Source organism: Marmota monax, unplaced genomic scaffold, assembly GCF_021218885.2.
Source record: "Marmota monax isolate L192 unplaced genomic scaffold, Marmota_monax_Labrador192_F-V1.1 WCK01_AAM20220418_F8-fsc00052, whole genome shotgun sequence".
Taxonomy (NCBI): domain Eukaryota; kingdom Metazoa; phylum Chordata; class Mammalia; order Rodentia; family Sciuridae; genus Marmota; species Marmota monax.
The window spans coordinates 11,432,786-11,569,804 of NW_026693473.1; the positions used below are offsets into that span (position 1 = coordinate 11,432,786).

The following is a 137,019-nucleotide window of genomic DNA, read 5'->3' on the forward strand; positions in this document are numbered from 1 at the left end:
AATAAAATAAAAGTCCATCAACAACTAAAAAAAAAAAATCTAAGTGCAATGTGTGCATTTTGCCCAAAGCCCACTCTCCTGTAATAATAATTATCATTATTAAATCAATTTTTTTTGGCACAATTTCATGGCATTTCCCATTCTGCTTCTGATGGTATGAAAACACAATAAATATTTACTAACTTTGAAGTTGGCAATAATATTGGAATCAGTGACTCTGTTCTATTTAAGCAAATCTTTCCTTTTCCGTTCTGTCTGCAAAATAAAGATGATAGATTTGATTTATCTTCCAAGTGCCTTCTAACATCAATATTCCACCCATCTGTAATGTTTGCCTCTCCTTTTCCTGCCCACATTCTCAAATCATAAGAAACTTCCATTTGTTCGTCTTTTATTGAAAATCCAGCTGCCTGAGAAGGCCAGATCTTGTAGACTGGGCTGCTATTTAAGTCTCTGTCAGGCCACAGAAACTTTGCTTAAAATCATATTTTGTTAATCCATCATGTGGATGTGGAGCTTGCTATTTTTAATATATGCTCTGCGCAGCCTAGTTATTCATGGCTAAGAGTTTGCCACGAACTTCAGAGCCGAATGTAAAAGCAAACAGCTCCAGAAAAACAAGATGGAGACTTCTTTCACACACTAATAAAATCTGGGAATGGAGGAGAGGGGCCAGTTTCTCCTCCTGGTGTGAAACACAGGGAGTTCCTCTGGAATGTTGATCTCATAGGAGCAAAAGAAGAAAGAGCCTACAGTAGTGTTTATTTAGATGGTAGGCTCTTTTTTTTTAGTTATTGGGCAAAACTCTAGAAATGTGCCTTTTGTTACAAGGTTCAGATATTCTCCTGAACATCTTCTAATTGCTGTTTTCTCTCTTTCTCTTCAACTTCCTTTTTATCTCCTTTCCTTCTCTAATATCATGTAATATGCACAGGTTAAAATAAAAAGGCATGAAAATTGAAGCATTTTAATTAGACTCAAGAAGAAATACCTACATTTCTACTAAATTGAGTCCTAATGGAAAGCCACTAGATATGTACTTGTAGCCAAACTCACCTGAATATTTTCTATACTTTGAGCCATGTAATTAATTTATTCATTCAGACATGTTCATTAAAGTCATAAGATGGATTAGAAATTGCATTAAATGCAGTGTTTACAAAGGTGATGAGACACAGTACTTGCTCTTGAGGAGTTCAGAGTCTACTAGGGCCTAGAGATTAAAAAGAAGCCAAGTGTGGTGTCACACATCTGAAATCCCAGCTACTTGGGAGGCTGAGGCAGGAGGATTGAATGTTTTAGATCAGCATGGGAAATTTAGCAAAATCCTCTCTCAAAATAGAAAAGGACAAAAGGACTGAGGATGTGGCTCAGTTATATAGAGCATTCCTAGCATGTGTGAGGCCCTGAGTTCAACCACCAGCACTGTGGGGCAGAATGGGAGGAATCCCTCAAGAGATATATCAGGAAATAAGGTCCTGATTGTCTTTCCAAATTTTCAAGTAATGTTTATACCATCTGATCACAGTTCTATAAAAGCCTATGAGAGGTATTTACCATTCAGCTACATTCTCTAAATAAATAGGCTCATTGAGGGTCAATGATTCATAGAATTCTGATCTGGCTAATGGAAAGTAGAACAGACAATGAAGAACAGAAAGACCATTCATTGACTCAGTCACTCAAAACTGCCAAGGCCCAGAGCTAAGGCACAATCAGAGTAATTTCTGCTACATACCTGTTTTCTCTCTATGACTATAAATATCACAAAAAAGGGCAGAAACAAGGGAGGGATGATACCTCCTCTCCATATTTTTGGAAATTAACAAAGTGCCTTGACTATTTTTTTTTTGTCTAAAGTATTTCTAGTGAGAGTACATAAGTTGGAAGTAAGCTAGAAAACCACTCTGATCCATTGGATAACTGTGCCTCTCTCTGCCAGCTGTCTCACAGATGCCCACCACAGGAAGTAGACCAGTATGTGCAGGAGTTTCAACCACTTGTGTAGCATACACTGCTGCCAAGGAATGATAACATCCTCTCGTGATAAGTCAGTTCCTCATGGCAAGGCTGCAAATGTCAGAGACTTGGAGTACCTTCCTCATCAGTCCATCATCAATTATTTAGGTGCATATATCCTCCTTCTTTCAGAGTAAGTGGGTGAGAAAGCTTATTTTAAAGAGAAGGAAATCAAAAGTAAACTACCAGGTTATACCAAAGTTCTTCACTTTTTACTTGATTCAGTAAACATAGAGGAACTTTGTGCAGGGCTAAATGCCACAGGGAATATAAAGATAAGCAAGATTTTGCCTTCATTTTCAAAGATGTCATGGTCTGAAACTTGCATTAAGAATGAGACAGCAATGCCAAAATTCATCATTGTCATATGAAAGCTTCTGTAAGGGTGCAATGAAAGTTCCAAGGAAGGAAAGATTGCTATGTGGCTTGGGCACTTGTGGGGAAGGGGCTGGCGTGTAGAAACTTTCAGAAAAAAGGCAGGTATGGAATTGACTGTAGTATGAAGTTGGAAAGGGAGTAAAGAGAAATTCCACGGGAATGTTGGTGACCAGATCTGTGTTTTGTAAAGATCACAGTGGCAACAATGTACAGAACAGATTGTGGAAAAGGGAATTAAGTTTATAATAATAGTGGAAGTTGACAGAGCTAATCTCTATTAAGCACTTATTATGCCATTCCTTATTCTAAGTGCTTGATCGATTTTTTTTTCTCATATAATTCTTAAAACAACCTGTGATACAGGACTTATTATTATTTTCATTTTACAAGGGATGTTGTGGCAGAATCTGAACTTTCTTCCAAATCTAACAAAACAATCTGAATTCTTGATTATAAGAACCCAGGTAAGACCTGATCCAAACCAGAGGCTGTGATATAGAGATGTGTTTTGGAGAATTAAGGAAGATACCCTTTGTTTCTAAGAGCCAAAGGCCTCCTCAGTGTTTGAAAATCACCTTTCAGATCCCATCTGTCTGATGACTATGACTCAGACTGAACCTGCCTTGTCATGAAAGCCTTACTCCATTTAGGAAACCACGTCCTTTGGTTTATTACTGTCCACCCAGGTTCTGGCATTCTAAAAAAAATAGAATGCTCCAATTCTACGTGTTAAACAAGAGAATGTTCTCCTCTCCATCCCATAGTCATTGGAACCTGGGGCAATTTATTCTATTTCCCCTCCCCCACACTCACCCTCCAGTTTGCTTATCTTTATGTTAGAGCAAGTTGGACCTCATTAACTCATTATATGTTAAACTGAATAAGTTGTTATCCTGAAAAACTAATTACCTAAGGCAAAGGTAGGCATACTTTCGCGGTTAATAAAAGCATCCTTACCGGGTGGCATTGACACCCCTTTTTTGGATACGCTTAGCCCTATAATTCTTGGTAATCTATGTTAAAAAAAAAAAAAGAAAGAAAAAGATGGATTTCATATTCCTTCAGGCAGTTTCCTTCACCATCAAAAGGTACTGGAGTTCTTGGGATAGAGATGGAAACGCGGCCGTAGAGACGTCCTCGCCCGGGACACCGCCCTTAAGATGAGCTGAGGAAGACTCCTTTCTCCTTGAATGCGCTTGGCAAGCCCTGCCCCCAAAGGGGGGTGGTGGTGGAGAAAGAATACGTCCGCACCTCGCGCATCTGCCGGAGTACAGATTGGCAAGTGATACAGGCGCGCAGACCTCTGTCATTTATTTATTTCTCTTTCCACCGGGTGCGCTGTCCCTTTAAATGGGGACGCTGGTGCTGGCTCCGTAACACCGGAGCCCGGCAGCTTGTTGATTTCAGAGCTGGTGAATTTCACATTGTTTCCACTTCACTTTCCTTGCCCGGGGGGGAGGCTCCGGCTGGCGCTACGACCGCTGTCGCCGCTGCCACCGAGAGCTAAGGGAGGACAGGGACCCGCAGCATCGGGGAGGGCTCGGGACCGAAGGAAAAGGTGTCGGGGCCACACACGCACCCTCGCTGCAGTCCAGCTCCTCCCGAAGCCCGGACGCCGGGAGCGCACCAAGCGGGGGACCGCCCGCCTAGACGCCAGCCCGCCCACGGGCCGGGGCCGAGCCCGGGAGCCGGCGAGTGGAGGAGGCCCCGGGGGCGGGGTGGGGGGCGGGGGTGGGTGCCGCCGCCGCCGCGGAGCTGCTGCTCGGCGCGTTTTGCATGAAGATGGCGGCTCCCACCGCCAGCAAGGCAGCCTCCCTGGGCTGTAACAACAAGCCTGCGTTCCCGGAGCTGGATTTCAGGTCGGGAGCTCGGGTGGAGGAATTGAACAAACTCATCCAAGAATTTACGAAGCACGACCAGCGGGAATACGACGACCAGAGAGCGCTGGAGATTCACACAGCCAAGGATTTCATCTTTTCCATGCTGGGTAAGGAGGAAAAAGGGGGAGGTGTGTGAGTGTGTGATGGGAATCGGAGTGGAGTACCCACTCCTCCTCGAGCGCTTGCCTTCTCGGTTTCTTTTGCAGAGCCGGGTGCCTGGGGGGTCACCCATCTGTTCCTCCTCTTCCCTGTTTTTCTCCGCTGCAAGCCAAACTGGCTCCCCTCCCCTCCTGACTACACTTTACGCCGGGCGCCCCTTTTCTCTCCACCGCCCCCGTTCGCTGGCTCTTTTGTTAATTTCCCAGTCGCCGGGGGCTGGCAGGCAGGTGAGGCGGTCAAACGCCCCACTGATGGGGGGAAGCCTTTCTGCGCCGCGCGGTCCAGGTGCGATCGGAGGCTCCTTTCAGTTGGGGGGGTCTGGCTCCCGGAGGCGCCGGTCTTGGGTCCTCTCCTAAGCTTGGGGCGCGGAAGACAGCTTGGGGCTTTGGCTCGGAGCCCGAGCGACAAGTTGCTTCTCTCGTCTTGCGGCGCGGCGCTGTCACGCCGAGCCCCCGGTGGCCAAACTTGTTGGGTATTCCCGAGTAACCCGCCCAAGTAGTCTGGGCGCCCAGAGTTCCTGCAAGTTTGATTTGCAAATCGACTTCCCTTAGAAGCGTTCGGAAGCATTTCCGGTGCTTCTCCAGGGTGGTTGCTGGGCTCGGAATCCCTAATTCTCAGCTCGAATTTAACCAGGCGCAGAGCTCTGACCGCAGAGGAGCGTGGCCCCCTCCTCTTTGTTTTTGTCCTAGCGCTGGCCAAGAGACATGCCCAGTTTCCAATCGGGAGAAGCCGGGCGGGTAGAAAATATGCCCCTCACCTACTGGTCCTGAAAGGTTATCGATTGCTGCAGAAGGGAAAGTAATTGAGCCGGGCCTGGGAGACCGAACACCTCCCAAAGCGTCCTGCCTTTGGGATGATTGCTACTGAGTTGAAGAATGAGTGTCCGCAGCTGGGAGCCTTGGTTGTCGCTTGCCGCTCCTACAGTGGAGTCGTGGCTGTCATGCAGTACGTGGCTCCGTCGTTGTCATTCTGCAGAACTGGGGCTCCAGCGTAGCGCTGCTCTAACGCGCGTCTCTGTGTGTGTTTTACAAATGTACCCTCAGTCAGTTCCCAGATAGTGGAAAATTTGGCAAAGATCTTTCTACCACCGAGGAAGTCGGAGCCTTTTCCTTCCTCCAGCGATGTAACTTGGATTCTAGCCGGCCGCTGTTGCTGCTTCTATTCCGGGATGTCTTATTCCCTCTAGGTTTCCTTCCTCCCCACAGCCCAAGTGGGGGATAATACAAGTTGAACGTGGTCCACTGGTAGTACTAACGATTTGGGAAGTTGGATAGAACATACTAAAACTCGAGGCTAGTTTTTACCTTTTTCCATATACCCCCAAGCATATTCTAGATTGTGTATGGGGTTGGAAGGATCTTTACTGGAACTTTCAACTATTTAGCTGAATTACTATATATTTTTTTAAAACCCATGACCTGGTGGGAGTGAGCTTTCAAAGCAAAGCTTAAAAGGCTTACAAAGCTTCTGCATCTGAAAACCAACATGGTGATTGTCAGGAAGGTGGGGACACACAGAAAGCTCAGGGCAGTTATTTAAGTTGCTTAATCATGGCCTTTCTCTTTGGCATAAGTAACACTAACTGCTGTTGTGTTATTACAGCCCCCACATCAGTTTTCCTGTCTTTTCCTTCTTATGGGAAAGGTAGTGGGTGGGTCAGAAAAGTCAAGGATGGAGAAATGATGGGGAGGGATAAATTAAATCCTAACTCTTTAGGAACTTATGTTAACCTTATGTTTGATACACCAAATTAGCAAAGCTTTTGTCCAAAATAAAGGTTGAATTATTCTAGGATGCCTAATTTATGCATGTGTTTAATGTCATGGGTGGCATTGTATTGACAGGTAAACTAGATTTGCCTCTCCTCCTTTTTTACTCAGTTGACCTTGCAAGAGAAGTCTTTCTTCCCCCTGGCAATTTGATGTTTCCACTCTCGAGAGAGAAAATTCAGGAGTGTCATTTAAGCCCTTCGCCCCTCTGGACACTAGAAGGCAGATGGCGAAATGAGCTTGCCCATGTGTGTTGCTGCATTCATTTTCAGAGTTCCTTGCTTTCCTTAATGAGGTGCTGGCTGCTCTAGACAAGTGAAGGTTCAGGCGACAGCAAGGGTCCCTGTGTGGATTTACTTTTTCTAAAGCAGATTTTCGCTTGGCTTAAGAAATAAAATATCTTTTTGTACACTTTGTTTTACTTGCTACAGCCTTGGGTCCTTCATGAATATGTAAGTGAGGTGTCTTTAATGACCCCCAGCTTGTTAAGGTGTCACTCGGGTGGCATCAGGCTCTCATTTCTGGGAGTTGTTGGGAGCCATGTAGTTTTCTTGGCTTTGTTCTGCCTCTGTCTGAGCTGCACCTGAGGATTGTCAGCAGCTTAAGGATATTATCCCTTCACACAGGATAAAATGACCAAAGAATTTGGTACAAGCCTCTTTAAGGGAGCTGTGGATAATACTGCCTCTGGTTTCAGGCAGGTATGGTGGCCAGGCCAGCTACTGTCTGTATGAGATTGTTAGACTGGGTGGAAGCCCTTCCAGCTTCTTAGATTCTTTATGTGTCGTCTAGTTTGGAGGCAGTTTTACAAAGAAGAGCCAAGGGGTGGAACACAGCTCATAATCAGTGACCTGTCAGCACCAAGACATTCCAATGTACTGTCAAAGCAGGGATCTGCATAGGCTGTGGGATTGATGGGAGCCCACTGGTGGTCACTGTGTCTCTGTGATCTGGCCTGATGTTTTCTTGTTTGTGCAGATTCAGATTCCTCTGGAGGCAGGTGTTAGCTGAAATCACCCAGACCTACTCCTTATTTCTTTACACCTTGGTCTTTTAGGAGAATGATTGCTGTTATTATCTAGTTAATGTTTGAGAGCCCAGATTGTGTGAGAGGCTGGCAGTGCATAATAAACACCATTTATCAAAATTCAGGGAAATTGCCAGAGTTCATTAATGTTTTAATAATATTTGGTATTTGCATAATGTCTTTGCCGGCTCTTTTGTTATCTTCATTCCCTGGCGAGGTTGGATGGCGACTGGTTGTTTCTATTGAACATTTGTGGAAGAGAGGGCATATGAAAGCCAGAGAAGACAGGAAGGAGACAAGCAGTCACTAAATCTGCAAACTAAGTGGTAGGTACCACACGTAGTTATTAGAGTAGCTGTGTCATTGCTGATTACCTCCTCATGCTAAGAACATGACATAACCTTTTGAATATTGCTTTCCCATTACACAGATGAAGGTATTGAAGGTTACTGAGGTTAGGAAACATATAAGAGTACATGGTTCATAAATGGTAGAGATTTATGATGAGTGATGTTCTTCTACTTGAGGCTGTTTGGACACATGAGCCAGGAGCAGTGGCCCATGCCCGTTTGTTATCCAAGTGACTCAAGAGGCTGAGGCAGGAGGATTGTAGGTTTGAGGCCAGCTTCAGAAGCTTAGCAAGGGCTTTAGCAACTTAGCAAAAACCCTGTCTCAAATTAAAAACATAAAAAGGACTAGGGATGTAGCTCAGTGGTAAAGTGCTTGGACAAAAAAAAAAAAAAAAAAAAAAGGAATAGTTACGTGAAATCCAAAAAAGGAGCTTTATTTTATTTTATTTATTTATTTTGTCATGTTGGAGATTGAATAGGTCTTTTTCTCTATCAAGCTGGTTTCAGCTAAAAGTATTAGATTAGCATAATGCAAGCAGCATCTGAAGTGATTTCAGGAGCAGTCTGAGTTCAAGTTTTTTTTCCATAAAAAGATCACCTATTTGAATTTTTGATTGAGAAAATCATGATCATTATAATAAAATGTTAAAATCTGCAGTTCCTGTCTCAGTCTGCCTCTGGCTAAATGTGTGGTCTTAGTTTTTATGTTTTTGGTACTGGTGATTGAACTCAGTGGAACTTTACCAACCTAGTCCTTTATTTTTATTTTGAGACAGGGACTTGCTAAGTTGCTCAGGCTGGCCTCAAACTTGGAATCCTCCTGCCTCAGCCTCGTGAGTTGCTGAGATTACAGTAGTGTGCTACCACTTCCGGCTTGGTCTTAGTTTTTTGATTTATTACACATGGCTAATAGTAGTGCATCATTTTAGAATTTTGTCTGAAAGTGAAATCACTTTGCTAACTGAAAAGGAATGTTTACATGATCTTAGAATTTATTTAAAGAAATGTGCTTTATTAGAAAACATTGTGAACTTCAGTTAGAATTATTTCTGCAGCTTGACACCCCAAAGAACTATGGAATACCATTAGCGGCAGCCTAGGAGGATATTGGCTGTGGCTGTAGAGGACGTGATGAATTCCAACAGCATCACCATTAGTTAAGTTCATGCTATGGGCTGACCACAGTGCTAGCTACTTTGCATAAATCCATTAGCTCCTGTAATCTTCTGACAATTTTAAGGATAAGTATCATCCTACCTATTTTGAAGATGAAGTAGGTGTCCTTTGAATGGCAAAACACTGAAAGAAGTCAAGTATTTACACCAATCATACAGAGCTCGGATTTAGATCCAGGCATTTCCCCCTCAAATGCTCATGTTTCTTTCACTGTATTAGCAATCAGCTTCTATTACTCTTGGGTCAGACAACCCAAAGGCCCCACTTCCCAGGGAATACTCCACCCAGTAGTAGCCCACATAGCTAGTTGGAACAGGGAGAGTCCCATTCCGGCTCACTATTTCTGTCAGTCCCTCTTTCTGCTCCTCTTTCTTTCATGCACTCAACAAATACTTAATGTAATATTGTTTGCCAAGCAGTATATAGGACTCCTGGGATAGTGACCCAGAATGTTGGGATGTTCCCCAGGTCTTAGGAGACCCCTGTCCTTCTCCATTGTATCCTAACTCTAAGAGACTAGTTTGCTGGCTACTAAAAAAATGAATGCCCATTGGCCACTTCAAAGCTCTAAACCTTTCTAGTGCTTGGGAGAGCTCTTGGATCTACCACATTTTTAGGCAGATGTTTAGAAACATCTGGAGATCCAGAGTAGGCTGTTTTGAAGGCCTGACTTTGTTATTTGAGTGCTACTTTTCTATTATTGAATCCGCCAGCAATATTTATTGTGAAATTGTTGCTTTGTGGTCTTCAACTGCTTGGTAAGTTCCTTAGAGTTGTGTTCACTAATGTGCTGTATCAGTATCAATTACAAAATAATCTCTGAAGTTTGTTCTTCCTCTGAAAACATCATGTATCCAGGGCAGGGAGTTCCTCTCAACATTTATTTTTATGCTGATTTGAATTGGTTCCAATTCTCCCTCTATGGTTCTGGACAGCTGCTTCCTTCACCCTTTACAGAAGAGCCCTGGAACTGCTGTCTTCTCAGGAAGACTCCCATTGTGCCACCTATTGGGTGATGAGGCTGAGGCTGGTTTTTTTTTTTTTTTTTGGTATTCAGAGACTAGATTCCCTCTTGTCAAACAGAGAACTTGTCAATGAGTGTTAGCACTTTACATTCTCCCAGGGAGCTTTTTAACAATTCAGAATCCATGGTCCCATTTCAGATCTATTGATTCAGAATCCCTAGAGATCCCCGAACTGGTTGCTCAGCACTTCAACCTACTGTCCTGTTAGGCCTAAGGCTGTGCATTCTCTGTCCCTTAGAGCTGCTCCTGAGTGCAGTGAGCATGGTCTTGGTTGACTTTTAAGGCTAGATCCAGGATGCCGACCTCAGTGAGCAGTTATGTCTGCTGAATCTGGAGAGGTAATACTGGAGTCCTTCTACCTGGGACAGGGGCACTGAGGTTTAGTGGTTAAGAGTGTTTACCCTCAGGGGCTGTAATAGGATTTTTTACAACATTATATTCTATAATCGCCACCATAATCCTTTGAAGTAAACAACTGTGAGGAACCCTAGGATTGGAAAATTTTGGGAATTTGCCCAAGTTTAGAAACAAGTAGGTGGCATAGTTGGAACCTAATCAAGGTCAGACTGATGAAAAGCCCTTTCTTTCAACAAGGACTATACCTTCTGCTCATAAGGGTCAGGAGACCTAGATTTTGGCTGTGATTTCTCTGGTTACTTACTGTGTGATTTTGGAGAAGTCATAGCCTCAGTTTCTGAATATGTATGAAAGTATAAGTTGGGGTTAATAATTATACCTAGTGCATGTATTTGGGTGCATCCAATTCTGAATCTGAAATCTTTTGTGCAGTGCAAAAGAAGGCAATTTCTGTGTTCTGGTACCAGTTCTGTTTTTCACTGTGTGGCTTGAGTGTTGCCCTGAGTAAGTTTCCTAACCTCTGTTGGGCTTCTTTTGCCTACTTTCCCATGATTGGAAATGCAAAGAAAAAAGTCAAAGCATTCCCACATTCTAATTACTATTAATATTTGGGTGGAGGGTACCTGGGATTGAACTCAGGGGCACTCAACCACTGAGCAACATCTCCAGCCCTATTTTGTATTTTATTTAGAGACAGGGTCTCACTGAGTTGCTTAGTGCCTGACTTGCTGAGGCTGGCTTTGAACTTGTTATCCTCCTGCCTCAGCGTCCCAAGCTGCTGGGATTAAAGGTGTGCACTACCACTCCTGGCTCATTATTAATACTTTATTTATTTTTTAGTTGTAGTTGGACATAATACCTTTATTTATTTATTTTTATGTGGTGCTGAGGATTAAACCCAGGGCCTCACATGTGCCAGGTGAGCACTTTACCTCTGAGCCACAACCCCAGCCCTCACTATTAATATTTTGATGTGCATATAGTTACATAGCAGGGATCATATGGGACATGTGCTTTTCTTATAAATTAATCTACCACTTTTTAAAAGAGGAGCTATAACTTGAAACCTGGGGAAAAATGTTCTCCTTACTTCTTTCATTCATTTCCTTTTTTTAATCCCTAAAGACAATTCCATTCTGGAATGTACCCTGTGATTAAGTAATTGGGGGTGTTGGACTTTACATTGATGACCTTTGACCTTCCTTTCAGGGCCACCTCCCATCTCTTTTTGCATGCTCTGCGTGGCCACATAACACGCCCTGTATTTCTTGCTTTTTTTTTTCCCCCTTAGGCTGTTTCCATTAGTTTCCTAACTTGGATTCATGAAAACAGTTAAAATAGTGTCTGTGAACTTGAATCAGAACAAAAAAAGACATTTTTATTTTTATTAACCTCTCACTGAAATAAATTATTTCCTTCCATCATTAGTAGGTTAAAAAAACATTGTGTCGGTGGTGCCCGTGTTTGTGTTGCCCATAGAAATCACAGGCATTTTCATTTCACATTACAGTTATTGCAGATATTTCAAAAACTCATTTATTGCTGTTTCAAAATGATGGCAGATATTAAACTAACTAGATTTTATTATTTAATGCATTAATAAAAATCACATATGATACTCTATCATAAATACAATTTTAAAACATGCTGTGCATTTTAATACTGATTTTTTTTTGAAATATCATGCAATGTGATCACCTTCATTTAAATATACTATTCTTTGCAGGGGTTCATAAACTAGACCAGCCTGTCAAAAGAATCCAAGCTGCAGAAACAGTTAAGGGTCCTAGTTCTCACAGATGGCCTTGGGTATCTTGTCTATGGGTTTTTTGTTTTGTTTTGTCTCCTCCAGCTCAAAAGCCCTTGACTCTTATTGGCCTTCCTATCTCTCCAAGGTGGGGGCGGGGAATTCCTTTCCTGTGTGGTTTTCTGATATCTTGTCCCCTTTTCTGACCCTTAGTACATTCTTTCCCATGCTGTAGATTCAAGGATCCTGGGCTTATTTATGTTTGCAGCCGCCAGTGGGCTGTTGAACCCAGTAGGTACTAAGTGTGAGGTGACAAGAGTTTCTTTATAGAGACCTTGTGAAGCTTCTTACTTGAGGTGCTTTTTAAGAAATGAGCAGTTTCTGACATTGTCCCTGTGATTTTCCTCTTATATTAAACCAGGCTCTTAGAATCTTCTCTGGAGTCCAAAAAATCTTGATGTTATCTCCTTATGGGGTACAGGACTATAGAGGATTGTTTTCTACATTTTATATTTCTGTATTCCTTTTAAGACTCACCCTACCTAGGTCAATATTAGATATGTCCAAAGTGAATGCTGGTTTGCCAAGAGCAAGTGGACCTCTGCCTGCCTACTCTTGGGCTTTACAGAATGCAAAGCAGAAACTAGTTGTCTTTCCCTGTAAGGTGTTCCATAGACTTATCAGTCATCCTCCAAATGATTAGATGCTTTCTTTGGGATCCTAATTGTAGCAATTTTGTTTGTTTGTTTGTTTGTTTGTTTGGTTTTTGGTGCAGGGGATTGAACCCAGGGGTGCTTTGTCACTGAGATATATCCCCAACCTTTTTTTACTTTTGAGCTGGGGTCTCCTTAAGTTGCTGAGGGCCTCACTAATTTGCTGAGGCTGTTCTTGAACTTATGATCCTCCTACTTCAGCCTTCCAAGTCATTGGGACAGGTGTTCACCACTGTTCCTGGCTCCAATTGTAGCAATTCTTTATTATAATAAATGACTGTTATTTGCCATCAATAATAGCAGTTTGTTTTTATCACAGTAAGCAATGTTTTATAGATTATAATCTCTATTACATCTAGTGTAGTATCCTCAGGATAGGCCTTAAAGAAGGGTGTGTAGGAACTTTTAGCTCCTATTTACAGATGTGGGTACTGAGACTTGGAGGTGGTGATATGACTTAGTTCAAGGTTTCAGAATAAGCTGAGAGAACAAGAGACAATCCTGCTATCGAGTGCTTCTGCTATAGTACATTGCCTGCAAAGAGCTTCTATAGGGGCTGTTCTATCCTCAGACATCTTTCACAGGTTGCTGGAAGAAGCCCAGGATGATTATTTTCTCAGGCAGGGCAAGTAGGCTTCATTCACCTCTGGGCTTTTCTGCCCTCCTCCTGAGCCTAAGCTGTGCAGTGAGAGTGGAGTGGGTAAGCACAAGTTCTAGAGCATCTAGAGATGCATTCTCCAGGTCTGGTTTGTAGGCCTTGCCCAACTGGTTCTCAGTGTCTCTGATGGTGTTTACAATGAGCCTGGATAAGTGCTTGCCAGCTGAGTGATCTCTTTAAGGACAGTTCATAATTATGCCATTCTGTGAGGCCCTGTCTCCAGGAAACAGCTATCTGTTTTTCATCCACTTAAGTGCCTTTTCATGAATTCCCTCTGCACAAGAAAAAGATAACTAGGGACAGTGCTGCTATGAATATAGTGGGCATGGGGAGCTGTTATTCAATTTGTTTCTTTATTTTTTTATATTTTTTTCCTCCAAACAGGAAGACTTGATTACTATTTATAATTTGAGTCAAGTCACAAGTGGGAATTGGTATACATCTTGTTTAGGTTTTTGTTTCTTCCACCTTAGTTTTTGAATGTCTACAGTGCGGATCACAGTGGTATTAAGCATTCACTTATTAATTCATAAATTCGTTCAGCATATGTTGGTGTGCCAACAGTGTGCTAGTGTAATTACTATGTAAGTACAGAGAGTGGTGAATAAGAGAAGAAAAATCCCTGCCTCCATAGGCTTCTGTTCTCTGGAGGATTTAACAAGATTAAACATGCAAATAAACAGGGATGTGTCTTGTAAGAAAAACAAGAAGCACAGAATATTTTGATGGGGACTAACTGAGTAGGATGGAGTGAAAAGTGATAGACTAGATTTCCTTGAAACACAGACGTTTTGTATGAAAGGAGAAGGAGTCAACCTTCTGAAGAACCCATGGAAGCTTACTCCAGGTAGAACTGCAGTTGTAAAGGCCCTGAGGTGGAGGTGTTGGGGAACTTAGCAGTTTTCAAGGCTGCTTGCTTTATAGCCTGTCTCTGTGGCTTCTACTGGGAGGAAGGATGATAGGATTAGGCCTGGACTGAGGAATGAGGTGAGCTTCCTGAGGGTGCACCTTTTCCAGGTGGTTGCTTCCCAGGTGGGCCCACCTCTGCCTGGGCTCTTGTCACTGGCCTTCAGGGATAGGGGTGGAGGTGAGAGTAAGAAAGAAAGGTTGGATTACAGGTGCATAAAAGGCCCTTTGTGGCCCTGTGATTCTCTGATTTCACCTCTGATTGCTCTAGGCTAGAAACAGTAAGTCCTACATTTGATGATTTATGGGGCAAGCTGAAGCTTTCCTGCAGGACAGTAAGCCTTTGTTTTGTGTCTAGTCCTCTACAGTATACAAAATGCATTCATATGCAGAATATCATTTGACATATCTTGTAATACCCTATGAAGTAAGTATTAGGGTATCTTTTTTCACAACAGAAGAAAAGATCAAGAGAAGTCTAGTAGCTCACTTTCCAAGGGGTTGAGGTGGGGTCAGTTTCAAGTCCTTTGAAGGTCACCCTTTGTATTGTACTGAATCTAAAACCTTCTCTTTTACCCTGTCCCATGGATCTTGGGGAGTGGAAGAAGGAGGGCGATTTCTGGGCAGAGAGTCCCTGGGATTGGGAGGCAGAACCAAGCCAGAGGCCTGCAGGTCTCCACGTGCCTGCTGTGCCTGAACTGGCATTCAACTTGGACGCGCTTTTTCTAGTCTGCCTCAAGATCATCCTTTTAGCAGCTGCAGCTGTTCTTAATAGCAGCTGCTTGTGCGGATTGTGTTGTGATTAATAAAGGAAACTCAACAGTTTGTTCTTTCAACTGTGCCCTTGGTGTGCGCAGCCTGCTTGTACACCGGCTGTGCTTCTGATTTGGAGCAACACAGTCCTACTGGCATATGGTGCCCAGGGGCTCATCGCCCTCTTGTGAGAAGAGGTGGGTCATCTAGATCAGAGCCAGTGTGCCAAAGGCCCTCGGGGACTGGATGTAGGGAAATGAGTGTGTTGGTGGGTGGCTCAGTGTCAGAACCCAGGGCATGGGGGGGGCGTGCCACCATGAACTGAGATCACCTTTGCCCTTGGGTCTGCCAGTGGCTGATGCGCCTCAACACCATATCCTTCCTCCACTTGGGCCTGTATCCATCCCCTGCCTGTTCAACACAGGTTGCCAGTCCCCACTTTCAGAGTTCTGATTATGTAGGTCTGGGTTGGAGCCAGAGAATTTGCATTTCTAACAGGTTTGCAGGTGATACAGCTGCTGCTGCTGCTGCTAGTCCAGGGACCACACTCTAAAAACCACCACTGAGGGTGGAATTTAGGGTGTTTGAATTTTTATGAGAAATTCTAAGCTTTTTAAGGATTGAGACTAAAATCATATTTAAAAGAAACACCGTTGGATTCAAAAACGTAGGTCACATGGAACACTGTGGCTGTGTTTGTCCCCTCTTGTCTGAGTACTTCAGGGGGATCCTTGGGTTGTCCCAGGCGTGGAGGGGCAGAAGCTCTTCCAAGAACATCCAGTTAGTTTTGGGCAGAATCATAACTAGAACCCAAGTTTCTTGTGTACTTGCTGTGTGTGTGTGTGTGTGTGTGAGAGTGTGTGTCTGTCTGTCTTTCTGTCCTAGCATGCTGTCTTCTAAATATGTTTTGTTTTTTAAATAGAAAAACTAGCTGTGTAATCTTGAAAATAATGATAACCACACTAAAATGATGTTCAGTATGTTCTAGGCACATTTCTAAGTGTTTCGTATTTTACATTTATTGATTTTTTTAAGTTGTAATGAGGTGCTGGGGATCCAACCCAGGGTGGGCCTGGGTTTGATAGCACTTAGGGCTTATAAGTGCTCTACCATTGAGCTCCATTTCCAGCCCTTTAAATTTCATATTGAGACGGGTCTCACCAAGTTGCCCCGTAGCTGAGATTCTAGAATGCCCCACTGTGCCTGGCATACTTTACCAATCCTGTATCAATCCTAACAGCACTGTGAAAAGGGCAATATCTTCCTTCACTGATGAGAAGTTCGAAGCACAGAGAAATAATCTGTGGAAAGCCACAGAGCTACTAGTGGAGTGGGGTTGTGAACCTAAGACATCTAGTTTCAGGCAGAAAACATCAAATAACTCTGCATTTTTTTAAACTTCATTTTAAATAACAAGAAAACGTTTTCCATGGGAACTGGAAGTCATTGAGGGACTGCTACAATTTTAATGCTCCTAAGAAGCTTGGAAATTAGGTGCCTGATTTCCTCCCTCCTCCATTTTACAGACATGGAAACTGAGGTTGAGAAAGGAGGAGAGAGACTTGATCTTCCTGGGCCCTGACCTTACTTTGCTTCTGAGAAAGGTGTTTGCACATGAGACGGTTGACCCCATAGCATTTGCTCCCCAGGGAGGACTCTGCCTGGCTTTGACAAGGAAGGGAAGAAGGGAAGTTGTTCCAGAGGGTTATGCTTCAAGGTAGGGAACATTTTCCCCGCTACAAAGCCGCCTTGTAGTTTGAAGTTCTCTTAATTGCTGTTAGAGAAAAGATGCTAAAAAAGATAACCTCATGGGCAGGGTGTATTTTTGGTCTGTTGTGTTTGCTTTGGTCTTTTGATTGTTCCCTGTCTCTCCCTCTCTGGTGTCTTTCCTCTGAAGTGTGTCCTTTTCTTACACCTGTGCAGATTTCATGGCTTTGAGCGTTGTGATGAATATTTTGATCTTGGAACAATCTGTATCTGGAATAGGGAAGGCTGGCTGGCTGGCCCTCACTGTGCTTGAGAAGTGGCTCCACTGGCTGGTCTACCTCCTGGTGGGGGAGGGGACCAGCACTCTCTCCCCTTCTCTGAGGTCTGGACTTCTCTGAGGTCTGGGCGTTCAGAGCCTTAGGTTTAGAGTTGTAACAGGATTGAAGGAATTGCTTCAGTGACAGTCTTCCTGAGATCAAGCCACCCGACTGCACCATTTTAGTGAGAGGGAAACTTAACCCCCATAGTGGACAGTGATTTACTCAAGGTCAAAAGGTAGTGATGAGAACAATGAGATTGGGAAACTTTCCCACTGTTTGCCAGGCATGGTTCCAGGTGCTGTATAATCATTAACCCATTCAGTCCTCACTACATCCCTGCAAGGAGGGAATCGTTACTCTCCTCACTGCACAGATGAGGAAGCTCAAGTCCTGAAATCACTTGCTCAGGCTAGTAATAGGGGCTGGGTTCAACCTAGGCAGCTGGGTACCATCATTCCTTCCTTGCACCTTCCCAGAACTGACTGCCAGACCTTGCTCAATGGCATACAACATGGTGTGTGTGTGAGTGGGGGGGCATGGCAGGGAGGATGGGGAGGGCTAGTGGGCAGAGTGGAGAAGAGGGTGGCTTTGCTGTCCTAGAAGCCAGTTGTGCTGGCTCCTAGTCCAAAGTCTTTTCACTCTGTCATCTAGCTTTCCTTGGCAGCCCTTAGGACCAACATTCTTTTGATGCTTGTGGTTTTTGTTTATTGAATATTCCTTTGTATGCAATCTCATCCCATCCACAGCCTCCTCCCTTTGAAAGTAAGGAAGTGTATTCTAGCTAATTGATTGACTTAAGCTGCATGAAAGTCAACTGGGCCCTTGATATCGGGCAAATTAGGGCAGTTTTATGAAGATGCAGGATTTCCCCTCTTTCTCCTTCCCCGATCTCCCCCCCCCCCGTTTTTTATTCCAGATTTAGAAGATTTAATTAGGACATAGTTAATGTAGTCCATCATTGTGGGGATAATGGGGAACAGATTTTTCTCCCCTGGAGAAAGGCAAATGCCAAATGTATTTCTAAGAAGTTCAAAATATATAAATTGAATTGGTTTCCTGTGAACTAAGAGATCAGCCTCTTTAGTGTTGTGCCCCTTTTTAAAAAGTGACTAATAATTTGTTAAATAATCATGCCCGGTTTCCCTGCTTTGTAAGGGCTGATATTAGTATATGATCTCTAAAGCATTGAAGCGCATTGGCATTTTGCTACAGAATCCGTCCTTGGGATGAAAGAGCTTCTTGACATCCTGGTGCTTGTGATTCCGAGGACTGGAATTGGATTCTTCACAGAAGCCTCATTCCAACCTTCTTACTCATCTTTTTTTCCCCTGCAATTAAAGTTGTAATAGGAATGGACGTGTCCTCCAGTGGTGAGCCCATCTGGACGCTGTAGGAACTCACAGGACAGATGTTTATAATTTCTCATTTACCTGCTGTGATGGCATCCTGTGAGGGACTGACACTGCACTGCATGGCAGGGTGAAAGCCAGGCACTCCGGCCGTGATTGGAAAGCCTCCGTGCTCCAGCTCTACAGTGTCTCTGGCCTCAGTCCCCAGCCTCCGATGGCCTTGCCATGTCAGGTCAGTCACACTGGCCTTTCAGTTCATCACTGTCAAGAAGGCCTTCCAGAGTAGCCCAGCACAGGCCAAATCCCCCTCAGCTGGTGTTCCAGTCTTGTAGATCTCTTGGTTGCACTGGTCAGTTATGAATTTGAAATTATTTGTGGTTAAGTCTGGTGCTTTCCCGCTTCATAAAATCTCAGCAAGGGATGGCCTTTTATGGTTTGTTTGTCTTTTCTTACTTGCCATCAATATTTGCAAGGTGTTCAGCAAATACTTCTGGTCTTATTGACCATTTTTCTTTTGTTCTTGAACTTGGGCCATTGGGTGGTCACTCTTCATGATGAGGCACTGGAATGGCCATGTGTGCACTGCATGTTAGATATATTCCTTGGTGTGTTTGGGGGACTTCTCTTCCTTTCCTAGTCTCCCACCTCTCTGCAGCATTTAAAATAGGGACTTTTAGAAATTATCTAGTCTAGTCAATCCTAACCTTTTCTAAATGTGAGAATCCTTTTATGTTCAATAAAAAAAAATTGTGAGAGATTATGGGACCGGGAGCATAGCTCAGTAGTAGAGCATTTGCCTAGAAATAGTAAGATCCTGGGTTCAATCCCCAGCATCACATACAATTACACACAATTATGAGATCAGATAGTAGTGGAAATATTTTTGCTGTCAATTCACTGGGGAAAAATGTATAGTTATGGAACCCTTACACTGAATTTACTTAACTATTTCATTACTTTGAATTTTATTTTGATGACATCTGCATGTACTTGAAAAAAGCAGTATATTTATATGACAGATAATACATGGTGGGCATTTGGATTTTTAGCATCAATAACAATACCCCTGTGGTCCCACAGTCAAATCTGGATATTTGCCCCTCATTTTATATGCATTACATTTAAGACTGGCTGTCTGTTCACTTAGTTTCCCTTGTGTATGCATTTGATTTGACCAGTATGGTGTTTTTAAAAAATTTGGAGCAAACATTTAAAAGCCCCACTATTGTCATATAGCAAGGTAGTATGGGAATTTGTAATCTTCTGACTTAATCCCCAAGTGAGTGGGGTCTCCTGTTCATCTCTGCTGAGGCTTGTGAGCAGGAAGAGCCCTGGGCCAGGAATCAGGAAACCTGAGACCTTGCCTTCTTGCAATTACTGACCCACCAGCTTGGTGATCTCTCTGGGCCTCAGTGTGATCATCTTTTACCCCATTATGATCAATACCTTCTGGTTCCCAGAGAGTTGTTTGATCTACTGAGGGAAAAAAAGAGTTTGCTATAATAGAATTGTTATTATTCCCCCATCTTCTCTTTTTTGTCTCTTCTCTCTTTCTGTCATGGAGGAAATTTGTCATTCATTGTCACAGCTTCATGGTTCACTTTAGACTTAACATGAGAAGGGAGCTATGGGTCTCCCTAGCTTTCTTCCCTACTATGTCCTATCCTGTCCTTTCTGAAGGCACCTTCATGCCTTTCATCCCACATCCTCTTGGTAGGGGTCCACAGTCACAAGCAAGCTCCTGCAGTGCCATCCAAGACACCTGATCATTGGAACTTTCCCCCCAACATCAAAGAATTGCTGCTGGATTATTGTCTGTTAAGATACTTGAAACTAAGGAATTGTGGTATTGCTAATATCCAGGAGATGCTAGCGGGTTGCTGGGCTGTTTCTAGCAGTAATGTTCTTAAAGAAAAATCTTGCAGTTTTGTGTTAAATTTCACTGTTTGGGGTGAAGAGTGCCATTGCATTGGTCCTTCTGGATGTTGAGGGTAGGGGAGGGAACAGAGAAGTAGAATAAAGTCCTCTGAGTAGGATTTTATTTTATTTTAAGTAGAATAAAGTCCTCTCAGTAGGACTTTTGCCAGCCTGGGAACAGAGCAGTAGAATAAAGTCCTCTGAGTAGGGGCTTGTGCCGTTCTTCATGCAGACGTTTTGCATGAAGAAGGCACCTTCTTGAGTAGATAGGATAGAGCTCCTAGTGATTTTTTTTCAAGTTTTATAAATAAGCAAAAGCTAGATTTCCCAGGAAACTAAAGAATTTTCTTTTGCTTTTAATAGTTTCCTGGACATTTCAAAAAGTGTGGGATTGGCCAAGCAGGATGCTTATTCTGGCTACTCTGCAAACCCAACCTTCAGGAGGGAAGAGAGCCCCCCATCCCACCCCCACTTCACTGTGTTTGCCTGCCTGCCTGGACTGAAAGTTTCTTGCCTGGTTGGGTTCCAGAAAATGAAATTAAGTTGACCATTTTCTTTCTTTTTTTTGTAACAGGGATTGAACCCAGGGACCCTTAACCACTGATCCACATCCCCAGCCCTTTTTATTTTTTATTTTGAAACAGTCTCTCGCTAATTTACCTAGAGTCTTGCTAAGTTGCTGAGGCTGGCTTTGAACTTGTGATGCTCCTGCTTCAGCCTTCCAAGCCACTGGGATTACAGGTGTGCTTCAGCACACCTGGCTAGGCTGACATTTTGAATCTAATACTTATACCAGTAATTTTTACATAGCAAAGAAGCGAGGGAGATATTTAGGGGAGATATGACCTAGAGATGGTTGTGGGATGTGGGTGTGGGAGAGTGTGGTGCTCCCAACCAGAAGTGTGCCTGTGAGGTTCAGCATTACACTAATTTTCCTGAGGACTGAGTTGGTGCTGGAGGTCAGGCATCTACTAGTAAAATGAAGGTGGGCACTGGACCAAAAGTAAAGATTAAGGAAAGATTTATACTCCTCCAGGTTCCTTGACCTGAAGAGAAGTTGGTACCATGTAGAAATTCCCCCAGCAGGTCCCTTGTTTCCTGCTTCTGTAGGGCTCAGTGACTAGCCCCATAAGTGGAAAGGGTTGGTGAACAAGGAGTTGCTCATGGGTGGGTTGCCAGAAGAATCTTCTGAGGGAGACTGTAAAGAGCTTGGAAAGAATGTGCTAGGAGATGTTAGACAAAGAGATTTCATATGATACCTTTGTGTGTGGGATTAGGTTAGAAAAAGCCTAAAGGAGGTACACCTGGGATTACAGGTGTACTTCAGCACACCTGGCTAAGCTGACATTTTGAATTCTGAAGGAGCAGCTGCCCTGTGAAATGGGTGCACCCTTCGTTAGAATGTGTGTTCTTTTGCTTAGGTGGGAGGTGGAGGGAAGGGGTGTTGGGTTTCAAGGAGAAAAGGGCTTCTTAAAGAAGGGAGGAGGCTGGTGGGGGATGGACTTTCAGCCTCAGTCTCAGGAGTAGAAGGAACTCTAATTGCCTTTGTAGGAAAAATTAAATTCTATATTAGGCACAAAAAGCTTATAAGATTCTGGCAGCTTTTAAATGTTCCTGGGTTGTTGCTCCATCTCCCATTGCCTTCCTATTGATATGGATGATGAGAATCAATTAGGGCCAAGTTCCTTTTCCCCAGATGTTGAAGACTGAACACCCGAGAAATACCAAGGCAAGCGTCGGAAGCAAGTTTTATTTAAAGGACAGAACACAGATAGACTTCTCCCTGGAGAAGGAGCCCCAGAGCTGGATGTGCAAGGAAGTGGGGGTATCCTACCCCTTTTATAGGTTTTAGATTTCCTTTGTTCTCATGCCCTCCTTCTCCCCTTTTCTTGCCTATGTGACTACTGACCAAAAGGTGGGCAAGAAGCCTTCCGGGCATGCCTCTCTGTGTCTGCCCCAATGGGCAGGAAAGGAGCTGCCCAGGAGGTACTTCATTAACAACTTCTTGGGAGGAACCATTCCCTTGTAAGCAGGTAACCTAGGCAACAGGTGGAGGAGGAGGGAGAATGGCTCTGGAGGTATTAGCATTTGATTGCCTTTCCTCTCCAACCAGCCCCCATCTTCAGGATCTGACCCAATCGTGGATTATTTACACTGACTGTCCTTTTGCGCCCGTGCCCCACCCACTTCCTTCATTATTGTGCTGAGAGGTCCAGACCTCAGGAGAAGCCAGGTAGAGGGCTGGGGGAAAGGCTGAGGGGGTCCATACTGTACTCCAAAGCCAGGTGGGAGGGAAGAAGATGTCTCTGAAGAGCAGAGGCGATCACGCCCTGGAGTGGGGAGGAGAAAGAGCCTGGGCATCAGGGAGGGCCTGGGCTGGACCCTGAGAAGCGGGCAGTGGGGTTCCCCTCAGTGTGCTGAGAATTGTTCATGATGTTTCCCGGATGTTCCAGGGAAAGCAGTGTTTTCTCAAAATCGCTGGGTATTTGTGACCTTCTTCTGTCTTGTATGACTTGATTGTCTTCAGGAAGTCACTTCCTCTCTCAAGCCTGTACTTTCTCTTCTATAAAATGAGGAAACTGGGTTTCTTTTTCCGGGTCTGTGATTTTAGATTCCATATATATTCATCTCTCTCTCAGTGTGAAAATGTGTGTTACATACCTCAACTTTTGAAATTCTGTGTTGGATGTGGAGATTTGTTGTGGTGGTGGTTTGGAGACGGTGATTGATTTTCGAAGGGAGTTTCTGGAGAGCAGTTTCTGTTCTCATTTGAGGAAGCCAGGATGTCATGCCACATGACACATGGGGAAGCCCAGATTCCCTCCTATGGCTCTCAGAAGGGTGACTCCAGAGCTTTTGTTACTGCTGTTGACCGGTGACAAGTCCTTGCTTCCCCAATGTTGAAGAATAACACCAGAGAAGCACGCCAAGGCAAGGTCAGAGTAGAAATTAGAAGTTTATTAAAGGACAGCAGAAAAGACTTCTCCCAGAGGAAGAAGGGGACCCAAGAGGTGGAATCTGTGGAAGTGCGGTTGTTTCCCCTTTTTATAGTTTTGGTGATGGAATGTAGGTTGGAAGGCCAGAGGGGTGGGACACAGGTGGGCTTAATTATCACCTTTTGGGATGGGATTATCACTTCTCTGGGATGGACTTTGGCCTAGGGCCTTTTCAGGACTTCATTAACATTCCATGAGTTGTCCTGCGTTTCCTGGAATCATTCTCAGCATGGCCTCCATTTTAGATTTCACTCGGTATTAGACCCGATTTATCTAACTACACTGACTACCTAACTTTAAATCTGGCTTCACTTTGACCTTGTTGGGAGGTTGGTCACCTGGCCCCTGTTGCCCTGGTGTGACAGCCAGCCCTGGTGTGACAGCGTTGTGCTGTGGTCCAGCAGAGTATTAACTGCAGTGTGGAAGGCATCAGGAGGGCCAGGAGCAGTTTACACTGAAGGTGACAGCCAAATATTGTCGTGCAAATTAAGTAGGACACCAAATGAGAATTTCATCTTAATCTTCTTTAAATACTTACTGCTCATTTGCCAAGGTTCTAAGTAATGCAATTTCGAAGGTTCAGAGGTGTCTAATACAATTTTCCCCCTCTGTACATAATTCTATGCCCATTGTGTAACTCTATTAGAAACATTAGGGTAATTATAGAGCTATGTTCTGCTTTTGGATTGCTGTAATATTAACCCCGAGTCTGCCTGTACTGGCCATATGAATAAGCAATGACTGGGAATTAACAATAATTTAGCAGACTCCTTAATTAAGATATCCCAACCCATTCCCGTGCCCTAAAGCCTTTGTCCCTGACAGTAATGTGTACCACAGGCAGGCAGGGTGCACCATGGGGATGAGCTCTGGATTCAGAAACCCAGTTCTACGTCCTCATCTGTAAAATGGGGACAGAATTGTCTGAACTTCTAGGCACTGGTGGATATGAGGACCAGTGAGCTAAAGATGGACCAGACAAGTATGATTGGCAGGGCTGCTATTTAGCACAATTCGTAACATAGCCATAGGGAAGTGTCACTTCCATGGGTACTTTCTGGTAGTCCTCATGGGTATGTTTTGTGGAATAGAAATTTGACACTTACTATTGGGGCTAATAATGATTATATTTCCTTGACACTCGATAGTGGATGAAATGCTTTGACCCCACAAATCCAATGAAATAAGTTATTTTGTTTCTTCTTATTCTACAAACCAAGCAATTGTGGTGCAGTTGGGTTAAATAATATGCCTAAAATCCAATTAAACTGTTTGAAAATAATCTGTTATAATGTCTGGCTTGTGTTCACAGTATCTTGAGTTTTTCCTTTTTTTATATATCACATTTTACTGCAGAAAGGGCTTCCTGTCACCTCTGTAACAACAATAATAGCTGACATTTCTTGATGCCTGGTCTATGCCAGCACAATTTACAGATGATGACACTGAGCTAGAGATGTTATGAGTTCCTTAGGGGATTGGTTCCTGGACCCCTGAGGATACCAAAATCTGCAGATGCTCAAGCCGCTTACATGAAAAGGCCTAGTGTTTGCATATAACCTGCACACATTCTCCCTGGACTTTAAGTCATATCTGGCTTACTTATAATAGCTAATGCAATATGATGCCACCTGAAGAGTTATACTGTATTGTTCAGGGAATAATGACAAGAAAAAGCAGTCTGTACATGTTTAGTATAAGTGCAGTTTTGTTTATTTTTTCCCCAGGCAATTTTGGTTGAATCCATGGATGTGGGCCCCCCAAATTCGGAGGGCTGACTGTTGCTTGCTGGAGGTTACATCGCTGGGTGGCAGATGCACTCGAGCTTTTCCTGTCCTAGCTAGTAACCACGATGACTGCAAAAGAATGAACATTTCTTGACTACTAGGTGCCAGGCACCCTATGCAGCAGTGTCAGTCAGGGCCTCGTTTGGTGTCCCACTCACCTGTGAAGGAAGCTCCAACAAAGAAAGGTGTTCTGCAGGTGGCAGCTCCTGCCATCTCTCCCTGCTCAGAGTGGATTCTCACATGCCTACCTTCTGCTTTCTCCTACCAGTTTGGAAATAGCAAAAGTCAGTATTTCTTATGAGGTTGTGTTTGCTCTCTTTCTGTCACATCTGTTAATTCCAGTCCAGATGTTATAAATCATCAATCTGCAGCCTCAATTTGGCTTGCAACCCTACCTTGTTTGCCCCTGTTGTATTAAAAACAAACATACGAATTAGATGGCAACATTTAAAAATTCGGGTGACACTATGAAAGTCTGGATTTATCATTTGTCGTGGAAAATAATGGCCGTGTGAGGTACTTTTATTGATGACCCAGAACCAAACTGCTGCCTTTAGACTGGAAATGAACCTTATTTTTTCTCCCCATCTCTTTTTCCCTTTTCCACCTAACTACCAGTGTGAGTGAGGTCCCTAGGAGGATTGTTTTGGTTAGATAGAAAAACAAATAAATCTTGATACAGAGAAGAGATGCCGCCAATGTATGCAGAATTAAATTCATGGAGGTAGCTTAAGAAATAGGTTGTTTGGTAAGAGAATATTTGCTATTTGTGAGGTGATTTACTCTTGTGGTTTTTTTTGGTTTTTTTTTTTGCACAGATGGGCATATTGGGCTTAATTATTATGCAGGGGAAGAAGGGTTTTGTCCCTCTAACTTGAGGGCCTGTGATTCATCAGAACTTAAAAGGTGACATGCTTTAGACCTTCCCCTGTGGTGCATAGATTGAACCCAGGGCCTTACGCATGCTAAGGCAAGTGTTCTATTTCTACTGAGTCACCCTCCCACCTTCAAAATTACTTTTACTATACTACTTGACAAAATTACTTTTATTGTACTACTCAGTATTTGAGAATATGAAAAAATAAAATAAGCCATATATCCAGTGAGTTAAATGAGATGATGTATATGGAAAGCACTTTATGTTGTTGGGTATTAAGCCAGTGAATTACTGAAGTTTTTTTTTTATTTTTTTTTACTTTTTTGTGGTGTTGGGGATTGAACCCAGGGCCTTGTGCATGTGAAGCAAACACTCTACAACCAAGCTATATCCCCAGCCCACTGGAGATGTTTTGAGAGCATTATCACCTATATTGTTTCAGGCTTATGATAGGCTCTGTGAATCTTTGTACTCTTCCACTTTGTCCCTGTCTTGAGAAGTCACCTAATCCCTGAGCCTTTTCAATACTCACACATATATGGCTAATGTTATCTCCCAGCACTGGGTGCAGTGCTTGGCATAGAGAAAAGGTACTCAATATGTTGAATACATGAACAAGTAAATATGGAGATTTTTGCAACTTTAATGAGTTAGTGTACATAAAACATCAAGCCAGCAGGTTAGTTTGTTAGGGTCTCTCTTTCTCTCTCTCTCTCTCTCTTTTTTTTTTTTTTCTGGTGCTGCTACTTAAACTCAGAGTCTTAGACATACTGCATACAAACTCTGTCCCTGAGCCACACCCTAGGCCCCAGTTTGCAGTTTTTAGCAATAGGTTGTTTTCTAGAACTTTTTCTTGGACACAGGCCGGGGGATGAATTTCACTCTTGGTTAAAGCGAATAGAGGGCTGGCAAGTGTGCTGGCAGGTGACAGAAGGCCACAGGGCTCCAGCTGTGTGTGAGACACTGGAATGAGAAAGGGAAAGACCAGGGTTCTTCATAAAATGCCAGAGCTGCCCTGCTGCTGCCTTCTGTCCTGTGTCTGATCCCTGCCCTTTCCAGCCTGTCAAGCCAAGTGCACCTGATTAAAAAGGAGCAAGAGGAGTTCAGGCGTATAGAACTGGGAGCCTGGTGATTAGGACTATTGGAAATGAGTGTGCAATCTAGAAAGACTCTTGGCCGGCATCCAGGCTCAACCCTTTTTTTTTTTTTTAATGCTTTGTATAGATGAGGAAGGAGCAAAGAGCAAGGACTTTGGAGTGAGACAATCCTTGGTCAGAATCCCTGACCTGCCTTTTCCTAACTCTTATTGTATGTCATTGTTGACATGATGCAATTCACTAGTTATTTTCGTGGTTTAAGTTAAGCATAAAACATTCTTAACCTGATACCTGACACATGGTGGTGTGTACTTAAGAAAAGTGGCAGCTGTCATTGTTTCTGATAGGAATTGGAAGCCCAGAGGTAGGAGTGGCTGGTCAAAGGTACTAACCATGGGATGTAGTGCTTGTGGTGACACTGAGGCTTGCTGAGGTGGCCTGTGGCCTCCTGATGTAGGCCTGAGCCCCTCCTGACACTGGTCTGTGGTAGGGAGGAGAAAATGGAGCTGGCAACATGTACATTTGTTTTTATCTAAGACTGAATTACCTCATTGGGGAGTCAGCTAAGATCTTGAGTTTAGGAAGATCAAAGTAAGCCCTTACGTACTTATTTGAGTTAAAATGAGTCAATTAATTTGAACAGGAAACTTCTAGAGGAACTTCATACAAGTCAGAACATGATGTGTGTTTTGTGTTGTAAATAAATATTTGGTTTAGTCTTCCCCCAAGAGGTATTCTTTTTGTGTGATACGCTGTTAAGAAATGATAAAAAAACAACCACCAAAAACCCTCTAACAATGCAACAACCTTAGACCTGGATAGGTGGTGTCACTATCATTTTTCCCCACTTGACACAATCTACGAGTTTTATTATTAATATTAAAAATGATCATCTTTTTTCCCTCTTTCTTTTGCTGTGTGTGGACCTGATATTTAGGATTCCTGAGACGCATGTACATCTTGTAACAGTAACCACCTGCCACGGGAGGATGTGAGGATGGCTGTTATGACTTAATGCTATATTCTCATAGCATAAATCATTTTTGTTGAAATTCACTTGTTTCAAAGGTTTTTATAAGATAGTATAATCACTTTGCTTCATGGCTTTCAGAATTTATGAATTTGTACCTGTTCAGTCTGGTAGAAACATGGTATGCCAACTATAAACTTTATTGGTAGATTTTTTTTTCTTTCCTATAGTTATTGCTTACAGAACAAAACGGAAAAATTTATCATGCAGGAAAGCTCAGATTTTACCTTTTGTCTTGATGTCCCATCAGGCATTCAAGGCTAAGCCTGCCATCCTGTAAAATCACCCAGGGTTCTTTAAAGGACATGTAGAAACTTTTTGTTTATCAAGTTCTTGAAATCCTAAGACTTAACCAGATCATGGTTTCCCTAAGTACACAGAGCTGGAAATACCAGGAAAAAAAAAATTTTTTTCAGTCCTTTTATTTCTTTTGGGATTTTCTCTGGCACAGTGATCTGTGAAAAAACAGACTGTCCACAGGAGGGTGGGAATGTAGTTGTTTGCACCTTGCTGATTCTCAACAAGCAACTTTTCCATACCACTTGATCCTTATGCCTATCCTGTAAGGGAGGCAGAACATGTCTCAATTACTTATTCTAAGGAGGCACTTTTCCATAAATATCTGAAGGATTTCAAGAAAAGTTCACTCTTAGTTCTTGTTTGTGTGTATTCTGAGGAAGAAATAAAAGGGAAAGGAATTGTTTTTCTGATTCACTGTGGTTTCAGAAGTAGCATTGGACATTTCTCTAAGTCTGTACTTCACAGAGAAGACACTTCTGAATTTTGCCCTGGGATTTTCTTGGGGGTTTCTTCCCCACTGAGCAACATTTTTATGATTTTATCTTGTTAATCTCAGGACTGATTCTCTGGATGTGGGTGTTCAGGACCTTACCTCTTTCCTGTGGGAGGTCTTTGGATTGGGTCAAATCCTAGGACTGATAGAAGTGGTTTCTAATTGTGGATGAAAAGTTTTATCATGACATTTTACTGTTGTATTGCCCAGGTTGCAAATGATGCACAAGACACCTTTCAGGTCTGGACTCTGAATGCATTGTTTTTTGCCTCCCTGTTTCATATTTTGGGTAGTGGTTTTGGTTTAGGTTCAGGGCACCCTGGTTCAAAACATGTGTGAACATGTTTCTTTATCTTTCTCTGACAAACTCCAAGGTCGGGGTGGATGTTCTATAATTCCCCTGCAGACTGTGGCCTCAAGAAAAGCTTCTGGGGCTAGTCACAACAAAAACAGATGTTTTGCAAAGTCACAATAGATTTTTTTTTTAAGGAATAATATCTATTAATTAAAAATTAAGTACAAAATTGGAGATCCAGGGCTAACCAGCCTCTTGAAATAACCAACTCATTGACTTCTTTTCTTCTAGTGGCCCCAGTAGTCTGAATCTTTGCATTCCAGTCATTCCAAACTACTTGCTGGTGTTGTTTCTTACAGGCCTCAGTGTCTTAGCTTCTATTTTTTCTTCTTTGTGTATTATAAGTGACCTCAAGGTCCTTCCAAACCATCTTAATGGAGACCTCTCAGCCCTTTTGTCAGGATCCCCCCAGCCTGCACTGAATGGAGTGTGTGTGTGTCAGACAGTAAGTATATACTAATTTTTCTGTCTGCTGACTTCTCCACGAGACTGCAGGCCTGACTAAGGCAGGGATGGGTAGGCTTCTTCCCTGTCCCTCACAAGTAGCTCTCTATCATACCCGAGAGGGTGAGCCGCTGGATTTGAGCCGCTCGATTTGAGCTGCTTTTTTAGGTATTGGACAGCTTAGATCTCCAGTTCAAGGGCAGAGAAGGTTGCTAGCACCTATTCTTTATATCATTGCCTGCTGAAAGAAGCAAGAATTAACATTTTAGGAAAAATCTTTGCAAAGAGGAGAAGGACTTAGTGAGTAAAGACAAAGTGTTTTAATTGAAATAATTAATATAAATTGCTTAATACTTGTCTCACACTCAGTGAGAACTCTCTAAATGGGAGAGGCATGATTACCTGCCTACACCTTAAGAATTGTCCTGTATGCTAGGCACAGGTCATCTAACAAATAGAGCTAGCAGTCTCTGGACTCAGAAGACTGCATAAGTTAACCCAGTGACCCATCAATCCTAAAGGAAGTCACTGTATTTTGTGGACAAGATTTTTTTATGGGTAGAATTTCTTTTTTGATTCTTCGGAGATGTGATTTTTTTAGGCATTCTCATGCTTACACGAAGTTTATTTCTTTATCACACGGAATTGACTTGCACTTCCAAGATATTTTGCCCTTTGTACCTCCTTATAGTTAATGGTTCTCAAGTGTTGCCTGGGAATCTAAACTTTGACCTCTGAATGCGTTTCTTTGGTTTAGTCATTACTTACCAGATTTAGAATCAGAATTTGTCTGGGCAATAATTTTTCATTGTAATTTAATGAGTTTAGATGTACAGTGCTGTCCCCAGTGTACAAACCGAGGCGCCTTCTGTTTTTGTGTAACCTCTACCTTGGAGTGAATGGTGATACCTCTTTCTGGGATGCAAAGGGATGAGACTTTTTTCCAGAGCAGAGCAGCAGCATTGCTGCGCAGATAAGCAATGTAAATAAAGCATTGCTGCCCCCCCCCCCCCCCTTAGCAAACACTTGCTGCCTGTAAGACCCCATTGCCTGGCTTATGCATGACCACCTTCACCAGGGAGCTTATCAGAAAACCTTTCAGGCACCACCCGAGCCCTACTGAACTAACTGGGTTTTAGTGAGGCCCTGCCTGAGGTGATTCAAAAGCACATTCAGGTGTGAGAAACCCTGTCCATTCTAGAACCACAGAATGAGAACAATGCTAGTATTTGAAAAATATGCTGCTTTTTATTTCAGCTTAAAAGTCAAACAGCTCATTAGTGAAATGGAGTTATTTTTATGTTGGGCTAAACTAGTATTTAAAACTTTTATTTTGGAGAACTTTAAACATGGAAGTAGAGAGACTAGTATAATGAACCCCCTATGTCCCTATTATCTAGTTTCAACACTTATCAACTCAGGTCTAATTTTTAACTACCCTGGCTTAGGGAAAGCAAATCTAAGACATAGTTTATCCTCAAATATATCTTTTTCTTTTTTTAACTCGTTATGGTGAAATGCACATACCATTAAATTGATTATCTTAGCCATTTCTAAACATACAATTTTTATGCAATCTGAAGAACTCTTTTCATTCTGTAAAACTAAATTCTGTAAATATTAAGAGACTTCTTTTTCCTTCTTAACGTAACCACACCACCATTATCACACCTCAAAAAATTTAGTATTAATTCATTGATACCAAATGTCTGCCTGATGTTCAGATTTCCCAGAGTGAATATTAACTTAAAGAAACCAGAGTTCAGCATTTTCTCTTTGTGAGTTGGTAGCCTTGTTTGTATCGTGATGAATCTGGAGACAGTGGTAAGAGAGAGAGCTTTTTTCCCTTTCTCTAATCTACTACCCCACAGGATTTTGTATGAAGCCTTTGTAATTTTCAGCCTCAACTTTCATAAATGAGGGTTTTGCAATAGGAAGAGCATGAACTGTTGAATCAGAACTAAGTGTGTGTTAGACATGGCTTTTTAGAATGAGGGTAGGTATTTACTCATCATTTCATGCACAGGGTCACTATGAACATTTAATTAAATTGGAATACAATATGGCAGTTAGAATTTGTTATCTGGGTTACATTTCCAATATTTGTAGATCTCAAAAATATAAAGTTTTGAAAAACATGTTGTAGAAAGATTTGTATCATAATACCTATTTGATGTTAAATAATAATATAGATTCTTTATGAAATACACATGTAGTCAAAGTATGAAATTGAGAATGATACCCACACATTTTAGGATACTCACTTCTCTGATGTCAGAAGGGGGATGGACTAACTGTATCTATAGATTTTTATTATACAGAAGCTTGAAGGAAATATAAAGTGCTAATGGTATGCTAAAGCTGGTTGATATATCAATGGGCATATATGGTCTTAGTTCTGCTATATGTTTTTGGAGTACTACAAATGAAATGTTTTTTCAAGAACTGGTCAGTTTTATTTGTTTGTTTGTTTGTTCATGTATGCTGGGATTGGAATCTAGGGTTTCTGAGCATGCTTGGTAAGCTCTCTACTACTGAGCTATACCTTCAGTCCCTTGCTTTGTTTTTATTATTAAAAAAAAACAACTGGTCAATATCAACTTATATGGTGACATTTTGTGAACTCGAGTCCTCAAAAATGTTGGTGTGGTTTATTTATGCCCCAAACTCAACAAAAAAAATTGAGACCGTGTAAAAATATTATGAAAATAATTTAACTGGTTGGGTTAAAGACTTACAAAAAACAATCAATAGGAGCCACTTGTGAAGTGTGTGCATTTGTCCAGAATTGGAGCTAGTCTGCTGTTAATCTACACTGCTTACCTTATCACTGTAGACTCAGGCAAAGTTCCAGGGAGTTTTAATGGTGGACCAGGGCCAGTTCTGTTGGTATTGGAATTTATGGTTCTGCTGCTTCCAAGGAAGATTTGAAGTGGCAACATCCCAGCTTGCTGTGGCCTTGTGGCCTTTAAAGCATCTTACCCTCAGAGCGTACACATGGCTTTGTCATTTGTTCCTGTCCTGTCTCTAGACAGCTCTGCTTCTGAGCCATCTGAGGCTGATGGTGGTGTCTGAAAGATCACTGAGCAGGAGATTTGCGGGGCCCCTTGGAGATGGTCATGGGTTTAATTACCTTTCCCTTCAGGAAGGCCTTCCTCCCTCCAGAGTCTTCCTGCTGTGCATGCCAAGGCGACTGATCAGTGTTCTCATTATAATAATCCTTGCCTAGAGGGTGTGCTAAAGGTCACAAATATAATATTTATTCATGAGTGTAGAACTGAAACCAATCACTGTGGATGTTCTTTCTGGTGATGGGGAAAGACTTGGACTTTCAAACCAAAGAGCATGCACAGGTGGCCAGGAGCTGAAGAATTGTTAATTAAAGCCACGTTGACAAAAAAACAATCAAGTGCATGTTGCCAAGAGTTTAAATAATGTGCTGTTTGTCCAGCATCAAGGTCTCTTAGTGGTGGGTGTTTTCTGGTTAGTAATGAAATTATGCTTCCAGCCACAGTCACCTGAAGACAGTCCCTAGAACTGTTCCTGGTCTCATCTAACCCTTGCCACTATGATTTTATTTCTCTCACAGAACTGATTTTTGTCTCCTTAATCATATTTATTGCTCTTATCTCCACTTTCAAATATCTCTAATCTTCCAGAAACATATATAATTATCTTTTAAGGGTCTGAATCGTGCCAGATGTAGCAGAAGAATTGCTTCGTGGCTCTTGCATGACACTAAATCTTTTTGTCTCAGGTTTTACCTCCTTGGAATAGGGATGATACTCTGTCCTTTCCCATCTCTGAATGATTCATGGATTTGTCCTTTCATTCAGGTATTCATTAGATTCTTATCAAGCTCCTCATTGTGTGTAGGGTGGCATGGTGAGGAAGGCAGTTATGGGTCTGGGAAATGTGTACACACACTCAACGTGCCGAGAGCAAGAGCATCTCAGTTCAGTCTCACAACTATTGCCTGGCTTTGTTCAGGATGGAACAGCAATCCCATGGACCTCTACTTACTTCAGCTCCCAACACTGTTGTAGTTTGCTTTAACAATGGCATGTAGTTAAAAGGGAATGAGGATTAGTGCAGCATCAAAGAAAGATTTATTGTGTTTGAATGATGTAGAAGTGAAGGAATGGTTGGTTACCGGGTTTTGTTAGGTTGCCCAGGCTGGCTCTGAACTCCTGGACTCCAGCAATTCTTCGGCCTGAGCCTCCTGGGTACTGGGACTGCAGGTGTGTGTCACCATACCTGGCTTTCAAATGCAGTTTTTTCATTACCGCATAGACAACACATTCTGACTTTGCCAGGCAAGGGAATATCCCATCTGATACATTCCCATCCAAAGACTTTGAACATGGCTTTATATGTGTAAATATGTCCTTGTAAATCTAACTGGTTCTGACTCCTGTTCGGCTCCTTACCCATGACAGGGAGCCTCACATGTTGTATTCTAGGGATAGACCAAGCCTGGGAAGGTTGTGCGATTCTATCTAGATTTGATTATTGCCATCAGGAAGCAGCCCCGTCATTAATAAAACTGATTTCTCCCCTCTTTTTAGCAAATAAAAGATGTGCATTTCTTGCAGTGAGGTACCCCTGAAAAGGAGTGAAGGAAGCTGGGTTGGAGGTGAGCTCCCTTAGGTTGGGGAGCTGTCTAGTAATTATGTCTCTTTGGAGCTGGAAACTGGCATTCAGAGGGAAGTAACTCCTGGGATTACTCCCTGGGACCCCACTCAACTGCAGCAGAGAAGCAACTATTGTCTAGTGTTTCTAAGTACCTTCCAAGGGATCACTCCCTTCTTTTAAGGAGTGGTCAAGGATTTACATACCTGACAGTGAGCACCAAACCTAGCTATGAAGGCAGCTGAAAGCCATCTCTTTTACGCCCTACAATTCAATGGTTCTTTATATTGATCTTCAGCAGTACTTTTTCTAATCTAAAGTATAAATGTATATGTACATGTCTTCCTCTTATCCTAGACTACAAACTAAGTTTTCTTGTATTTCTCTTGTTGAATCATTTTTTTAAAAAGTTGTAGACATATCTTTTACAAATATGAAGTCAGTACATGGCAAAAGATTTATTTAACTCACTAATGAAGAAACCAGGAGGAAGTTAAAGCTAGTTCAAAGAGCATTTGAGGAGCTGTGTAGTTATAGGAGCTGGAATAACTATTGGAATAAGATTGCTAGGGAAGATGCAAAAGTAGTCCACGTCCTGCAGGGCAACAAATGAGTCAACATCTGGGTCTCTTATTTCTACCAGCCAGAGAGATCATATACATCTATAATGGATAAAAATCTCCAAGTTAACATGTAACTTTACAAAATCTAAGTTGACCTGTAACTTTACAAAATTTGAACTCTAATCAGTGGCAAATAACAAGTCAAACACTGGTGTGTCTCCTAAAGAATCAAATAATCCCTGGGTGCATCTCCTAGTTAGTGCTCTAGTATAGCACTGAAAGAATATATTTCTTTCTTTTGCCTTAATTTCAAGCATGGCGTGTTTTCTGATATCCTTAATGTCCTTGTATGTAGCCTAAGGAGCGTATGTGTTCATTCATTTGTTCATTTTTAAAATAATTAGTTTTGTGTCAAGTAATAGGGTAGGTGCTAGAGATATATAATTGAATGTTACAAAGGGTCCTTGTTCTCAGTTCAGAGGCTGCTCCTTGAACACCTTAAAAGGGAGATAAATAGGCAAGAATTCTTTTTAGGAGAAGCAAGAGGAACCATCCTTTTTGGCTCATAGTCCCAGATGTCACAGAGAATTACAGTGAGAGACCAGTACTTTTAGGACAAGGACAAAATACCAATGCTACTTCTTTGTGTTCCCATGTCATTTATAGTTTTTTTTTTTTTTTTTGGTAATTTAACAGGACCAAATAAATATTTGCCGTTTGATTTGGCAGGCCATTACTGGCTAGTGCTGCCTGGTTCCCTGTTTGCCTTCGTGAGTATAGATCTGTTTATTTCTGGTTTGATCAGATTGCAACATAAGCCTCAGCAGGTCTGTGACATCGACCTGCCAAAGAATCTGCTTTCCTCAGAAGGGTTTTGGTAACTGACAAAGAGCTCAAACTTCATTGCCACCAGTACAGTTTTCTTACAGTAAATCTATACCTTTACTTAAGCTATTTTGTTCATTTATTAGTTAAATTTAGTTTCCCATTCCAGAAAACAATGAGGGAGGTGGTAGACGACATTTGTCTTAGAACCACAAAACTTGAGTTGGAAGGAATCGTATAGATTTTCAAGTTTTTCCCACCTCTAGCTAATATGTGCAGAAGCTGAGGTACAGACCAGCTAGTTTTTAGTCTATTTTGTTGGTGAGTGACTGGATCCCAAGGCCTTTGGTTAATCTGGTTTCCTTTCTCTATAATGGCATTCTCACCTGGATTTACAAGTAAGATACAGAAGTCCTTCAGAGAAGAAAAAAAAGATGCTTTTGGTTTGTGTTTACATCTTTGTGTGTGTTTTCAAAGATTAGAGTTTTGCTACAAAAATGCAAACAATTCTGAACAATATTAAGAAGAAAGAAAACATTTCTCAAATCATAGCACCAAGAGATAATTACAATGGACATTTTTGGCAGTATTCTTCCAGTTAATTCTCTATATAAATACATACTGCATGCACAGATAGATACAAATACATCTTTATAATTTTTAGTAAATGAGAAGAGCAATATTTCCTTGCAGTTGATCTTTCTTTAATTTGAAAATATCTTTAAGTACAAATGGAAATATTTTTCTCTTTCTATTTTACTTTTCAAATTTAAACTTTTAATATTTTAAAACCTAATCGTAAATTACAGGTTATGTCTCTGGAACAGGTGGATGTGATAACTGCAGAAATGTGCCACCGAGGTTTCCTTTGAAAAGGAGGCATGCTGACAGTTGCAGGTGATGTGCTCTGCTGACAGTCTCCTGATGGCTGTCAGCTCCAGGAGGGTCCTCTGCAGGGAGCTGCTTGCCCTAGGCCTTGTCCTTCCTGGGGAACCTTCTAGAGACATCTGGTGACAGGTCAGGTACAGGTGGGAAGTCCCTGCCCAGGCTTTATTGGCTTGCTTCCTCTGCCTGAAAGTACTTCCTCCTCCTTTTAGCAGAGTTGATACCTTGCTGCTCATCTTAAGCACTTCATCACCATGACCAAAACAGCTTAGAGAAGGGAAATGGCAAGAACAGCTTAGAGAAGGGAAAGTTTCTTTGGCTCATGGTTCTAGAGGTTTAGTCCATGGCTGGCTGAGTCCATTGCTCTGGGCCCAAGATGAAGAAGCAGAGAAAAAGAAAGGGAAGGGGGAACCGGGAAGATGCACCCTTCCAGGCACCCTGCCACCAGTGACCCACCTCTTCTAGCCACTCCCCTCCTGCCTACAGTTACCACCCAGTTAGATCATTCAAATTAGAATGGACTGATTAGGTTTCAGCTCTCACAATCCAGTCATTTCACTTTTGAATATTCCTGCATCAACACAGGAGCTTAGTGGGTATACCTCATATCCAAATCATAACAAACCCCAATTTGCAACAGTACATTTGGTTAAGTGCAGTGGCTCTGTAGCTAGTATGCATCAAGAATTCTTATGGAAGCCCCTCTTGATGGTAAGGGTCTGGGCCCCAGTAGAATTCTGAGGTTGCTCAGAATCCTCTAACACATTCCTCTTCTCCAGTGAGCTCATCCCCTCCTTCTCTGCCCTCTGTCAGAGGTTTGGCATTTGAAGAATTTGGCCTGGGGCCAGGTGCTAAAGCTGACTATTTTGTGGTTTTAAGGGAAAATTTACAAGGCTTTCTTGTTATGCATATTCTTTGCAATGAAAACTCATTTTAATTGTTTATGACATAAATCAATTAAAGATTTATCTGCTTTGGGAGAACTTTCTCTAGAACATTGAAAGCTCCTGCCTAAGAGTTGATTAAGAAGGTTTGTTGTTGTTGTTGTTTGTTTTGTTGTTATTTTTTCCCCTTTATTTTCAATAGATATTCCTGCTTTTCTGCTGTGTTCCCAACCTGCCACATGATGAATGGTGTCTTCTCTAAAGTCCTCCATTGGCACAACCTCTCCAATAACTTTAATTTCCAGAAAAATTTATAATCTTGTTGATGCACTAGAAAGGGGTTTAGAGAGGAGAGTATGGTGGAAGCAAGGAATGCCTGTTTGAGGTCTCACAGGGACTTGTTCTAGTCACTTGCTTAGACACCTTGTCATCCTGACTTTGTTGGGAGCATCAGTAGACCTGCCCCTGCCTTCTTCTCAAGGACCCATGTAGACAGGTCTTCACTTCAAGGCTGTGCTGCCCAGCTCTGATGTTGGTGGCATCTGGCATAAAGAAAGCCTCCTGTGCTCTATTCCCCTGGAACTCTTTTTTTAAAAAAAGTGTCCTTGAAGGCAGGGAGATTCTTCCTCCCCTTCCCAGCTCCTAAGGCCCAGTTTACTTTGGTGTTTTTAACCTTCAACCTTAACCAGCCACTGCTGTTTGGATTTTAGGGACATAAGGAAGGCCTGTAGGGAGCTTTGACCCTTGCTCCTTTAGCACCTGTTTGTGTCTTGGGTAGGTAGGTGGGGGATTCTTTAGAATTATTCTAACACAGTCATCCTGCTCCTCCAGTGCAAAGTGCCCACCACAGGACTTGCCTGTTAGCTGGGTCTGAAGAGTGGAACTGGGATTTTCACAGTAAGGTCTGCCATACATAGTTCCTATAAATGCAGACATTTGAAAGCCTCACTTGCTTAATGGATGTTTTTTAAAGCTATTTATAAAAAAATGTTGGGCAGACTAGACCAGAAGATGATGCTGAATTAGGCTTTATTCTATAGAAGGCAATGGGCAAAGACTTGAGACCACAGAAATTGTTCGGCTTTTTATTTCTTGTCCAATTTTCTCTGTAGGGGGAGAAAGATCTATAAAGGCGCTCATCTGTGACTACTTTTTAAATGACATAGTACTGCCACTGAATTTGCCTGGGGGAAGAAGACTCATAAGTAGAAAATACACTATAGAGTCAAAAAGACTTTTGAAGTTATTTAGTTCACTGTCTTCATTTTGGGTGTTGGGAAGTGAGAAGAGGAGGAGAAACCACCGGAGGACATTTTGTGGGGGCAATTCTTACCTCGCTTTGTCCTCTCCTGCCATCATGCTTCCTCTCAGTGCTTCTTTTGTTTTATTCTTTTTCAATAATAGGTTGGTGTGAAAGGGAGGCATGTTAGTTAGCTTTCTGTTCTTGTGACAAAATACCAGAGAATCGGTTTATAAGGAGCAAAGGTTTATTTTGGCTTATGGTTTCAGAAGTTTCAATTTATGGTCACTTAGTCCTCTTGCTTTGGTCCTTTGGCAGCACAGTACGTCATGTGGCAGAGGAGGCCTGTTTGCCTTATGGCAGATGGGGAGTAAAGAGAGCCAGGAAGGAATTGGGGGCTTAGTATCCATTTCAAGGTCACACCCCCCATAGCCAAACTTCCTTCTACAGCACCAGGTCTCATGAGAGATCCACCCACCTCTCAGTAGAGCTGTAGGCAGGCAACCAAGCCTTCCACACATGGGCCTTTGGGAGGCATTTCCTCTCCAAACCATAGCAGGAGGTAATGCTCTATTTATGAACCTCAGATTCCCAGCACCGCCATCAATCTGACATACCTGCTTGTGAGTTCACCAGATCCTAAGCCCCAGTCAGAGTGGCTCTGGTACCACTCAGCTGTGATGTGTTCTTCTTCATAAAGACATATTGGATAGGAGTGTAATACAGATTTCTTGAGCAAACATTTGAGTAAGTACGGATAAACACTATATGTGTTAATGTGTATGCACACACAGGTAACTACAGATCCATGGTGGATATTTGAGGAATCATAAATGAGCAGTGTAGACCATTGGAAGGTCTCTCCAGAAGCCTGGGGGGGGGTGGGACAATGAAGTATCTGCTGTAGTGTCTGGCACAGGCCAGGGAATCCTTCGGATAGGTCGATACTTGAGATGGGCTGAACTCAGAGTTGATAGGTTGGAATGGTAGGAGCATAGCTTTAGATATTTTCAAAGCATCTGCATGGCCCAGGTTGGTAAAGGGTGACTAGTTGGAAATGGTTTTCAGCATTCAAAATGATCATGAGATTTCATTCCTCTGAAAGTTTATTCAGATTTTAAAAAATGTTATGACCTAGATAGTTATGGATATTCCTTAAAAGATGGGTTTAGAATTATCAGGAATGATTTGAAGGTAATTGGGTTGAATGCAACATAAAAGGTATGACAGTCTATGGGAATTCATTCTGTCTCCTAAGGAAGAAAATATAAGTTTCCAGACAAAGCCTATGTGGAATCCGTGGGGGCATGGCTAACACAAATCCTGTTGTAGATTAGGGTCTTGAAAGTCTTGCTTTTCATCCTTCTCTTCCTTTCCCTCCTTCTCTTAATGCATTCTTCCATAAACATGTATTAATTCCTGCATGCAGTTCTAAATCCCAGAAATAAATGATGAACAACCCTGTGCTCTCAAGTTTCCCTCAGAGGACAGACTGTAAGGATTCTCAGTAGTGGATATCAGGTGCAATGAGAGCCCTTAGTATCTGTACCTAACCCAGTTTGGGATGCCTAAGAAATTTTTTAGAGAAAACTGGAACCAAGCCAAGTGCATTCCTGTAATCCCAGCTACTCTGGAGTATGAGCCAGGAGGATTACAAGTTTGAGGCCAGACTAGGCAACTTAGCAATTACCTGTCTCAAAATAAAAAAAAAAATAAAAAGGACTGGGGATGTAGCTCAGTGGTAAAGTACCCAGGGTTCAATCCCCAGGACCACACTCCAAAAAAGAGAAGGCTGGAGCCTAAAGGACCTGTGGTAGGAAGCATACAGACAAAGAGCATCCTAACCGAAGGCATGGTCAAAGGACATGGGGGTGAGAAATGATGTCCCATGGGAACTATAGATTGATTAGTTTGATTAGACAATGCAGTGACTGGGGAAGTGGTAAGAGGAGTGGCACTGAGTGATCAAGAGCCTTGTGCACCAGCTTCAGGATATGGGGCATGATCCTGAAGGCAAGGTCTGTTGAAGAGTTTAAGCAAAGGAGAGAAATGTTTTTAGGAATACCCTGGTGGCTATAATGTTGAGAACAGTCTGGATGCACCAACAAGGAAGACAGAAGTGTGTTTCAGTAGTGCAGGAGAGAGGTGGTAGGAACCTGTTCTGGAGAAAACCGACCAAATCCAAGAGATAATTAGAAGGCAAAATTGAGCAGAGTTGGTGTTTGGATGTGGGTGGTAAAGGAGAGACAGAAACAAGATGTTGGCCAGGCTTCTTTCTGGGACACTGAAATGAGCAAATGGGAACTCATGTCAGGATAAGGAAACTCAGTATTGGTCCTGTTGGGTTGGTGGGGCCTGGAGGGAGCATCCAAGAAATGATGTTGACATTCTTCCTCTGCCATCGGTGTCCTACCACCAGAAGTGGTAAGTGTAGAATGTCCAAGCTGTGGGCACTTGTGGTCTGGCAAGGAACTTCTAACTCTGCACATGAGGAAAAGGAGCACCTGAGAGATGGAACAATTTGCTTAGGGTCATATAGTGCTTGTTGAGCTGGGGCTACTAAGTTACCAGCATCTGTCTAGGAGTTTTTCCACTCTTATTCTTGGTTTAGTGGCCTCTGAAAAACATGTAGAAATAAATATGTGTAGCCATGTTGTCCCTTGCTTGAGAAGAACTGCTGACAGTAAAAATGTGGGCCATAAATCCACGTGGGGACTATGCCCCATTTGCATCTCATTTGATTCCATCTGCCCTTTTTGAACATGATTATGGCAACTTTGTTAGGCAAGTGGTTGCTTAACACAGTGGAAAGTCTTAATTACTCTTTAATAGCTGTGTGCAGAGGGAAAGTCAACTTTAATGTTTAATCATTTGGTTGTCTCTTGAAAAAGTTTATTTTAGTATTCCATTTGTGTATCCATAAAACATATAAATGCATATTTGTTACATTTCCATTTTCATTCCAGATTTTAGTGTCACAAAATATTTTCTTTTAAAATATTATTGCTATATAAACATAGCAAATTTAATGAAAAATTAAACTTTAAAACCCACCCACAGTCTTTTCATAAAAACAACAACAAAAATTTAAGCTTTATGTTCTTACAGTCCTTTTTTCTACATATCCATATGGTAATCCTAATTTACATTTTCTTTTCTGTGTGTGCGTGCTGTGTGTGTGTGTGTGTGTGAGAGAGAGAGAGAGAGAGAGAGAGAGAGAGAGAGAGAGAGAGAGAGAGAAAGTGTGTATGTGTGTGTATGTTTGTGTGTATTACTGAGCCTTGAATTCAGGAGTACACTACCACTGAGCTACACCCGAGCCCTTTTTATTATTATTATTATTATTTTATTTTGAGACTGGGTTGCCTAGGCTGGCCTCGAGTTTGTGATCCTCCTGCCTCATCTTCCAGAGTAGCTGGGATTACAGGTGTGCATCACTGCTCCCAGATTCTTTCTTCTTTTACCAATATTTTACCATATGGCTCATCCATCCATCCATTCAGTCCTTCATCAGACATCTGAATATCTTCTCAGTGGTGGGTGCTCTGTAGCGTACTGAAGTTTGTAGTAGTGTCACTCTTTGTGAAGCTAACTTTGGGAAAATAGGGGAACAAGGGCTGCTTGGGTGATAGCTTCAACAGGTAACAAGTTCAACAGGAAAAAAAGTTTTTTTGTTTTGTTTTTTTTTTTTTTTTTTAAAGAGAGAGAGAGAGAGAGAGAGAGAGAGAGAGAGAGAATTTTTCAATATTTATTTTTTAGTTTTTGGCGGACACAACATCTTTGTTTGTATGTGGTGCTGAGGATCGAACCTGGGCCGCACGCATGCCAGGCGAGCACGCTACCGCTTGAGCCACATCCCCAGCCCCAAAAAAAGTTTTAATGAAGGTAATAAACATAGTACAGCATGTTCTATCCATGCTATAAATTGAACAAAACTGCTTTCTTGTTATTAAACATTATATCCATTCAGGGTCTTAGTAGGAAACAGGTACTATACCCAAGTGAAGAAAAATGGGGGAGGGTGTCCACATGATTTACAGAGGTTCCAGGAAACCATCAGGACAGTGCCTCCCTGGTACTAGTGGCTGTCAATCCCTCTAGGCCTAACAGAGGCAGGGGAGGGAGAGGTTCTGAAACTCTGAATGACTTCATTTGGTAAAAATGGACATGTTGAGAGTTTAGTTGAGGAATATAGCCATGCCAAGTGACCCTGAAGAGGAGTTAGGAGAATATATGCCCTGTGCTTATGTTTTTTGATTTTTCTTTAATTTTCTGCTGGGCTCCTCACTGGTTAGACCCTGCTAGAAGACAGCAGGCAAGAGAGTTTTGGGAAACTCTCTACCCAGGCCAGCTCTGGAGGGTCAAGTGTGAGGGGAAAGTAGATGCAGAGGGACAGGCAGAGGCTATCAAGCACAGACAGATGAAGTTTTGAGTTCTCTGACAGAAAGCACTAGATAGCAACTTCACCATGTGCAATAATAGAGCAAGCGGCAGGACAGAAGTTGGAATTGGGAAATTGGGATTTAGTGGGGTGGTTTCTTGGGCCAATTTTGGTGTTGATGGATGCAGTTTGCCTATTTTTAAACATAAGCCAATGTGAAGTTTGATTAGCCTATCGGCTTGTGGGTTAGAGTGCAGACATTTTTAGTGACAAGAGGTTTGGGGAGTGGACATTGGCTTTGGGGAATGGACAGGGCTTTGAGGGGTAGACACTTGGCTCTGATTCATTCTTGTTCAGTAATTCATACAACCCCCCAAATTTTCCTCTCTTTTCCTGAGGTACAACCTCTGCATTGTAAGGGGCAAAATCATCGTGTTCAGTTCAACAAATTTTTATATCATCTACACTTGTGTTGCACCATCTGGGTCTAAATGTGGAACTCCCTAGTGCCCCAGCCATGCACATTCTTTGCATTCACATTAAGCACTGTAGAACTTTTACCGGCATCAGTGAATTTTGGCTGTTCTGTATCTTCATATAAATGGAACTGTAATATATATATATTCCACATATATGAATTATTAATATCATATACACATGTGGAATTATAATATATTTAATAGATAGTATCTGGTTGCTTTTCCTCATTATTCTTTCTGTAGGACTTCTCCATGTCATTCTCTCCTTTTTTTTTTTTTTTTTTTTGCTAGTGTTTCCTTAGGGGAATTCCTTCCTGGCACTTACTGGGAAGTTTGTTTTTCTGAATCCTGAGAAAAATAGTTAACAAATTGGGAAAATGGGAAAAATAATTCTCCTGTGAGAGTTTAAGCTTGATACTCATTGTGCAGATATTATTGGTTGGAAGGAATCCACTGAATCCAGTGGAGAGCAAGAGCAGGTCTTACAGAGTGTCAAAAGCTTAAAATTGATGTTTCGGGGAAGTGGGACAGGCTGCGTGGAGAAGTAGGTGCAGTCTTTCTGGTTGAAGAGTTTAAGCAAAGGAGGGATATGCTTTTTAGGAACACCCTGGTGGCTATAATGGTGAGAACAGTCTGGATGCACCAACAAGGAAGACAGAAGTGTGTTTCAGTAGTGCAGGAGAGAGGTGGTAGGAACCTGTTCTGGAGAAAACCAGATCCAAGAGATAATTAGAAGGCAAAATTGAGCAGAGTTGGTGTTTGGATGTGGGTGGTAAAGGAGAGAGAAACAAGATGTTGGCCAGGCTTCTTTCTTGGGTACTGAAATGAGCAAAGGGGAACTCGTCTCAGGATAAGGGAGCTCAGTATTGGTCCTGTTGGGTTGGCGGGGCCTGGAGGGAGCATCCAAGAAATGATGTTGACAGTCTTCCTCTTCCATCCATGTACTTTGTAGCTCTTGCCTTGTCCTAAAGGTTTGTTCCAGTTCTTGCTGGTACTGGGAGTGAGCTGTTCTTGCAAATGAAATAAGCATCGATATATTTAAAAATTTTTTCTTTAGTTGTAGTTGGACACAATACCTTTATTTTATTTATTTTTACGTAGTGCTGAGGATTAAACCCAGTGCCTCGCATGTCCTAGGCAAGCACTCTGCTGCTGAGCCACAACCCCAGCCCCTAATGTATTTTTATGGTAATAAACTTAACAAAGTTGTATACATGGTGAGCCATTAAGTGGCAAGTGTTGGAAGAGAGGGGAGTAATTACTAAGGAAGGCTTCTGCTTCCAGGGAGTGAAGCTCACGGATCAGGACAGCAGGTCCCCTCAGTGCAGGAGGGGAGAGAATGGCACAGAGGAGTCCCCTAGGCTTCTCCAACTGTATAGTAGGCTGAAGAATGGGAGTGGGAAGGAGGGAGGTATGGGAAAGGCTGAGTGGAACTCAGATGTTCATTTCCTTTTGGGATGGGACTAATTAATAGAGATGCTGATGGGCACAGAGGCCTCTTGTTACTTCTGGCCCTGGGATGCCTCTTCCCCTTCACCCCAGATGCATGAATATTATCATGCTCTTGTGTGCTACACTGTAATACCACTGATGCTTCCTTGGTCTTTTCCAGTCATGGAGTCCTGTCATTCCAGCAGTTCTAGAGTCTGAAGCTCTGCACTTGAATATTACTTACCATTCATTACTCAACTCTAATGTACTCATACCAGTCCTAATTGTACATAGGGTGGCCTTTCTTTTCTTCTTCCTTTTTTTAAAAAAATATTTTTAGTTGTAGATGGATATGATACCTTTATTTATTTTGTTTGTTTGTTTATTTATTTATTTAATATGGTACTGGGGATCGAACCCAGTGCCTCATGCGCATGCTAGGCAAGTGCTCTACCACTGAGCCACAACCTCAGCCCATATGGTGGTCTTTCTATTATAGCCATTGTCAAGGTGTGGGGAGGCAGTTGGGGTTGAGGGTAAGGATTTTTGGAGAGTGGGGAGGGAAGCACATGAGTACTCCTCTCCATACTGATTGTGTTTACTGGGCAAAGGTGTATGGGGGCCAGGGCAGCTTTCTGGGTTGCTTGCCTGGGTGTGTGTCTTGTGGATTGTCAAATTTGGCCTCAACCTGCTAGAGTTAATGAAGCACTATTTGAATGGAACCTCATAAGGGAAGTAGGAATACACATCAGAATCTAATGGCACCATTAAGGGCTCTGAGCTTCGAGTTTAAGTGTGTGTGTGTGTGTGTGTGTGTGTGTCTGTTTGTCTGTCTTCATGAATCCGTGGAGCCTTGGCATGGTCTCTGTTTTTAAAAACACAGGGCAGGGTCTGCACTCCTATCAAGTCATCCCTTTGTTCCATTTGTTCTTTCTTCTGTTTTGGTCTCATAGTGAGGGGAAGGACTTACACAGAGATGAGCCCAGAGAGAACCTGGGAGCTCTTCTGCTCCTGATGTTAGTCATCCCCCTGGGAGATACTGCCCCTGTCCACAATTCTTTTTTTCTGTATTGGTTTGTTAAGCCATGAAGTCAGACCCTGGGAGCTTTCCATTAGGGAGGCCTCGTGTGTGGTGCGGGAAGGTAGAGGGTGAGCTCCTTTGTCAGACCTTTTTGTTTGTGTCTCTCTTTAACCTTTTTCTAAATTTTAAACTGCCTCAAATCCTTTTTAGAAACAGGTGGAGGTTTGCCTAATGAGAAAATTTTCCTTTATTCCCAGACTGCCAGAAAGCTAGGCAAAGATTATCTTCCCACAACTCAGTCTTATGAGAGACAGACTCAGATCATATTTATTAAAGGAAAAAAATGAGTGAAATGTTTGGGTATGTTACAAGATTAGGTCATCTCTGTCTCAGTCTATCACACTGTCTGACTGACTGTGGTTATATTTTAGCACCATATAACATCTCTGTTTCGTCCCCAAGGGCATTTCCAGTTAGTAAATTTCCTTTGAACTTTCCAGGAGAGTAACTGCTCTCTATATAGTTTTCCCCCTCCATGTCAGTATTCTGTGGCCATTATCATTCTAAAAATCATTCCTATTGGTTTTTAGGGATGACCTGGCCTCTGTCCATCTACCCAGCCTCACCTTCTATCCCCAACCTGTTCATTCTCTCTGCTTTGGTTCCTTTGCAGTCCTTCCACCTGACTGCCTTATTTTTGTTTTGTTTTGTTTTGTTTTGTTTTGGTCGGGGGAGAGGTTATTGAAAATTGAACCCAGAAGTGCTTAACCACTGAGCCACATCATCAGCCCTTTTTAGATTTTTTTTTTTTTGGAGACATGATCTCACTAAATTGCTGAGACTGGTTTTGAACTTGCTTTCGATCCTCCTGCCTTGGCCTCCTGAGTTGCTGGGGTTATAGGCATGCACCACCACACCTGGCTTACTCTTGTTTTCAGACCCTGGAACATGGTCTTCGCCCTTTCCCGCAGGTCTTTTTCTCTGGCCCTACAGGTGAAGCTGGGTTTTTCCTTTTTGACTCCCATGCCTTGTACCTCTGGTGTTCATTTGTTATAAAGTGTTAGTCATTCTCCAAAGAAGGTAATTCCAGGAGAATAAGCTCTGTGTGGTCCTTGCATTTACTACCATGTCCCTGGAATTCTTGCTCCGTGCCTGGCAGGCAGTGCTCAGGAGAACTTGTTGAAGAATTACAATATGTGCTTTATAGTAGTCAAGTGTTTTGACAGCAATCCCTGTTTATTAGGTCCTAGCAACTGATAGGTAACCATCATTTTTGACAGGTTAGTATCCTTCCTTTTTTAATATGCCTGGATATGTTCCACCAGGAGGTGTTTTTTGGCTTTTCATGGTAGGTGATTGACAGCATGGGTGGGTGGGTGGAAGGCAGGTTGCATGTAGAAGTGATGGACTCAGCCCACTTTTCATGTGATTGTGTGGGTGTGAGATTCTTATGTGTCTAAGCAGTCCTGGGCTGAGAGCTCAGTGTGTGTTTGTATAATTTATTTCCTGATGATTATTATTAGTTTTGTTCTTCAGCTAGGCTTTCTGATAAATCTCAAGACCTTTGCTGTACTCTGAAGCATCATTCATCCAAGTATTATGGACATACAATTTATTTTCTTTGGGGAATTGCTTTGTGTGGCTCTAATATAATGTGAATGCTGCAGCTGCCCTGTTTCCTGCTGCTCAAGTTCCTATCTTAGCTCAGTTCAGCAGGTTGGAGCCAGTGCTGATGCTTTCTATTGAGTGGTATTTCTCATTGCTGGCAATATCGCTGCACTTTGTTGCTTTGGCCTCTGCAGCTTGGAACAGGCTCATCAGGTGCAGATACCCTTCTTTCCTGTGGAAATGGCTTTAGCCCCAAGTGCAAAGTAGACCCAGTGGCTGTTGCAGGGGGTGTTGCAGAGCCCAGAGCCTGGTGAGACACTGGCATTCCTTCACTCTCTATTTACCTTGCAACACAGGGGATCAAAGGGGCCTAGAGCATGCTAGGTGAGTGCTCTTCCACTGAGCTCCACTCCCAGCCCTTGGCTCTCTTTTGGCACAGCCAGGAAACCCAACCATGAAGAGGGCCTCTGCGTGCCATTCTCATGCTGCAGGACTCTGGAGAGTTGTGCTTTGCATTTGTTCCAGTCACAGGGGAGATGGGCTGAGTAGAACACTACCTCAATTGCAGGCAGCTTTAGGTTCTCGCCTGTTTTACTCACCATGTTCATCTCTGCTGCACCCAGTCCTACAACAACATTATTCCTCCTTCTCTTATTTCATTACTAAACACCACGTGTGTATTTTAACAACTAGTCTGTGACCTTCTGAATCAATCACTTAGTGATTTATTTCATGGACATAGATGCAGTTAGTAGCATAGTCCTCAACCTTCCTATTTCATTGACTACCTTACTTTATTCACACTGTACTCTGAATGCAGTTTGATTAACTGGTCACCAGTGTCCATCTGTGGGGTTATCACATGTAACTGAATAATATGGCAAAGAGCTACATGATGGGATCCTAGCAGTGTTAGAATCCTTTCTTCCCTGGGCTTAGACCAGCCTTTTCTCAGTTGATAGACCAGCCCAGAAAATGACGACTAGATTTATTTAAAAATTTTGCCTACATGTCTCTGTCTTCCAAAATGACTTCTGTCTTTGCCTGTAATGACTGATTATTTGGGCATAGAAAAAAAAAATCAAGGACTTGTGATGCTTCTTTGACATTAATTGGTGGTTAGGAGTTTCACCAGCAGCAAATTCTAGAAAAGGCAACATAAACATGCTTAAGCAAAATATTCATTTATTGACTTGTGTGTGTGTCACTGAAAATTCACAGGTAGAACTGACTTGATCAAAGGAGTCAAATGATGTTGTTAGTCCTTATTTCTCCCAATGTATTGACTTTATTTTTCAGAGAGGTTCTCCCCTCCAACTCTAGGTGCCTCTGCTGTTTCTAGTCCAAAGGGAAGGCAGATTCTAAAGAGTCAGACAAGGCGGGTCTACCATGAGCATGCACCTAGCCCTTCTAACTTTGAACTTCTGAATTTGATTACCCTAGTGAGGATGGGGTAAGAGGTAGAGGACCACATGGATACATGAAGGTCACAGAATAGGAGTTGTTAGGACTAGAAAGGTGTTTTAGTCAGCTTTCTGTCACTATATCTAAATACCTGAGATAAATAGCTTAATGAAAGTAAGGTTTGGACCTGTGATGAAGCACAACATCATGGCAGAATCATGCAGTGGAGGAAACTGCTTGCTTCATGGTGGCTGGGAAGCAAAAAGAGAGAGTAAAAGGAACTGGGGTCCTCATATTGGCCCCAAATGAGCTACCCTCCTTCCACTAGGCTCCACCTCCTAATGTCTCCACCACCTCCCAGAAGCACCATAGGGAGGGACGATGCCTGCAACACATGACCTTTGTGGGGGACTTTACCTTTAAGATCCAATGCGTAACAAATGGCTTTTATAGATTGCATTTAAGTTACGAATTGCTGCATAAAAACTAGCTCACAATCTATCTAGTGGCTTAAAATATATCTAATGATTTTGTGAGTCAGGAATTCAGACAAAACACAGAAGGGATTGCTAGTAATTGCTCTGTGATTTCTGGACCTGGGCTGGGAGCTGGTCACACATTTCTCCCCTTCCTCCTTCCAGTCTTCCTACCCTCAGGTGTGGGCATTGTTTATCTTTTGGTCTGACTTGCTTGGCCTTCTCATAATACGGCATCCTCAGTCTGTCAGACTCCTTGCATGGAAGATCAAGCCTCCTAGAGAGAATGCTCCAAGAAATAAGCAATAGAAGCTGCCACTTTCTTAAGGCCTGAGCTGAAAAACCAGCCGAGCCTCACTCCCTGTTATTTCCCTGGTCAGACAGTCACAACACCTACTTAGAATCAAGGCCATGGGACTTAGGCCCTCCCTCCTGATGGGAGAGTGCCAAAGAATCACAGCCATTATTTGCTTGCCAGTCACCTGGTCATCTAGTCTTCTATTCACAGATGACAAGAATAAATATTGGGTCAATTTTTTGGAGGCCAGTTTTTGAAATAAAATGAAAACAATTAGCAACCAGGACAGAACTCCTTACCCTGTGGGCCAGAGCACCCCACTGCTCACCTTTTGCTGCCTTCTCTTGCTCTGCATCTGAGCCACAGGGCTCATTGCAGATGAGCCAGGGTATACTGTTTTCTCTTTGCAAATAAAATGGTGACAAAATGCTGCTTGCCACTTTTGAGGGAGCTGCTTTGTATGGGCCTCAGGCTGCTTTGCGCTGCAGGGACTTGTTCCCCAGCCTGGAGGGGGTGGGGTGGGGGGGTGGGGTGTGTGTGTGGGGGCCTGAGCCTGCTTTGGGTGTCTCATGGAGTGTCCCTTTGCTTATTGCAATAGTACTCCCTAGAAGGGATTCAGGGTCTGCTGCCTGTTGCCTGAGCTACCACTTTCTACCTAGTGCTCCTCCTGTTAATTAGTGGGCCACGGACACCTTTGTATTTGAAAGTCAGTCATTTTATAACCTGATATTGCAATATTTTCTGGGTTTATTACCTCCCTCCAACCTGCGGCTTCGTACCATCTGGTGTGCATAACATGCAAGAAAGGGAGAGAGATGAGGGAAAAGGTAAACCACTTTCTCCATTCTTTCTCCCTCGTGGGAGGAAGGAACATTTTCAGGCTTTCTTCATGCAGGACTTGATGTCTATTTCTAAGTGTGTGAAGCAGGAGGAGCGAGGACCAGAGAACATGGTCCTGCAGGAAACCACTTAAGTCCCCTCTTCCAGCTCCTCTCTCCTGAATTATCCAATACCTGATGTAAGGGCAGATTGTTTTGATAGCCTTATGTTTCACATGATCATGCTTCAAAAACAAGCCCTGACTTCCCGGATAGGCTAGACAATTAAGTTAATTTAGAATTAATATATAACCTAGTATACCTGGAAGAGAATTCAGAATGAAATATGTGTGTGCGCACACACATGCACATGCAGAAAGGCACTGCACATTTATCATTATAGATCAGGCAGAAAGAAATCCCAGAAACACAGGTATTGGGCCGAGGAGCAGGGCAAGGTGAGGGGATTAATGTTCTTTTATTTCCTCGAATCAATTCCCTTCTTAATCAGAGAAAGAAAGATCTTCTATCCAGAAGATACAATCTAATTGATATTCTTTTTGTTTTTTAATCCTATTAAATTAAAGAGACTTTGCCAGTGAAGTTTGCAGTTTTTTCAGGAAGAACGTGATTCTTGCTTACACTTATACATTGTGATGTTAGGATATAGTCAAAGTTTGTATTTGCTTCCGGTTGATTGAACCCAGGGTACTCTATCACTAAGCCACACCCCCAGCCCTTTTGATTTTTCATTTTGAGACAGAGTCTCATTGAATTACCTTGAACTTGCAATCCTTCTGCCTCAGCCTCCTGAGCTACTGGAATTACAGGCATGCTTCAGCTTGCCAAGTTTGCCATTGCTTTCTTAACCCAAATATTTGGGTGAAATTCTGAGCCTTAGCGATGAATAATCAGTGTATAATGATATTCAAGTAAAAGGCCATTGGTACACAAGGGCCCCTGCCCCTGTTCTCAGTGTCCAGTGATGATCTCATTGTTATCCTTGGTATTGGCAACATCTTGAAGGTGCGGATGTAGATAATCATATAGTGAACACAGAAGAATGGTGGATGTGGGAGGTCAGGGCAGGAGTGAGAGAGGGCCTGGTCAGTAGCCTCCCAAGGTCCATCAAAGCTACATGCATCCCTAGCATCAATCCCACTCTGTCCTCAGCTCTTTCCTTGAGATTCCCAAATTCAGAAGGCAGAGGTGTGGGTTATTTTGGTCATGTGCTTGAAGCGTCTCTTACTTTAAGGTGAAGGAAAGCAGGGTTTGTGCTCTTTCTCCTTCTAGTGGCATCTTCATCCATGTCACCTGGATGATTTTTATTTACTTCTGCTGAACCGTTTTCCTAGTCTACAACCTTATGAGCTCTTTTACATGCTTCAAAAGAAAATCAGGCAGGACCATGAAGGGCGAGAGCACCCTGGGTTCAGGAGACCAAGTGTTCTCTTAGGTCGGTTCTGCTTTGCTTTTTTTCCTTACCCCTGGGCTCCTTCCAACCTCACTGACGCTGCTCAGCTCTTTTGGTTGCTGTAGGAATAAGGCCACTGACACGTGAGTGCTGTGGAAGGGTGGAAGGCTCCATGCAGAGGGGTTACATAATTGTGTTCTAAGAATGCTCACAGCTGTCAAGTGCGACAGTGACATCCTCATGCCCCTCTGCTATTGGGGAGCAGCTGTTAGTTTCATCCCTGCCTCTCCCTTCTCCGCGTGCCAGAATGAGGAGAAATGAATGAATTAAGAATCTGGTGGGGGTTTGGAAAACCATCTGAGGTGACTTCTGTCTAGTTTTTCAGCAGTATTTTAAGTGTTGCTATCCCCATTGAAACAGCCAGGTGGCATATAACCAGCGTGGGAGGGGGAAGATGGCGCTTCTGTCACTCTGAGATGAAATGGCACAAAGCCCTGGGTGTGAGGGGAGTCACTGAATAAGACTTATAAAAATTGGAGTTAGGAGCCGGGTGTGATGGTGCAAGCCTGTTATCCCAGTGGCTCGGGAGGCTGAGGCAGGAGGATTGCAAGTTCAAAGCCAGCCTTAGCAAAAGCGAGGTGCTAAACAACTCAATGAGACCTGTCACTAACTAAAATACAAAATAGGGCTGGGGATGTGGCTCAGTGGTTGAGTGCCCTGAGTTCAATCCCCAGTACCCACTCAACCCCCCCCCCCCCAAAAAAAAATAAAATAAAATAAAATAAATGGAGTTAAGGGTTGTCCAAAACCTGTGGGGTTCCCTGGACTGTTTCATGTAATTCTTGAGTTTTATTTCTTGTCCCTCCCTCATTAAACACATCTGTAGTATCTATATTGATTTAAAGATATCAATCAAAAAATGTCTTTACATTTTTGGTGGATGATGTGTTTGTCCTTTTGGGCTGCTATAATAAAATACCATAAACTAGGTGGCTTATAATCAACAGATATTTATTCCTTATGCTTTGGAGCCTAGGAAACCCAGGATCAAGGCACCAGCAGATCTGGTGTCTGATGAAGGCCCATTTCTTGGTCCATAGCTGGCCTTATTTTTACTGTGTCCTCACATAGCAGAAGGGTCAAGGGAACTCTCTGGCATCTCTTTTAGACAGGCACTGATTCCATTCATGAGGGCTTCATGCTCATGACCTAGTCACTTCCCCCAAACTCTACTCCTAATGTATGGATTCTGGGGGTGAGGGTGGGGTGCCTCAAAATTGATATCACAGCAGACAGTGAGTTATTTGAGAGCAGAAATCATGTCTACATCCTTATCTCTTAAGGCCTTAGCAGAATTTTGGAAAACATGTTTAGGACTCAGTATTTAATAAGTATGTGATTGAGTTGAAAGAACTAAACCACATCCCAACATTCTTTCTGATTCAAGAATTAATTAGTCTCCCATCACAATTCCCATTTGGAACACAGCAGTCAGCTCCTAAGACCTATAATACCACCAAGGTCAGGCAGTAGTCTATACATTAATTTCCTAGGGTAGCTGTAACAAATTTCCACTAATTGGGTGGCTTAAAACAAATGTATTTTCCCACAGTTTTGGAAAGTCTAGGAACCTCAAACTCATGTTCCTTCTGAATATTATAGACAAGAATCTTTCTTTGTTCTTAGCTTCTGGTGGCTGCTGACAGTCCTTGCTGATCTTTGTCTTCTGGCTGCAATGTTTCAGTTTCTCCCTCCAACTTAAGGTGGACTTTGCTGTGTTCTGAATGTTTATGTCTCCCCGAAATCTGTATGTTGAAACCAAGTCCCCAGTGCAAGAGTGTTAAGAAATGGGACCTTTAGGAGGTCATTAAGTCCTGAAGGCTCCATTCTTGTGAATGGGATTAGGAACCTTAAAAAGAGAGGTCCCTAGGGAGCTTACTCACCTTTCATCATGTGAAAACCCAGCAACAACGTACTGTTTTTGAAGCAAAGAGCCCTCACCAGACACCAGATCTGTTAATGTGTGGAGTTCAGACTTCCCAGCCTCCAGAACTATAAGCAATAAATATCCATTGTCTTTAAAGTATTTTATTAGTTTAACATTTTTTTCTTACAGCAGCCCAAATGGACCAGGACAGCTATCTTCTCTGTATGTGTGTCTCTGTGTCCAAATCTCCGTCTTCTTTTAAGGACACTAATTGTTGGATTTAAGGACCGCCTTAATTGAGCATGACCTCAACTTGATTTGATTGCTTTCACAAAGACCCTAATTCCAAATAACGTCCCATTCACAGATGGGGTGGTAATGGAAGGAATCAGGACTTGAACATAATTTTTTTACAGGACACAATTCAACTTACATTGGTACCCATACCTTACCATGGGAGCTGAACTCCTTCACACCTCAGCCACCCCTCCAAATGGTTGTCAGTCTCTGCTCTAGCATCTCTGGTGTGTTACTTCCCCCCAGCAGTAAATTTCTTTAATTAGACAATAGCTTTTTAGGAAATTAAAAAAAAAAATGGGGACAAGTCTATTTCCCTGCTGCCATCATCATTCTATAAGTAGGATGGATGTGGAATGATAATCATACTCATTTCTTAGAGAAGAGGGAACTTCAAGGTTTGAGTATAATGCTTCTGGTCTCCTTACTGTATCCCCAGTTCCTTCAGACCTTCACCCAGGTATGGTTTCCTTCATGCTGATGATAAAACTTCTATTAGTCAGTATGTTAGTGAACCTGAATGTGAACCTTCCAGGTTTGGCATGCGCAATGCAGATCAAAAATGACCCAGTTGCCCTCCAGGAATCCACCTCTACTTATGTAGCTTCAATCATGCTCTCTTGGCAGTTGAACTTGGTTTCGTGTGATGTTGCTAAACCCTGTTCTTACTTAGTTGACCCCAAGACCATGGCCTGGTCCTTATATAATTGTATTTTACTGTGTTGTACTTGGTCTTTGTTTGTTTGTGTTTGTTTTTTCAATACTAGGAATTGGACCCAGAGGGCATTCTACCACTGAGCTACACCTATATTCCCTTTTTATTTTTATTTCCAGACTGGGTCTCTAAGCTGTCCAGACTGGCCTCGAACTTACGATCTTCCTGCCTTACCCTCCTGAGTGGCTGGGATTACAGGCATGTACCACCATGTCTGACTTAGGAAACCCCTTTATCACAGTGTTGTTTATGCACATTGGACTGTTTTGGCTTGTGATGGGAGGAGGGTGGAAGGAAGTTATCACTAGCAATGGGTCTGTGTTAGAGACCCATATTGCTTCTCTGATTCTCAACAGTTGATCAGAACAAAACTCTGATATAGTCTGGGGATAGCTATAAAAAAGGCTTTAGGATCTTCTGTTACCCTAAGCTGCTGAGGTGGAGTCAGTGCCATCATACTGTTTAACTAGTTCTCCTCTGACACTTGATTACTAGTTAGATGTACATAGACTCTGGTGGTCTCAGCGCTTTCTATTTGAATGAATGCTGTTGATGGTCAGAGTGAGAAGGGACTTGGAGATGATAACCCCGAAGGATTGAGAACGTGGTTCCCTGGAAATCAGGCAGATTTGCACTTCTGACTCCACTTCTTGTTTATGAATTTGGAAAAATTATTTTACAAAATGACGTTGATGATAGTATCAACATAGAGGTTCATTACAATTGAAATAATAATATCCATTTAACTTTAGCTAAGATGCGTTTAGGAAGGGAAACTGAGGATCAAAAAATCAAATGATTTGCCCCAGATCACTTTTATGCCCACCCAAACTGGGAATGATATTCATCCTCTTGGTTTCTAGGTAACTGCTCTTTCCATGAAAGCACTTAGCACTTTAGAGATCACTGGCTTATGTTATTTATTTACCAATCTGCCTTTATGAACATAATGAAGGAAGATAAATAAATACAATTGATATTTAATCTTTCACACCAGAATATTGATTGAGGGCCTCTGTGGGGTCTATGCATTTATTTCAGACATGTCTGGATTGCCTGGTAGATTCAGTTGCCTTCTGAGACAGGGACATCAGTGGAGTTGCCCTACCTTGCTTTCTCTTTAGACGTGGTCATGTCTCCCATTTTTTTCTGGCAAGACTTAGCTTACCTGGCTCCTAAGACAAGCTGACCCTGTGCAGAAGGTGCCTACATAACAGTCAGCAGCTGCCCATATCTTGGGGCCACGCTATCTCCACACTATCTCCATATTTTCTTCAATTTCCATGAATTGGAGAGGTGCATTGTGCCAGCTTTCTATATTGCCACAATCAATATGCCACTGCCTTTATTTTTTATGCATGCAAATGACTTCTTTTGAAATGTACTTGTTTCCCAGATCAGTCTTTGAAACATTAAAAAATAAATAACAACGACAAGAAAGAGCTCTCTGTGTCACAGTGAGTTTCAAAACCCAGAGTTTTGCAGTTCGATTCTGAACTGGAGGTGGGAAATTTTTTCTGTTCCTTGCTGGAGAGACCCTGCTGGTCTTTCTGGACCGGCCAAGTCCGAGTGAAAAGGGAGATGGGGTTTTTGGCTCTGAGAACCTATTGGCAGTGTGAGGAATAGCTTGAGGGCCTGTGCTAAATTTGTTGGCTTCCAGGAATTATCCTCCCACCTCCAGCGGAACTGTTTTCTAGCAGGGCTTGTATGAGTTTGGGGACACCAAGGTGATCTCCTGAGAGTCGTTGGTGGCCCTCCACTTGGGTTTGTACAGCTCTGTGTCTGTACACTTTATCCAACATGTGGGCTCTGTTCTGCATTCTCTCTGCTTTAGTTTTATCTAAACATCTTCTATTTTAGACAAGGAGCCCCTCCCTTGTGCCATTCTGGCCCCCTCCATACTTTTCCACATTGCTGCTTCCACCTAGACGTCTCCCTCTGGTTTGTCCCCTCCTCATCCTTGTCTGCTTTCTGAGCTCCATCCATCAGGTTCTTCAGGTTTTCTCTGATTTCTACTTTTATTCCTTTTTTCCACAAACATTTTGTTGAGTTCCTGATATGCCTGGGGCTTTGTGCTTGGTGGTATGGACAAAGCACAGAGGAAAACAGAGAAAGATTTCTACTCAAGGAAGAGGGGGGGAATGTGCATATAGGATGTCCTGTGTCCTGGAGCAGGGACAGGGATGTGATTTTATACAGGATGGTCCAGGAGGGAAGCTATTAATGTTTTATCTGGGTGCTTACTAAATGATTTGGAAGTGAATATTGTTGCCCAGGCTTGTTTGCCAGCTATTCCCCATGAGGCAAAACAAGATTTATCCTGAATTGGACAGTATTGCTCAAGGCTAGATCCGGGATCCCCGTGGGACCATGGTATTTGTGGTGGTGGTGCTGGGGCCAGCCAATGTGGAAATTGCTACATGAGCCCAGCACACACAAGCCACTTCCAAAGGCTTAATTTTGTCAGTCTTAAAATACAGGAGTAGAATAACTGCCTCCTAAGGGCTTTCCGACTGCAGAGTTCCTCTTTTTTTAAAAAAAAAAATAAAAAATCATAAAATGCTCATCGCATGCAGGAGTTCTTTGCTGAGGAGTCTTAACTCACGGATTGTTCCAGGGTTTGTGCTTCTGGTCTGTACTCTGTCAATAGCACCTGTAGGTGTGTATGTGCATTGTCCATGCTCTATGACTTGGGAGAAAATCTTTTCCAGCTAGATTGTGAGCAGTGACAGGCAGACTTGGGGCATATCCTGTCCCTTTTATCACCTGATGTATAGAACTCTGTTCAGGGCTGCTTGATTCATAACTCCATAGCTCCATTTTTTCCTCTGTTCATTGTTTATCGGGTTCCTAGAAAATAAGATAACGCTGTGTATTGAGTACTAGTGATATTGTGGGGGCAGTGAACCCTGACCCCTACAAGTTCACAACGTAACAGAGGAATAGTCTTTATTTGTCAAACACTTCATTGTTTGCACAGTGCTTTCTCATTTATTTTGATGTGTTAATCTTCAGATATCCCTAGGATTAAGATAGGACTTATAATATGAAATGATTCTGTGCCCCTTAAATTACAGGATTGTGATTAGGAAGAATTTAAATGGTGCTGGTGGCTTGCTGTGTGGAACTCCACCATGCAGCGGTATCCTAAGGGCAGGAGATGGCTAATGGGAGACCTCAATCTGTTTTCTCCTTTGACCTCACGTCCCTTGTGCTTCTTGTGATATATGCATTAAAACTCATGGATGCCTCCTTTTGAGTGATTTTTTTTTTTTTTATGGTTTTCCAAATCATTTTAGGTGATTTTGTTAGATCTGTTGACTGAAGAATTAATTCCCAGCTTTCCCCATGTTGCTGATGAGGAGATGGTCCCAGAGAAAGGAATTTTCCTTTCCTCTCTAAATGAAAGGAAGAATCAGGATTGATCACGTGCGTTGGTAAACCACAGCCGGGTCCTTGTGCTCCTTGGCCTCTTTTCTTTAATTCTATGAAGATTATGTACATGTGCGTTGCTTACACCTGTGAGAGGCACTGAGTCCAGAAGTGGGCAGTCTGTGCATGCTGGAAGGTTATAAAAGAGTGGTTTCCCTCAAATCTCCAGCAGCTCTGGGCAGCCATGGGCTCCTTCTGGCCTGGGCTGGAGAGACTTGTTTAAGTATCTGTAGTTGCTTTTCCTCTGCTGTCTACTGAATGGTGGACTTCAAATGTTTCCCCCAACTTGACTGCAGTTCTTTTTTTTTTTTTTTTTTAATTTTTTATTGTGGGTTGTTCAAAACATTACAAATTTCTTGACATATCATATTCCACACTTTGATTCAAGTGGGTTATGAACTCCCGACTGCAGTTCTTTAAAGCCCTTCTTCCACGTGACATTGGCAGGTTCCTTTAATAGTTTGGGAGCCAGATGAAAATGGCTTTCTTCTTTGTTCTTATATTATGCCATCTCATATTATCTCCTTCTTCCACAAATTGCTGAGACTGTTCAATTGGGCCTTCAATTGCTTCTCTTTTAGCAAATTTTTCCATTTATATTGCTAAGTCTGTTCTTTTTGATTAAACGTTTAGGACATCAGTTAGGTTTCTTAATCTATTCACTTAATTTGCTTTTGCTTTTCTCTTTTCTCTCTGTAAGTTTCCTCCACTGTAAAAAGCATGCACATGTGGCAAATGAATAAAATGCTTGTTTTTATTGTTTGCTTGTTATGGCATATGATTTATTATTATTATTATTATTATCATCATTATCATTATCATCATCATTGGCAATAATAGTGTCATCATCCTTATTATTATTTGTCTTTTAAAAGAAGTTCCCACACTTAGATCTCAAACAGACAGAAGACTGATATTAGAGAAGAGAAACATCAAGAAACTACTGCAGTTGACTCCAGAAAACAAGCCAAGTACATTGCTGTCGCTGGGATAGAGCTATGACAAAGATAAGCTGGTCTCCTCCTCCATGGCACTCACAGCCCAGTTTCCTCCTTTCTCCTCACTGAAGTCTGGTGAGATAAGCTTATGATTCTCTTTTAATGCACGAGACTCAGAGTGATGAGAGGATCTGCTCAAGGTCACATGGTTAAAAAGAACTGGAGCTAGGCGTTGAACCCATATGGAGACTCTGGGTCTTCTGTTGGTCCATGCAAATGAAGTAGCTCTGTGGTCCTCCCAACTCCAGCCACACAGGTGGAAATCAGCCCTGCTTAGAGTACAGTGGGGCGCCCTCCTAATTTACTTTATTTTGAGCCCCAGAAATTCAGAGCTCTCCAATTCTGCCTTTGTCTTGCTTTAGAAATTTTCTGAAGCTCCTGATCCTGATCCTTTGCATGGAGCAGGTAGAGAAGCAGGGAGAATGAGAGGAAAGGGGAGGTGAATATTGGAAAGAATATATTCTAGAATCAAGAGACCTAGGACAGATTCTATCCTGGCACTGCTGTTTTCATTCTGTGATCTTAGGTTTCCTTATTTGGAAAATGGAGATGATAGTACATACCCAAAAGGTCAATTGAGAATGAAAAAACCCCCCAAAATAGAAGTTTATGTGAAGCATTTAGCATAGTACAAAATAATATTTTCAGGTGTTATTTTCCTATTAGAGTCATTCATTCATTTATATATTCAAGGCACATTTATTAAGGAATGCTGGGGTGCAACTCCAACACAGTTGTTCTAATTCTGATTCTGGCCCATCGTAGGTACTTGGTAAAGCATCCTAGATGAGACATGGCTAAATCAACTGAACTTCTCAGGTGTCAAATGATAAAAGTCACATTGTATTAAATGCTACCTTGGTGTGAAAACCTGCTTGTCACACAGTGCCTTGTAAAGGAGACAATGCTGAATTCTGACAGGATCATCAAGTCATGAAACAGAATGACTGCTGGAAGGCCTAGGGACATGGAGCCAGGTGGTCCGACGTGGGAGGGGAGCCTGGAAATGTGATGTGGTTGGTCGGTAGTGTTGGTCCTATACGTCAGGCTCAGGAAGAGGGCTCCATGCATTCATTTGTCCATCGATGGTGCTGGGATTGAGTGGAAAAGGAATCAGAGCCATATGCACTAGAGGTAAACCAGATCAAAGGCCATTCCAGTGGTCTGAGAGGGAGGGAGATGAGGACTGGATGGAGACCAGTGATAATGGGAAAGAGAAGCAGCTAAAAGGAATCAAAGGTGCTTAAAAGCACTTGTTAAGATTCTGGATTTCTAATGGGTCACAAAATTAGAACAAGCAAATCCAAAGTGATATGGAAAAGTGATAGAATGCCACAGCAGAGGATGATGGAAGTCATATTGAAATGACAGGAACGACTGGACGGTCTGGGTGAGGAGCTCGTTCTGAAAATTCTAGGGCTCTGCCTGAGGATTTTCTCGGGGTTTCACCTGCTTTGAGCAGTTGCCCATCTCCTAATTGTGATACCTGTATTGACAAATGGACTTTGATTTTTATTTTGTTTTCATTGTTTTAAATTCTCTATGTTTAAAAGCTTTTGCATTTTGGCAAACACGAGAAAGAAAATTTGATCTTTTTTTTTCTCTCTCCATCATCAAAAGAAGAGACTATTTTCCTTTTCTTATTTGAAAACTTTACTTCATTTCCCCCTTCTCCTATTTTTCCTTTCTTGAAAATGTTTTGCTAAGAAAACATCTTCTAGAGCATGTATATGGAACACGTTCCAAGGGGTGGTCCAGCTGACTGTTGAAATGTATTAAGCATTCCTTACTGACTGCCAATTCAAGCAAAGAAACTGTTGCTTTGAAATAAGAGCCTATTTGTTTCCCATGGCATTCCCCCCCCCCCCACCTCCCTTAGATCCCTTCCTCCCAGTTCATTTTTATAGCCATCACATTGATTGAAGAAAGGCTGCTGATATAAATAGGTCTGCGTGCTGGGGACTGGTGCTGTGCATGCTGATTACTATCTCTGATTACAAACTCAAGCCAAAGGATGAAGCAGGTTTCTCTCCCCCATTCTTCTCTTCCTCAACCGGTTTGACTATGTTTGGCTTTGATCCTTTCCCCTATGGGCAGAACCTGCCTTTGACCCTCAGCCACAGTGAATCAGCCTGTGCTGGCACCTTGCCAAATGCCTGGGGGAGAAGACTTTGGTCCAAGTTGGCCAATCATTCCTCGAAGCTGCTCAGTGGTTCAAGTCTTTGTTGGCATTTCCTAGAAAATTTTGGCTCCACATTGGTCATTGGTTGCTTAGCTTAGCACATTAAGCATGCCTTGCTTTGTTCTGGGTACTTTAGAGGGTGCTGTATTGACTGAATCTCAGAGGGGAGGAGTAATGCCTTTTTTAAAAAATTCACAGTTTATTGGTTTTAGTATATTCACAAAATTGTGCATCAATCACTACTATCTAATTCCAGAATATTTTCATTGCCCCCAAAGAAACCCCGTATGTATTAGCAGTCACTTTCCATTTCTTCCCACTCCCCAAACGACCCTTGGCGACATGCCTTAGCAGTCCCTAATTTACTTGCTGTGGATTTGCCTATTCTGGACATACAGTGTCATTGGAGTTGTCTCATAGGTGGCCTTTTATATCTGGCTTCTTTCACTTAGCTAATGTTCTCCAGGTTCATCCACATAACAAGATTTCATTTCATTGTGTGAAGATACTACATTTTGTTTGTAGGATTAATTTTGAGTGTTTTCTCTGTTTCTTGTTTCATAAGCTTTACCTAAAATTCATTAGCCTTCACCCTTACCCTACTTTGTAGGCATTATTATTATTATTATTATTGCCATTTTGAGGTGAGGAAGAAGGCATAGGCGGGCCACACAGCTCATAAGGGGCAGAGCAAGCCTGACTTAACTAAGGAGATTGCTCTCAGTTGCTGCCCTGTATACCCCACAAGTCCTCGGATGTAAGATGTGTTTTTAAATGATACATGGCAGAAAGTTGCAAGGGTTTTAAACTACTTTGGGGTTCAGTAGCTCAGGCCTGTGGCCTGGGGTGTTCTGCTGTATTCCGTGTGGTGTTGTGTGTTGTACTCAGAATCATTCTTACTGCCTTTTGGATTATGGCACACAGTAGATTTAGGGCAGCAGAAGTGATCTGGCCACATGGGGGTGAGAGGAGCTCCCAGTCCACTGCCAGGCCTGGCTGACGCAGCACTGGGCAAGGCTGAGCCTGAGGCTAAAGGTTTCCAGACATTATGTGTACCTGGGTGGGGCCCTGGGCCAGCACAGACTTGACAGCAAGCAGCTCTTTTCTCTGGAATGTAGAGGGGCCCATACAAGTCTAAGCACGATGCCCAGCTCATCGTACATGTGATACAGGATAGAATGACTAAGAGATATGGTAGGCGGTTGCCCCTGCACCTCAGATCCAAGAGTACACCAAGAGGTGTACAAATATACTATATATATATATATATATATATATATATATATATATATATATATATAAGCTGCCCACGTCTCTGTTGTTCCACATAAACTTGCTGTCCAACAGCTGCCTGGGGACACTGTCTAGGTTGTTTGCTATGGCATAGTCTGTCTTCTGGGAGATGGAAATCTCTAGGCCTAGTCTTTGCCTTAGTGCAGCCCCAGAAACTAGTTCTGTGACACAACATTTCTATTTTGGGCAGTTTGGTTATTCATTCCACAAATATTTGAGGGCTTGCTGTATACCAGGAATTGTTTTAGGCACTTGGGACATATTGAACAAAATAGAGAAGGATGTCTGCTGTCCTGGAACTTAGTCATTTCACCAGGAGTAAACAGATAATAAGCAGTAAACATAATTAATCTTATAGTTGTTTTTTTTTTTTTTTAAATTTTAATGCAATTGGTCTTATGGGAAAAAAAAGGGAAATGTAGAGTAGGGTAAAAGGAAATGTAAAGTGGCTAAAATTGTTAATAGAATAATCAGATGACTTTCAAACAAAAACTTGAACTTGAAGATGTTAGTTGTTACACTTCCTGCTAGGGCAGAGTTCTGAAGGCACTGAAACAGTAAGGGGGGTAGTGGAGCTGGTGTGGGCACAGGAGACAGTAGTGGGAGACGTGCCTGTCACTCCTCGGGCTGTCAGGAAGACTCTGGCTTTCCTTCTGACTGTAATTTGCAGCCATTTCAGGACAGAGCAGAGGAGGGACAGAGGTGCACATGTGCTTCAAAATAATCTCTCTGGCTGCAGCCTTGAGAATCTTATCATGATACTGAATCTGTACTATGTTTAGTGCACTTCTTGGAATAGGCAGATTACCCAAAAAGTAAAAAGAAATCATTCTTCTGGTATGTCCAGAGCTTGGAGAATTCTGAAGTCACTTTGCCAGGCTCCCAGGAACCCCTGAATGCATTTTCTTATTTTCTTTTCTTTGGCCAATTGGAACCTTAAGGGAAGCAAGTACATTCTGTAGAAGCAGCGTGGCCATTCCGTGGTCAAACTGGGCAGGGCCGTGTGACCAGTCCTTGGATCTTGTTCTAGAAAGATTTAGAAATTACTATTTGATCATTTGCATGCTTTGTGTGTATATCCTTTAAAGTAGAGATGTATACATAAAACACATAGTTTCTGTTACACATGGGCTTATTTCATTTCACAGCATTTCCTTCAGATTAGAAATAGATCCTCAAAATAGGATACGGGAAACACTGGGTCTTTTACTTTTACGCAATTCCACCTTGGTCCAGTGGGAAAAGGAAATGGGTCATGCAACAGTTACACTGTCTACCATATGAATGGACATCCTCTTGTGGATAAGTGTATATTCTTAGTTTAAAACTACTGATGTCATTTATTTTATCTGGCTTGACTTGAGCTTTCTCTTTGCCAGAATGGTTGGAAGATGTCCCCAGAGTTTGAGACTGATGCTACTGTTGTTGTACTCCCTCTTCCCCTCCCATTAGAGATTTGTGGGATAGTTCTGGCAAAATGTCAGTGCAAATGTTTGTAGAAGTGGGTGAATGAATTAAAAAGCAGAGTAGGCATTTAACTGGCAGGCTGAAAGAAAAATGTCAATTCCTGTGGGTTAAGCAGGAGCTCTGCAGCATATTTAGCACTCGACTTCTTCCAAATTTGCCTACATGAAATAACCTCTGTGTTTTCACACATGAAATATTGGAATAACTTTTAAAAATGTGTATAATGCTGGGTATGTGACCAGATGGAAGAGCATTTCTTGGCCAATAAATGTAAACAAGCTGCCACCGATGTTAATGTTAGAACCATAGATGAATACATTTTGGTTCGTTATATTTTATTTTTGAGAGTGCATAGTATCAAAGTTAAGCTCAAATTGGATTTCTATTTGAATTTTCACATATGTATGTATTTTACCTGTCCTTACTGGCTAGACTATTTTAACCCCATGTAAGGTGGATGCAATTGTTTACATTTTTCAGATGGTTATTCAAACAATCATTCCCATCTCTAGTTCCCCAGGGAAAAGGGCTATGCAAACAGCCTTAGGTTATTGTAGCCACTTTAAATCAGCAGCCAGGTGAAGGGTTACTGAGATTGTAAAAGCATCTGGGCAACCAGTCTGCTGTATTGAATTGGGAATTGTTTATCCTGCAAGGACTTCAAAGGTGGGGTGCTCTGGTATATAGTGTTAAAACCCAGAAACAAAGGAGAAGGGGGAAAAGCATCTGTTGGGCATCAGGAGCCCTGCTGTCACATGCCCCTCTCATTTAATCCTCACTTGTCATGTGAGTTGCTCTCAATCCTCTTTATATTGAGGAAAATTAGTCTTTGAGAGACACTCTTTCTAAGATCCCTAACTGCTAGCTAGTGGCAGAGCCAAGGTATGGACCCAGTCCCAGCCTCATCCAGCTTTTCACTATTTCCTGTTGATGTTGCCGGGGAACAAGGTGATTTTTCTAGCATGTCCCAAATGATTGAGTCTGACGTGTCCAGTGTTTCTTAATTTCTAGATAATTAATTGGAGAACCTATGTCTTTACCTGTTATGAATTTATCTTGAATATTTAATCAGCAAAGTCATGTTGGTCTCTGAGACCTAATCATCTGGATCTTGTTTTGACAAATCATTACATGATTGTCTTGCGGACTAATGAGGGCTTAGGTCCCTTCCAGCTCCCTTGATCCTGAGACCCTGAAGATTCAGAATGATTTCTTCCAGGGTATTTCCAGCGCCTCTGCATCCTTGTGCTGACAAGTCTTCCCCACAACTGGGTTCTGATTTCTGCCTCTAAATAAAGGGATCCAGGGAATCCTCAAATAAGATCACTTGGAGGATCTTAAATTAATAGGCATTTAATCAAAACGGTTTGCAGGAGCCAAGGTGCCCATGCACACAGTTGCTGGCATGTGTGTCCCCACCCTTGCATCTTGAAACAGGTAGAAGAGGAAAGTGAAAATCAGTTCCAAGAAGACCTCAGACTCATGCTTATGACATGCAAAGCATGAATGAAAAGGCAGCCTCTGGCTTTGTTTATTCTAGGGAGCTCTCTGCAGCAGTGTATGTTCTGAATGTGGTTTGGCCAAATGAGCAGTTTTCTCTGATTTTAGATGAAATTTCATGGCTTTCTTATTTGGTGTATTTCCAACAGGAAAAAAAAAAAAGATCTTGGATCTCAAATCTCTAGCTTCCATAATAGATAACACTGTGAGTGGGCTAGGAGTTGGAGCCAGGTGGTTGATGTCCCCATGGTGCGGGTTTGTATGAGTGCATCAAATCAAGGGGGTGGCTTGTGGCATGGAGGGAAGAAAGAAGAGGAATAATAGGCAAGGTAATTAGATAGAAAAGCAAATAAAACACCACAACAACGTATGTACGTCACAGGATTTTTGTGAAGTTTTATTGAAATAATATATATGAAGTGCTTCAAGCCTAAGATGTAGTAATACTGTTTTCTATGTTATTACTATTGCTTTATTACTGTTATTATATATATGTCTATATATATATATATATATATATATATATATATATATACACACACACACACACACACACACACACGCACACACACAGTAAAATGTGCATGGGAGAAATGCTTATATGGATTAAAAGAGATGCTATGTAAGTTTTCTAACATTTGTAACTGACAGAACTAGATGATGACTTGTTGGAGGGTAACAAGACAGATTAAAAGTTTGGGCATCCTGTGCCTGTAATCCTAGCACTCAGGAGGCTGAGGAGGATCTGAAGTTAGAGGCCAGTATTAGCAACTTATCAAGACCCTGTCTCAAAATAAAAAAATAAAAAGAACCGGGATGCAGCTCAATTGTGAAGTATCCCTGGGTTCAATTCCCAGTAGTGTCCCCCCGCCCCCCCTCCCCCCCAAAAAAAGATCGGCATCCAATCCAAATTTTACCATATTTGGCTAAAGGCATTTATTTTAGAGTATAAAATAAATGTGGACTCTTGCATGTGTTTTTTTCCAAGTCTCTAGTGGAGGGAAAAGGAAGGAGGACCAGAGTGACATATGACATTACTGACTTTGCACTGTCCCCTTAAGGCCCTGCAGAATGCATTGTGGGGAAGCACTGCTAGCTAATGGCAGAGCCAAGGTATGGACCCAGTCGCAGCCTCATCCAGCCTATGGTCTTTTCATTATCTCCATTTGACATTAGGGAGGGGACAAGGTGATTTGTCTAGCAAGGTGATCAGCCGGTTAGGGTTCAGGAGTGTTGACCACTAAAGTGAGAAGTTATGGGTCAAGGGGAAGAGGCCAAGCATTTCCTCACCGTTGTGACCCTTTTGCTGCTGGTGGTGAGAATTTATAATTGGAGCAAGGGCAGGATGCTCATCTAGTCAGGAGGGAAACATTCTCTAAGTGTGATAGAAGAGTGCCAGATGACCTCCACCCCAAAGCTGTGTTCGCTGTCCTGTGCAGCGGGAACTGTGTGGATGCCCGGGTAGCTCCCTGAGTTGCGGATGGTTCATTGTTCTTCCTGTAGCTGATGAGGTGGTTGGAGTTACTTTTTCCCTGGCTCTTAATTACACAGGGAAAAAAACCCTTATTCAGTAAATTGTGTCATTTGAAGAATGTGTGCTGGTCACCCTCTAATCCCTCTTTTACTATTCATTAGGCTTCTCCATCACTTACTTTGCAACTTCTGAGTTTCCCAAGGAAGTGGGACAATGAATACATGTTTCTTTTAAATTCGAATCAAATGTACTTAGCGGCCAGATCTACAGTAAGTGGAGGATCACTCTTGTTTAAGAGGCTGTTAATCACCAGTTGTAAAAGTTCCAAGTGGCCACAAAAGCTGGGAAGGGCCTAGCTTTAGTCTCTTGGCCCTTCCTTTGGAGGAAGAAAGGGAAAGGGCTGCCAACAGCCTGAGAGATGGGAGGCTTCGAGGTGGACTTTCTCCTGCAAATCAAAGGAGGGCTCTTTGCCTATTTGGGAAAAATATGAATATGTGAGAATGGTGTCCTTGCGAGGGAACAGGCCGGAAACAGGCCTGAAGAGTTAGTGAGCAGAAGGAGTCATGTGGGGGAAACACGAGAAGCATCTCCTCTCCCGCTGAGACTCCAGCCCCTGGTCATTGTCACAGAGAGGGCTCAGCTCCCTGGATTCTCTTTCAGGGGGCTTCACTGTCTCTAGAGATTTTAGGGGAGGTGAGTGTAAAAAGAAGTGGGTGGTGGTTTGAGGATTGCATTTTAAGTTTTGGCATCACGAGGCATCGATGGTCATTCACACATTGATCTGTGACGGGAGGCAAGTGGGACATTGAAGAAATCTACATCAGGAGTCGCAGCTGGAGATCAGCAAGGGTTTCTGGGAAAGCATACTTAGGACTCCAAAACCACCACATTAGTGTAAGCATCTGTCTCAAGACCAGGGGGGCTCAATTCACAGAAACCCTCACTATCATCCAGGGCAATAAAAACAGTCGAACTCCTTCCCTCCAAAATGTTTGAAAGTAAAAATAAATTTGAATGCTGACAGTCATTGTGTATCCAGGCCCCATCGACACAGTGGCAGGGACAAGACAAGTGAGAGGGTCTGGTCTGGCTGTGTTTATGCTCTTCCAGGCTGGTGGGGATGAGGGCTTTCAGGTGGTTTCTGCACAAGGAGACAGAACCAGAAAGAACAAGGTCGAGTAGAAATCAAGACCTGGACAACAATGGCATATTTCTAGTCATAGGGGAAATAAGCAAGGTAGGAGAGGAGCCGCTGGGAGGACTGGAGCTCTGGCCACCTCTGCACTGTGGGACTCCGCATGCAAATGGGGGTGAGCTCCTGAATGCTCCTTGTCCCACAGTGCTGGGAGCAGGGCTGTGGCTGCCTACAAACCTGTACAGGGGACCATGTTGATGCTTCTCTCTTGCAGTCTTCTTGACAGGCAGACAAAGCAAAAGGCATTTACTTCCTTTTTAAAGTTGGTGAAAAGTGAAGTGATCTGCAGGTTTCATGGCTGTTAAGTGGAGAAGCCAAGACATAACAGGTTTTCTGTTTATCGATTCTCCGAGCAGGACTCTTTCTTCTCTGACCCAGCTTTCTTCTTGTGTATATGTACATTCTGCATATACTTCCTTTGGCAGACTTTACCGTTTCCCAGATGGAGAGATGTTTATATATCTGTGAATTTATCACATCCAATTTTCCTGAGCAAACGTCTCTGCCTCCACTGCTTTTGAATCTAGAAGAGTGCTTAGCTTCTCCTTGGTCTCAGCACAGCATGCTGTTAGCAGAGCTGTGCTGACAAGCCCCTCGTAGTGTAGAGAAAGAGCACAGGTTACTAAAGCTGGCTTTTTAGCACTTGTCCCTCAGGGGAAGCCCGAGCAGCATTCCACTATGACATGTCAAAGACAGGAAGGAGCTCTCTTGCACCAGTGTCTTTTGTAGTCCATTGACAGGACTAAGTGACTGTGAATCCTTTAGCAAGTTACAGATGGGGGTGATTGAGCTGCTTCTGGACCAGGGACGAATCACATTGTTTTATTAAAAAACCTAGGTGCCAGTCTGATCAGATGTCCTGGCTGTGTGATCTGAGCCTGTAGCTTTAACTTTCTCAGCCTCAGTTTCCCTCACTGGAAAATGAGCGTAGGCTAAATGGCTTCCCCTGCACATGAAAGCTGGCATTAACCTTCTAGGAAGGAAAGGCCACATGGCCCAATGGCATATTGCTTCTTTCCTTTCAGTCCCTCAAGGCTTCTGTTGGTCAAAGAGAGTGTGCCAGAGGTCAGGACTTTGTGTCAGTTTTCAAAGTTGTGCGAGATTGTCCCTGATTGCATTTAACATGGGCAGCAGATTCTAGTCTCTGAGTAACTGGCGATGTCCACTTCCCAAAGAACACCAGAGGCCCCAGGATCTAAATCTTTTTTGACTCTCTTTAGCATCTGGATAGTTTTTCTCTTGTGATGGTAGGATATCTTGATGAGATTGATATTGTTAATATTGGTCCTCAGGGCTCTCCTCCTCAGACCTGTCACTCCTGTAAAGGATTGTGTTTTGAATTTTCTCTGTATTACCTCCACAGCTTGTTTTCTTATCTTATTATTAGTTGACTTTGTTTTATTAAAAGATAACAGTGTAATTTGGAGTCAGTTGAGATGATTTAAGAAGAATCGGGAGCTTACACGTTTACTATAATTTTGCTTCTGTGACACCTGCAATATTTACGACATTAATTTTGTCATGCAGTGTGTTGTGTACCGGAACAGCACGTTATATGCATGAATGGTGGAGCTTTCACTGAAAAGCATGTCCTGTGGTAGCTTTGTCCTCAAACATGTAACTAAATATGCACATAGATTAAATGACCAAGTAAGTGTTCAGAAACCTCAGACCTGACAAGTAGCTGTAGGAGGCTGATGTTGGGCATGGTGGGCCATGTTCATGCTGTGTTTCTCATTCCTCTTTCTCTGTCTCTCTCCCTCTCCATTCCTCTTTTTTTTTATATTTATTTTTTTATTTTTAGGTGGACATATTATCTTTATTTTATTTTTATGTAGTGCTGAGGATCTAACCCAGTGCCTCATGCATGCTGGGCATGCGCTCTACCACTGAGCCACATCCTCAGCCCTCTGTTCCTCTTTTAGCTATGCTCTACTTCAGCTACTTCTTCCCTCCCTTGGGTCCCTACAGTAGGCTCCCATTTGACCTTGCTTCTGCTTTTACGCTACCTTCCAATCTTGTGTGTCTCACCAGTGGAGAATCCCAGTTCTGGTTACTGCCAATCATCCCCTCTCTCGCCTGTGCGGGATCGGTGTAGGCAGTCTGCCTGGGATCCATGGCCACAACACACTGCTGCTGTGTTTGTCTGTCCTGAGCCTCTACCTGGTTCACCCTCATATCTGTGGCTTGTTGCCCCTGCACCACCTCTCACAAACCAGCCTTCCTCCAACAACGCCTAACTTCTTTGAAGGAGAACCCCCAGCCTCAGGGATTTCTTCTTCTCCCAAGCCTTGCCACTCTTAAAGTAGCCTAGTGCTGCAGTTTTCTATTGTGGTGTAGCAGATTATCCGTGACATCAAAACCATGAACATATTCTCTTGTGTGGGTTCTGAGGACCAGGAATCTGGGGGTGACTCAGCTGGTGGTTATGGCTCTGTTCCACAGGGGCTGCAGTCTTCTGATGGCTTGACTGAAGCTCACTCATGAGACTCTGGGCAGGAAATAGTTTGTTGCTCTTGGTCCTGTCCATAGGGTTGCTCAGTAACAAGGCAGCCGGATCTTTCACAGTGAGTGATGGGCTAGACAGACAGAGGACTAAGATGGAAGCTGCTTTTTTGTAACCAGATCTTGGAAGTTAAAACTCCTACTTGTCACCTTGAAGGACACTGACACACCATGGGAGGTGACTGCACAAGATGTGAGTGCTGGAAGGTAGGGTCACTAGGGGCCATGGGTGTCCCAGCCTGGGACTGTTCGGGGGTCTTGCTTACTTACGGCTCCCTATTTCACAGGAAGTGTGTTTCATGGAGATGTCTGTATTCTCTTCCTGGTAATCTGTTGTTGTGGTGGTTTTTTAAATTTTTTTTTTAAGTTATCAATGGACCTTTATTTTATTTATTTATATGTGGTGTTGAGAATCAAATCCAGTGCCTCACACATGCCAGGTAATATACCACATATAATACCAAACTACAACCTCGGCCCCAGTTGTTGTTTTTTAAACAAATTGTAGAAACTATTGACCCAAAGGGTTGATTATCTAGGTCATTTAGCCACTAAGCGGCAGAGTGTGAATCCACTCCTAGATCTTTCTGATCTAAAATATGTCTTCTTTCCATGTTAAAGTTGGTGTGCTGATTTTGATTTCTGAGAAATATTTTCTTCACCCTGCTTCCTGTCAGCTTTGGTGATATGAAGAGGAACAATTTGGTGGCACCAAGGGGTGCAGGGAAGTATGTGTGTATATAACAATTTAAAGATAGGAGAAGCTCCTAAGAAGTCTTCTAACGGCAAAACCCCCAGATTCCTGGCCTTTATCTTTTCAGCAGTGTCCTGTCCAAAGCCTCCAATTTGACTGTTCTACTGAACAAGGCAGCAGAAGAGGCCCACAGGGGAGCCATATTTCACTGTAAATTTTTTTTTTCTAAAGGTTATCTGGGGACAGTCAGTTTGTCCCCTCCCACCCCAAGAAGTTTCTTATGGTGAGAGGGGCCTTGTCCTAAAGAGGTAAAGCTTTTGTGAACACACTCTGGGTCTTCTGGAGCCTGCTGGGATTGGGCTGTCATCCATCTAAACTAAAATATTTCCCAGTAAACTGTTCTAGGTACTATAACTTAGCTTCAGAGAGAGGTTCTAGAAAAACAGAAAGAAAAGCGCGGGGGGGGGGGGGGAGGAAGAAGTCCATGCTGTTCCTCCAAGCACAAAGTTAGCTGATTGAATTCAATAAAGGCACTTTGATTTTCTTTTTCATTTTGAACAAAATTCTGGGCCCTTTATTTTACTTTGAAAATGTGGAGTGCATATGTGTTTCTAATTTCAGGCACTCACCCTTTCTGCTGTGCAAAAAGGGGCGCTGCAGGTGGCTTTCTAAAACTTGAACACCCTGAGTTTTTGTGTTCTCTCTCATGATCATCTTTTATGTCTGCAGGAGCCTTTTGGACTTATTCTTGTAATGATTCTTGGATATTTTACTTATTGGTTAAAGATACAGTTTTTGGACATTTTTTTGTCCAAGTATGTCCCCCCACATAGTTGGAGGGTTATGGAAAATTATTCTTCAAGATTTTTTTCTTGCCTCTGCATGGATATTCTTTTTTTTTTTTTTTTAAACTTGCAGTGGTCATGGGGTGGCTTAATATTACATGCTTCATCACAAATGAGTTTCTTCAAAACTGGAATTTCTTGAATCTCTTTAAAGCATTTGAACATACCTGGGATAGAAGATAAAAAGGAAATTGGAAAAAGAATTGAGAACAGCCTTCTCGGACCTTTCCATGCTCCTGGGTGGTTATGGGGTTGTTTTCTGTGTAGTTTGACATTTTCTTTAGCAGCTATATTCTGAGTCAAATTCTTTTCTCTTGAACCCTGAGGAAGCTCCTCTTCTGATGACAGAATTATGTAACACTATATATTTCTCACCTATATAGAGATCCATAATACTTAAATTTCTGTGTGTAAACATACCTGCAAGTACTAAATATTTCTAGACACTTCCATATTTACTTACAGTTCCTTTTCTCTCTCACTTTCAATATATATGGACAGGGAGGAACTGCAAGTCTTCAAGACGAGTTACATGATTAAGATAGCTCCGGGTAGTTAGTTCAGGTACATTTCATAGGACCCAACATCAGTCCAGGTCGGGTGGGGGGCATCTCTCTCAGCAAGGAAACATAGTTTGGTGTTAGAAGATGTGTGACTCTTTGGGTGCAATTTTCTTATTGAGTAGCAAAAGACTGTTTTCCTCAGAAGGAAGGTGCACAGATCCAGAGGAAGAAGGTTCATGCAAAAGGGAGTAAGGTCACCTGAGGGTGGTTACTCCACTTTCCTGTATGAGTCCCAGGGCTTATAACAGGCCTGCTAGTAATCATAATTGTGTGTAGCACTTGGCTCTTGGTCTGGCATTGTCATGGGTTTTATCCTCTTCAGCACTCACAGAATCCCTGTCTCACATATCCTACCCTGTCACCAGTTATTCTGTGAAGGAGGAAGACAGTAGATTAGGGCTTAATGCAAATGTAGGAAACCAGGATCTTGAACCCAAGCCATTTTGACTTCTAATTTGGTATACCATGTGCCTCTGTCCTACCTAACTGGGCATTCACAGCTTGTCTTTGGGAAAGGAGAATGATGTATTGAGTACTCTGCTTCAGTTTTCTGCTTCTGCTGCTACCTATGGATTCCACGAGGCAGAGTCAGGGCCACCTGTGTGCTGTTTGTTGTTTGTAAGCACTCACTTCTACTTTATTCTTGGATGACAGAGCATAAAATATAAGCTTGAAATATGTCCATAGATTCTTTGACACTCCCATCAAAAGATGGATCCTGTTCTTCTAACTAATATAGTGACTTGCTTTTAATGAGTAGAGGAAACTGGAAATGACAACGGCAGTTTTGGAGACTAGATTGTAGCATGTGCCTGGCTTTCTCCTTGCTCCTCTTGGATCACTTACTCTGGGGGAAGACAGCTGCTGAGGACCCTTGAGATGTCATGTGTAGAAACCCATGCAGTGAAGCACTGAAGCCTCTGCCAGCCTCCAGTGAGCACCTGAGGCCTTTGCTCAACAATTTGTGAAATGGTATTTCTGCCCCAGTCAAGCCTTCGGATGATGGCAGCCCCCGCCAAAGACTTCACTGGAGCCTCACGAGAAATCATGAGCCAGCGATACCCAGCTCCCCACCCCATGCTCCTGGACTTCCAACTACACAGATTGAAAGATAAGAAATGTTTGTTGTTATAAGTCACTAAGTTTTGGGGTGTTCTATTAGGTAATTGTACATCACTACTAGAGAAATAGATGAATCAGCACCTCAAAGAGCAGATGTTTCTGACAGTCAATGATACTGATTCAGTGATAGGATCTGTAATTTGTAGGTACCAGCTACTTCTTAGTTGTTTCTTTCAACTTTGAAAAATGCATAGCAAGTTTGAGTGTTTCCTAAATTAGATAATCACCTGGGGATCATTTAAAAATCACAGAATCTGAGATGTCACCCTGACTCATGAATCGGAACATCCTAGGATGGAAGTTCATATTTTTTGAAAGACCCTTGAGGTGATTCCTGTGCAGATGATGTAAACTTATCCAAGGATCATTATTTGAAAACCACCAAAGGGGGGAAACCTTTTCCTTTTTCCATCATTCAGTTCTGATAATCAAGATTTGCTCTGGGGTGGTTGCACTCTACTTCTCTTTCTGGGGGTCATCCTAATGCCTTGGAGTCACGAACCATTGCAAGCTGGTTCTCTCCTTTGAGCCCTGCTATGTGCTTGGCATGGAGCGCACGTCACACTGTTCAGGCATTGAATGTGACCAAGAGCCAAGAGTGAGACAGGTTGCAGTGCCACCATTGAGTTTATGTTTGGTAATGTTCCTATTTGATTTTTGCCCTACTGGAGATGAGACCCAGTGCCCTACTGGGCCCTTTTGGTTTTTTGTTTTGAGACAGGGTCTTGCTAAGTTGCTAAAGCTTGAACTTGTGATCCTTCTGCCTCTGCCTCCTGAGTTTCAAGGATTACAGGTGTGCACCGCCGTGCCCAGCTAATGCCTGAAGTTGTTCTTAGAAACAGGCTTGTTTATGTGTGTGTGTGCCTCTACATGTGTACGGACTTCAGAGCACCCCTTTGGGAAGGAGAAGAAATCAGAAGAGAGCAAGTAGCTATGAGAACATTCTCAGGAGGAAGCTTGTTGGCTGTCTCCAGGGAAGAAAGAAGTCCTGTTTCTTCTCTGTTAACAGAGTCAGACACAGTTATGGGTACAAACACGGCACATTTTAAATGTGTTTTTTTCATTTTCAGTGACATGCTGTAATTCTAACTTAAAATGGGTTCTCCAAGATTGTGATTGCCCTGGGTGTGGTCTCTGATGTTTACCTTTAGGATGTCACACTGAATGGTTCAATGTCTTGTTATATGATCTCCTTCCTTCCTTCCTCCCTTACTTCCTTCTTTCCTTTTCTTTTTTTTAGTTTATGAATGATCCATTTGTTTCTTTTAGTTTTTTTACCCTTTTCTTTCTTTCAGCGCCTCTCTGGCACTAAGTAACTGGGTCACCTTAGACATTCCAGCTCTAGAATAGATGTCTGTTCATTAAAGAAAAGGGTAATTTTTCCAACTACTCATCTACATAGGTAAATCTGTTCACTATTATATTAGTTTGCTCAGACTACCATAAAATTCCACAGACAGGTTGGTTTGAATGACAGCAGTTTTCTCAAAGTTCTAGAGGCCAGAAGTCTTCAATCCAGGTGTTGGCAGGGCTGGTTTCTCTGGAGGCACTCCTCGGCTTGCAGATGGCCTCCTTGCTGTGTGGTTGCATGGCCATCGCTCGGTACACACACAGCCTGGTGTCTCTCCAGGCATCTAAGGACACCAGTCCAGGGACCAGATTGCATCAGGGTCCACCCAAACAGCTTTACATTACCTTAGTTACATCTTTTAAAGGCCTTACCTCAAATACAGCCATATTCTGAGGACCTAGGGGTTAGGGTTTCAACATTTGAATGTTAGGGGAACACAGCTCAGCTTATAGAAAGCATCCAGATGGTCTTTGGGTGTTATAGGTCTTGTGAAGCATTGGCTTAGGGTAGGTGCTGGGCACTCTGGTTAGTGTCTCTATAGCAGTGGTAAAAGAGAATGGAGCCCTGGAGATACCAGGTCCTTTCTTTGCTATTCTGGAGGTGAGCTCTGAGATTTCTGTGTGCCATGTGACGTCAAAGTTAGAGTCACAGAATGCTTTGAAGGATGAAGGCAAGACTTTGACTGATGCCCTTTCTTTAATGTTAGAAGAAACCAAAATCCAGAGAGGGTTTGAAGTGTGCTTATAATTAGGTCTCTTGATTTATAACCCAGCTCCACCCACTGCAGGAGCAATCAGAGCACAAAGCAGTATCTCTGACCTCAGTGGCCTCACTCTTAACACCTTGCAGATGCCCCAACAAAAGAGTGGTGTGACATTTTTTTCAAGCCCCAAGGAGGGAGGCTGTGATGGGTATTCGCTAGGAATGCACTAAGAACATCCTAAAAATAGTGACATCCTGTAACCAAAAGCTTTTTTGTCTGAAGGAAGACTATTTTCAATGCTTTCTTCTTGATCTCACAGAGAAGGTCAGGGTTTCTTACCATGAGTTGTAGGTTGGTAAGTTGGCTGAGTTGGTTATATTGAAACACATGGGTACAGAAACAGGCAATAGGAATGATCCATTTGTTTCTTTTAGTTTAATTTCTCAGTTCCTACCGGAAATTATTCCTGATGACTAACTAGTTTGAGAACTAACAGACTGTTGAAACATTTTAAGAAATTGCACCCAATTTTCGTCATTTCTTTCTGGAATCCATTAAGTGACTTGGAGATCAGAGGTGTGGCTTAACCTTTTCTCTTGAGTTTGTTGAAGTAAAAGTTTGTAAATGTTGTGAGCACTTTAAAGAAAACTGTTGGAAGTTCCATAGGCAAATCAAATACAACCACTCCTCTCAAATATCTGTATCATGTGGTAGGAGCAATTGTCTACATAATCCAAATGGATGTTTCCATTTGTCCTGGGAAAGAAATTCTGTAGTATCACATTGGCATTCCCAGCTTGTCTTGCTCTCACGATGGGATTGCTGGTACTTCCTTGTTGTGAACCCACTAAAAGGGAAAGAATGCCCAGACCTTTCCTAGAGTCTGAAGCTTAGATGTCTGAGTTTCGACATCAGCTATGTGTTATTTATACGAATGAAAAAATAGAGATGTTTTTTACTCTGCAAGAATGACTTGCCACTTTTTACTGTATCTGTGCTATTCATGAGAGAGAATAGACCCACTCCCTATTTCCTAAATGATTTATTCATTCAGCAAGAATTGAGAGCAGCCCCCTGTGCCAGACAACAGGAACAATGATAACAAAGATTACGGTTCCTACTCTCCGGGATTTTATATTTTAGTGAGAAAAATAAGCTTTAATAAAATAATTTCACTTTGAATACATGCAAGTTGGATAAATTCTCCAAAGGAGGGAATACGAGTCTAGGAGGTAATAGAAGTGGATAATGAAGGAGCCTGCCCAGGCTGGAGGGCTTCCCTGAGGACCTGCTTCTCGGCTGAGAAATGAGGCAGTGAAGGAGGGGTAACTCGAAGGTTGGAGAGGTGGAGCCAGAAGACTGTGGCCCAGCAGAGGGAACAGCATGTGCAGCAAGATGGCATAATGAAAGAGCAGTGGATTGGGATGAAAGCATTTGGATTTTAGTCTTTTTTTAGTTCTATTATTATTATTATTATTATTACTACTAATAATAATAATAATATATTGTATAACTGGGCAAAAGCACTTTCCTTCTTTGAGCCTTGTGTCCTTGTTCCTATTATGACTGAATTTTAGCCAGAAGAGCTGAGGGACCTCAGAGTCACTGGACTGGATTTACACACACAAATTGGGTGCTTCCTGTGAACCAGGCAATATGAAGGGTCCTGCAACTGGGAGATGAGTGAATTGAGGTCATTGTCCTCCAGCAGTGAGGTCCAGTGACAGAGAAAAACATGAGGCAACATGTGATGCTGTGCTTTGAGAGTCATGGCAATACAAATGAGCATGTACTTGGCCTTCACAGGAGGAGATCAGAGTCTGGAGGGCTGCCTGGAGGAAACACCATCCACCAAAGGAGAAAAGATGAGATTAGCCTGGGCGGCCAGACTGCTGTGAAAACAATTTGTAGAGATTGAAAATATTCATTTGGCCAACAGTTTTGCTACTTCCGACTGTAAAGCAATGACAACTTAATCATGTCCTCCTGCTCACACACTCACTCTCACTCGATCACTTTTCCCGCAGTGCTATGATCAAACCCAGGGTTTCATGCATGCTAGTCAAGCAGTCTACCACTGAGCGACATCCCTAGCCCTGGTCTTATCCTTTTGAGACCTCACGTGCATCCAGATCTCTAGGGTGGATATGATGATTGAAGATGGAAATCTTGCTCTGCGAGGCTGAGAAAGCAAAGAAACTGTTTCTCTGCTCTGGCTTGATTTTCCACCTGTCAGAAAGTGCCTTTTCCTGGCAGAGGGCCAGTGACATAATTATTACAGCTTGTGGGATCTTTAGAAGATCAGGTCAAGGATGACTTTCTGTTGTGGAACTGAAGGCACCCAAGTGAGAGGTTTAAAAATGAAGGGGAGATGGTTTTGTTTCGTTTCACTTTTGCTTTCTCTTGCAGAGAAAGATGTTCATGGCCTGAATGTATTTCAGAGTTGGGTCAAAGCCTCAAAAAATGGTGTCCTCCAGGAGATAGGAAGAGCTTTGGAGGAGCTCCTGTGATGTTCTTTTTTGTTGATTCTTTTAAATTTGGTTTTAGTTGGACGCGTTTTCCTTGCCAAATATAGGTTCGCATTCCTGCTGGCCAAGAGCCTGGCTTGAGGGGAGGCAAGCCCAGAAGCTTGAGAGAGAAGTACTAGAACTGGGCTGAGGTCCTTTAGTGCACACATAATGAGAAACACACAGAAACACCCAACGAACGTTATTGATTTTAGAATTTTTTTCTTAACCAACTTCTAAAAGAAAAGTGTTAAGAAAAAAGACTTCATGAAACACAGCCTTTAAAAAATACAGGGCAAAGCCAAAGCCTTCACAAGAAGGTTAATGTAGCAGCGAGTCATTTTTATTGGATCTAAGTAGATAGCTACAGTAAGTATTATTTTTCAGGGATCTGAATTTTAGATGGAAGATTACTGGCAGTCTAAAACAAAAAAGGAAAAAATATGGTTACCTGACAACTTTTATTGATGGATGAAAAGGAAACAGGTCAGTTTGTTGGGAGATACATTTTTTAACATATTTACTATGCAGGTATTGATGCGATCAGTGTTGAATAGTGTAATTTGCTTTTATTTCAGTAAGTTTTCTAGCCAATGGTAAACTCTCTTTGGTAAACCAAGTTTTTTTGCATTGACTTTAAGTAAAATCTTATTGTTAGTTGAAGGCATTTTTATGTGGACACGTAGTTAAGGTAATCCTAGATGTGTAGATTTATTTTCTTTTTTGGGGAGGGTGGGTACTGGGGATTGAAGTCAGGGGCGCTCAACCACTCAGCCCTATTTTGTGTTTTATTTAGAGACAGGGTCTCACTGAGTTGCTTAATGCCTCACTGAGGCTGAGGCTGGCTTTGAACTTGCAATACTCCCATCTCAGCCTCCGATGCCCCTGGGATCACAGGTATGTGCCCCTGGGATTACAGGTATGCACCACTGTTCCCAGCTCAGGTGTGTAGATTTCTATAATAATTTGATGCAAGGAAAGCTGTAAGAAAGAGGATGGATATTATATTGTTTAGATCTGTGTTTTAAAACTTGTTTGTTCTTAATGACTGTGTGGGACTCTTGTTAAAATATAGATTTCAATGCCCTCCCCAGGCTTACTGAGTCAAAGTCTCTAGGTGGGGGAGGGAGTCTGTGTATATTTAAGAATTGCATCAAGTGATTTCTTATTCTCAAAGAAGTTTAGGAACACTACTGTAGAGCCTTTTCCTTGACTTTTTTCCCCCTCAGTTGGTCTTTGCAGCAGCCACTTTGACCATAACTTGTGAATAGGAGCCTGAGGCAATAGCATTGAAAGTGAGATGGTGAAGCCCAGCAGTGCCAGTTTAATTAGCTGGCCTGCACAGCCACAGTGTCATTTCCCCTTCTCAAGCTGTGGTGCTTCTGGATGCTGCCCATCATCAGTGCCTTGCAGGTGCCTTCTCATCTGAGAGTCCATTGATTCTTCCAACATCTCAGTGTGGTAGCAGAACAAGTATAATAATAGTATTTTATTGATTCTAAGATGCACATTTTTCCCACAGTTTTACATCTCTAACATTAGTACACATCTTAGAATTGATGCTGAGTTTGATTTTTTTTTTTTTTTCTGAGCAGGACATAAAATAATGTGCATCTGATATTCAGAAAGTGTCAAAGATTTGATGAATGGGGTTCTTCCTTTTATGGATGTGTCCTCTGAGACACTAAAAAAGGCAACATGACCATTGGGAGTCACCATGAGTTAGGGGAATCTAGTTTCGCATTCAGTTCTCTGTTCTTGCACTGGTTATTGATTACCAAGTGACCAGGTTAAGCACGTATCATCTTACAGTTTTGGGGAGGGGGGTCAGGCATCTGGGATGGGCTTGGTGGACAGTTCTGGTTTGGGATTTCACGAGGCCGCAGTTAAGAGGTTGGCTGGCTGCTGCCATTTGGAAGTTTGACTGGTGCCAGAGGATCCATGCAACTGGTAGGGTACCAGTGGAGGTCTCAGTTCCTCCCCATGGAAACCTTGCCACAGAGTTCCTGGAAGGGGCCCTGACACAGTGGCAGTGACTGGCTTTTTCCCATCAAGTGACCTGAGGGACCAAGGCAAGTAAAATATCAAAATGCCTTTTTATGACCTTGCTTCATTCTGTCACTTCTACACATCAAATTCCCGGGTAGTGTAGACCCACCCTGAGTCTAGGGGAAGACGGGAGGTGAAGTTGCTGGGGGCTGGCTATTTCTTTCACACCTCCCTGCCCTTCCTGCATAGTTGTGTTATGCTCTGCTTGGCCATTTCACACCCTTAGGCCAGTTCTGAAATTGAATGAATGAAAAGTCTTTCTGATTTATGTCCCATTCTAGCACTTCTGAAATTTTAATGAGCCTACAAATCCCCCAGGTCTCCTGTTGAAATCCAGATTCTGATTCAGTAGGTCTTGAATGGGCTTGAGCTTCTGCATTCTCACACGCTCCCAGATGGTACCCTTGCTCCTGGTCCACTACCAACACTTTGAGTAGCAGAATGAACAGAGCCAAGCAGGCATCCATAGCACTGTCTCTAGGACCACACTGTAACCAAAACTTCTTCCTTCTCAGAGTATATGCACCTCCTCCTATATTTGGCAGATGGTCTAGGGAGGAGACACTGGGGATACTGAGCAGGCTGCATCATGAAGTGTGGTTCACAGAGGGAGGCATGCAGCAGACAAAAGTCCCTGCGTATTTAGGTGGGTCGCTGGCTGCAGCTGTGAGCTTCATGGTGAAGGTCAGGTTTCAATAGCAACAGCTGGGTGCTCACAGCGGCCAGGTAGTTAGCCTGCAGGGGGTAGAGGTGAGATGGACCAGAAACCTGTCCTTAAACCAGTACTTAAAATGAAACATGTCAGTGCATTTTTCAGAGCTCAGACACCCCTTAGCATATTGCCCCAACCCTAGTTCTCACCCCCTCTTACACACACATTCTGAGGCATTCTCACTTAGGCAAGCTCTAGACCCAGAGTATATTTTCCTGAATAAAATGAAGATTATAGCTGGGACAGTTCCATAAATGCTACCAAACTTGCTGCTTAGCTGAGAGTTGGACATTGGCCGTGACACTCTTTTTTTTTTTTTTGTCTCTGGTAAAACTTGCACCCCCTGTGGTCCCCACCCCATCAGTCAAGAGGAACATATTAGACCACAGATTCACAAGAAAGGAGTGGTGCCTGCTTTATTTGTTTCTGAATCAGTCTCGATCTCTGCCTGTATGTTTACACACACACACACACACACACACACATAAACAAAGAGAAGAATGAGTAAGCCAACAGGACATGTTGAGAGGGAACCCTTGAACCTGGTGACCAGGAAACCAGTGAGCTGTTCGCAGCAGTGCACAAGGAACTTTCTTCGGAACTTTCTTCTTCCACATTCTGCTATTTTGGGGAACCTATCAAAGCTGGAAGGGCTTTCAATATCGAGTTCATGAATTTACTTTGCGTTTTTCCTTGGTGCTGTGGAAGGATGATATTGAGTGGCATGTCACAGGGCCTCTGTTCCAGAAAATTCTACAGATGGGATATTGATTTGTCAAAGAAATAATAGTCATCATTGGAGGCTATCTAGAATATCAGCCAGTGGGTAGAAATTTAAAATAGGACAACCTCTTTGGAAATAATGGCATAACGTCTTTATAAAAAAGTTAAAAAAGTACACTACACACTTAAATAACACAGCTATTGAACACTTAATTGTTTACCTAAGGAATGGAATTGATATCTGCACCAAGGTCTATACACAAGTGTTTACAGAAACTTTATTCCTATTGGCAAAAAAACTGGTGAATGACTAAATTGTGAGATGTCCATTCAGTGGGATTCTACTCAGCAATAAAAGAGTGAAGGTTAAATCAACGAAATGGATGAATCTTAAAAGCATCATGCTAAGCGAAAGAAGCCAGCTGTGAATGATTACACACTGCTGCATTTATGTGTCATTTGGGAAATACCCAAACTACAGCTATTGGTATTCAGAGATTGCCTGGGGCCTACAAAGGGAATTGACTGCAAAAGTTAGGAGAAAACTTTTTGGGGTGATATTTGGGGTATTGGAAATCTATGTCTTCGTTGTGGTGATTTTATGCGCTGTATACCTTTGTCAAACTCATCAAACTGCATTTGGGAGTATCAGGGATTGAGCCCAGGGATACTTTACCACTGAGCTACATGCCCAGCCCTTTTTATAATTTACCTCGACTGGATCTTGCTAAGTTGCCCAGGCTGACCTCGAGTTTGCAGTCCTCCTGCCACAGCCTCCTGAGTGCTGGCTCAAACTGCATTTTTTAAAGGAGGTGAATTTTATTGTAGGGAAGCTACACCTCAGTAAAGATGATAACAAAATGACATCAGCCAGTCATTTTCCAAATGAGGAAGCAACCATTGGTGAAGCAGGACTTTATGCAGCAGCACAGAGGCAGGAATCCAGGCTTCCTGGGCCCACTCCAGAGGTGACAGCAAGCTGGAGCCCTGGCCTCCTGTCAGTCCACTGCACACTGCAAGTGGGACGCCAGTCCATGCTTCTCAGAGCAGTGTCCTGTGGGGCTTTTCCAAACCCACCCTCTACTCTGACACCCATGAGGCTGTTCGCTTGCAATCTGGCTGGAGGTTTCTTAATTAGAAAATAAAGTGAATTTACATCCAACATAAAGCTCTCGTGGTGAACTTCTGTGTACACATTTTGCTTTTATAAGTGGGAGAGGGGAGAAAAACAGTGTCATCCATGTATTGACAAGAGGCCTTGTAGGGCACTGTGGTCAGTCCAGACAGAAGAGTGTCCTGGAGACCCACACCAAGTTCTTGTCTCAGAGAATGGCCAGGTTTAGAGTGAACCCAGCCTGGTCTAAGTTCTTGAATCTTTTACTTCCTCGCTGATTGTCCTTGACAGACACTTAACTTCACTGTCTGCAAAATGGTGACCACATTATTTCCTTATGAGGTTTCCGTGAGGTTTGAGAGAGATTGGGAAGTAGAGCACCTGACCTGGCTGGGGTGTGCGGTTCTGTGTGTCGGCCCTGGGCTCTGTACTCCCCATATCTCATCTCCAGCCTTGACAACCGTCATCCCCTCCTAGAGGTGACTGAGCCCACGGATGCCATCTGTCAGCCCTCACACTACCATCACAGCATGGGTCTGTGTGTAGATTTTGGTAAATGATTGTGGCTCTGAATCAAAATCTGTTTATAAAATAATTGTCTGGGAAGGTTATTGAGGAATGAAACTTTTCTAAATTTGGGCAGAAGCTTCTTTTTAGCTTTTTTTTTTTTAACTTATATATAATAAAAAAGTTTTTATTAAAAACAAAAGCCTATCTTTTGCAGACTCTCCAGATTGCTTTCCAGAGTGGTTGCACCAATCTGTAGGCCCACCAACAATGTAAGAGTGTGCCTGTTTCACTACATCCTTGCCAACATTTGTTGTTACTTGTATTCTTAATTGTTGCCATTCTAACTGGAGTGAGACGGAATCTCACTGTAGTTCTAATTTACATTTCTCCAGTTGCTAGAGATGTAGAACATTTTTTCATATATTTGTTGGCATTTGAATTTCTTGTTTGATTGGGTTATTTGTGTGTGTGTGTGTGTGTGTGTGTGTGTTTCTTTGTATACCTGAAATGAATGGTCTGTGTGAGGTGCAGGTGGCAAAGATTTTCTCCCATTCTGTGGGCTCTATCTTGATTGCTTCTTTTGCTGTGAAGAAGCTTTTTAGTTTGATGTCATTCGTTTACTGGTTTTTAAAAAATTTTTTTAGCTGTAGATGGACACAATATTTTATTTACTTGTTTTTATGTGGTGCTGAGGATCAAACCCAGTGCCCTACATGTGCTAGGCAAGTACTCTACCACTAAGCCACAACCCCAGTCCCCCATTTATTGATTTTTAAAAATTTTATTTCTTGTGCTTTAGGAGTCTTGGTCAGGAAGTTAGTTCCAGTGCCATTATGTTGAAATGCTGGGTCTTCCTTTTCTTCAGGAAATGGAACCACCATTTGACTCCGTTTGACTCCACTTCTTGGCATATATCCAGAAGATTTAAAATTAGCATACTACAGTGACATAGCCACATCAATGTTTGTAGCAGCACAATTCATAATAGCTAAGTTATAGAACCAACGTAGATGCCCAATAAACAAATGAATGGATAAAGAAATGGTAGTATATATACACAATGGAATATTACTCAGCCATAAAGAAAAATGACTTTATGACATTTGCCAGTATAATGGATGAATCTGGAGAATATCATGCTAAGTGAAATAAGCCAGAACCAGAGAGGCAGAGAGACTGTCAGCAGCCCCCCTGCAGGGCAGCTCTCTGGGCATTCTCTGTAATCACAAACTGCCCTCTAAGGCTTAGATGATAGTTTAATGCTGACCAAAATGGGGTCACTGGTTTTAGGGTTGACTTTTATTAAACTTAATTCATTGTTCCCCTTTTGCATTTGTAATGATGTTCCAAGTTAAGTTTTCCATCTTCACTTGAAAATACTTCTTATTCTGTTACATAGTCGGTGAGAGCCTGGGTTTCCAAAACACCAACTGGTTTTAATAGCCTAAGGTAACTGGCAAAACATTAACCAGCAAATGTACCAAGGACGAGAGAACTGGTTTTCTCACTGTGTTTAAATCCCTCCATTCAGTGATTCATGTGCTTTGACTTGCTTCTCCCTTCCTGATCCTAGCCATCCAGCAGTAGAGGCCAGTTAGACTTACAGATACGTATCCTCTCAAGCACTGTGGACCACATTTTGTCATGGGTGTTATACTCAAAAGGTGTAATTTGGTCTGAAATTTAGCACATGAGATCCTAGTATGTGGAGAATAATTCATGTTAAAGCCCTGTAGGAGAGAAAAAGCACCCTGTTGTGGGTGCTAGAGATTCTCCTACTACCCCAGGCAGAATTATTGTCCTCTTGAATAGATAGGAGCCTGATGCCCAAAGTCAGGGCCAGCGGTCAAAGTGGAGGAGGATGAAGACAGTCTCCTGACACCCGCCCAGCACTGCTGCTGCTCGCCCCCACCTCACTCCCTTTGTGTAAGTTATTTAATAAATTCATTTCACAACCCATAGAGCACAGTAGGAAACAATGCAATTACTGAACCATAGGAACACAGCTGCCAACATCTTGTTGATTCAGAATTGTCCAAACACTTCCATGTGGGGGCGGGACTGATGCAATTTGCTGGTTCAACAGTTGACATTGATAAATTGGAGTTTCATTTCCTCTGCCTTCTGTTGGAGGTGCTAATGAGCAGTGAAAGGCTAGAGAAATGCAGCCCCGAGACCAAGGAAGACTCTTGGCCTGATTTACATGCTAAGTAATCGAGCCCAGAAGACGTAGATTTGACACGGATAGGTAATGGGTAGGCTTACTTGAAGGCACTAATAAAGGCCAAATAAAATTAGCATCGTGAAAATTTTTAATTATTTAAGTTCCACTTGCAGATTGTGTGGGCTGGAATCTTTACTTATTAGGAGAGGGTGTTTGCTCTTCCTAATATTCTTTTATGTTTCCTGAAATGTTCTTTTATATGTAAGGGGGCACTGTGCCAAGATTCCTTGGCGTCTGGAAAACGAGGGGGTTGGACCAGATGATCTCTGAGGTCTCTTCCACACTCTAATTTTTGACTTGCTTTGGCATGAGAATTTTTCTAAATGAATTGCATCCCCCTGTATGCACATTGATCCGGGCTTCCATTTTCTGAAATGTGTTTTTCTTACTTGTTCAAGAAGCTCACTGTGTGCCAGTTAGTGTGTTAGGAACTAGAAATAAAGTAGGTAACAGGCCTGATCAGCATCAGGCCCTTGTTCTCAAGAGTTGAGGTTCTGACGGGGATAGAATCCAGCTGGGGGCGGGGAGTAGAGAGCAGAGGAAAGTACAGATGAGCTTCCGAAACAGGTCCTTCAAGGACTTCTGTTAGGAACCTGTAGTTTCAGGTACAGTCCCAAAATAGGAAGGGGAAGGTGGGGGTGTGGGTGCAAGTATTTGAGTGGGCCTTGTGCCGTGTGCCTCCCAGGACTTCTTGAGAATGTTTTCTCCATCTTCTGCAGAAGAGGATTATGAGGGCGTCCTAAAGCATGGTGTTTGCTTGGTGTGAGAACAGAAAGTGGAGAAAAAAGGAGCCCAGATAGCAAAGGGTTGATACTCAAAGGGCTGTCATTATGAAAAAGATTAACATTTTTAAATGGAAATCTTAGAAATATGTTTTGTATTTCCCTCCTTCAATGGAGACTGCTGGCCATAATTGAACTCAGGCATGACTTTATGAAATCAGCTATTTAATCAGATCCCTAAAGTTCAAAACCACTTCTCAAAATGTCTACACTCATCGTTTCACATGCGATAATCGATGCACACAGAAGTTATTTATTTTTTTCAGAAATCAGTTTGGGCTGGAGACACAGCTCAGTGGCAGAGGGTTTGTCTGGTATGCACAAGTGCCAGGGTTTGATCCCCAGCCTGGCAGAAAACAAGCAAACTGAAGAACCAGGTTAATGGCAAAGTTGACCCTAAAACGCTCTCTACCTCTCCAAACTACCTTTTTCTCCAAAGGTTAACTCCAAGTATTACCTCCTCTGCCTTCTTCCATATTGTATTCTTTCTCCCCTTATATTCTACCAATTCCCAACTTCAAACTTTTCCTCATTGAAAAAAAAAGCAAAACAAATCAAGCAAACTTGAACTTTTGCCAAATTATTCAAGGTCTCATTACATCTCTCAACATACTCTGGTAATTTGCTTTTTCTTCTTTCATCCTACAAGTTGAAATTTTTTATTATTGGTATTATAAAGGGGTCTTTAGGTTTTGATGTATGTGGGAAGGTGGGTCACACAGTTTTAAAGGATGAAATCTTAAATTCTTCATCTGGAATTTTAATACCTTGGTGATTTGATTTTATTCTGTGTATGATTTTCTTGGTAAAATTGGAGAGTTCCACTTTTACTCACTGAGTTCTCACAGAAACAAATCCCTACTACACGTGTCAATGTTGAGAGGAGTCACAGGGACTTTTGTCTTGCCCTCAGGGTCCTGAGGCTGTCTATGATGTGTCCACACGCAAAAGTGTTTTTGTTACATTTGGACCCAGAAACCAGTTCTTATTTCTGTTGTTTTAAAATTTTCTCATGTTTTTAATCTGTCCATTTTATTCAAAAACAATTATAAATTCTGTTTGAATAAAACAGGATTGTTATGAGTACCACAAGTTTTAAAATTAACCATTTACATACACAAATGTGTGTCTCAAAGTCCAAGCCGGCCACGTGTATTACCTTTTCCTTATTTATTAAGCTCTCAGAACTAAAGGGTAGACTTTGAGAAGTGCATTTTGTTAAGCAGCAACCGGATACAGTTAGCGTATCTCCAGTTGTGAGTTAATTTAGAGATTATCAGACAGTTATTTACTCAATGGTTTTATTTTATTTTTGACTTGGGGTCTAGTTATATTGCCTAAGCTATCCTTGAGCTCTTGGGCTCAAGTGTTCCTCCTGCCTCAGCCTTCCAAATAGCTGGGATACAAGCGCACACCCTGTGCCCATCCTATCGGGTGGTTTCAAAGCAAATTGTATGTTTTTTTTTTTTTTTGCAATGCCATTGATTAGAGCTATTCTAACCAGAATTTCCTTGTAGATAATCTTGGCTGTATTTTAAATGTGTTTGGTGGAAGCCACCTATAAATAAAGTAGAATTCAGAATATTGAGTCTGAAAATGATTCAGATGTTATTTAAAAAGTGCAAATTAAATTTTGAAGTAATACTACACCAGCTTATAAATGTGTCAGATATGGCTTATGTTATTTCCCCAGTAGAGAGTGTAGAAAGCAGATGTCCACTGAACGCTGCTGTTAGTGTGGTGGTCAGACTGCCCTGAAAGGGGTTTGGGCTTGTCATTCATGGCCCATCCTGCCACCTCTGTGTGGTATGACTGGACTGACTCCAGGTTATCCGAGTGCTGGTTTCAGAATTAGGACCCCTTGGTCTAGGCTGGGCTCAACACTTCCCAGTTGAGTGACCTTTTCTTCCTAACATTACCTGTGTGGCCCTCAGTGTTCCCATCTGTAAGATGAAGCAGTCAGTGTTCTAAGGGCCCATGTTGTTCTGAAATGGATGAATATGACAAGGGAGGAATGGATGAATATGACAAATGGATGAATATGACTTCGGTTTTGGAGGCAGAGAAACAAAAGCCATAACATGTACAATGACCTCACCCCAGCATAGGGAAAGCTGCATACTCAACGGGTATAAGTCAGGCTCTTGGAAATAGTTGGTCCTCTCCAGCCCTTTGACCCTCATGGTCACCCCGACACTTGGACTTTATCATTACCAAGCTCAGTCATTTGCATTTACTCTTACCTTTGCTGGGATCACTTCTAGGTGGGCATTTAAATGGTGTGGGAAGAATAGTCAGTGGGCAGGTTCCCATTCTAATACCAATCCTGTTTCCATGCAGTCTTTCTATCCATCTTGATAGCGAGATTGGTGTGTGCTAGACGAGCTTGTATTACCTTTTCTATTGAATCTCACTTTGGGGGAGAAGCCAGTAATTCAAGTGGAGCAGTAGAAGTGACTCTCGAGGAGATGATGGGCTCTCCTCTTCACCTAAATTCAGAAACAACTTCCATCAGGAATGAACATTTTAAGCAGATTCTCTGTCTCCCTTACCCCTCCCACATTTTCCCTTTGCACCAACACTGTTAAGCTTGTTTGCAGCACATGTAATTAGTCTTTATGTGACTTGCTGTGAACAATATTTCCTGATAACCTCACATTTAGAAACACTACGGGCATAAATTTCTTTAGAATCAGATCACGTACTTCCATGTAAGAACATTCCAAATAGTGCCTAGGTTCATAGTTGCCATTTTAATTCAATTTGCATACTTTTATTAATTAATAACCCTAATTCTTATTAACTTGGGTTTCAAGAGTCAGAAGCTGTAGAGGAGGTGGAGAAAGGAAGAGGGAGAGGAGAGCTGAGCAGTTTTGAAATTGACAAATCATTTCCTTGGTGCTACCTTGGGCTCATCCTTGCTGGATCTCTGTCCCCCAGGCCATCTAGCACCCAGATGTCTCCTCCAGCACCAAGGGAATGTCTCCTTCAGTTTTGCAGGCAGAGAAACAAAAGCCATGACAGTGTACAGTGACCTAGCCATAGCCATCAGGAAAGCCACAGACTCAACAGGATAGGTCAGGCTCTTGGAAGCTGTTGGTCCTCTCTAGCCCCTTGGCCATGGTACTTTGTCAATCTCCAAATCAGTCACGCAACTCTGAGTTAAAAACTTCCATCCACAAGGGTAGGTGGTCTCTGTTGCTGTGAAAATTTCTCTCTCCAACAGAACACATTTATACTAGGAGTAAATGATAATTGGCATCTTAACTTCCAAGTGTCAATTTTCATTTTCTTTTTTTTTCCTTTAATTTTGTAAATAACTGGTAGAATTTCAGGAAACAATGAGAGGGCAAGAGTTCAGGAAAAGTCAGGCTTGAAAATCTATCTATCCCGGGCTTAATTTTCCTGTCTTGTTCCTAAGTTTCCAATGCTTCTTTCATGTCTGGACCCCCTAGTGTTTGAAAGCTTCAGTGACTTTGCCAGCTCCCAGGGCAGACGTGGAGCTGTGAGGATGGAAAAGGAATATGGGACAAGTCAGGGTGGACAGGCAGCTCCACGTAGCGATATGAGAGGTCCACAGTCAGGTCCATGTTAGGAGTCAGATCTGCTGGCCGTGTAACTTTGGGCTCTTTAACCCAGAGTCTCATACTCCCAGGGGAATCATAAAAGATGAATGATAACACAAAAGAATCTCTTAGCCCAAAGTAGATGCTCAATCAATGGGTGATATTAGGAAGAGTCTAGAGATGGTTGGACAGTGACATCAGCAATACCTGGGAGACGGTGGCATCATTCAAACAAATGTAAGTGCATGATCTTTTGAGGTTTGAGAACGTTCTGTTTGCTTGACATAGATTTGTGGGGATTGACAGTGGTTGATGGAGCTGCCAGGTGGACTTCCAGATGCATGCAGATGAGGCAGCTGAGCTGCCCTGAGGAGGGTGGGCCTCGCAGAAGGAGCCTGGGGCCGGATGCTGGAGGAACATTCGAAACCAGCCTGAGCAGTCACCAAGACACGCACGCCTTCATCAGCAGTCACTCGCCGTTTGTCTGGGGCGAGAATCAATACCAGAAGGAGAAGGTGACAAATCATTCATTGCCTGAAGACTGGCTGTAAATCCAGTGCCTGTTATTTTCTTTCTAACCACTGTAAAGAAACTTCCACACGAGTCCTTTCCCTGCCACACAGAGCCTCTTCCCTGGATTATGAAAATGCTTTGCAAAAATCTGAAACAACCTTTTGTGTTGAAAGGAGCTGTTCTCTTGGGGAAATTTAAGGCCTCTTCTGTTTCATTCTGCTTAGTCACGCCAGCATTCGTTGATGTCTTTGTTTTCTTTCTTACAGTCTGTTCCTTGGTGCTCATGACTTAGAGTGATAATCTGTCGGAAGGGTCTGCATGAGCATCTGTGTGTCTGGGGGGTGTGGACTTTGACACCTGTCAGCTCCGACTTGCTACAAATTCACTCTTTAAAAAAAAAAGTTTTAATTTGTTTTAATTAGTTATACATGACAGTAGAATGCATTTATGCACTTTGATATATCATACATAGATGGGATATAATTTCATTTTTCTGATTGTACATGTTGCAGAGTCATATTGGTCAGGTAGTCACATGTATACATACAGTAATAATGTCTGTCTTTCCTATCCCCATGTCCCCTCCCTTCACTTCCCTCTACCTAATCTAAGGTAACGCTATTCTTCCCTAGTGCCTCCCACCTTATTGTGAATTAGCATCCACATATTAGAGAAAGCATTCAACCTTTGGTTTTGTGGGATTGGCTTATTTGGCTTAGCATGATATTCTCCAACTCCATCCATTACTGGCAAATGCCATAATTTCACTCTTCTTTAAAGCTGAGTAATATTCTGTTGCAAACTCACTCTTAATATGGCCTCTCCTTCGCCTTCTCTCCACACAGAAGCACAAACACTTTTATGTGTCCTGAAGGTCAGAGCCTTAAAGACCTTGGCTCATTTCATAGCCAAAGAAGTGAAGGTCAGAGAGGAGGATCACCCTTCATGGGGTGGGACCAGGCCTAGGGCATCCTGCTGCAGGTTCGGAGCTCTTTTGGGATCTAGGGCTTGTCCCCAGAGCACTTGGCTACAGGGCTGAAGGGTCTGCTCATGGAGATGCCTGTGCTTCCAGGTTCCATGTAAGGTGCCCGCCAAGCCTCTAACCTGCCATGGGACATCTGGGTGCAGGTAGATGTGGGTGCATCAGCAAGTAAAGTTGGAAGAAACTAGAGTCCTTTTAGACAGCTTTGGAAATGATTAGAGCAGGGAATCGGGGACCCCCAATGGTGTTCTGCATAGAGTGGGCCTTTTGTAAGCACTGATTTATTTTTCTGCTGGAGGCCAGCCTCAGGCAGAATTGGGAAGTAGGCAGCTTGATATGATGCAGTGATTCTCAAACCTTTTTCTCTGCTTTTAAAACTGTAGGACTCTCACTTCAAATAGAAGTGTAAGAGGAAGCCCAATATGTAAAACAGTTAAAAGTGGTTGAAGTGGAGGTGGGAGGCCCAGATTCGGCTCATTTGGCTTCCAGATTCTTTCCTTAAACTTCATCTTCTGCACCTAGCCTCCAATCATGTCAGGGACTCCATGGGAGGCCCAGCCCCTGGCACTCAGTCTGGAAACCACCATTCAGTGAAAAGCCAGTGTTCTGGATTCCAGCAACCCTGTGTTAGTCACCTGAGGCAGATCCTGCAACCTCTGAGCCTGACTCCCTCCCCTCCCCTCCCCTCCCCCCCCCTCCCCTTCCCTCTCCTCTCCTCTCCTCTTTCTTTGCAATACTGAAGACTGAACTCAAGAACCCAGCAGTGCTTTTCCACTCAGCCACATTCCCAGTCCTGTTTTGATTTTTTTTTTCTTTTGAGACAGAATCTCCCTAAATTACTGAGGCTGTCCTCTTACTCCCTCAGCCTCCCCAGTAGCTGGGATTAAAGGCATGTGCCTAGCCCTGACTTTCTTTTCTTGTAAATCAAGGCTAAGATGTCAAATAGGTGACTTTTGCATGTAAATGTTAAGTGAGATCGTGCATGGTACACCTGGGCCATCATGATCTCTGTGGTTGTTGAGTTACACATCTCTTGTTATCATTTCTCCCCTCCTGCCTTTCTTCCCTCAGATAGTCTCTCCAGGAACCCAGACAGCTCTGGCACTTAGAACTCCTCAAAAACACTCAGCTGTCCAGGAAAGCTCTGAGTCACTTACATGCAGTGTCAGCTCAGGTCAGCCTGTCCTCCCAAGTGCATGGCCAGTTCCATGCACTAGAATGCACTAGAATCTGGTAGTTTCATATTCTAGAGAGGAGCTTAGTCCCTGCCCCTTGCTGGCCCAGACAGGCCATCTTTGTCATTCTTTCCAGAACTGCAGTCTTGTCTTGTCTCCCCAGGGCACTAATCTAGATGTTTACATAACAACACAGTATGCACATTCTGCAAGCTCACCTTCCAAGAACAACATGGTGGAGGTGGGGTGGGGGTTGTGAAGAGGTCACTCAAAACCCCTTTGACTTTGGAACTGGAACATTAACAAAAGCAATTGACAATACTATGAATAAAGAAATAATCTAATATAGGACTTTACCTTTGAAAAAGGGCTAAAGGTGACTTAAGGAAAAGGGTCACGGGACAAGGAATAAGTGGAAATTTGATGTTGAGGGTAAAAACATTATAAAAAGCAATTTTCAAAAAGAAAAGCATTTCCGCCCCAGACCACATGCCAGGATGGGCCAAGGAGAACGGGAGCATGATTTTCTCTGTGGGTCTCTGCATTCTGCTGTGTTTGAGGAGGTTTTGTTTAGGTACTCTTCCTTGGGTGTACAAAATGTTAGAATTCTGAGAAAACTGCACGTGACACCAACACTACTCTCATTGTGCTACACAATTCCCATTTTCCTGTCCCATACAAGCTAGTTCATATTGCAGTGACCCATCTGTACCAGGCCAGGCCATTTCTGGATCTCAGTGGCCGAATACCCAAAGAATGCAGGGAGACCCATGTGAGCAAGTTCTGTCCCTGTCCTCAGGAAACTCATGGTCTTGAGTGAGTCAAGATGATCTTACATAACCTCATAAAATGTCAGGGCAATCAAAATGCTGTGCAAAGAGAAAGGGAAGAATGTGTGTACTTGTGGAGGATTAGAAGGGAAAAGCTTTCTGAGGGGGGAGAGTTGGCAGGATTCCAACAGGCAAAGACAGGGCAAAAGGAAGAGAGTGAGAAAGGATTGGGAACTGGAAGCCCAGGATGGGACTGGGGAACCAGCTCCTGGAGGATCCACTTTGGGGCAGAAGCCTATGAGGAAGATAAGGGGGCAGTTCAGGCAGGATTGAGATGGGGCTTGGCCCCACAGTGTGGGGGCCCCAACTGCAGGGAGGGGGCACTGATGGAATGCGTGTAGGTGAGCCCTGTGATTGGAGCCTGTCCTTAACAAGCTCCTTCCGTAGCTGCTTTTGGGTGATGGCAATGGGAGGTAGAGTCCAATTAGGAGGTGTTGTCCTTGTCCCTGGAGAGATGTGAGGCCCTAACTACATGGTGACAGGGACACACAGGGACAGTGAGATGGGCAGGGAGAACACGACACCAGGCATTTTAGGGAAAGAGGAGAAAGCCTTTGTCAGCTGAAAGGATGGCATGGGACCCTGGGTGCCTGTCTAATGATGGCACACAGGTCCCTCCAACGACAGTGTGAAGCTTGGTTTTAGGATGTTTGAGGAGCTAGCACTGAGGGCTAGCAGGGGCTGCTGTGCACCTGGGTTCTGCAGCTGGTCTGTACTGACAGTGGACAAAGCACAAGGTCACTGTTGGGTGCTGCTAAGGCAAAATGAAAGATTCTAGTGCTCAGCTCCAGGCCAGGAGCCGAGCTCAGCGCTGCAGCTCATGGGCCGATTGAAGGACTGTGGAGTGTTTACATATGAAGGACCAAGTCTTTTGCTTTTTATATAGAAAACGATGGCCCAGAAAGGTCCTGCACTGTATCTAAGGTAAGTCAACTGGTAGAACCCAGACAAGAACCCAGAACTGCCCAGTCTTTAGGCAATCTATAAAAAGTAAAGGCTGTTTTTATAGGGCATTTGTTCACTTTCTTCTGAGTCCTACTTAATTTGTTTCCTTCATTGCCCTTCATTTGGTGTGTCCATAGTTTGAAATTGTTCCTCTTAGCCAGGTGCAGTGGTACATGTCTGTAATCCCAGTTCTCAGGAGTCTGAGGCAGGAGGATCACAAGTTCAAGGCCAGCATGGGTAACTTAGCAGGACCCTGTGTCAAAAAGATACAAAGGACTGGGGATGTGGGTCAGAGGTAGAGAGCCCCTGAAAGAAGGAGTCGAAAGAAGGAAGGAAGGAGAGAAGGGAGTGAGACAAAGAGAGAGGGAGGGAGGGAGGGAGGGAGGAAGGAAGGAAGGAATTGATCCTCTTCATATAATAGCAAATGGAGACCTGGACAGGTAATTGACCTGCCCCTACATCACACAGTGAATTGATGAAAGCTAGGAACTCAGCCTAGGTTTCTTACTCTGTTCCGTTTCTGGTCTGCCATAGGATGGTTAGTTCTGTGGTGGTGCTAGACCAGTGTTTGTCAGTGTGTAGTGCGGACCAGCAGCTTCTGCAGCACCCAGGAACTTGTTAGAAATGCAAATTCCCAGTTCCAGCCAGACATGCTGAATCAGGCGCTTACTGTAGGCCCAGCCAGATGTGTTCCAAGTTCCCCTGAAGGACCCAGGTGGCAACAAAGCAGGATCCATTCAGTATCCAGGATTTCACTACATTTCCTCATGTATCAGATTCATCAGACAGCAGAAGAGATGGTATAAAGCTAAAGTGAACAATAAAAATCCCTTTCCCTTCCTTCCTCCCGCCTACCTACCAGGTACTTTGTTTTAATTTTTCATTAGAAGTGTTTTCTATCCTTACAAAGCCTGCAGAGTTGTCACAAGGTTTTAATCAGCCCACATTACTTGCCACTTACGAAGCAGCACTTAGGCAATCTTGGTAAGAAGGAGACAATCTAAACACAGCCCTGCCCTTCAAAGCCACATTTACCCTGTGGAATGTTGAACTGTGCAACTGTATTACGTATTAAAAACTAAAATTAAAAAAAAAGGAGAGAAGGACTTGGTTGAATAGGAAGAAAAATACTAGAATATTTCTTTGAAATATTTGAAAAATATTCTGGTTTAATAGGAAAATACTAAAAAGGTCACATGTTCAACGAGTAAAATTAAAAACTGGTGTTATCAGTTAACCTGAACAAGTATTAACAGAATTCTGCCTTAAAAATAAAATTACATTTTCTCAGCATTTGTAAAGTTCCAAAAACTGTACTGGGAGCTGTATATAACTCTTAAGAGCCACATGAAAGAGGTGGTATTGTCCCCATTTTTTTAAAATGAGGAAACTAAAGTTTCAAAAAGTCAAGTAACTCACCCAAACGTCACACAACTGATGAACTAGTAGCCAGGGTGCTCACTGAAGCCTGTCTGTATCCTAAATTCATAAACTCTCCATCCATACCATCTGCATTAGCTATTGGGACTTCCTTCCTTCTGCTGTTTTCCTCCCAGTACTATGGAATTGTATCAATGGATGTGTGACATTTCACCAGTACAGACAGAACTGTGGCAGAACATCACAAGGGCATTTTAAGTTCACCAGTGAGAAGCACTGTGTTCTCATTTTGGATGTCAAATTAGGTATGAATTTTACAAGTTGAACCTTCAGGCTCTTTCCCTTTGCCAGTGTAAAGAAAAATTAGGAAAGCACGCCCTCTAGTGGAAAGAGTGAAAAATTTGTGGGGTTTTTTTTTTGCCCTAAAACAACATCCACACACACACACACACACACACACTGCCCTCTTTAGACTGGAATTATGGGGATTTTCATCTGAATGTTTCTCTCATAAAAAACTTGAATCTGTGCACAAGATGTCATTTTTGTCATTGTCTTTAAAAATTGTATTTCTCCATCTCACTATACCATCGTCATACTATACCTGGGTTTGTGTCTTTTAATGACTCTTTCTCAAACAGGCATCATATCATATTTTTAGTCTTTTTCCTGCTTAACTATAAAATCTAATCTCTCTGGATTTTTGGAAGGGACACAATATGAATAGGACATCTGTATTTAATCATTGTCTCTAAACTCAGCTCGGGGACAGTGGATGGCTTTGGAAATCATATTCCTGTATCCGGACCATTTAGACTGTGTGATCATTGGTTTTAGAGACTAAACTGTAATTGTGCCTGTCACCATGGGCTTACTGCTCGGCTGCTGGTCCACCCCACTCAATACTGTCCCATACACATGCTTCCAGGGAAAGGGTAGTGTGTTTTGCCAGTTGTCCTCAAGGATTTTTGGCTGATGGCACAATCACCATGCTTAATCTTGAACAGAGGACAAAGCTTAGCCACTCTGATGGGAGAAGGTAGATAAGGGTAATAGAACAACCAGCAGAAACTTAACAAAAACCTATCTTTTCTTTCAGAGCCAAACAAATTCCTGAGGGCTGGAGATGTGAGGGGGTCTTCTAGGTAAGAGGGAGAGATGCCACACCTTTCCTGACTCTCAGTTAATAGCCTGTGTCTAAGAGTCCCACCTAGTTTGTGTCCTTCCTGATTCAAAAAGTTAGTACTCTCAGCTCATCAAGATCTTAGAATTTCTGGGGCAGTAAACCCTCTCTTGATTCCATGCAGTTAAACCCTCCGCTGTGGAATTGAGAGAGGGAGCAGGAATCTCATTATTTAAAGGCATTTCAGCATTGATAGTTTTAAACACATGCGTCTCCTTGGAGATGATGCTTCAGTCCTGGGACCAGACACAGAGACCTGTATGTTTAACACGTCCCTTGAGCTGGATCCCCCCCCCCCCCCCCCCCCGGGAATGGAAAGAGCTGTGGAGTGGGCATCAGGGACTTTGGATTCTGTCCCCAGCACCCCCAGTAATCCAACTGCTTCATCTTTGTGTGGGAAACAGGCAAGCACCTCATGCTGCATTGCCTTGAGAGTTACAGGATTTGCAGTTGACGCAAACAACATCCTTCAGCACTCAGTGTAAACAAAGGATGCAAACAGGACTTCTCCCTGAAGAGCTGGGGTTTGGTTGTGATTGCTGTAGAATATCGAATGCCCCGTTTACTCCACCGACTTCCTCCATTTGCAGAGGGTGGAGGGGACAGCAGGAGAAAGAAGGCATCCTAAACAGAACTTTTCCACTTTGGCATCAGGAGACTGACCTTTGGAGCTTGTCTGGACTTCCCTTCTGTATTGAGCAGATGTGGGTTTAAAAGCGCTGCAACTCTGCCCTCTTCTAGATGATACCTGTGCTTTTAGACTATACATTTTAGTGTCCACATAGGGTTTGGGCTGGTTGTTTTGAAAAAGCCTGACTTTTTTTTGATGTGAATGTTTTCAAGCTCAGACAATAAAGCATGTTTTTTACCCAGATACTGAAAGTAATTAGCAGGTAGACGGTGGTGTCTTTGAAGTGAGTTCTGCTCTTTGTTAGCCTGTCAGGCGGTTGCTACTTTCCCCCCATGACTGTTTTCCTTGAAAACTTTATTATGTGATCCTCCAGTCTTTCCATAAATTATAGGTGTGGGTGCAGATGTACTAATCTGAACCTGCGTTAGGGAACATTCCAGTTTTATACAATAGACAGACTTGTAAGGCATTGAGTCCTTACTGTTTTTAAATAGCAGGTTTTTAGGATGTGACTGCTTTGTTGTTCAAAAACTAGATTGAGAATATTGGTATTTGAAGTAACATTATTTAAATGAAGGTAAAGACAGTCTAGACAAAGGGGAATTATTATTAATATATGACAAATTGATTCGTTAGTATTAAATATTTGATTATTGACTCTTAAAGACAGGTGTTTTCAGGAATGATGTGTGTTTATTTTCTTGGGCAGATGAAAGTTGGCACTTAGTATTGACCTGGTCAGTCCAGGCTTAACTGCAGTCCTAGGCTGAGCTCCATAGATGCCTCCAGCAGAGCAGGCATTACATTTAAGCCCTTTCTCTACCTTTCTACCCACTTTGCAGCAAACAAATTGACAACTCTGTAAAAACAAACAAAACCAATGACATGTCCTTCCTTCCTTTAAAATAATTTTGTATTAGATTAGTTAAGGCCAGAGACCTAGGTGAATATTGTGTGCACTTACCTTGGCAATCTGAGTGGCCAGAAGCCTCAGCACCCACACATGTTGAATGAAGGTTATGATGCTTTCTACTAGATGGTTTTTAAAAAACCAGGAGAGACGGAGACTAGTGCTACAAAATATCATACAATATGTGGCAGTGCTTGTTTTGATTATTTATTAATTAAAGCCAGGTTTAAAAATTCCTTTCCTTTTTATTAGTCATCTGGATTCCTCAAATCAATTCATGCATTTATTTGTTTGTAGTCAGAATGAAACCATGTCAAAGAATAATGCCTTTATTTTGTAATAGGTAAGACCATTTCTTCTGCCTTCTCAGAATCCCCTTTATTCTGACACTTGAGCCCATATTCCTCTTTCTTGTTTTATTTAAATCTCAGTTTCAGCAAATGTGAGCTGAAGCTCTGTGCCTTACAACAAGGTCTTCAGCATGCCCTGGGAATTATTCGTTCACCATGCTGCCTGCCTGCTGTATCTTTCAGTCTTGATCAACCTAGATGGAGCCCTATGGCTTCTGAATTACCAGGATTTTCTCTGAGGAGTCAAAAGGCAAAGTTACAAATCATGTTAGGGTTTGGATTGTAAATATCCCCCAAAGCTTCATGCATATAAGGCTGGTCCCCACAGCAGCACTGTGCTGCTAAGGATTCACAGCTTAGCGGGCTGTTGGGAGGTGTTGGAAAAGTTGGAGGTGGGTCTAGTTGGAAGTAGATCACTGGGAGCCTGCTTTTACATGGTGTGCTTTGTCCCCAGCCCCTCCCTGCCTCCTTCCATCGTTCCTGAGGTAAGAAGTTTTGCTCCACCACATGCTCCCCACTGTGATGTTCTGTCTCACCACATAAAGCCCATACACCATGGAACCAAGTGACCATACACTGAAACCTCTGAAACTGAGCCTGAATGATTCCTTCTTCCTTTTAAGTTGTTCATCTCTGGTATTCCCTGCCCCCCCTCTCACCCCCACCCCCCCGTGATGGAAAGTTGACTAACACAAATCACTACACGGTATCTAGAGGCAAATAGGTCCAGGATGACGATTTTAATATATCTTATCAAATCTTAGCTTCTTACTAAGCCTCTGTTTTTTTTTTTTTTTTAAAGTTTTGATATATAGAAGAGATTTATTTGAAGAAATATTTCAACATATAAAAACTCCATAAAGTCTTAATTTCCACTCGTATAGTGGTAATTTGATATAATGCATAATAATTAAAAAAAAACTTTTAAAAATCCAGAGTACAAAAAGTACTGCACAGTTTGATTACTAAGTCATTAGTTAAGCAAACCTCACAGAACAGCTTCATGTCAGCAAGGCCACAAACACTGTACAACACACCTAGCATTCTAGGATTGTATGACCTTGGAGCCTAGCTGGAAACTCATGGTGAGTAAGTGGAGTGTTGGCGCCATCTCCTGGTGGATAGTGGGAACTGCTTAGGAAGGAGGAGTCCATTTATTTGTACTTGTGAATCGAAGGGAAAAGGCATATTATTATCTTTAACAAAAAATCAGATATGAGATTTTGATCTCATATCACACTATAATTATGTAGTACTTTTTCTCCTACTCCCTTGCTAAAGTCATTTGGCTGAAAATTGGTACTTTAGAGAATGTCTAAGAGCTAAATTTTTCTTAGAGACTAAGAGGAGTGCCCTGTGTATTGTGGAATAGTTCCTAGTCAGCTCATTAATAGGCTCCTAGCATCTCCTTTCCATCTCTTCTGACTGTGTAATATGGTTTCTTTGCTGGCAGATATAAAGGCTCTGGAATTTCTTATGTCTTGAAATGACAGTGTCAGGCTAACACTGTCAATCGAAGTCTATCACCTGACAGTTTCATCCTTATAAAGATGGAATTTATTTCAGGCCATACCATGTATCTTTTTCCTTCAAGTTACATCTGTTTAATTAGGTTAGGAGACATACAGGTCATCAGGCAGAGGGACACCAAGGTAGACAGATAATCCATAATTGGTTTGAGTCCCCCATCTGGAATTCTTTCTATACATTTTAGAGAAGTGGACATAGACTAATCCAAAACAAAACCTGAAAGATAGTCTCTTCAACAAATGGTGCTGGGAAAACTGGAAATCCATATGCAGCAAAATGAAACTAAACTCCTATCTCTCCCCATGCACAAAACTCAACTCAAAATGGATCAAGGACCTAGGAATTAAACCAGAGACCCTGCACCCAATAGAAGAAAAAGTAGGTCCTCATCTCCATCATGTCGGATTAGGCCCTGACTTCCTTAATAAGACTCTATAGTGCAAGAAATAAAATCAAGAATCAATAAATGGGATGGATTCAAACTGAAAAGCTTCTTCTCAGCAAAAGAAAAAGTGAAGAGAGGGCCTACATTTTGGGAACAAATTTTTGCCACACACACGTCAGAGCACTCATCTCCAGTATATATAAAGAACTCAAAAAACACCAAAAAAACCTATCAACCCAGTCAATAAATGGGGTAAGGAGCTGAACAGACACTTTTCAGAAGAAGATATACAATTTATCAAAAAATATATGAAAAAGTGTACAACATCTCTAGTAATTAGAGAAATGCAAATGAAAATTACTCTTAAGATTTCATCTCACTACAATTAGAATGGCAGGAATCAAGAATACAACAATAAGTGTTGGTGAGGATGTGGCGAAAAGGCACACTCATACATTTCTGATGGGACTGAAAATTGGTGCAACCACTCTGGAAAGCAGTATGGAGATGCCTTAGAAAACTTGGAATAGAACCACCACTTGACCCAGCTGTCCCACTCCTCTGTCTATACCCAAAGGACTTAAAAACAGGGACACAGCCACATCAATGTTTATAGCAGCACAATTCACAATAGCTAAACTGTGGAAGCAACCTAGATGCTCTTCAATAGATGAACAGATAAAGAAACTGTAGTGTATATGCACAATGGAACATAACTCAGCATTAAAAAAGAATAAAATTATGGCATTTGCAGGTAATGGATGGAGTTTGAGAATATCATGCTAAGTGAAATAAGCCAATCCCCCAAAACCAAAGGCCGAATATTCTCTCTGATAAGTGGTTGCTGATCCATAGTTTGGAGGGAAGATGTGGGGAGAATGGAGGAACTTTGATTGGTCCAAGGGGAGGAAGGGAAAGGGAGGGGACATGGGGATAGGAAAGATGGTGGAATGAGATGAATATCATTGACTGAACATATGGTGCACTCTATATCATGTACAGCCAGAGAAATGAAAAGTTGTGCTGCATTTGTGTACAATGAATCAAAATGCATTTTGCTGTCATGTATAATTAATTAGAACAAATAAATTTTTTTTTTAAAAGTATGATAGAAAAATGGAGAGATAAGTGATACTAGAATAGATTGGCAAAAAGAATCCTTGAAGCTTGGTAAGGGGTACATGTTGATTCTTTATACTATCTTCTCTATTGTGTATGATTGAAAATTTACCAAGTAAATTAATTTTAAGATCTTTGACTAGTCTATGGTAGTCCAAAGTTATTGTAGATTTAAAGTACTTTGGAGAAGCCATCTTTATATAAATTGGGATTGGCTGTGAGCTAATGTGACAAATCTGAGAGTGTGGTGTGGACCTCAGTTATAACAGGGTCCCTTTAAAATGAAGAGTGACATGTTTTTTTCAGGCAGCTGGGTCACAAGGAGCATGGGATTTCCTGTTTCAGTTGTTTCTTGGTTATTTACAAAGAAGTTAAGGAATTTTTCATGTTACTTTCTCCACATCTCCAGATGTGCCTGACCTGATTTTTGTACAAAAAACAAATGTCACATTGCACACAATACAATAGTAATAGCTCCTGTCTTCAAGGTTAGTGTTGCCTTTGTCAATCAAGTTCGCCTGTCTCCTCAGCCTGGTACTGGAAACGTGGGGATCGGACCTCGTTTATGTTCTGTTAATGTTAATGTTCTGCTTTTGGCTTAAAATAAGCAAGTGAGACGATGCATCTGGATATGTGGGAATATTTTCAGAGTTTGTCTTTGGGGTCTAATTGAATTCCAAGGATGCTTTGTGATTGAAGCATTTCTGGAATGTTCTTTGAGAACATCCAGGAACTAAGTGAAGAACTAAGTGTGCAACATACACACACATACCATGTGTCACAGCATTGGATGTTGTTTTCTTAACGTTATTTTGTAATCATGTCTTCCTGTGATCCTTGATTCATTTTCCTTATATACTTTATTCCCCAGGGATGGCTGGAATAATTTTTATGTACTTTAGCAATAAATACTCCAAAATGAAATTTGTCTCATTTTTATATATAGAAATAGGCTTCTGTTTACTATTTCCTATAGTGTTTTATGTTGCAGTTTTAATGGCCCAAAGGTAGTAAAGATACTAAGTGGTTTATTCTCCTGAAAGAGCCCATTTAGTACTGGAGAGAGTAGTAGGGCGTGGTGAGAAGAGCATAGAATCTACTTGAATCTGGATCCCAACTCAGCCTTTATGATCAGGAGCAATTTGCTTGACAGTTATTTATCTTGATTCCTCATCAGCAAAATGGGGACAATATTGCCCACTTGAAGAGGGTTGAATTGAGATGACACAGGCCAAGCATCTAGCCTGTACCTTAGCACAGAGTAGCGTAGAGAAATGTGTGTGCCCTTCTCAGACAGCCTCGACGAGATGTTTGTACTTCAAGAACACACTCTCTAAATTCAGCCCTTCTTTTTTTCTCCATGTGTAACATTTCTAGTCCTGTGCTGTCTCCTTTAAAAATTGGCCAATCTGGTTGGAGGATGTGGCAGTAACTGGCTGCAGATTAGAAATGACACTGTGCAGACCACAGAGGAGGAACCTTCAGCATCGGAGCAATTTCCTTACTTCCTACTGCCACCATTGATGGGGCACACGCTTGGATGGTCCTGGGTGGCCATAGAGTGGACATGGTGGTGGTCTCCATTAGTAGCAGGCTCTTGTGATGGACAGACACCTTGGGAGGCATCTGCACTCAGACTCTATCACGTGGTTTCCTTCCTGCTGAATATTACGATTCTTGAGGCCAGGCAGCATTGTTAGAAGGTTGTGCCCGATAACATTACACTGAGTTTTTATCTCTGTACCTTCTATGTATTGAAATCTTATAGGTGAAGTCCTTTTGTTCTTTATTAGGACATCTCAATCCCATGGTCTTCTTGAAGTTTCTATTCTCCAGGCTAAGCCTTCTTCATGACTCTTCTTCCTCTTTAGGACCTTTATTCATTTCTTTCATTGTTATAATCTCAGCTTGTAATTATATGTTCCTTGGTGGGTGATTATTTGATTAGTATGGGAGCTGTTCATGCTGCCTATCAAATATTTCTGCATTCCCCCTTACTGGCATGTGGTAGAATTGCATTTTCTTTTCTATGGTTGGGTAGGACTTTATACTAGTCTTTGCCAGTGATTTGTGAATAAGAATGATGTATATCAATTCCAGCTAAGCAACTTTTGGGAGTTGGGGGTTATTGGAAATTAATTTAGTAGGCAGGTGCCAACCCTTTTTATTTTATTTTGAGACAGGCTTTCTAAATTGCTCAGGCTGATCTTGAACTTATGATCCTCCTTCCTCAGCCTCCCAAGTAGCTGGCATTACAAGTATGTGCCCTACCATGCCTGGGGTAGCCACAGCATTTTTAACTGCTGAAAATTGATCCTCCAGAGCTTTCTGTTTCTCTAGTAGAGTGACTATGAAGTTCTGGGCTTACCCTTGATGATCCTATAGTGTGAATGAGAAGTAAAAATTTGTTATTCTGAATCATTGAGATATCAGGTTTGTTCTTCTCAGTACAACCTCATCTATCCTGATTGATATAATTATCTTTTGGCTTTCTCTTAAGTGGTAAGCATCATGCAGTAGGGACTTCGTGTATTTCTCCTCACCTTTTTATCTTCTGTTCACTGGTTCACAGGAAGCATTTGAATGCATGCATGAATAAATGCAGCCTTAGTTTTGGATTCCATCTCCACCCTTTTTGCACTTTCCTGGACTTGGCTTACTTCATGATTTTTCTGAAATATAATCCCTTCCCTCCTTAATGAACCCAGATTTCCAGTTTCAGAGTAATCAAGTCATTCACATATATAATCTCAAATAAGAAAGGAACAGAAAACCAGTCTTGGCTAGGTCACAGGCAGAGGTGATGAGATTCAGTTGACTTAATTCCAAATATCTCTATCCCATATTTCAAGCTTCTTTGTGCAAATCAAAAAGTTAATGTGGTCACCTTTGTGTAGCCATTTGAGACCACATTGACATTGCTCATTGCTTTTCTTTTGTTTTTCCTATCCATTGTCAAGAATGAGCCTTCTAAAGTGAACCCTCCTTCTTGTAAATTGTCAACCTGTGTCTTTCACCTGCTGTGGTAGCTGTGTAAAGCCGCTTGCTCTGTGGAGCTAATAAGTCTCTCCTTTGACTCTTGCCACTAAGCCAAATGGCAGAAACTGGGTTTTTAAACTATCTGAAGAACTGAAAAGAAAGGGCAGAATTTATTAGATGGGAAAATAGCATGTGTGCATGCAGAAGCCCAGAACTCCTCACTTATTATTGACTGCTGATCACGTACAGACCCCACACTAGGAAGTTTGACATGCATCTTCCCATGACCACCCAACAAACTTACAGTTGTCATTTCCCAATTTAGGGTTAGAGACAGATCTAGAGTAGTTAATCATATTGGTCATGGATGAATCGGACTTGAATCCGGGTCTAACTCGTTCATGTTCATTCTGTATACAGTAGCTTAGTAGACTTTGACAAAGCCTGGCAACTTTTAGAACTTCAGCTTTAATTTCTGAGGAGGGAAATAATGAAAAAGTAGAGAGCCTTTCTGTGGGTTTTTTTTTTTTTTGGTTCTTTTTGAAAATTAAATTATTTATTATTATTTATTATACATGGTGACAGAATGCAATTCATTTCATATGACACATATAGAGCACAATCTTTCAAGTCACTGATTGTACATAAAATATTTTCACATCTTTCGTGTCTTCATACATGTACTTAGGGTAATGATGTCTAACTCATTCCACCATCATTCCTATCTCCTTTTCCTCTCCCTTTCCCTCCCTCCCCATTACCCTAACTAAAGTTCCTCCATTTCTCCCATGCCCGCCCACCCCCACCATGGCCATTATGAGTCAGCATCCTCATATCAAAGAAAATTTAGCCTTTGGTTTTTGGGGGATTGGCTTGCTTCACTTAGCATTATATTCTTCAACTTCATTCATTCACCTGCAAATGACATGATTTTATTCTCTTTTAATTCTGAGTAATGTTCCACTGTGTAAATATACCAGAGTTTCCCGATCCATTCATCTACTGAAGGGCATCTGGTTTGGTTCCACAATTTAGCTTTTGTGAATTGTGTTGCTATAAACATTAATATATCTGTATCCCTGTAGTTCGCTGTTTTTAAGTCCTTTGGGTATAAACCAAGGAGTGGGATAGCTGGATCAAATGGTGGCTCCATTCAGGGTTTTCCAAGGAATCTCCAAACTGCTTTCCAGATTGGCTGTGCCAATTTGCAGTCCCACCAGCAATGTATGAGTGTGCCTTTTCTCCCACATCCTCACCAACATTTATTGTTGTTTGTATTCTTGATAATTGCCATTCTGACTGAAGTGAGATGAAATCTTACAGTAGTTTTGATTTGCATTTCTCTAATTGCTAGAGATGTTGAACATTTTTTCATATGTTTGTTGATTGATTGTATATCCTCTTCTGAGAAGTGTCTCTTCAGTTCCTTTGCCCATTTGTTGATTGGGTTATTGGTTTTTTAGTGTTAAGGTTTTTGAGTTCTTTATATATCCTGGAGATTAGTGCTCTATCTGATGTGCATGTGGTAAAGATTTGCTCCCATTCTGTAGGCTGTCTCTTCACCTCACTGATTGTTTCTTTTGCTGAGAAGAAACTTTTTAGTTTGAATCCATCCCATTTATTGATTCTTAGTTTTAATTCTTGTGCTATAGGAGTCTTATTAAGAAACTTGGGGCCTAATCTGACATGATGGAGATTTTGGCCTACTTTTTCTTCCATTAGGTGCAAGGTCTCTGGTTTAATTCCTAGGTTCTTGATCCACTTTGAGTTGCGTTTTGTGCATGGTGAGAGAGAGAGAGAGAGGTTTAATTTCATTCTGTTACATGTGATTTCCAGTTTTCTCAGCACCATTTGTTGAAGAGGCTATCTTTTTTCTCCAATGTACGTTTTTGGCACCTTTGTCTAATATAAGATAACTGTAGTTATGTGGGTTAAACTTTGTGTCCTCTATCCTGTACCATTGGTCTACCAATCTGTTTTGGTGCCAATATCATGCTGTTTTTGTTACTGTTGCTCTGTAGTATAGTTTAAGTTCTGGAATAGTAATGCCATCAGCTTCACTCTTCTTACTAAGGATTGCTTTGGCTATTCTGGGTCTCTTATTTTTCCAGATGAATTTCATGATTGCTTTTTCTATTTCTATGAGGAATGTTATTGGGATTTTGATTGAGATTGCATTGAATCTGTATATTGCTTTTGGAAGTAAGGTCATTTTGACAATATTAATTCTGCCTATCCAAGAACAAGGCAGATCTTTCCATCTTCTAAAGCCTTCTTTAATTTCTTTCTTTAGTATGTTGTAGTTTTCCTTGTAGAGGTCTTTTACCTCTTTTATTAAATTTATTCCCCAGTATTTTTTGTTTTTTGAGACTATTGTAAATGGGGTGGTTTTCCTAGTTTGTCTTTCTGTGGATTTTTCACTGATGTACAGAAATGCCTTTGATTTATGGATGTTGATTTTATATCCAGCTACTTTACTGAATTCATTTATTAGTTCTAGGAGATTTCTGGTGAAGTGTTTTGGGTCTTCTAGGTATAGAATCATATCACCTGCAAATAGTGATAATTTGAGTTCTTCTTTTCCTACCCATATCCCTTTAATTTCTTTCATCTGTCTTATTGCTCTGCCTAGTGTTTCAAGAACTATGTTAAATAGAAGTGGTGGCAGAGGGCATCCCTCTCTTGTTCCAGTTTTTAGAGGGAATGCTTTCAATTTTTCTCCATTTGGAATGATGTTGGTCTGGGGCTTAGCATAGATAGCCTTTATAATGTTGAGGTATGTTCCTGTTATCCCCAGTTTTTCTAGTGTTTTGAATATGAAAGGATGCTGTATTTTATCAAATGCTTTCTCAACATCTGTTGAGATGATCATATGATTTTTATCTTTTAGTCTGTTGATGTGATGAATTACATTTATTGATTTCTGTATATTGAATCAACCTTGCATTCCTGGGATGAACCTTACTTGATCATGATGCACTATATTTTTGATATGTTTTTGTATTCGATTTGCCAGAATTTTATTGAGAAATTTTGCATCTACATTCATTAGCAATATTGGTCTAAAGTTTTCTTTCTTTGATGTGTCTTTGTCTGGTTTTGGAATCAGGGTGATATTGGCCTCATAGAATGTGTTTGGAAGTGTTCCCTCTTTTTTTATTTCATGAAATAGTTTAAGAAGTATTGGTGTTAGTTCTCCTCTAAAGGTCTTGTAGAACTCAGTTGTGTATCCATCTGGTCCTGGGTTTTTGTTGGTTGGTAGGCTTCTGATTGTGTCCTTTATTTCCTTGCTTGAAACTGATCTGTTTAAATTGTGTATACCATCCTGATTTAGTTTGGGCACATCATATGCCTCTAGAAATTTGTCAATTCCTTCAATATTTTCTATTTTATTGGAGTACAAATTTTCAAAATAATTTCTAATTACCTTCTATATTTCTGTAGTGTTCATTATAATGTTTCCTTTTTCATCATGGATGTTAGTAATTTGAGTTTTCTCTCTCCTTCTCTTCTTTAGCATGGCTAATGGCTTATCAATTTTATTTATTTTTTCAAAGAACCAACTTTTTGTTTCATCAATTTTTTTTTCAATTGTTTCTATTTCATTGAACACCTGGAGACTAAATAATATGCTATTGAATGAACAGTGGGTTGCAAAAGATATCAAGGAGGAGATTAAAAAATTCTTAGAGGTAAATGAGAACACCGATACAACATATCAAAATCTCTGGGACATTATAAAGGCAGTTCTAAGAGGAAAGTTCATTGCATGGAGTTCATTCCTTCAAAGAAGAAAAAGTCAACAAATAAATGACCTAACATTACATCTCAAAGCCCTAGAAAGAGAACAAATCAACCTCCAAAGCAGTAGGAGATAGGAAATAATTAAAATCAGAGCTGAAATAAGTGAAAGTGAAACAAAAGAAACAATTTAAAAAATTGACAAAACAAAAACTTGGTTCTTTTTGTTTTTTCACCTGACTCTTTATACTTAATTATTAAGCAAATTTATACACATAACTGGTACCAAAACAGGCGGGTGGACCAGTGGTACAGAATAGAGGACACAGAAACCAATCCACAAAACTACAACTACCTTATATTTGATAAAGGGGCTAAAAGCATGCAATGGAGGAAGGATAGCATCTTCAACAAATGGTGCTGGGAAAACTGGAAATCCATATGCAACAAAATGAAACTGAATCCCTTTCTCTCGCCATGCACAAAAGTTAATTCAAAATGGATCAAGGAGCTTGATATCAAATCAGAGACATGCCGTCTGATAGAAGAGAAAGTTGGCTACGATCTACATACTGTGGGGTCGGGCTCCAAATTCCTCAATAGGACACCCATAGCACAAAAGTTAACAACTAGAATCAACAAATGGGACTTACTCAAACTAAAACGTTTTTTTCTCAGCAAAAGAAACAATAAGAGAGGTAAATAGAGAGCCTACATCCTGGGAACAAATCTTTACTCCTCACACTTCAGATAGAGCCCTAATATCCAGAGTATACAAAGAACTCCAAAAATTAGACAATAAGAGAACAAACAACCCAATCAACAAATGGGCCAAGGACCTGAACAGACACTTCTCAGAGGAGGACATACAATCAATCAACAAGTACATGAAAAAATGCTCACCATCTCTAGCAGTCAGAGAAATGCAAATCAAAACCACCCTAAGATACCATCTCACTCCAGTTAGATTGGCAGCCATTATGAAGTCAAACAACAACAAGTGCTGGCGAGGATGTGGGGAAAAGGGTACACTTGTACATTGCTGGTGGGACTGCAAATTGGTGCAGCCAATTTGGAAAGCAGTATGGAGATTTCTTGGAAAGCTGGGAATGGAGCCACCATTTGACCCAGCTATTCCCCTTCTCGGTCTATTCCCTAAAGACCTAAAAAGAGCATGCTACAGGGACACTGCTACATCGATGTTCATAGCAGCACAATTCACAATAGCAAGACTGTGGAACCAACCTAGATGCCCTTCAATAGACGAATGGATTAAAAAAATGTGGCATTTATACACAATGGAGTATTACTCTGCATTAAAAAATGACAAAATCATAGAATTTACAGGGAAATGGATGGCATTAGAGCAGATTATGCTAAGTGAAGCTAGCCAATCCCTAAAAAACAAATGCCAAATGTCTTCTTTGATATAAGGAGAGTAACTAAGAACAGAGTAGGGTCGAAGAGCGTGGGAAGAAGATTAACATTAAACAGGGATGAGAGGTGGGAGGGAAAGGGAGAGAGAAGGGAAATTGCATGGAAATGGAAGGAGACCCTCAGAGTTATACAAAAGTACATACAAGAGGAAGTGAGGGGAAAGGGAAAAATAATACAAGGGGGACAAATGAATGTCAGTAGAGGGGGCAGAGAGAGAAGAGGGGAGGGGAGGGGAGGGGAGGGGGGATAGTAGAGGATAGGAAAGGCAGCAGAACACAACAGACACTAGTATGGCAATATGTAAATCAATGGATGTGTAACTGATGTGATTCTGCAATCTGTATATGGGGTAAAAATGGGAGCTCATAACCCACTTGAATCAAAGTGTGAAATATGATATATCAAGAACTATGTAATGTTTTGAACAGCCAACAATAAAAAATTAAAAAAAAACAAATTTATACACATATGCTGACAGTATTTCATATTATATTGTGTAGCAAACTTCACAATCACAGGATATAGTCAATGAGGTCTTCAAATTGATTAACTAAAAATAACCAATAAAAATAAATAAAAATTAAAACATGAAACTATAATAAAACAAACAAAAATAAGTCAAAGCAAATGGTACCTTCAGCAAGCAGTTGCTTTCTCATCTCCAAGGTGGTTCCTGCCATACAGTGTTGAAGCTTGACCACAGGGAGTGTGTAGACTGTTACCCATGACAGTGTCTTTCCTTTGCTGGGCCTCACTGCCAGTTACTGTGCCAAAGGCTTTCTGTTATTATCTGATTGAGGAGGGCACTAATCTGCAGCACAGCCTGCTGCTCCCAAGAGTGTTGAACTGGCTAACTTAGGAGTTCAGGTCAGGGCTCTCCCAAGGAGCACAGTTGCATTCCATGGAGCAGCTGATTGGGGAAACATGGAAAGGGCCAGGATCCCACCTCGCCTCTAGGTCCCAGGCCATCTTGTGCCCTATGGTGGCATCTACCCAGAGGAGGGAGGTGTGCCTGTGCCAGCAGCAGTCCCATATGGCCCTCGGAGACTGCTGCATTCATTTTCCTCCTTCTAACAGGTTTTATTTGCCTTCCATGTGCAAGAGGTTTTAGACAGATTATCTTATTTAATTAAATCTTCAAATCAACTCTGTGAAATTAGTTTGCTATTCCAGGCTTAGGGGTGGCAGAAAAATGGAAGAACATACGGAAAAAATGAACTAAATATCTACTCTCTGCTTAGATTCTTCCTACCGGCCCTATAAAATAGTGTTATTTATTTGTTTAGATTTAGAATTAGAAGCTCAATAGAGGTCACATAACTCATGAAGCTCATTATTTAAATAAGTGACAAACCCAGGACCCAAGCGAAGCCTCTTAACTCCAAGTCCAATGCTCTTGCACACATTTCAGTGTCAAAATGAAGAAGAACAAGGAAGGCTTGCTTGAGGTGGCATCTTTCAATCTGTCCTATTCCATATGTATTCTGCTCCATGGGGCGTGATGACTGCCATGCATGAACTCATCGGTTTCCGAAAGGGTTAAATAAAACTGCATGTAGTTCTGTCAGAAATTACATAAAATAGAATCACTTCTTTGACTTATCATTATTTATAATCATAGTAAATGTTTTATAAGTCAAAGATGGTGGAATGAGACATCATTGCCCTAGGTACATATATGATTGCAGGAATGTTGGGACCCTACTTCGTGTACAACCAGAGAATTAATATGTTGTGCTCTATTTGTGTACAATGAATTGAAATGCATTCTGCTGTCAGGTATAATAACTAAGTAGAACAAAATTTTAAAAAGTGTGTGTGGGGGTGACTAGTAATGATCACCCAGGAGATTATGAAAAGCTAGCAAGCTCCCTTGGTCTCTTCTGTTTCCAGTGTCTTGCAGTTCCTTTGGGGATTTAAGGACATTTTTCAAGGCAGATTAGGTCTGTTCTTCCTTATGCGGAGTGTGGATGGTCAGATACAATCTGTGGTTGTCAGACGTCACCCTAAAATTCTGACCACTGAAAGCACAAAGCTGGCACTTTGCCCTAGACCTCTGCCTCTGCCCTTCCAGGTCATTCTGCAATTACGTCAAACTGAGTCATTGTCCTAGAGAGAACAGTATGTCTGTGACATGCTGACCTTTGCAAAAATATAGGAATAAGACAGTGCTGTTCATCTATCACCAAGGTTGTGTGACCTTGAATGAGTCACTTCTTCTCTCTGAATCTTAGGTTTTTCAGCTCTAAATCAAGAAACTTTAGATAAATGATTTCTATCATGGATGAGGAAGATGCTAAAACCTTCCCCAAATGGGGGTCATTTAAAATCCCAAGGTTAGTGACTTTCTTAGAACAAAGGTGACCATGCCTACCTCTTAATATGTTCCACAGAATGTCAGGTAAGCTTGACAAAAGTTTATTCTCCTCTGAAGCATAATTCAAAATATTTTATAGGAAGGTTCGTTATAATTTATTATACTAACCAAGCCCTTGAGGTGCATCAGAATCACAGAGGACTTTTTCAGCTTTATCCTATCCTATGTCCCTCCTGTCTTGAAGAATCACTGCTGTGGTGAGTGAGTGTTGGTTACTAGTGTGCACCCTGCCACACTCAAGGCTGAGAAGATCACCCTTTCTCTCAAAACACTGAATACTGTTAAGCTCTGCCTAGAGGTCTTTTTATATACATAGTCAAAGGCATATAGGGAGATAAATTATAACTAATTACAAAAGGCAAAAGTTTTGCCTCTTTTATAGGTCTTCCTTCCACATAAGTGTGTGTGTATGTGCGCGCGCGCACATGTTTAAAAGAAATCCACACAAATTACTAATTTCATTTATCTATACTGGGCCATGAATATGGGAGAAGACAGAAAATGAGACTTAGGTCTCATGCGTTGATGTAAACAATCTGGTGATGTGTTTGAGTGACAGAGATTAGTATTTTGAGTTAGTGGAAAGTGATAAAGTTTTATTGCTAGGACATAATGAAGTTCATTCAATAGTTCACAGTTCAGTGTTTTTTTTTTTTTTTTTTTTGTTGTTGTTGTTTTTACTCCATGTTGTAAAACTAATCAACAAAGAGTTAAGGAAATGACACGAAGCTAATTCCTTAAAGTCAAGGCTGCAGTAGCTATATGGAAGAGTAGTATTAAGGTCTTGTTAAATAGAAACTATGAAATAAATCAAAACCAAGGAGTGGGGAATGATAGGGAGGCAGCTTTTTTTAAGAGCAAATATATGGCAGTCCTTCCCATCAGAGATGTACTCAGGAGTAAGCTGCTTCCCCGTGCCTCCTCTTTGCTGCTAAGGAGCTCAGTGGTGTATGTGGGCCTCCATTTCGTTCCCATTCCTGACTTTGGATAATGTAACTAATAATTAAATGGCCAATCACTTGATCTTATGCTGCTATAATTATTGCCAGAAAACCTTGATCTTATGCTGCTATTATTATTGACAGAAAACCTTGAATCGGTTCAGAATGGCACCTGTTGGAGCTGATCCCTCCACCAAAGTGTACAGTGTGCTCTGTCTTTTCCTCTCCCAGCTCTGGGCTGATGCAGTTGCCTGGCAACCCATCTGCCATGATAGCTGATGTCAGCTCACTTCCACTTAAAGTTAGCCCCGGAAAGTTTTCAAGGACATCTGGGCTTGTGAGATGCTGGAGAAGGTCCCAGTTTATGTTACCAAATCATTTGTAAAACTGCAGACTAGTAGGCTCAGGGAGGCTGAGAAGAAATGTGGATGTCACAAGGAATTAGTTTCTGGAATCGTGTGACCTTAGGGACTTTATTTCTGATATCTGAGAACTGGGTAAATGAGCCTCTGGAATATTCTCTCTGCTGCTAAAGTTCTTTCTACACTTTAAAGGGAATACGAAATATCCAAAATCACCCTGCCTCTTGAAGAGTAGAATTTAGCCCAGTACTTTATATTGGCTCTTTGGAAAGTAGTGTTAACATTTTAACTAAATGCCTGAGCAGCTGTTGGGAGGAAAAGAGAATAATTTTATCATTGGCAGGAATGTTCTAGGATATACAGGAACTGAAAAATAGTTACAACTTCTTTAATCCAGCAGAGGGCAGAAGGGAGTTTAAGCTGTTTCTCACCAAAGACTTCCTGAACAAAATTTTGACAATCCAAGATAAAATTCAGTGACACATCTGTAGACAATTACCTCCAGGTTGTTAATGTACAAGTCACTCTGATTATATAGACAGATCCCAGGTACTGTGCTCAGGATCAACTTCTTCTTGTCTAGGATGAAAGGACAGAAAGAATATTGAGTTATTTACACCTATCAGGAGACAATAATGTGGTACCCACAAAATAATAGCACTGTAATTGTTAAAGAATTTATTTACTAACCATAACACAGTGTTTCACAATTTTTTCAGGTGTATTTTTGGCTTTCCAAATGCTAGAAGGGAAGAATATATGAAATAATTAAGTATAAATTATTTCATTATCAAATATATCTCTTTGAAAGTAACTGTACCTATATATGAGTCCATAAAATAATAAATTATTATAATAATAATAAATCCCACAGCCTATTCTGAGATCTGAGAAATGAACCTTATCCTTCTATAGCTAGCCTTAAAACCTGAGGTGGTGGTATTTCTCACGTTGCAAAGATGAGGTGAATATTAAAACATGGTGACCATTGAGAAATTGATATTGGTCTTGATGTTTAAGATAACTGCCCAATCCTGATTGCTAAGTTTGGTTTTTAAAGCCACTTTTAAAAGGAAAATAAATTTTCCATGCTTCATTTGTAATGAAGGCTGTTTTAGCTTGGGTAGTTGTGATGTCTTGGGTTGGTTCCTCAGGAAGCAACCACAGGTGGAGTTAGCTTCTACACCTCTGAAAGGGAGGGAAGAAAGGAGGCATAGAAGAAGTTGAGTTTCCCTGCAAATGCAGGCTAGGCCTCTGTTGAGCTCTTGGGGCTTGAATGGCCCTTCACAGTATCCCAAGCTGGGACGTTCCCACACTGACCAGCACTGTAGATGTGCTTCACCAGTCCCACCCAGCCGCAGGGAATGGCCTTGGTGAAAGCAGCTCTTTGCAGGAGGACAATATTTAAGGGATTGTACTTCAAGCCTCTGGGACAAATCCTTTCTTGAAAAGGGGTCAAGATGGTCTGTTGTAACACAAGTAGCGTGAACAAACAGCATTAGCCATAAAGTACACTGGATTTTCTTTCTGATGAATTGCTGACTCTATAATGTTGAATAACTTATTGATGGCTTTAAAAAGAAAGAAATAACTTGCCATATTCCTATCTGAATGGAAGAACATGATACTAAATGTGGTTAATGTGGTCTGGAAAACAAGGATTTTAAGGAATGAAGAAGAACACATTTCTATAAATGAGTGTTAAGTTTTGAAATATGGTTGTCTTTGTCCATTCAGGCTGTTCAAACACAGGACCCTATATAGGGTGGCTTATAAAAAACAGGACTTTGGGGCTGGGGTTGAGGCTTAGTGACAGAATGCTTGCCTAGCATGTGTGAGACACTGGGTTTGATCCTTAGAACCACATAAAAATAAACAAATAAAAACAAAGGCCTGCTGTCTGTCTGCGACTATAAACAATTTTTTTAAAATAAAAATAAATAAAGAAAGAACCACAGGACTTTGTTTTTCACAATTTTGGGGGCTGGGAAGTCCTAGAGCAGGGCACCCAGTTTGGTTATCTGGTGAGGAGTTACCTTTTTTTTTTTTAAGATAGAATTTTTTAATATTTATTTTTTAGTTTTCGGTGGATACAACATCTTTATTTTATTTTTATGTGGTGTTGAGGATTGAACCCAGCGCATGCCAGGCGGATCGCTCTACCACTTGAGCCACATCCCCAGCCCACTTCTTGATTTATATCTTCTCACTGTGTCTATACATGATAGGAGGGGTAGGGAAGCCCCCTGTTGTCTCTTTTATAAGAACACTGAGCTCACTCACTAGGCCCCACCCTCATGACCTAATCCCAAAGGCCCAACATCCTGATAACATTGGAAGTTAAGATTTCAACTTGCAAATTTGGTGGGGGGGGGGTGGGACACAAACATTCAGTCTATAAAACTAATGGTAACAAAACACATCTAGGTGTGGTTATCTTAGTCTGTTGTCTGTTGCTTTTTGCACCATACCACAGGCTAAGTAATAAAGAAAAGAGGTTTATTTCAGTTCATAGTTGTGTAGGTTCAGCGTTGAAGATTGCCCCTGGCTGGCAGAGTGCCCAGATAGCGCAGGGCAATGTATGATGACAGGGAGCTACCACAAATGTGCATCTCCTTGGATCACTTTCTCTTATAAAGCCAGCAGTATCCAATCATGGGGGCTTTGCCCTGAGCCTCCAACACCTCCTGAGGCCCCACCTCTGAATGCTGCAGTCAGATTAAGTTTCCAGCCTCTTCATAACTTAGAGTGGAGATGAAAATCCAGCATGCATTTTGGAGCCACAAACGGTATTCAAACCATAGCACTGCTTATTTATTTGCTTTGAGATTTGTCCTGTGAACAACTGTCAATTTGCAGTAATTGGAGTGAATAATGGAATATTATTAGTTTATAGTTCTTGGATCTTTGGGGAGAAGCTTTTACATGAATCAAGATGATGCTACCAGTTTGTTAGACAATGAAATACTAGTAGTTACATGGTACAGAGGAGTCAGGGAAGGTAAGTTGGTATGTTTTTTGTGGAGTAGTCATTTAAGTCTAGCCCTTGTTTAAGTACTTGTGTGAATTCAGTCTGTTGATTCTGTGCATTTGTTCCCATATCCGTTAGTTATAACCCAAGTTGTGTGCTTACCCCATGCAGACTCTGTGCCTGCTTATACCCATTGGAGACACCATTCACACCCTCAGAGGTCTCAGTCTCATTGAAGAATCACATTTGTTAATATCATCATCAAGCCCATCAGAGATTTATGTAATTTGGGAAATGTCAAACTCCTGGTGAACAATGAGTTTTCTAAAATTTAATTTTCTCTTGAAAGCTTCAATTTTGTCATTGGCAATAAATATTGGCAGTTGTTTTATTAGAGCCAGGCTTATTTTGTTCATTTTGTAAGAAAATGGATGCCAAATACTCAATTCGGAATAGCTCTCATGAATCATTCATTCTCCAAAGAAACAGTGGTGTTCCCTGAGCAGAGTGGCCACGTTGGCCCACAACTCAGTTATACTAGTGCTTCTATGATCCAGGTGGAGCAGAGGAGCTTTGTGGATACGTCCGCACCTTGACACTAGACTATTAGAAAGGGACTCTTTCTGGTGGCTCAAAGATTGGGATTTAATAAAATCAGTCATGTTTCTTCACCATTAAGGATTTTCTTAAGTAAAGCTAATTTTTTTTTTTTTTTTTAAGTGTGAACCTACTGCCTGATGATACATTTGATACTGCTGCCTTGACTGGAGCTGAGTGAAGTGCCAGCAGCTTGCTCTCCATGGCTTTTGTACCTTCAGTACAAGGGTCCACACACTTGCTTTAGCGAAAGACAAAAAGGGCCTTGCCTCCTATGATGGCAGCAGAGATGGAGAACACGGAAGCAAGTGAGAAACATGGCAGAGGGTACATATATAAAATTTGATAGGAGAAGGGCAAAGAAGGGTTGAAGCTTACTGAAGTGTTCAGCCTGGTTGAGTGGATGGCAGTATATGACTGAGGCAGTATATGCCGGCAGGAAGAGGAGCCCTGGTCTGTGACTAAAAATGATATTGCTTTTCTCTCTGAAAAAAAGATGTGTCATAATAATTCTACTTGGAAAAGGATAGATTCTGGGACTCGGCAAAAGAACAAAGTGTTGTAAGTGGGTCTGAGCAGCAGCCTGAGATCTCGTTTTGTGTTGGTAATGGATTTTGGTTCTTAGAAGGTCAAAGACTCCCTCATCTGAGTTTCCTATAATACCATTTTTTTTTTTTTCTTTTTGTTTCTAGGAATGGTGCAAAAGCTGGACCAAAAACTTCCAGTGGCTAACGAGTACCTGTTGCTCTCTGGAGGAGTCCGGGAAGGCGTGGTGGATCTGGACTTAGATGAGCTAAATGTCTATGCCCGGGGTACTGACTATGATATGGACTTTACCCTTCTGGTGCCAGCCCTTAAGCTACATGACCGCAATCAGCCCGTGACTCTCGATATGCGTCACTCAGCCTTGTGCCACTCCTGGCTCAGCCTTCGTCTGTTTGATGAGGGGACAATCAGTAAATGGAAAGACTGCTGCACCATCGTAGACCACATCAATGGTGCCACCAACTACTTCTTCTCCCCTACCAAAGTGGCCGACTGGTTCTATGACTCCATCAGCATTGTCCTATCAGAGATCCAGAAGAAGCCCCAGCGAGGGATGCCAAAAGTGGAAAAGGTAGAAAAGAATGGGACCATCATCTCCATCATTCTGGGTGTGGGGAGCAGTCGCATGTTGTACGATATCGTCCCTGTGGTATCTTTCAAAGGTTGGCCTGCAGTGGCCCAGAGCTGGCTCATGGAAAATCACTTTTGGGATGGGAAGATAACGGAGGAGGAGGTCATCAGTGGGTTTTACTTGGTGCCTGCTTGCTCCTACAAGGGTAAGAAGGACAACGAGTGGCGGCTGTCCTTTGCCAGGAGCGAGGTGCAGTTGAAGAAGTGCATCTCTAGCAGTCTCATGCAGGCCTACCAGGCCTGCAAAGCCATCATCATCAAACTCCTGTCCCGGCCCAAGGCCATTAGCCCCTATCACCTGCGGAGCATGATGCTCTGGGCCTGTGACAGACTTCCTGCCAACTATCTGGCTCAAGAAGACTATGCCGCCCACTTTCTGCTGGGCCTCATTGATGACCTGCAACACTGTCTGGTCAACAAGATGTGCCCCAATTATTTCATCCCTCAGTGCAACATGCTGGAGCACCTGTCAGAGGAGACGGTCATGCTCCACGCCCGCAAGCTCTCCTCCGTGCGCTCAGATCCCGCGGAGCACTTGCGCACGGCCATCGAGCACGTCAAGGCAGCCAACCGACTGACGCTGGACCTCCAGCGGCGCGGCAGCACCACCAGCATCCCCTCCCCGCAGTCGGACGGAGGGGACCCCAACCAGCCTGATGACCGTTTGGCAAAAAAACTGCAGCAGCTCGTGACTGAGAACCCGGGGAAGTCCATCTCTGTCTTTATTAACCCCGATGATGTCACAAGGCCCCACTTCAGAATTGATGATAAATTTTTCTGAGTGTTTTGCTGACTTTTTTTGGGGGGGGGTCTCTCCTGGTTCTAAAACTCCCATAACCTTCAGTGTGGTTTGTGATTCTGTCTTTCCGTTTTTTACATATCCAGCTTAGATTGGATTTGTTAAGAACAAATTTTAAGTTTCCTGGTTCTGCAGGATGGTGCAGGCTCTGAAACAGTATATTACTATTTCATACTCTGCCTCTGATTTTGTTGTGTATGTTTTCCCGTTATTGTCCTGTAGTTTTGATTGTTGGTTTTGTTGCTGTTTGTTTTTTAAGGAGAACTTGAGCCATAGATGAATATGTCCATGAATCCTTTTTTTTTTTTTCTTTTTTCTGTTTCATACTTTGAGCAGAATTTATTAATAGGGCTTGGGAAACAAATCTCTGACGTTTAAGAATTATAATATATTTTTGTTTTCTTTCTGTCTTTATTTTTCTAATGAGTTTTCATCACTGTGGATATTTGAGAATCATAAGAACCTGGGAACTACCTGGCACGTTGACTGGATTTCTTTCTTTTTGATCAGTGACCAGAGTGGTTTCCCCCTTTTCCACCAGACTTTGTAAACTTTGAAAGTAATAATGCTACAAATTGTGTTTTGGGGCAACTTCACTGAATGTAATTGTCCTGGATCCAGCAAACATTGGATGGTTTGGAAGAGTATGTTTGATAGCTTTCCAAACAAATTTAAGGTTTCCAAATGTTATTTTTAGCATGTATAATTATTTGAAGCCTTATTTAAGTCCTGTTAAAGAACATACCATTATAATTGTTATTTGCACTAATGAAATCTTTGCCATTGTCAGAGTTGTGATGTGTGTTTCAGTAGGAATTAACATCCACTCTTGAAATGCTATCAGTTGTTCATTTAGCCCATTTCTCTCAGTTGATAGAATGATTCTTTGTATTTGTTTAGTTCTCCTTTAATTGTGGGGTCCTGTTTTGCCCTCTTTGATATTCCTGGTTCCTAACTTACTGAGAGAAGTTTTTAAAGCTTTATACCTGTTCATTGACTCTATCTAAAGTTGGGGAAGATACATACTTGATAAAGTAGGTGTCTTTGTATTTATTTCTTTTGGGGTTCTAGAGGTGAGTTTTTGGTTATTATTATTTTTTTAAATGAAGTCTCTTTATTTCTCCTGAGCTTTTGAGGAAAACTGGCAGGAAAATTTTATTATCCTCAAAGAGAAGATACCACATCTGTTCAAAAGCAGGTGTTACTGTAGAGCTGGAACCAGGAAAATCTGTTTGGCAGCATTGGAACAGAGGTGTCCTGTCTTCATGAGTGAAATTCCTTGCCAGTTGTAGGTGCTTCAAGACATTGGCTCCCTGCTTTGGTCTGGATTCATGGCAAACTGCTGTTCGAGGGTCAGGAGACCTGCTGCTCTCCCAAAGGATTCCCATGATGTCTACTCATGGAAAAGTCAAGCAACATCTTGGTTTTCGTCTTGAATGTCCAGACTCATAAGTTGGATTTTTGCCATTTGGAATCAGGCATATGTGGTCTTGGGTTTTTGCATGGGAATTAATGTAATGCTTACAAATGAAAATGAAATCATTCAACGAACTTAAGTTAATTGCAGAAATAATAATAAAAAAGAAGCATACTGACCTTGGAATTTTGTTGTTGTTATTATCATTTTGTAATCTTGAGGTGATTTTCTTATTGGTTACACTAAGAGTAATTTTCAGTAAGTATAAGTTGAATATAAATATTCAGTAACTATAGACTTTCAGACTAGAAGTCCAGGTAATGGATATCCAGTATTCGTTCTTTCCTTTTGCCCAGTTTCCCTGCTTGTATCTACTTATCCTCCACATAATGTATGGCCTTCTTGGTAAATGACTTGATCTCTAGCTCGAGGTGTGAATGGAAAAGCCACTTAAACCCAACCATCATTCCTCTGACCCCAAACATTAGTGAAGGACATATGATGTAAGCTGCTCCAATCAGGGACATTCACAGCATTCTAGGTTGGAATGCTGGGGTGGAAACATATCCTGTCTCTGGATATGGAAGAAGAAGCATTTGACTTCTATTGTACTTGCACATATCCCACAAGATGACTAGAGGCAGTCTCAGGATGAAACTGATGGAGAAATGGGAGATAACATGAGCATCAGAGCTCCTAAGTCCATTTAAATTTATTATACTTTGACCATATGTTATACCTTATAGGTTAAAATCGTTACATACCGGGCTGGGGATGTGGCTCAAGCGGTAGCGCGCTCGCCTGGCATGCGTGCGGCCCGGGTTCGATCCTCAGCACCACATACAAACAAAGATGTTGTGTCTGCTGAAAACTAAAAAATAAATATTAAAAATTCTTTAAAAAAAAAAAAAAAAAAAAAAATCGTTACATACCACATCAGTAGCAAGTGTGTTCAAAAAGCTATTACTGTCAACTTCAATACTTAACTAGCAACTTTTGCCATATTTTAAATGCTGTGTTTTCTGATAAATTTCATTGCAGGCATTAGAAGGCTAACACATTGATCCTGTTGGCATATTTTTTCTACCTTAAGTCATAGCGAAGAACACAAATTCTTGGTTGAACTTCACAAAAAAGGTTCAAGGCCCTTGGGCTCTAGAATTTTAAAACTTTTTTTTTTTTTAATTCTCAGAATTTAATTATCAGTCAAATGTTGAGGGTGAATAGAAATAAGATGTAGTTTGATACCTTTCCCTGTCTGAAACTTCAGTCATTGAATTAGTCACCAGTCCATCTATCTAAAGCCCAGAAGATTGGTTACAATCACTTAGGTTTCAAGTGTAATATAAAATGCCTTAAAGGTGGAGCCACGATTTGACATTATGCATGGCTGAGTTTTTCTGTGAGGGGTTTATAAGTGATTATTCAACAGGCTTTCAGTTCTCTGATAGGATCTGATTTCCCCTATCTATCTCAAGAATAGATTATTCTCTGCCCCCTGCCTTTCTCTTTTGAAACAGAAGATTCAAAGATGCAAATAAAGGTTCATGTCAGGGATTGAATGGAACCAATCAGGACCAGACAATTAAAAAATAAAAATATTGCTAAAATTACTGTGTGGAATTACCTAAGAGAAAATGAGATAGGAGTTATGTAATTTTCTTTTGAATGATCATATGAAGAAATAGGAGGCTTCTGGGGCTAAAAGAGGATCTGGAAGAGGAAGAACATTCTTTAGTGAGAAGGAAGATCAGGCTGAGGCAATGTGTCCACGATTGAGTGCAGTAGTCTAGGAGCTGGGCCACCTGGCTTGCATCAGTCCTGCCATCAGCTATGTGACTTTGGGCATCTCTCCCCTTCTCTGGCTCTTCAATTTTGTCAACATTTGAATATTGAGGGGTAAGATTGGGGTCCTCTGAAGACCCTTCCATAAACAGCTGTTGGCAGTAGAGGGAAAATAAACACCAGGACAGAGGGTGGACAAAGGGAAAATTAAGTAATAACAACCTATGGTGGGTCAATGGGATTTGCAGGCAGGGGCTCCAGATGAACCAAGGTGCAGGGAAGCGACTGTAGCCCCCAAGCAAGAACAACGAGAAAGCAGTGCTTCTGCTGGCCCCATTCTTTACTCCTGGGTGGCAGCTTTCTGAGAGCTCCCTGGGGCCAGTCTCCTTGTCATAGGTCAGATCTCTCTGTATCCTTTGTGTTGTGGCATTTTGTTAAGCTATTGCTTGCAGAAGAATTTTACTGGAAAAATTGAAACCTTTTTCATTGTCAGGTCATTATATCTAGCTCAAGCCTTGACCTTGGTAATGCATCAGTTTTGTTCAGCTTTTTTATATGAGAGTCCTTTGGGCGGTCATGTGACAAGAAAAACTAGATTGCATATATAATCTGCTTAAATTTGATCTTTACCTCCCATGCCTTTGGGGACAATGTCTCCCATCATAATCCTGTGACTCTGACAAGATCACAGCATGACTCCAGCCAGCAGAATCCTCCCTTGCTGTCCTACTGACCTTCCAGTCCTCTTGCGTTTCTCTATGCTCATGGTGCTGAGAAGAATGCAACAAAGTGTAATGGAATAAAAAAATTAAAAGAGGGCCTAAGAATGTTTTCCTCACCTTCAGAACGAAGGTCCTAGCCTGGATCCCTGAAGTTTGGCCCATAAATTCCTTGCCCAGACCCAATCCTTTCAGATTTTTTTTTTTAGTACTGGGGACTGAACCCAGGGGGTCCTCCACCACTCAAACACATCCCCAAACCTTTTTACTTTTAATTTTGAGACAGATTCTCACTAAATTAATGAAGCTGACCTTAAACTTGCCGCCCTCCTGCCTTTGCCTCCTTGACTCCTTGGGATTACAGGCACACATGCTTGAATCTTTATATGATCTTAAATTATAGAGGAGGACATTTCATGGGTGAAGAGACCCCACTCAAGCAAGTCCTTACATAAAATTCCCTGTTTTCTACTTCTCACCTTTAAAAACCTGAAATCCTTTGATAAACATAAAACCCTCATGCTTCAACCTTTGAGTCTTTTAGACACTTCTTTTTCACTTTCCTATGACTTGCTAGAAAAGCACTCTCTTGTAAGTATTCCCACTAGCCAGGCAAAAGTATTTTGACAAGCTTTCAGAGGTTTTTATCATAAAATTATAGGTGTTAGGGAATTTTAAAAAATAAATTTACAGACTGCTTTTTCACACAACACATACTCTTAATTCCAAAATACGTTATACAACCACCCTCTTCCAAGTAACAATCACTTACTTCTATGGAAGGGCAAATGGATGATAAATTTCTTCCACTTGAATGGGTCTCATAGAAAATCATGTCTCAGTGGGAAAAATGATTCATAAATATCTCTGTAGGTAGTTGAGCCACAGAATTTGTTCAAGTTTCAAATTTCCCATGGATTTGGACAGGGATTAAGATTTCATAGAGGTTTTAGTCTAGTGAAAAGAGGGTCAATGTGGAAAAAGAAGTTGGTCTTAGAATATAGGAGTCCATCGCTCTCCTACACACACACACACACACACACACACACACACATACACACGCACACCATTTACACACACATACCAGAAGCATAGTGTTTATACTAGTTCAACAAAATGAGACCTTCATCCTTCACTTGTCTTTCAGGGATCTTAAATGAAAACAGCTTCCATTGGTGACCTATACATCCATGCAACTTTAATTTGGTCACTCTTTCTCTCTATTTCTGTTTTCCCAATTGCAATCGGAATGTGTGGTTTTTTTTTTTTTTTTTTTTAGTACTCCCTCCCAGAGACGCCACATGTGTGGGTAGGGGGCTCCTGATTCCCCACCTTTGGCTTGGGGAGCTGCTCTATGTTTATCTGTCTTACATGCTAGAATTTCCCATAGGAAGCTACCTTGGGGGAAAAAAACGTCATGTTTAACAAATGTTAAGAAACATGTGATTAGATTATCTATAAAGGTCCTTCTAGGTTTCTAAAGGGCCAGAAGCTCTAGAAAGCAAATGCCAAACAATGTGTTGAAGAATGAAGGAAGAGTGTATAATACTTCAGTCTTTTATTATTTATTCAACAAATATTTATTTATACCTAGGTTCAACAAAGCTTCACTGAGCATCTCGAAGAAGAGAACTGGTTTCTAGGTTTCTTGATTTTTTTTTTTTTTTTTTTTTTTAGTTTAGTAAAATGAGTTTGAGTGTGGGGAAGACTGTCAGTCCTAAGTGCTCTGAGATTATAATGTCTGCTATCTATCTATCTATCTATCTACACACACACATACATAAAGCAGTCATGAAAATTTCATAATTTGAAATAAATATGAGAGCAACTTTTTTATTATTCTAATTAGTATGATAGCAGAATGCATTTCAACTCACTATACGCAAATGGAGCACAGCTTTTCATTTCTCTGGTTGCACACAATGCAGAGTCACACCATTCGTGCAATCATACATGTACATAGGGTAATAATGTCCATCTCATTCCACCATCTTTCCCACCCCCATACCCCCCTCCCCTCTCCTACTCCCTTCTGCCCAATACAAAATTCCTTGAAAGCTATTTTTACATACATCAGGCCACATTGCCACAGCAACTTAGGATATCAAACTTGTTGCTGTTGATATTTTGGGCCAAATAATTCCTGCTGTGGGAGGCTGCCCTGTAGATGGTGGAATCCTTTTTGCCTCATTTACTGTGTGTCAGTGGCATCCTACCCCTCCCACTTTTAATCAACAAAATGTCTCTGCGTATTCCCAACTGTTCCCCCCACATACACAGAGTAAAATTGCCTCTCGTTGACAACCCCAGTAGTAAGTAATTCTGTCTTATCTGTTATTTCCTCAAGGTAGGGACAGTTCAGGTTTGTTTTTATGGCTAGCTAAAAGTAAGTAAATGCCTAGAAAATAGTGGTTAAATTACATATGCAAGAGCTGAAGTGTTGATGCATATTCCCATCATCCTTCATTTAACAGTTTTATGTTTCTAACGATTGAAACACTTGTTCAGACAGCTAATCAACCAACATTTTCCAGTTCAGTATTGCCAACAGAGACTGTGTGTTATACTCAAGATGTGGCTTTTTCCTCAAGGAATTTAGAGTATATAAGAGGAGTTATTGATTGTGAGGTGGAAATATAATAAGTTACAAAAGTAATATGCAGAAAGAGTCATAAGAAGGACCATTAATAGTTACTATAGAAGTTGAACTCAGGTAGAAATATTGGACTGGAATGTTTAGTTAAGGCTTTGAAGAATAATAGGATAGACCCATGAAGATGGTTGGGAAAGTGTTATAGAATGAAGGAGAAACAAAGAAGGAGATATGGAGGTACCAAATATTGGAATGAAGGATAAGAAATAGAGGTCATCCCATTCTTTCGTACACTGAGATCTGAAAAATGCTGCTATAACAGCAGTTTGAACTTGGGATATGTAGCTGTTGCAAATTTGGGTTGGAAATGGAATCTCACTTCTTGTTTTAATTTTTGACAGCATGGGAAATATATAAAACAGCTTGACAGTATTTGAGATTCAAATGTAAGTTGTCATTGAAATGACTTTTCTGCAAAATAAGGTTTACATATGAGCACAGTTTTACTTTGCTATTTTGGATTGAATTCATTAAGAAACATTATCAAGTCTGTAGCAAAAGCTAATTTCCAAAGCCATTCAAGGTCTAGTAATAGTCATTGAGGACAGTTCTCATTCAGGAAATTTCAGTTTCAGCCCTATATTGAAAAATGGCACTAACAACTAAAAAGGTTTCTGCCCTTCCCCATGTGTTTAGGAAATTAAGAATGGTCAACTTCTATTTCTCAACAAAAAATACATAAAATTTCCATCAGTAAGAACATTTTAAATTCACTATTTCAACCTGTTCACAACACATAATTAAATTATAATGCTCAAAGTAACTGGTGATGAATAGCATAATGAATAATAGGTTTAAAGTTATACTTTTAAAAATGTATGAATTTATCCATAACAGCAGTTTGAATTTGGAATATGTAGCTCCTTTTCTAGTCAACACACACTTTTTTTTCCTATTTTTAACCATTATCGCCTTGGCAGATTCCATTTCGGATTGTATAGAATTAGTGACTTTCTGAAGTTCTTTGAAAATATTCTCACCTGTGGTTGTTCCACACAAACTAGTAAAAGTTTAAGTCACATCAAAGGGTGCATGAATCTTTCAAATCAACAACCAAGCAGTATCAGTAATATGTGTGAATGCCTCAAAAACCAAGGAAAACTTAAAAAAAAATCATTTGCTTCGATTTTAAATTTATTATCGATTTTTCTCCTGATGTCAATTTGTCTTTGTTTGTATCCCCTTTCATGTTTTTTTTCCTTTAAATTTAAAATTCCAAATTAGAACAGGTATTGGCCATTCTAGGAAATATTTACCAGTTACTGGGTGTTTTGTTTAAGTACATTTAAAGCTTATTTTTAATATGAAAAAATTTTCTGTTATAACATTGTTTTGATCATTTTCTTCTGGGACACTATTAATACTCATATTTTATTTCTCTTGCTAGTCTTATTTTTCTCACTGTCTTTAAATTATTTTCCTTATCCTTTTACTTAGTTTCTGTTTAATTTGTTGTATTTTTTTCTGACAAAATTAAAGAATTGATATTGATGTATTGTTACTACATAATACTCCATCAAATGTATTCAGTTTACTTAATAATTTTCTTTAGAGCAAAATAAATCCCTTCTGGACTGTTTGTAGTGAATTTATTTATTACATTTAGTCTCCTGCTATCTGGAACCATTTCTAGTCTTTCCTTGACTTTTAGGACATTAGCATTTTTGAAGATGACTATTTAGTTTTTTGTTGTTGTTGTTGTGAGTGCATCATAGTTATACATAACAATGAGGTTCATTTTGATATAATCATAATGCAACAGTTTGCAACATAACACAATTTTCTCCATTTCAATTCCTTGTACTTCCTCTTTCCCTTCCCTCCTCCCTCTCTATGACCCCTTCCTCTATTCTATTGGTCTTCCTTCTATTTATTACTAGTTATTTTGTACAATACCTCTCAATTTAAGCTTGTTAATATTTTCTACACATCTTGAATTAGTTTTTGCAGCATTGGCAGTGAAAACCAGAATCTATGCTGAACTTTTAAAACATTGTATCTTGTGGCACATTATTGAGATTTGACTGCTAAATTAAGATATTGCCTGCCAGCTTTCTCCATTATGAGATATGTTTTTATTCTCAAAGTATTTTGTAAGGAGCTATTTTCTTTTCTTTCTTTTTCCACACTTTTACTGGTGCATTATAGTTTTACATATTAATGGGATTTGTTGTTACATTTTTGTACATGCACATAATATAACAGCATAATTTTGTGCATATCACTTCCCAGTACTTACCCGCTTCCTCCTATCTTTCACTCCCTGGTACCTTTCCTCTACCAATCTTCCTTTGATGTTTTAGAAGATCCTACTACCTTTCTTATCCTTTTTTCCTCTCTAGCTTCCACATATGAGAAAAAACATGACCCTTGACTTTCTGAGTTTCACTTATTTTGCTTAACATGATCATATCTAGTTCACCCATTTTACTGCAAATGCCATAATTTCTTATGGCAGAATAAAACTCCATTGTGTGTGTGTGTGTGTGTGTGTGTGTGTGTGTGTGTATATATATATATATATATATATATATATATATATATATATATATATATAACACTATTCAACTTTATTTATTTTTTTGCCTTTATACATTAACTTTGGGTTTTTTTGCATTACAATTCTTATTACACATATATACCACAATTTTTCATATCCCTGTTTATGTATAAAGTATGTTGACACCCAATTCGAGTCTTCATACATGTACTTTGGATAATGATGTCCATCACATTCCACTGCCCTTGCTAATCCCCTGGCCCTCCTTTTCCCTCCCACTCCCCTTCCCTATCTAGAATTCATCTAATCCTTCCACGCCCCCCACCCCCACCCCACTATGAATCAGCCTCCATATATCAGAGAAAACATTTGGCATTGTTTTTTTGGGATTGGCTAACTTCACTAAGCATTATCTTTTCCAATGCGATCCATTTACCTGCAAATGCCATGATTTTATTCTCTTTTAATGCTGAGTAAAATTCCATTGTGTATATATGCCACATTTTTTTAATCCGTTCATCCACTGAAGGGCATCTGGGTTGGCTCCACAGTTTAGCTATTGTGAATTGTGCTGCTATAAACATTGATGTGGCTGTGTCCCTATAGTATGCTGTTTTTAAGTCCTTTGGGAATAGTCCAAGGAGAGGGATAGCTGGGTCAAATGGTGGTTCCATTCCCAGATTTCCAAGGAATCTCCATACTACTTTCCATATTGGCTGTACCAATTTGCAGTCTCACCAGCAATGTATGAGTGTATTTTTTTTCCCACATCCTCTCCAACAGTTACTGTTGTTTGTCTTCATAATAGTTGCCATTCTGACTGGAGTGAGATGATATCTTAGAGTAGTTTTGATTTGCATTTCTCTAATTGCTAGAGATGATGAGCATTTTTTCATATGTTTGTTGATTGATTGTATATCGTCTTCTGAGAAGTGTCTGTTCAGGTCCTCGGCCGATTTGATTTGTTGATTGGATTATTTGGGTTTTTTTTTGTTTGTTTGTTTTTTGTTAGTTAGTTTGTTTTTGGTGCTTAGCTTTTTGAGTTCTTTCTATACACTAGAGATTAGTGCTCTATCTGATGAGTGAGGGGTAAAAATTTGCTCCCAGGTTGTGGGCTCTCTGTTCACTTCATAGATTGTTTCTTTTGCTGAGAAGAAACTTTGTAGTTTGATTCCATCCCATTTATTGATTCTTGTTTTTAATTCTTATGCTATAGGAGTCTTATTAAGAGTCTTATTAAGGAAGTTGGGGCCTAATCCCACATGATGAAGGTTAGGGCCTACTCTTTTTTTCTATTGGATGCAGAGTCTCTGGTTTAATTCCTAAGTCCTTGGTCCATTTTGAGTTAAGTTTTGTGAATGGAGAGATAGGAATTTAATTTCATTTGTTGCATATGGATTTCCAGTTTTTCCAGCACCATTTGTTGAGATGCTCTTTTCTCCAGTGCATGTTTTTGGCACCTTTATCTAATATTAGATAATTGTAGTTTTGTGGGTTAGTCTCTGTGTCCTCTATTCTGTACTCTTGGTCAACCAGTCTGTTTTGGTGTCGGTTTTTATTATTATTACTCTGTAGTATAGTCTAAGGTCTGGTATAGCAATGCCACCTGCTTCACTCTTCCTACTAAGGATTGCTTTAGCTATTCTGGGTCTCTTATTTTTTCAGATGAATTTCATGATTGTTTTTTCTATTTCTATGAGGAATGCCATTGGGATTTTGATCGGAATTGCATCAATTCTGTATAGTGCTTTTGGTAGTATGGTCATTTTGATAATATTAACTCTGCCTATCCAAGAGCAAGGTAGATCTTTCCATTTTCTAAAGTCTTCTTTAATTTCTCTCTTTAGGGTTCTGTAGTTTTTATATATATCACATTTTCTTTATCCATTCATCCATTGATAGACACCTAGGCTGGTTCCATAGTTTCACTATTGTGAATCATGCTGCTATAAATATTACTATAGTAATATGACTTTAATTCTTTAGGGTAGATACTGAGGAGTGGTGTAGCTGGGTCATATGGAATTTCCATGACTAGTCCTTTGAGGATCCTCCATACTGATTTCCATAGCAGTTGTACTAATTTACAATTGCACCAATTGTCTAAAAGTGTTCCTTTTTATCTACCTCCCCTCCAGCATTTATTATTATTTGTATTCTTGATGCCAGCCATTCTGACAGGTGTGTGATGAAATCTCAGTGTAATTGTAGTTTGTAGTTCTCTAATTGCTAATGATGTTGAACATTATTTCATGTATTTCTTGGTCATTTGTATTTCTTCTTTTGAGAAGTGTCTGTTTGATTCATTTGCCATTTTATTAATTGGGTTATTTGATTTTTTGATGTAAAGTATTTTGAGTTATTTATATATTTTAGATATTAGTCCTCTGTAAAAAGAGTATCTAGCAAAGATTTTCTCACATTCTGTAGATTCTTTCTTCATATTCCTTCATATTGTCCCATTTAATAGCTCTTGTCATTGTTTTTTGAGCTTTAGGGGTTCTATTGAGAAAGTTATTGCCTGTGCCTAAAAGCTGGAGTGTTGACACTATGTTTTCTTCTAGAAGTTACATAATTTCTGGTTGAATTCCAAGATTTTTGATATACTTTGAGTTGATTTTTGTGCAGGGTGAGAGATAAGTGCATAATTTTATTCTTCTACTCATGGATAACCAGTTGTCCCAGCACCGTTGGTTAAAAAGACTTTCCTTTAATGTATGTTTTTTGGCACTTTTGTTAAGGATAAGATGAATGTTTCCATGTGAGCTTGTCTCTGTGTCTTCTGTTCTGCACCATTGATCTATGTATCTTGTTTTATGCCAGTACCATGAAGTTATTGTTACTATAGCTCTGTAGTATAATTTGAAATCTGGTATTGTTATGCCCCCAGCATTACTTTTTTGGCTTTACATTGCTTTGCCTCTTCTGGATCTTTTCTTTTTTCAAATGGGTTTTAAGACTTTTTTTTTCCTAGATCTGTAAAGAATGTCATTGGTATTTTGATGGGGATTGCACTGAATCTGAATATTGCTTTTGATAATATGGCCACTTTAACAATATTAATTCTGCTTATCCATGAACATGGGAGCCTTTCCATCTTCTGAGGTATTTTTCAATTTATGTCTTCAATGTTCTATATTTTTAATTGTAGAGTCTTTCACCTCCTTAGTTAGATGTATACCTAGTTTAATTAATTAATTTTGTTGGTTTGTTTTGTTTTTGAGGCTATTGTGAATGGAATTGTTTTCCTGATTTCTCTCAGCACATTCATTGTTGGCATATAGGAAAGCTATTGATTATTGCCTGTTGATTTTGTAACCCAGTACTTTGCCGAATTTGTTTATTAGCTCTAGCAGTGCTTTGGTAGAGTTTTTTTTTAATCGTCTAGGTATAGTATCATGCCATCTGCAAACAGTGATAATTTGACTTCTTCCTTTTTAATTTTTATCCTTTTTATTTTCTTCTCTTGTCTAATTGTTCTGGCTAGAATTTCTAGCACTCTATTAGAGTGGTAAGGGTGGAAATCTTTGTCTTGTTCCAGATTTTAAAGGAAATGCTTTCAGTTTTTCCCCATTTACTAAGAGGTTGACTTTGGGTTTTTCACACGTAGTCTTTATGATGTTGACGTAGGTTCCTCTACCCCTAGTTTCTTCACGTTTTTTGTTTTAAATCATGAATGAGTGCTAAATTTTGTTGAAGGCCTTCTCTGAATGTATTGAGATTACTATGTGATTTTTATCCTAATTCTTTTAATGTGATTAATTACATTTTTGACTTGAAAATATTAAACTATCCTCGCATCTCTGAAATAAAACCAACTTGGTTATGGTGTACGATCTTCTAAATATGTCATTGAACATGATTTGCTAATATTTTATTAAGTATTTTTTCATCTATGTTCATCAGGGATATTGGTCCTTAGTTTTCTTTCCTTGTTCTGTCTGGGTTTGGTCTGAGTGTGATATTGGCTTCATAGAATGAATTTGGAAGTGTTCCATCCCCTTCTATTTCATGGAATAATTGGAATATTGGCATTAATTTTTCTTTAAAGGTTTGGTGAAATTCAGCTAAGAATCCATCTGGTCCTGGTCTTTTCTTTATTGGAAAGCTTTTTTATTCTGCTTGAATCTCATTACAAGTTATATATATGTTTAGATTTTCTATGTCCTCTTGATTCAGTTTTGGCAGATATTTGTCTAGAAATGTATTCATTTCTTCTAGATTTTCCAATATATTGGAGTATAAGTTTCCACAATTTATACATTTATAATGATCTGCTGGATTGCTGAGATATCTGTAGTGATTTCTCCTTTTCATCTCTAATTTTATTAATTTGCTTTTTCTCCCTTTTTTATTAGTTTGGCTAAAGACCTATCAATTTTGTTTATCTTTTCAAAGAACCAACCCTTTGTTTCATTAATCCTTTTTTTTTAATTCTCAAGTTCATTTATTTTGGCTTCAATCTTAATAATTCCTTTCCTTTGTCTGGTTTTGGAATTGGTTTGTTCTTCTTTTTCAAGGCCCTTTATAGTCATGATTAGGTTGTTTATTTGGGATCTTTCTGATTTTCTTACTTAGGCACTTATTACTATAAACTTTCCTCTTAGAACTGCCTCTATAGTGTCCCAGAGATTTAGGTATATTGTATCAATATTGTTATTTGAGTCTGAGAATTTTTAAATTTCTCCTTTGATTTCTTCTATCACCCATTTGTCATTTAAAATAGTATTATTCAATCTTCACATGATTATATAGTTTCTCTAGGGTTTGGTCATGTTGATTTCTAATTTCATTCAGTTATGATCTCATGAGATGCAAGGAATGAACATGATTTGCTGATATTTTGAGAGAGAGAGAGAGAGAGAGAGAGAGAGAGAGAGAGCCCTTCTTTTTTTTAATATTCATTTTTTAGTTTTCAGCAGACACAACATCCTTGTTTGTATGTGGTGCTGAGGATTGAACCCGGACCGCACACCTGTCACATCGCCAGCCTGATTTGCTAATTTTTTATTAAGTATTTTTTCATCTAAGTTCATCAGGGATATTGGTTCATAGTTTTCTTTCCTTGTTCTGTTCTTATCTGGTTTTTGTCTGAGTGTATTTTTTTAAGATTTCCTTTGTGGCCTAAAATATGTTCTAATATGGAGGCGGTTCTATGAGCCACTGAGAAGAAAGTGTACTCAGCTGTTTTTTTGGGGGGGTGGTTACTAGGGATTGAACTCAGGGGTACTCAGCCACTGATCCACATCCCTAGCCCTATTTTGTATTTTATTTAGAGACAGGATCTCACTGAGTTGCTTAATACCTCACTTTTGCTGAGGCTGGCTTTGAACTCAATATCTTCCTGCCTCAGCCATCCAAGCAACTGGGATTACAGGCATGCACCACTGGGCCCAGCTTGTATTCAGCTGTGTTGGATGTAATATTCTATAGATGTGCATTAGATCCATTTGATGTGTAATGTTTCAGGCCCAAAGGGTCTGTACTATATGACCTATCTAATGGTGAGAAAGGTATGTTGAAATCACCCAATTTTACTGCATCTATCCGAGGCTTCAATTTGAGTAGTATTGCTTTGATGTAATTAGTTGCACACATGTTTGGGGCATAAATATTTATTATTGTTATATTTTCTTGTTGGATTTTTTTCTTTACCAATATGAAATGACTTTCTTTGTCACTTATGAGTAATTTTTCTGTGAAATCTGCTTTGTCAGATATGAGAGTGGCTACTCCCACTTGTTTGGGTGCTCCATTTGCATGCTATATAAGTTTTTATCCTTTCACATTCAGCCTGTGGCTATCTTTGCCTTTAAGGTGAGTCTCTTGCAAACAACATATAGCTGGTTCTTGTTTTTAAATGCATTTTGCCAGCCTATGTCTTTTAATTGGAGAGTTGAGACCATTTACACTAGATGTTATTATAGAGATGTTTATTAATTACTGCCATTTTGATTTATTTATTATGTTTAATTTGGTCCTGTTTCCAATTTTCATAGCTACACTTCAAATGGGATTTGTTGTTTTGTGAGCTCTGAGGTTTGTGTTTTACTTCTTCGGTGTGCAGTATTTCTTTAAGTTCTATAATGCTGGTTTAGTAGTCATGAATTATTTTAGTTTCTGCTTGTCTTGGAAGGTTTTTATTTTGTCTTCAATATTGAATGATGGCTTTTCTGGATTTCTTGGTTGATGGTCATTTTTTCAGGACTTGGAACACATCATTCCATGCCCTCCTGGCTTGTAGAGTTTGTGTTGAGAAATCAAAAGTGAGTTTTAGTCTCTTTCCTCTAAATGAGAACTGACATTTTTTTCTTGAGGTTTTCAGAATTTTCTCCTTGTTCTGTATGTTAGGCATTTTAATTTTAATGTTTTGTGAAGAGGTTCTTTTTTGATCTTGTCTACTTGGGGTTCAGAATGCCTTCTGTATCTGGATGTCCATCTCATTCTGGTTTGGAATTTTTTTTAGTTATTATTATCCTGAAAAATTTATTTATTCCATTAGCCTGCATTTCACAGCCCTCTATAATTCCAATGATTCTAATATTTGGTCTCTTCATGTTTTCTGAAAGTTCTTATATATTCTGATTGTGGTTAGTGTATATTTTTCTCTTTAATAGCATATGAATGTTCAGTGCTGCCCACTTTGTCTTCCAGCTTGAGATCCTGTCTTCCACATGTCCTACTCTATCAGAAAGACTTTCATCTTATTTGATTTATTGTGTCTTTCATTCCTAAGATTTCTGATTCTTTCATTTCCAAGATTTTTTGGTTCTTCTTCAATATTCAATCTCTTTATTGAATTTTTTATTCACATTCTGTACTGACTTCCTTAATTTATTCAGTTGTTTTTCTGTGGAATTCATTAATCATTATTATAATGATTCTTTTGAATTTATTATTTAATATTTAATCCACTTCAATTCAGCAAAGTGGCAGGATATAAAATCAACACGCATAAATCAAAGGTATTCCTGTATATCAGTGACAAATCCTCTGAAATGGAAATGAGGACAACCACTCCATTCACAATATCTTCAAAAAAAATAAAATACTTGGGAATCAACCTAACAAAAGAGGTGAAAGACTTATACAGTGAAAACTACAGAACCCTAAAGAGAGAAATAGAAGATGATCTTAGAAGATGGAAAAATATACCCTGTTCATGGATAGGCAGAACCAACATCATCAAAATGGCGATATTACCAAAAGATCTCTATAGGTTTAATGCAATGCCAATCAAAATCCCAACGGCATTTCTTGTAGAAATAGAGAAAGCAATCATGAAATTCATATGGAAAAATAAACGACCTAGAATAGCAAAAACAATGCTAAGCAGGAAGTGTGAATCAGGCGGTATAGCGATACCAGACTTCAAACTATACTACAGAGCAATAGTAACAAAAACAGCATGGTACTGGTACCAAAACAGGTGGGTGGACCAATGGTACAGAATAGAGGACACAGAAACCAATCCACAAAACTACAACTATCTTATATTTGATAAAGGGGCTAAAAGCATGCAATGGAGGAAGGATAGCATCTTCAACAAATGGTGCTGGGAAAACTGGAAATCCATATGCAACAAAATGAAACTGAATCCCTTTCTCTCGCCATGCACAAAAGTGAATTCAAAATGGATCAAGGAGCTTGATATCAAATCAGAGACGTGCCGTCTGATAGAAGAAAAAGTTGGCTACGATCTACATTCGGTGGGGTCGGGCTCCAAATTCCTCAATAGGACACCCATAGCACAAAAGTTAATAACTAGAATCAACAAATGGGACTTACTCAAACTAAAAAGTTTTTTCTCAGCAAAAGAAACAATAAGAGAGGTAAATAGGGAGCCTACACCCTGGGAACAAATCTTTACTCCTCCCACTTCAGATAGAGCCCTAATATCCAGAGTATACAAAGAACTCCAAAAATTAGACAATAAGAGAACAAACAACCCAATCAACAAATGGGCCAAGGACCTGAACAGACACTTCTCAGAGGAGGACATACAGTCAATCAACAAGTACATGAAAAAATGCTCACCATCTCTAGCAGTCAGAGAAATGCAAATCAAAACCACCCTAAGATACCATCTCACTCCAGTAAGATTGGCAGCCATTATGAAGTCAAACAACAACAAGTGCTGGCGAGGATGTGGGGAAAAGGGTACACTTGTACATTGCTGGTGGGACTGCAAATTGGTGCAGCCAATTTGGAAAGCAGTATGGAGATTTCTTGGA

General features: G+C 41.3%; 1 protein-coding gene across 1 annotated transcript; it reads left to right on the plus strand.

Annotated features, from left to right (window-relative positions):
- Window positions 1-3,742: 3,742 nt before the first annotated feature.
- Mb21d2 (Mab-21 domain containing 2) lies at window positions 3,743-121,314 on the plus strand. The gene is made up of 2 exons (XM_046458115.2): window positions 3,743-4,384; window positions 118,429-121,314. Exons 1-2 carry the CDS (start codon window positions 4,174-4,176, stop codon window positions 119,691-119,693), a joined length of 1,476 nt encoding a protein of 491 aa, XP_046314071.1. The 5' UTR covers window positions 3,743-4,173; the 3' UTR covers window positions 119,694-121,314.
- The last annotated feature ends 15,705 nt before the right edge of the window (window positions 121,315-137,019 follow it).

Bases quoted from the DNA above. Each gene is read 5' to 3' on its own strand.
- Mb21d2 (XM_046458115.2), top strand. From the start codon at position 4,174: ATGAAGATGGCGGCTCCCACCGCCAGCAAGGCAGCCTCCCTGGGCTGT. The intron at 4,385-118,428 runs GTAAGGAGGAAA...TTTTGTTTCTAG, and splicing joins TTTCATCTTTTCCATGCTGG to GAATGGTGCAAAAGCTGGAC.